The sequence below is a fragment of the Canis lupus genome, chromosome 24 (genome assembly GCF_011100685.1).
Source record: "Canis lupus familiaris isolate Mischka breed German Shepherd chromosome 24, alternate assembly UU_Cfam_GSD_1.0, whole genome shotgun sequence".
NCBI classification, from domain to species: domain Eukaryota; kingdom Metazoa; phylum Chordata; class Mammalia; order Carnivora; family Canidae; genus Canis; species Canis lupus.
Genome location: NC_049245.1, coordinates 17,826,504 through 17,970,682, shown reverse-complemented (window position 1 = coordinate 17,970,682; position 144,179 = coordinate 17,826,504). Strand labels below are relative to the sequence as shown.

At 41.5% G+C, this 144,179-nt stretch overlaps 4 protein-coding genes, 1 non-coding gene and 1 pseudogene across 10 annotated transcripts in view; 4 read left to right on the top strand and 2 right to left on the bottom strand.

Moving 5' to 3' along the window:
* The window catches only part of MAVS (mitochondrial antiviral signaling protein), an 11,051-nt gene extending 5,714 nt beyond the window's left edge, over positions 1–5,337 (top strand). The window contains 4 exon segments of the mRNA NM_001122609.1: positions 464–636; positions 1,299–1,452; positions 3,326–3,828; positions 4,712–5,337. Coding sequence (NP_001116081.1) covers positions 464–636; positions 1,299–1,452; positions 3,326–3,828; positions 4,712–5,152 — 1,271 coding nt within the window. The 3' untranslated portion in view covers positions 5,153–5,337.
* Positions 5,338–28,241: 22,904 nt separating this feature from the next.
* On the top strand, positions 28,242–58,061 carry PANK2 (pantothenate kinase 2). Of its 3 annotated transcripts, XR_005377650.1 has the most exons (7): positions 41,611–41,963; positions 45,814–46,067; positions 47,368–47,544; positions 49,174–49,297; positions 50,186–50,341; positions 50,902–51,027; positions 54,543–58,061. XR_005377650.1 is itself a non-coding variant. In XM_038571703.1 (6 exons), the coding sequence occupies exons 2-6, from the start codon at positions 41,851–41,853 to the stop codon at positions 54,591–54,593; spliced, it is 591 nt and encodes a 196-aa protein (XP_038427631.1). In that variant the 5' UTR covers positions 28,242–28,408; positions 41,611–41,850; the 3' UTR covers positions 54,594–58,061. The 3 variants fall into 3 exon arrangements, 2 of the variants coding, with proteins under 2 accessions (XP_038427631.1, XP_038427630.1); XM_038571703.1 differs by lacking the exons at positions 45,814–46,067; positions 50,186–50,341 and adding an exon at positions 28,242–28,408; XM_038571702.1 differs by lacking the exons at positions 41,611–41,963; positions 50,186–50,341 and adding an exon at positions 42,915–43,046.
* On the top strand, positions 49,746–49,822 carry MIR103-2 (microRNA mir-103-2). Its single transcript, NR_049450.1, has one exon. It is a non-coding gene; the product is annotated as a microRNA mir-103-2 (primary transcript).
* Positions 58,062–58,911: 850 nt separating the features above from the next.
* Positions 58,912–139,624, bottom strand: RNF24 (ring finger protein 24). Of its 4 annotated transcripts, none has more exons than XM_038571705.1 (7): positions 139,494–139,608; positions 113,174–113,309; positions 95,181–95,330; positions 79,585–79,627; positions 77,354–77,395; positions 64,785–64,864; positions 58,912–63,857 (listed from the first exon to the last, which is right to left on the bottom strand). In XM_038571705.1, exons 3-7 carry the CDS (start codon positions 95,321–95,323, stop codon positions 63,719–63,721), a joined length of 447 nt encoding a protein of 148 aa, XP_038427633.1. In that variant the 5' UTR covers positions 95,324–95,330; positions 113,174–113,309; positions 139,494–139,608; the 3' UTR covers positions 58,912–63,718. The 4 variants fall into 4 exon arrangements, 3 of the variants coding, with proteins under 3 accessions (XP_038427633.1, XP_038427632.1, XP_038427634.1); XM_038571706.1 differs by lacking the exon at positions 113,174–113,309 and adding an exon at positions 65,833–66,020 and having other exon boundaries at positions 63,723–63,857; positions 64,807–64,864; positions 139,494–139,624; XR_005377651.1 differs by lacking the exon at positions 113,174–113,309 and adding an exon at positions 65,833–66,020 and having other exon boundaries at positions 63,799–63,857; positions 139,494–139,624.
* Positions 68,813–70,870, bottom strand: LOC119865630 (annotated as a pseudogene).
* On the top strand, positions 108,915–109,338 carry LOC100855425 (ATP synthase subunit g, mitochondrial-like). The gene has a single exon (XM_038571707.1). The coding sequence runs from the start codon at positions 108,934–108,936 to the stop codon at positions 109,237–109,239; it is 306 nt and encodes a 101-aa protein (XP_038427635.1). The 5' UTR covers positions 108,915–108,933; the 3' UTR covers positions 109,240–109,338.
* Positions 139,625–144,179: the final 4,555 nt, after the last annotated feature.

Genomic DNA, 144,179 nt, shown 5'->3' with positions numbered 1-144,179 from the left:
CCTGCTCAGATTTATAGCCTTATAATAGTCTCCTGTTGGCTTTCTTTCTTTTTTCCTTCCTTCCCTTCCTTTCTTTTTTTCTGAGGGGTCAGTTAGTGGTGACAGCCATCCACAACGAGGAAGAGAGAGCCACTGGGTTCCAGAATGCCAGAGGACAGAGAAATGGCAACTGCTGACCCAGTCTAGGTGGTGAGAGGCTTGTGAGGTGCCCCATGTGCTCGCCCTATCCCTTCTACCTCCTTGTTATCCTCCCTCCCTCCCTCCTTCCCTTCTTTCTCCTTCCTGCTACTGTCTCCCACTCAGTGAATCTTGTCTCTTCTAAGTACATCCCACATCAGGACAGCTTTGGGAGCTTCAGGGGGCTGAGAGTTATCAATCCAGGGGGCCAGGAACACCTAGGCCTCTCCTGTCACTGGGAGCATTCCTAGTGTTCCCTTGACATCACTATATCTTTGTCCCCCAGGGGTCTCAAACCACCCCCCAGCCCCAGCGGAGCCACAGTTAGTTCCTGCTGAGGTTCCAGGGCCCCCTGCACCTGCTGTGGCCCCCAGTACACCCACCAACGGCTACAGAGAGGAGGAGCCAAGTTTCCCCTTGCCTGTCCAGGACACCCAGCTACCAGAGTCCCTGGAAGAGGTGCGTCCTCACAGTCTACTTTGGGCCCCCTGCTTTTGTGTCTCCATCACAAATCATGCCTAATCTCTGCTCAGAACCTCAGGGCTTCCTCAATGGAGATATGCTCCAAATTGGCTTTCAGACTGCTGACCAGGGCTTCACCCTGTGGCAGCCCCCAACCCTCTTATCAACCTGCTGTGAGGTCACAGTTTTGAGGTCTTTGCACTGGTTCATGTGATGAGATGTTGAACTAGATTGAGGGACCGGGGAACCATGAGTGGAGGGATACTGGGAAAGCTGGAAGTAAGGGGATGGATGGAGTTATCATTGCCAGCAAAGTCAAATTCAGGGGGAAAATGACTGATTCTATCTGGATGTGATAAGCGGACAATGGGGTGTGTCCAGGAAACACCAGACCATGGACTTGAAGTCCAAGAAAGGGGTCTGTGCAGCAGCCTCAGAGAGGGAGACCTTTTATGGGGCAGGCAGATGAATAGAGTCTCCCCATGGGATGGTTTGTGTTTTCTATGAGGTAGGTTTCTGTAGGCAGAGGGTCTGTCAAGGACCAAAGCCAGGGCCAGGGGCTTCCTTGGTTTCTGTGCTTTTTGGCACGGGCTGAGGCCTGTAGGAGATGCCCATTTCTGGGAGAAGCAACTGCCTCATTTCTATTTTCCCTCTTGCAGAGTTCAAAGAAAGTCCCCCAGATGCCCCATTCTGGGGCTGTGAGAAGGCCAGCTGGCCCCCGGGAGCCCTCCTCTGACATGGCAGCTGTCAACCCTCTGACTGCCAGTGGGCATCAGGAGCAGGATACAGGGCTGGGCGGTGCCCATATAGCAGGTATGTGTGGAATCTGGAGTTACAGGCCTCTCTGACCTCCCAGTGAGGGTGAAGACTAGAGTTGCCCCTCTGGCTTCCATGGACAGGAGGCAAGGGTGGGAATAAAGAGGATATACCTCAGGGAGCAACCCGAATCCTTAGAGGGCATATCAGTATTTTGCATGTCACAAACCATTCCAGCATCTAGTAGCTTAAGATAGGACTATTTCCCTCCTGATTCTGTGGGTCAGCAATTTGGGCTGGCTCAGAGTAGTTCTTCAGATCTTGGCTAAATTCCCTCTTGTGTACACACTGGCACACATGCACACTCTGCGTAAGCCTTTTGGCTGGGGCCCCTTGGTTTGCTTCAGTGAGTCCTCATCCTTCACCAGATAAGTCTCTTTCATTGCAGCTGAGCAGAATTCTGAGAGAGCAGGCTCCTGGGACAAAGGCTCAGAACTGACAGCTTTCCTCCTACCTTATTCTGTGGGCCAGAGCAAAGCACGAGGCTAGCAGAGTCAAGGAGTAGGGTGCCAGACCCCATCTCACATTGCAGAAGGTGTGGATATAGCTAGAGGAAAAGGATTAGGGACTCTTCCAAGGGGACTGACACTGCAGGGGTTCTCCAGGACCTGTAGGATGGTGCAGAAGGCCGGGGCCATCTCCTGGCAGGGGAACCCTTAGGCACTGCCCTGCCCCAAGAGGGGCTCTAGCTGCCAGTGAACCACTAAAGCCTCTCAGCCCCCAGAGGAAGTATTATTTTCATCAGGTGAGGGCCCGGACCCCCACACTAGATCTTTGCACCCCCACCTTGGGAATATAGAGCTGTCCACTCTGACCTCTCAGGCTGGCATGTCTCTGCATCGTTATTTCCTAAACTGTGTTCTGTGGAGCACTATGGTCTTCCCTGCCTTTGGTGTCCCTGGGATAGCCACAAGGCACGGGAACAGTTAAAGGCTCAGAGAAGCCATCTTAGCGCCCTATGCCCATGTCACTCCAAAAACCTTTCCCAAGCACCCATTTATGCTGTTCAGTGTCAGCTTGCAGTAGAACACCTTTCAGGAAATGGGAGCTTCAGGGGACTGAAGTGGACCAGGGAGGCAGAGGGCACTTAGATATCAGGACATGCATGGACATGGGTCCTGAAAGATTCTGTGGTGTTAGGTTTTGGGGGCAGTGAGGTGGTACATCCGAATTACTCCAGGCCTTTGTCAGCGTTAGAGCCTGACATGTGTGTTCTCAGAGGTTCCATGGGTAATCATCATCCTCTGCTCCCTCCTGTTTGCCCTAGTTCAGGCCCTCCTCTCAAGGTTGGCTTTGTTCCTGCCCCCCTTTCCCTCGAGTCCTTAGGCCTCCTGGGAGATTTGCACATACTTGGGGCTGGGGGGCCCTCTGGTGCCATATGACTACTGTGAACTCTTCTACTAGAGCCACCTCGCCCTGGTCCAGGATGGCTCCTGCTGGTCGGGGAGGGGAAGGTGGCAGAGGCGGGAGCATCCAAAATTGTACCAAGCTAGGGAGTAGACGCAGGAGGAAAGGGGGGGGGGGTGTTCCAGACAGGAGAAGAAAGAGCGGAGGATAATTAACGATCTGCAAACTCCTAGATGCTGTCAGGGGAAAGGATCATTTCACTCTCATGAGAGAATAGATGCAGTTTTAGGTCCCGAACTAAGGATAGAGAGGACCACAGGTGCACCTGCAGTAGTTGGACCGTTGGGCCTGGGGTACAATGACCAGAGGGACTCCACGGCTGGGAGGTTGGGAGGCCTGGATGCAGTAGGTACTTGAGCTAGGCTATAGAGATTTTTCTTCAGCCTTCTGATCCCAAGGCGACTGTGATTTTAGGGTAACGGTCCTGTGGTTTGTGTTTCCCCTTTTATTTTGCCACCTGTAGGCACTGCCTCCGGCCTCACGTCAGCCCGTGGGCCTGTGTCTCCAACTGTCTCCTTCAAACCCCTGAGCCGCTCCATCCCCAGGGCCAGCCGTTTGCCTGCACCCTCAGCATTAGCTCTGTCCACCGGCACTACCTCCTCTTCCCCTGGCTCGGCCTCTGCAGGGGTTGCTGGCGACCATGGTGAGGCCACCATCTGCTCCACCATGGCAGGGGTGTCCACTGGTGCACTGACCACCAGCACAGCACCCTCCAAGGTGCCTACCCACTCAACATTTGACAGGATGGCGCCTTCCAAGTTGCCTGCCAGCTCAAAACCCTCTGGTACAATGCCCACTACGAGTCTACCACCGTCCAAACTGCCCATCAACTCAACACGTGCGGGCACAGTGCCCCCCAGAGTGCCTGCTGGCCTGGTGCCTGACCACAAGATGTCCGCAAGCACAGTGCCCAGCAAGGGGCCTGCCAACACAGTGCCCAGCATCAGCAGCAACGTACCCTCAGGGGTGAGTCTCTCCCTTCTAGCAGTGATCCAGGCTTTCCCCCCAAGCCCTGTTCTTGGACCCTTTCTAGTCTCCATTCAGCCTCTAGCCTGGGCTGTTCCATGGCTTCTTCTTGAGGGTGTAGGGAGAGAGCTGAGATCTAGCCTTGTCCAGACACCACACCACCACCTTTAGAATACTAATAATCATTAGAGCTCTTAAGTGCTGCTGCCTCAGGAGGGCTGGGTGGCCTGTTTAGAGCTTGCAGCTCCTGGTTAAACTCAGCAGTGCTGTTTGGCAGACGGAACAGTGATGGGTAGAGCAGGGTGGCCTGTCTGCCTCAGTGCCTTGATTTTTGCCCCTAGGATATCCAGTCTGCCCTTCTGTGACCAGGGCTTTACAGACAGCAGTCTTAAGCTGGATTAAAGCAGCCTGAGGGAGCCACACTGACCCAGCCCCCCACAGCTGCCCCCTCTGGGCCTGCACCTGAGGCCTTGCTGCTGCGGTCTGACAGAGGAACCAAGTCCGTTGGACCCTTCAGGCACATGGCCAGGCCTCTGACCCTGTGGCTGCTCCATAGCCCTCAGCCTAGGCAAAATGTCACAGAAGGATGATGCCACAGCCACCCAGGGCCCAGGGAAGGGCATGAGGGTGAGCTCACAGGCAGGCCGGGGAGTAGGGAGAGGGGTGCCTTGAAGGAAGTCACTACTGATACCTTTGCAGAGCCTCAGGCCCCGCCCCCCCTTCCCCACTGCCCTCCTGCAGAATCAATGGGTTGAGTCTCCAAGAGGGTGTGGCTTCCTCACTGGACTATGGGCTGGAAATTAGAGGGTTGGGATTCTAGTTCACACTCTGGCCAGGAATGGAGTCATCTCCAGTCCCTTCTAGCCCCTCCTTTCTTTCCCAGGAGACTGCAACGGCTCCAGTACCCACAGACATTTCCACCAGAGACAGCTTGCCCGGCCTAGACCGTAGCTCTGCTGGCTGGGGCTCTGAGTTGGAGCTGAGCAAGCCAGGCAGGCTGGCCTCCCAGGTGGACAGTGAGCCATTCTCGGGCTGTTCTGCGGACCTGGCCCTCAGCTACAGCAGGTCCTTGGGCGCGGGGCCTGACAATGCCCCAGAGGAGAATGAGTACCAGTCGGTGGATTCCATCAGGATCCAAGTGGTCCAGGATCCCAGCGCTGACCTACTGGAGCATAATCCTGGGCCACGTGCCACTCCACAGCCCACAGTCGAGGAGGAGCCCGTCCAGGCCAGCTCCTGGGCTCCGTGGCTTGGGGTAGCCACCACGGGGGTGTTTCTGGCCATGCTCCTGGCTGTGCTATATAGGCGGCGCCTGCTCCAGTGAAGCCCCTGGGCCCTCCCTGCCATGGATCAGCTCCCTTCCCCCTGGGATGTTTAGCCACATCAAGGATTATGCTGTCTTCCTGCCTTGTCCCCTTTGTGGGGCTGGCAGAGCCAGGGGTCAGAGGGGAGCCTCAGGCCAGATTTCTGTCCCAGCTCATGCCCTCCCCCTGTGCTCCAGACCTTGCCTATCCTGCAATCTGGATTGTCACCTTTATTCTCTGGAGGAAGTGAGGTACCCCCATCTAGGCTGTATACCCACTTGCCCAAGTCCACAGATCAGGAGATGCTGCTGGATTGTGCAGCAACATCAGCAGTGTCCCCCATCCTGCCCTGGCATCCGGTGGCTAGCCAGATATGCAGGGTGAGGGACCCCATGGGACCTTCCTCCAGACCCCAAAAGCTCAGCCATTACTGTAGGATCATCAGGATGGTCTATCTCCAGGGACATGGCTGCTTGAGGTCCCCCAAGAAGTGGTGGAGGTCCAGAGGTTCTCCTGGACCCCTGGGGAACATAAGGCAGCTGCTAGACTAAGGCCTGCCTCTGAAGTCTTTCTCCACCCGCCTCATCCCCCTTCCTTTTCCCTCCCTTCTGGTCTCCATGTTCTTGAGCTTGGTGGGGTCAGGAGAGGAAGATTTGGGGAGGAGAAGCCTGTTGGGTGGTTTGGATTTCAGGCCCACCCTTTCCTGGGCTGTGTGGCCTTGGCAGATGATCAGACTTCTCTGGTCTTGCTTCCCCACATGGACAGTGAGTATCATGGCTCATCTCCACTTGGTTCTTCTGAGATTGAAGCATATGAGTGTTTGTCAAATGCCTGACTCAGAGTAGGTAAACACTGACAGCTGCCCCCTGTCCCCTGCCCTGCCTGGTAGACTTGAGGGTTATAAGAGGCAGAGTGCCTGGTGGGTAAGGGTGCTACTCTGCAGTGTCGGGTGGCCCAGGGCTGCACCCCACTCTGACTTTCACTCACTCTGTTTTGTCACTCTGTGCCTTTGATTAACCTCTCTGTGCCTCTGTTTCCTCAGCTGTAAAATGGAGATGAATAGTAAAATTTTATAGGTATATAAAGATAGATCTAGTGTATTAAATGAGTTTATCTACATCAATCTTAAAATGGTCCCTGGCACTTATTAAGGATTGGATACGTGTTGTTACAAATGTGGAGGGGCTGCAGCACTTGGTTACACCTTAGGAGGCAGCTCTGGGAGAGGGGAGTGAGGCATGTCTACTGGGGTAGGGGGAGGGTTGGCCCCGAGCAGCCAGATAGATTGGGGAATATCTTCATGGAGTTTTTGAGGCAGCCATCTCTGGACAAGAAGCAGGCACCAGAGCCCCAGGAGCTGCTTCCATTCCTGTGCTCTGCAAGAGGCAAAGACTAGCTCCCTGGAGAGATCCTGGGGATGGTAGCGGTGCACCCCCAAACTGTCAGCTGGTAGGCTCTATACCCTGCTTTGGCTACTACAGCCTTTCTTTGTACTGCCTTAGGGTGCTCAGTGACCTCTACTTTTAATGACCTCTCCCTGTAAACTTTTCAACCCTCACTCCGAACCCAACAGCCTACACCCTGAGAGTCCCTACCCAAGCTGTCTGCAACACTTGCCATCACCCTTGCTCTTAGACCTCTGTGATCTCCCTCACTCTCAGATACCCAGCTCAGTAAACAATTCATGCCAATTTAATGTGTTGCTCTCCCAGGATAGCTTTGGAAAAAGAGTATCTCAAGAAAGCAATGTGTAGTCCCAAAAGATGCTGCTATGATGGTGGAATTTCTTGTCTTTTTTAAAATTTTATTTATTCATGAGAGACAGAGAGAGAGGCAGAGACATAGGCAGAGGGAAAAGCAGGGTTCCCATAGGGAGCCTGATGCAGGACTTGATCTCAGGACTTTGGGATCATGACCTGAGCCAAAGGCAGATGCTCAACCACTGAGCCACCCAGGTAACCCTTGCTAGTGGAATTTGAAGCACAATTACCAGCCGTATGGGAGACCCCTTTAGGTAAGGTGTGTGGGAGTCATTCAGGGATCTACCAGGCACTATTCAAATGATACTTCCCAGAAGCCCTTATCTGGCTTACATGGAACAGCATTCCTATTTTGGCTGTGGACAACTGAAGGCCTCTAAAATGCCAATTTCAGGCAGAATTGGGAATTGGCCAGCGTAATGAGGCCTGTGGCCAGGAGAGGGCTTGGGGTAGTCCATAAGATGTGTCAGATCCCAGGAATCCCGGATTTGGAGTGTGGCTTTCAGCTGCAGGAGGGTGTGTGTAGGAGGGTGACACAGACAGGTTACCCTCATTACCATGGCCTGGACCATGTGGAGGCTAGGAAGGGAGAGAGAACCTCTACCCCCAGTGTCAGACCCAGCCCCCTATCCTTGGAGATTTGGGAGAACACACTTCACTTCAGTGTAAAGGCTGGGGTGGGGCCAGAGGCCTAGTGCTATCCCAATCGCTTGAAGCAGACTCACCAGCAGTCAAAGTATGCTTATCAATCCCTCTCTACCTTCTCTCTCCTGCTGAAATATTTCCCTCAAAACCCAAGAGCCACCATAGCTTCTCTCCCCTGGAAAACACAGACCTCGTTTACTGACTCTACTGAACCAGAACAATGCTATACCCTCACCTTATTTTCCTTGCTATATGTGCTCAGAGTAATTGGATTTAGGGGAAATTTCTGGTCAGAGATCAAGAAGACATTCCTCACCCTGCTGGGCTTTAGATTATTCACAGCTTTCTTAAAGAAAAAAAATTTTTTTTAAGATTTATCCATTTATTTATGATAGAGAGAGAGAGAGAGAGAGGCAGAGACACAGGTGGAGGGAGAAGCAGGCTCCATGCTGGGAGCCCCACGCGGGACTCGATCCCGGGTCCCCAGGATCAGGCCCTGGACCCAAGGCAGCACCAAACTGCTGAGCCACCAGGGCTGCCCTCAAGAAATGTTTATTTTGGAAAACTTTCAAATAGAAAAATAGAGGACACCTGGGTGACTCAGTGGTTGAGCCTTTGGCTCAGGTCACAATCCCGGAGTCCTGGGATCGAGTTCCACATTGGGCTTCCCACGGGGAGCCTGCGTCTCCCTCTGCCTTTGTCTCTGCCTCTCTCTCTGTCTCTCTCATAAATAAAATTTTAAAAATAAAAATAGAATATAAGGAAACGTATCTAAGAAATATCTATAAGAGGAAATAGGATGAAACCTCCCCATGTGCCCATCACCCAGCTTCAATAATGATGTCCTCATGGCCAGTCTTGTTCACCCCTGCCCAGTTCTTTTTTTTTTTTTTAAGATTCTATTCACTTATTCATGAGATACACATACACACACACAGAGAGAGAGAGAGAGAGAGAGAGAGAGAGAGAGGCGCAGAGACACAGGCAGAGGGAGAAGCAGGCTTCATGCAGGGAGCCCGATGTGGGACTTGATCCCGGGTCTCCAGGATCGGGCCCTGGGCTGAAGGCGGCGCTAAACCACTGAGCCACCTGGGCTGCCCCAGTTCCCTTTCTGTTCAGGTTCCTTTTGTAACTCAGAGACTGAGGGTTTCAGACAGCCAAGGGGCATGCTTGATCAGGAGAATTTTTTGATAAAGGCCTATTTCCTCCCAAGGCAGCATTAGGCATTCCCTTCTTAGTTTCTTGGCCTCTGTGACAAATGGGTGACATCCCATTTGAACCAGTTCAAAGAGTGAGAGCATTGAGTCCCTGTATTAGAGGAGACCGAAGGGGGTGCCTCCACTGACAAGCTCCTTAAGGGGTCTGGCTACTGCTCCTGTCCCACAGAGGTGACATGTGGGTGTGTCCAGTGGCAGCTTACCTGTTGCACCAGGGGCCTCCTCCAGTTCTGATGGGCAGAAATTACCCATCTGGGCCAGATTCAAATTCCATTGCACGTCTCTTGCTCTTACAGGAATCTCTTAGGATGGAGTCATTCAGGCCTTGAGGTCACTTGCTTTCCATGAATTGCTCCCACCTCCCCTCCCCCCCCCCCGCCCCCCGCCAGGGAAAGCAGTGTTCGGCATTCCCCGTCTAATCTGTGCTGAAGTGATTACTCTCCATGGATGAAAATCACATGTCCTCCCCTCCCCCCACCTTTCTGTGGGGTGTTATTATTTTTTGATGAGATGTGTAGCACCTCTCCACCTCTCAACATCACCTGGTGTTGGACATGGTCCCCCAGCATTCCACATGCCTGCAGCTGCGGGTGACAACAAAAGGGATACACAGGGCTGCTGCTGACCCCATACCTTGCTGGGCGCCAGGTGCTGGGCTAAGCGCCATACGCAGATTAACCTGCTCAGTCCTCAACCCTGTGTGAGGGGCACCATTATGACCCAATGTAGAGCTAGTCTGCAAGACCAGGAGGGAGCAAGGACCAGAGGAGACAATGCAAAGGAAAGTTCTGATTGCTGAGCCCCAGACCTAGATGTTTTCTATGCTTGCTCGTGACCTGCAGCTGATTGCATGTCTGGAGCTGGGAACCCCATTAACTTTTATTTTATTTTTTTTAGGATTTTATTTATTTATTTGACAGAGCACAAGCAGGCAGAATGGCAGGTAGAGGGAGAGGGAGAAGCAGGCTCTCCAATAAGCAGGAGCCTGACAAGGGTTTCGATCCCAGGACCCTGGGCTCACGACCTGAGCCGAAGTAGACGCTCAACTGATGAGCCACCCAGGTGCCCCCGGCGACCCCATTTAAAGTGAGATTTCACACCAACACTCTCCTGCACACTGTGCCAAGATCTGCCTGATGTTGGAGTAGTGTAATAATGTACAATATTATACCTAATAGTCTCACAATAGGACTATAATCATCATGTGTGGGCCTAGGCTTGATGGCCTGAGGGTGTGTGAGATCAAGCAGGGTGGCACAAGCCAAAATGCCAGGCCTCAGGAAGCCAGTTTGGTGTAGCAAATGTTTATTAAAGGGTTCTCCAGGGAATCCTTGGGTAGCTCAGCGGTTTGGCACCTGCCTTCGGCCCAGGGCCTGATCCTGGAGTCCCGGGATCGAGTCCCACGTCAGGCTCCCTGCATGGAGCCTGCTTCTCCCTCTGCCTGTGTCTCTGCCTCTCTCTCTCTCTGTGTCTCCCATGAATAAATAAAATCTTAAAAAAAAAAAAAAAAAGGTTCTCCAGGGGGTGCCTGGTTGGCTCAGTCAATGGAGAGTGCAGCTCTTGATCTCGGGGTTATGGTTTCGAGCCCCACGTTGGATGTAGAGATTACTTAAAAATAGAAAAAATAATAATTAAAAATGTAAAGGATTCTCCAGCACCAGGTCTAAGGCCTAAAATGAGGTAGACCCTTGCCTATCCTCCACTGGTTGGAAATGACTCACAAAGTGGGGTGTAGATAAATAGGCTTTCATATCATACCTTCACGTATTTATACAATATTTTGTACCTACTCTGTGCAGAGTATTGGGAAAGGCATTAGAGATACAATAACAAAGCAAAGACCTCACTCTAAGGGCCCCCTTCCATTACTTTGTTACCAACACAATAGTAGGTCGTCTAAAGGAGTGTTCCTAAAGCAAGGGTGGGGTGTTGTATTGATTGGTTCCTTAATATTAATAATTACTACAACTAAATCCAGGAAACAGTACCACTTGGAGCCTATAGGGAATAAGAAGACTACAAAGTATAAATTTACAAACATACCCAACCAGAAAGGCTACAGTGAAAGTTTCTGACAAGATCAAGTGTTGGAAACAGAACAGCTGAAACTTTTATAGACATTTAGGGGAAGAGAAGTTGGTAAAACTGTTGGCAAATTGGCAGTATCCTGCTGATATATTTTTTTTATCCTGCTGATATTGATCATATGCATAACTTAGGATGTAGCAATTCTGCTGTTGGGTATGAACACAATAGTGACAAGAGTTTATGTCTACCAAGATATGTGCAAGAATGTTTCTCTTAAAGGAGTGAAAATATCAGTGAGGGTGACAAAACATGAGAGACACCTAACTCTGGGAAACAAACAAGGGGGAGTGGAAAGGGAGGTTGGGCGGGGGGTTGGGTTGACTGGGTGATGGGCACTGAGGGGGGCACTTGGTGGGATGAGCACTGGGTGTTACTCTATATGTTGGCAAATTGAACCCCAATAAAAAAATATTTTTAAAAAAATGTTTCTCTTGTCTTTTTTTTTTTTTTTTTTTTTTTTTTTTTTTAGTGCAAGACTGTTTCTAATCGCACTGTTTATAATAGCCCCAAACTGGTATCAGCCCAAAGGGCTCTCCAAGGTAGAGTGGCTATATAAGCTGTGGTGAAGTCACAAAGTAGAATACCAGGATAGAGCAATGAGTACGAATGAACATATTGCTCTACACAACATGGATAAATATCACGGACCTGATGTTGAGCCAGAGAAGTCAGTACACACACAAAAAGCCCTCACTATAGGATTCTATTCCCATAAAAAATAAGAAATAAGCAAAAATGGTCCATGGCATTGAGAGACCAGTTGCCTTTGGGAGGGATAGAGCCAGGAAGAGACATTCTGGCAGGTGGCTCTGCCTCCTGATCTGGAGGTAGAATATGATTCCTGAGTATGTTCCATTTGTGTCCAGACTCCCTGTTGGAGATACAGAAATAAATCAAGATCCCCCAAATGAGAACAAACAGGCTGTTCATTCAGAGCTTGCAGAAGAGTCATCCACCATCACTTGCATTTGGCCAGAAGGGATTCAGAGGCAGGGAGGGGGTAAGTGTTAAACTGGGAAAGAAAGGGAGGCTCCAGATGTGTTATGATTGGAGGTTGTTTGCCCCGGACACTGGCGACTGGCTAATAGAAGGGGCACCTCTGGGATTGGTTGGGGAGCATATTTGGTTTCTCTGGTTGGTCCTGAGTTGGTAGAGACGGAGTGGTGGGGACTGGGAAGAAGCTGGCAAACACTGAGTCCTGGTTGTTCCGGGCCCACTTACTGCTACAGTGATTTGGCTTTCCAGGCTGGTTGCTGCAGAGGTTTGGGGTCCGAGTTCTAATGTCATATATGGTTTGACCACTGTCCTTTTGTATATTCAGTCTCTCAGAGAGAAGAGCATGGACACTGAGAGGGGGCTCCCCTGCTGGGATGGCAGCTAAGTGGGCACATACATATTTCCTCCAGCTCCCCATCCCTCCCCAGAACCTGGGGGCCTGTCTGTGAGGGTGAGTCCTGCAGTTAGAGTGCTCTGCCCAAAGTCACTGCTGAGCTGCTACACCCACCAAGGGTCTTTTTCTTTAAGGCCTGGCTTCAAGCCTAGCTGTTATTGGAAGCCTTCTTTAGTTAGATCCCTCTCATTTATATTAGGCTTCCTAAGTTCCCACAGCTTGCCTCAAACTCTGCAGGGTAAATTCCCATTTCCTTGCTTGTATTTTAAAAGCCTGTACTGAGGCAGCCCGGGTGGCTCAGCAGTTTAGCACTGCCTTCAGCCCAGGGGGACCCAGGATCAAGTCCCATGTCAGGCTAGCTGCATGGAGCCTGCTTGTCTCTCTGCCTCTGTGTCTCGAATAAATAAATAAATAAAATCTTAAAAAAATAAAAGTCTGTACTGAATGTCTTTCTTCTACGTACTCAATGTTTTATATATATATATATATATATATATATATATATATATATATATATATAAACAAAGACAGCACCCACAGTGCCCACCCCCACCATATACAACTTTTATTGAAGTTAAATGTCCATAATGGAAAGTGTACTCAGAAAGGAGGTAGGGATCGCGGCAAGAAGGGTGGAGGTGGGCAGAGAAAGCAGGGGGTGAGGGGAAGGTGAAGAAGGGGAGGAGGCCCTGGGTTCTAGTTCTGGGTCCACAGCCAACTCCTGGCATCCCTTATCCTTGTGGGCCCAGAAATAGTGAGGCTGGACCCAGTGATATCGAATCCTTCTTCCTCCAAGGCTTGGTCCCATCAGCCCTTGAGTGTCCTTGGCGTGGATGGCTGCATGGACTTCCTCCCCCTTCTGCTTTCTCTTTCTCACTCCCCGGGTTCCGTTCCATGCCATCTGAGTCACTGATTTCCTAGCAATCAGACACTGTCTTCTATTTAATCAATTCACTTGTATTTAACATAAGAAGAAAGCAAAACCCTTCCATTATCACATGCAGCTGGAAATTGGCTTCTTGTAGGAGGCCTGTCCAAAGGAATGGGGAGAGAGAAACTGGTAATTGTTGCAAGAATGACTTCTTTTCCTACTTTTATTTGCAGTCATTCTGCTGTTATGGCTTCTAGAACTTTAGATCCTTGGATATTTTCTTCATTCAACTTGCAATTATGAGGGTCTACTATGGCCAGATGTCTGCTTGTAGTGAGGCTACTGCAGTACAGAACTTTCAATCTAGGGGGCTCATCTAGGACCTCTCCTCCTTTTCTCTCCTGCCTTCATGTCAGGAGTTTTCTATTCAGAGACCTGTACCTCAGCTCTCAGGGTGTGTGGCACCCTGTTACTTGCTGGTCTGGCTCAGGGGACTCCTTCCCACCCAGTCCAGCAGTGGTCAATACTCCTTGAATTTTCACCTTCTTTATAATTTAGTCTGTTTATCTATCATCTATCTATCTATCTATCTATCTATCTATCTATCTATCTATCTATCTATCATCTATCGATTGGTCGATCGATTGTCTATCTTATTTTAAAGGTTTCTATTTATTTAAGTAATCTCTACACCCCATATAGGGTTCAAACTCATGGCCCTGAGATCAAGCATTGTATGCTCTTCTAACTGAGCCAGCCAGGCACCCCTAATCTAGTCTCTTTAAAACATCTTTTTTTTTTTTAATTTTATTTATTTATTCACGAGACAGAGAGAGAGAGAGGCAGAGACATAGGCAGAGGGAAAAGCAGGCGCCTTGTGGGGAGCCCAATGTGGGACTTGATCCCAGAACCTCGGAATCACACCCTGAGCCAAAGGTAGATGCTCAACCACAGAGCCACCCAGGCATCCCAAAACATCTTTCAATTTTACATACAGATAATACATGAAAATGTGCTTGCTGTAAAAAAAAGAGTAAAACTCCAAACCAAACAGAATTATTAGGCCAGAGTTTCTCAAACTTCTGTTTAGATACCACTCCTCTAAAGATCTTGTTAAAGGTGAGTGTTGACTCATTGAATCACTGCATTCCTGAGGAGACTTTTTTTTCTTTGAAGATTTTATTTAAATTCAGGCTAGTTAACAGATCGTGTAGTATTGGTTTCAGGAATAGAATTTAGTGATTTATCACTTACATACAACACCCAGTGCTCATCCCAAGTGCCCTCTGTCACCCATCTAGCCCATCCCCCACCCACCTCCCTCCAGCAACCCTCAGTTTATTCTCTGTAGTTAACAGTCTCTTATGATTTGTCTCCCTCTGTTTTTATTTTTCCTTCTCTTCTATGTTCACCTGTTTTGTTTCTACATGTGAGGTAAATCATATACTTTTCTTTCTCTGACTGACTTATTTCACTTAGCATAATAACCTCTAGTTCCATCCATGTTGTTGCAAATGGCAAAATTTCATTCTTTTTGATGGCTGAGTAATGTGCCTATATATATATATATATATATATATATATATATATATATATATATAGGCGATTTGACGATTGTTAATAGTGCTGCTATAGACATTGGGTTACATGTATCCCTTTGAATCAGTATTTTTGTATCCTTTGGATAAATACCTAGTAGTGCAATTGCTGGGTTGTAAGGTAATTCTATTTTTAAAAAGATTTTATTGATTGATTGATTGATTGCACGGGGCTGGGCGGGGGATGAAGGGGGAGGGAGAGAGAGCATCTCCAGCAGACTCTGAGCTGAGGGCAAAGCCTGACATGGGGCTTGATCCCACAACACTGTGATCATGACCTGAGCGGAAATCAAGAGTCAGATACTTAACTGACTGAGCCCCCTAGGTGCCCTGTGTAGTTCTTTTTTTTTTTTTTTTTAAGACTTTATTTATTTATTTATTTGAGATAGAGGGAGAGGGAGAGCACAACCTAGGGGGCGGGGGGTAAAGGGAGAGGGAGAATAAGCTCCCCACTGAGCAGGGAACCTATGGGGGCTAAATCCCAGGATCCCAGCATAATGACCTGAACTGGAAGCAGACACTTAACTGATTGAGCCACCCAGGTGCCCCATGTAACCTATGTAGTTCTATTTTTAACTTTTTGAGGACCCTCCATACTCTTCTCCACAGCAGCTGCACCAGTTTGCATTCCCACCAAAAGTGTAAGAGGGTTCTCCTTTCTGTTGTTTGCTGAGTCATTAACTTCAGCTATTCTAACAGGTGTGAGGTGGCATCTCATTGTGCTTTTGGTTTGTTGTTTCCTGATGATGAGTAATGTGGAGCATTTTTTATGTGTCTGTTAGCCATTTGTAGGTCTTCTTTGGAGAAATGTCTGTTCATGTCTCCTGTTCATTTTTATTTTTCTTTAAGATTTAATTTATTTATTCATGAGAGACACAGAGAGAGGCAGAGACACAAGCAGACGGAGAAGCAGGCTTCATGCAGGGAGCCCGATGCGGGACTTGATCCCGGGACTCCAGGATCACGCCCTGGGCCAAAGGCAGGTGCTAAACCACTGAGCCACTCAGGGATCCCCTCCTGTTCATTTTTAAATTGGATTATTTGTTTCTTGGGTGTTGAGTTTGTTAAGTTCTTTATATATTTTTGGATACTAGCCCTTTATCTGATATGTTGTTTGGAAATATCTTCTCCCATTTCACAGGTTGCCTTTTAGTTTTGTTGTTTCCTCCGGTGTGCAGAAGCTTCTTATCTTGATTAAGTCCCAGTAGGTCATGACCCCAGGATCTCAAACTCATGATCCCAAGATTAAGAGTCACATGCTCATCCAAATGAGCCAACCAGGTGCCCAAGATATAAAACATCATAAATTTAACTTTGTTATAGAGTTATATAAAATGGTAACATGGTTCCGAAGTCAAATCTACGAAAGAAGGTACATGAAGAAAAGTCTAGTTTCTATCCTTGAACCTTCCTTTCCATTTTTGCCCTTTCTTTATAGGTAACCAATTTTTCAATTAATTTTTGGTTTACTCTTTCATGAAAATAGAGATTCCAGTCCAAGTCTTTTCGTTTTAGTAATACTCGTGGCTAAGATTTATTACAAGGAAAGGATGCAAAACAAAATCAGCAGAGGGAAAGCTATGTGGGGCAAAGTCCAAAGGAGATCAGGCCCAAGCATTTCAAGTCCTCTCCCAGTAGTCATATGGGATACCAAGACCCAACTCAACTAAAAGCTTCGCTTTTTTCTTAAATAAAAGATTATACATTTTCCACTTTTTTTTAACTAAACATCATGTAGTTCAGTCCATAGCAGTATGATATTTCTCATTCTCACGTACAACTGTGAAGCACTGATACCATGGTTTATTCGGCCGATATCCTATTAATGGACACCTGGGTTATTTCCAGTCTTTGGTATTTTTTTAATAAAGATTTTATTTTTATTTTATTTGAGAGAGAGAGAGTACACATGCCTGTGAGAAAGCACAAGCTGGGGGAAGCAGTAGAGGGAGAGGGAGGAGCAGACTCCCTGCTGAGCAGGGAGATAGATGTTAGGCTCTATGCCAGGATCCTGGATCATGACCTGAGCTGAAGGCAGACGCTTAACCAACTGAGCCACCTTGATGCCCCCCAGTCTTTTGTTATTTACAAAGTGTGCCATAATGATTGGCCTTGTACATACATCTTTATTTTTGCCAATGTATCTTTGGCTTAGATTTCTAGAAATGGGATTGTTGAGACAAAGAATTAATACATATGCTCTGTTGCAGACCATAGCCAACTTCCCTTTCTATAGCAGAAAACTTCTACAATGATACTCCCAATGGTCCCTGTGTCCTGGTAAATTGTCCTTGAGTGTAATTTACAAAAGTTATGGGAAGTGATCACTTCCATGTTGGGTGGAGAGATGACTTAAATAAATATAACTTAAAAATATTTTTTATATCTCTAAAATTAAATCAAAATGGGGCAAAAAGAACTCAATTGTGTATTGAATTAATGCCTGAATCACACAGAGATAAATTATTTCAACTTTTTAATTTAATTTAAATTTTTTAAAGATTTTATTTATTTATTCATGAGAAACACAGAGAGAGACACACACAGAGGGAGAGAGAGAGGGAGAGAGAGAGAGAGACAGGCAGAGACACAGGCAGAGGGAGAAGCAGGCTCCATGCAGGGAGCTAGACACGGGACTCAATCCCAGCTCTCCAGGATCAGGCCCTGGGCTGAAGGCAGTGCTAAACCGCTGAGCCACCCAGGGTTCCCCTAATTTCAACTTTAAAGTACAACAATTTGATTTTTCATTCCTAGTGCAATATATCCTTAGGATAAAAAAAAAAAAACTGCAAAGAAATCTTCAATAGTATTTAGTAATCATCTTCTTGGTAATAATATTGATATTTTTATTCTGAAGCTATTATCTCTAATGATAAAGCAAATAAGTAGTGAATATCATTAAGAACTTAGATTTTCAGGGCAAGCTAAAAGAGAAATATAAAACCAAAGAAATTAAGTAAAAATTCTATAGCCTTAAAAATGAATGGAACAATTTCAGTATAAATGTGTGATACATTTTTCTCTTTAAAAATATACTTTCCTGGAGCACCTAGGTGGCTCAGCTGGTTAGACATCTGCCTTTGGCTTGGGTCATGGTCTCAGGGTCTTGGCATTGAGCTCTGCATCGGACACCCTGCTCGGCGGGGAGTCTGCTTCTCCCCCTCACTCTCCCTCTGTTCTCTCTCTCTCAAATAAATAAATAAAATCTTAAGAAAACATATACATATGTATGTGTGTGTGTGTGTATATATATATATATTTTTTTTTTTTTTTTTTTTCTGGGGCTCCTCAGTGGCTCAGTCAGTTAAGTGTCTGCCTTCAGCTCCGGTCATGATCCCAGGGTCTTGGGATCGAGCTCCACATTGGGCTCTTTCCTCAGTGGGGAGCCTGCTTCCCCCCTTCCTGCTCCTCCTGCTTGTGCTCTCTCTCTCCTTCTGTCAAATAAATAAAAATTAAAAAAAATACATTTTCCAGCTCTGTCAAAAGGGCCTAGAAACAGTGAATAAGCCAGTAGCAATGTGCATTCCTGCTGTTCAAATTGTGGCTTCTAAACATCATTTCTTACCGATAGGAACAATTACTCCTCGGAGAAATGTCTGATTCAAGACCTGGACAGGAAATTTATAGAGGTGAGGCTGGAACCTCTTGTCATACCAGAGAGCAAGAAAGCTATTTAAGACTACTAGTATTGGGGATCCCTGGGTGGCTAGTGGTTTAGTGCCTGCCTTCGGCCCAATGTGTGATCCTGGAGTCCTGGGATCAAGTTCCACCTCGGGGTCCTTGCATGGAGCCTGCTTCTCTGCCTGTGTCTCTGCCTCTCTCTCTCTCTGTCTCTCTCTCATGAATAAATAAATAAAATCTTAAAAAAGACTACTAGTATCATGTTTAAATGATAATGGAGTCAATCTGAAGGGCTTCCATTGGCCAAATGTGGGACAATTTGAACATCAAAAAATAAGAGTGATTCCAATGGATTGAAATTCATCAAATATGTTTTAAAATGCATGAGTTCATAATAACACTAAAGAGAAAATAATTCATTAGTCACCTCTAGAAGATGTTAGAAAACCAATTAATTCTGAAAACTGGGGGATCCCTGGGTGGCGCAGCGGTTTGGCGCCTGCCTTTGGCCCAGGGCGCGATCCTGGAGACCCGGGATCGAATCCCACATCGGGCTCTCGGTGCATGGAGCCTGCTTCTCCCTCTGCCTGTGTCTCTGCCTCTCTCTCTCTCTCTCTGTGTGACTATCATAAATAAATAAAAATTAAAAAAAAATTAAAAAAAAATTCTGAAAACTGGTAAATAAAGAATCAATCCTGCCTTGAAAACAAAAACAAAAACAAAACAGGATGCCCGGTTGGCTCAGTTGGTAGAGCATGCAATTCTTGATCTTTTTTTTTTTTTTTTAAAGATTTATTTATTTATTTATTTATTTATTTATTTAAGAGAGACAGAGACAGAGAAAGAAAGAGTGAGCTTGAATAGGGGCAGAGGGAGAGGGAGAGAGAGAATATCAAACAGGCTTTATGCCCAGCCTGGAGTCCTACAAGGAGCTTGATCTTACTACCCTGAGATCATGACCTGAGCCAAAACCAAGAGTCAGGCACTCATCAGACTGAGCCACCCAAGGTACCTCATGCAACTTTTTTTTTTTTTTTTAACTTTTTTTTTTTTTTAAGACCATGTTGAGTGAAGAGATTATTTAAGAATAAAATCTTTAAAAAAATTAAAAAAGAGTCAGGGGCCCCTGGGTGGCACAGTCAGTTGAGAGTCTGATTCTTGTTTTTGGCTCTATTATGGGATAATGGAGTTGAGGCCTGAATTGGGTTCTACACTCAGCATGGAGTCTGCTTGGGAGTCTATAGCTCTCCCCGTGCCCCTCCCCACAACTCTCTCCCTCTCTCTCAAGTGAATAAATAACTCTTAAAAAAGAAAAAGACAATTTTGTACAAGTTGTACTTCATGATACCAAAGAGCTAATGGGGAAACTTCTGCTTTATGAAAGAATTCTAGTTAACTAAGTGCAGAAGAGACAAAAGAATTAGAATATCACAATTTTGCAGTCCTTAATAAAATATTGGCTGTATCACCATTAAGCAGTATCAGTAATAGTTGCTGAATCCAGTAGGGCAAACAACCTGGTTTATTCAATAAATAAAGTACAAAGAAAGTAAATGGAGGGAAACAGGTTAAAAAAGATTTAAGAGACAAAGCAATGAAATGCAGTAAGTTGACCTTGTTTGGAAAATGAATTCAACACAGCAATTATAAAAGCAAAAATGACAATCAGGGAAAGTTAAATGATGTGAGGTTTCATAATACTTGAATTTTTAAAAAAATATTTTATTATTTTTTTTAGCGAGAGAGTGAGCACAGGGAGTGGGGAGTAGAGGGAAAGGGAGAGAGAGGATCTTAAGCAGGCTCTATGCTGATCATGGAGCATAGGGTTCAAACTCACGACCCTCAGAATAGGACCTGAGCTAAGACAGACACCTAAACTGACTGAGCCACCCAGGTGTCCTACCAGAAACAGTTCTAACTGCTCTACATATATTATCTTACTTAACTTTCCCCAAAGCTCATTACATTTATCTCTCTGTTAAAATAGACAATATACACTCACACTTTTTTCAGTTAGAATAGTGTGGGAAACCCTCCATAGTATCTAAAGATACTACAGATTCCTTTTGATGGCTGCATAGTATTCCATTGTGTGGACCTGTCATCCTTTATTAGCTGAGGTGTAGCTAGGTTAAGCAGCTTACCCCAAATCACTCAGCTGGTGCAGGTAGGATCAGGACCAAGGTCTGGCTGACTCCAAAGCCTGTGTTCTAAACTAGTGCTTCCCAGACTTGAATACATCTATGTATGTATGTATGTATGTATGTATGTATGTATGTATGTATGTGTGTATGTATGTATGTACCTGTGGCTTTTGCTACAATTGCAGATAAGGTGGGTCTGGGGTGGGGCTTGAGATTCTGCATTTCTTACAAACTACTAATTATGCCAAAGCAAAGCTAGCCTAGAGAACTCCATCTGAGCATTGACTGCACATTGGGATCACCTGGGAAGTATTAAAAACTTAGTGATAATATAGATGGGTGTTCTCTTTCAGTGAATTTGACCAGCGACAGGGATTCTTTAAGGACAGGACAATAAAGTTCTGCAGTAGCCTCCATCTGCCAAAATAAGGTAGATAATATTCCTCTTGTTGTATTTGTCTCTTCAGCTGCCTGAAATCTGAGGATCCTTGAGAAATAGGCTCTGAGCCCTTACGGTAGCAACGCTTTCACTCAGAATAGTGGATCATGGGAGAGGACAGGATAAGTAGCCTTCAAAATGAGGGCTTGGTTTCCATCATTATTGTTTTTAAGACTCTGGTTCCAAGTAAGAGAAAACAATGTTAAGCTAGACTTAGGAAAAAAAGAGTGAGGGAGACAAAAAATACTTTAAAATATTTTAATGTTATAGGAAGGGACCCAAAGATAGGAAAGTAATCAGCCCAGGAAAGGATGAAAATGGGCAGGACTGGGAGAACTGGGAAAGTACTCTTGTTTTTCTGTTTTGCTCTGTGCATCTGTTCATTCTTGGGTCTCTCCATAGATCAGCTTTCTCTGTTCCTTTGCCTGCATGGGGGATGTGGCATCACACTTTGAGAAGTGAGTCCCTGTTTCAAGGTGGTGTGTTTTTCCAATACAAACATGGCCCTTGGGGTCTAATTGACAGGTAGATAGAGGGATTTCTGGGAGAAGAGGGAATGATTGGGAGGCGTTAGGTATGAAACATTGTCTACTACAAAGATGTTAGTATTTTAAAGGATCCCAAAATTGTTATTGCTACTGTGATCATTTGTTAACACACTGTGTATTACTCTGTGAAAGGCACTGTGGGAAATATGAAGATGTCAGTTTTTATCCTAATAGTTCTCATAATCTGAGATTATAAAACATGTACACCAAGAATGTTAAAATAGGGAAGTATGTGATACATGTAATTGAGTGACACATTATAAAATATTGGAAGGTTCATAGCTAACTGTTGTAATCAGTGAAGACTTTAAGAAGGAGGTATCTTTTGGGCTAAGCCATGGAAGTTGGGTTGAATTTTGATTATGCAGAAGTGTGGTGGGAAGGAATTTCGTATAGATGAAGGATGAGTTTTACATCTGGGTAAGAATTGAGTCTGTCTGGAGAACTGGGAGATTCATTTTGCTAGAACACACTGTGCAAGCATATGGAAAGTAATGAGGAAAAATGGAAAGATGCTAAATGTGGGACTCCTTGGATGTTAAGTGTTTTGGACTTTGTTCTGTAGGCCAAGAAGCCACTGAAAGTTTTTTTTTTTTTCTTTTTTTTTTTTTTTAAGTAGGCCCCACACATAGCGTGGAGCCCAAGGTGGGGAATGAATTTGTGACCCTGAGATCAAGAGCTGAGCTGAGATCAAGAGTCAGAGGCTCAACGGACCTAGCTACCTAGGCACCCCTCATGAAGACCTTTAAAACAGGAGAGATTATATCAGAACATTGGTTTAATGAGATTAATCTGGGAGCAGTGGGCCTGGAAAGTAAACCAGAGGCAGAACAAACATTTAGGAGGCAACTGAAATAAGTTAATGAGCAGAGCTTTTTTTTTTTTTTTTTTTTTGGTCTAATTTTATCAAATTAGACACTTGTGGCTATTGACCACATTTTTTTTTTTTTTTTGGTAAAGATTTATTTATTCATGAGAGACACAGAGTGAGAGAGAGACACATAGGCATAGGGAGAAGCAGGCTCTTCCCAGGGAGCCCAATGCAGGACTTGATCTTGGATCGTGGGATCACTACCTGAACCAAAGACAGGTGCCCAACTGCTGAGCCACCCAGGTGTCCCTTGATCATATTTTTTGTTGTTGTTTATTTAGTTTTAGTAATCTCTATACCCAATATTGGGCTTGAACTTACAACTCAGAGATCAAGAGTTGTGTGCTTTTCATACTGACCCAGCTAGGTTCCCCTATTGATCACTTTAATTTTTTTTTATTTTTTATTTTTTTTTTATTGATCACTTTTAATGTGACTAGTGCCACATGTTGAAATACTAACGTTTTGGATATTTTGAGTTAAATAAAATATACTAATAAAATTAATTTTGACCATTTTTTATTAAATATTTATTTTTATTTATTTATGATAGACATAGAGAGAGAGAGAGAGGCAGAGACACAGGCAGAGGGAGAAGCAGGCTCCATGCAGGGAGCTCGACGCGGGACTCTATGGGAGACTCCAGGATCGCGCCCTGGGCCAAAAGCAGGCGCGAAACTGCTGAGCCACCCAGGGATCCCCTCGCCCATTTCTTTTTACTTTTAAATATGTGGCCACTAGGAAATTTAAATTACACATGTGGTTTTCATTATATTTCTATTGAACAGTGCTGGACTCAAGGGGGACATGAGAGGGAAGATTCACTTGCCTAGAGGAACAGAAATGGCAGCGCTATTAAGAGAACTGAGGAAAGGGGAGCTAAGTTGAAAGAGAACAAACTTGTTTTCAGAAAATAGATGCTTTTACAAAGATGGTTTCTCCTTGTCTGCAATGGATATGTTCCAAGACCCCTAGTGAATTCCTGAAACCAGAGATAGTACCAAACCCTATATATACAGGTTTTTCCTGTCAATACACACCTATGATAAAGCTTAATTTATAAATTAGGCACAGTAGGAGATTAATGCAATAATGACAAAATAGAACAATTATAAGAGCTTATCATAATAAGTTATATCAATGTGGCCTCTTATTAGACTGCACTCACCCTTTTCCTTGTGATGATGTGATAATAAAATACCAACGTGATGAGATGAAGTGAGAGGAATGGTGTAAGTGTTGTGATGTAGCCATTGGCTACTAGTGACCTTCTGACAGTATTTCAGAAGGAAGATCATCTACTCAAGGCCCTGGCTGACTACTTCAAGTCCCTAAAGCCTGGGAAAGTGAAGCTGCAGGTAACAGGGGTAGGGTGGGGGTGGGCTACTGAAGGTTTAATTGGGGATAAAGATAATAATAGTGGTCAACCTGGGGCACTTGGATGGCTCAGTCAGTTAAGCATCCATCTCTTTATTTGGGCTCAGGTCATGATCTCAGGGTCGTGAAATGGAGCCCCATGTTGGGCTCAGCGATGGGCATGAGCCACCTTAAGATTCTCTCTCTGGGCAGCCCGGGTGGCTCAGCCTTCAGCCCAGGGGGTGATTCTGGAGACCCGGGATTGAGTCCCACATCAGAATCGAGTCCCATATCAGGCTCCCTGCATGGAGCCTGCTTCTCCCTCTGCCTGTGTCTCTTCCTGTCTTTCTGTGTGTGTGTCTCTCATGAATAAATAAATAAAATCTTAAAAATTCTTTCTCTGCCCCTTTTCCTCTCTAAAAATAAGTAAGCCACTAGGCTTTCTTTTTTAAGATTTTATTTATTCATAAGACATACAGAGAGAGAGGCAGAGACACAGGCAGAGGGAGAAGTCGGCTCCCCATGGGGAACCCAATGCAGGACTTGATTCCATGACCCCGGGATCATGACCGAGCTGAAGGCAGATGGTCAACCACTGAGCCACCCACGCGTCCCACCACCAGGCTTTCAAAACGGAAAGAACTAGATCTTTCCTGTCTTTAATATAACAGAGATGCGAGTGATTTGTATATCCAGAGATGAATTTCCCAAAGTGTGTCTAAGGAAAAGATTCTGTGAAAAAAAGGATTCCACGGTCAATTACATTTGGAAGATAGCTACATACCTCAGCTTCCTCTTGGAGATACATCATGCCCTTCAGCGTATTAAAACCTTTAAGAGGGGGATCCCTGGGTGGCGCAGCGGTTTGGCGCCTGCCTTTGGCCCAGGGTGCGATCCTGGAGACCCGGGATCGAATCCCACGTCGGGCTCCCGGTGCATGGAGCCTGCTTCTCCCTCTGCCTGTGTCTCTGCCTCTCTCTCTCTCTCTCTGTGACTATCATAAAATAAATAAATAAAAATTAAAAAAAAAAAAAAACCTTTAAGAAGAAGCACTTAAGCTTACCTTATATTTCCCAGACTTATTTGAGCGTAGTGCTAAGTCATTAGTTGTTATCTGGTAATAGTATCCAAATCAGGGATATTTAAAGATAAGAAAGGGGCAGCCCTGGTGGCACAGCGGTTTGGCGTTGCCTGCAGCCTTGGGTGTGATCCTGGAGACTGGGGATCAAGTCCCACATCGGGCTCCCTGCATGGAGCCTGCTTCCCCCTCTCCCTGTGTCTCTGCCTCTCTCTCTATGAATAAATAAATAAAATCTTAAAAAAAAAAAAAGATAAGAAAGGTTGTGAGCTTGAAAAAAGAAAAGTTTTCAAGCCTTTTAATACTTGGGAAGGGATAGGATCTTCCATGTCTAGGAAACTCTGAGTTGCTCTAAACTCTATTTCATCTTGGATTTTTAAGATTTTATTTATTCACGAGAGACACACACACACAGAGGCAGAGACACAGGCAGAGGGAGAAGCGGGCTCCATGCAGGAAACCCGATGCAGGACTTGATCCCAGGACCCCAGGATCACGCCCTGAGCCAAAGGCAGATAGATGCTCAACCGCTGAGCCACCCAGCCGTCCCTCATCTTGGATATTTCTGTCTCTCTTCCCCTGAGACAAGTTAAGCCTTATGTCTGAAAGCAGACAACACTTTCACATTGCCTGTGAGCCCTGGTGAGACCACCAGAATGCCACATGCTAGCTATACTGTGTGTGTGTACATGCACATATAACATACATTCCTATCCCTCTTCAGTAGTGGATTCTGGGCCAGGGGTCAGGCCCTGGAATAATGTCTAGGGGCTTACTAACTTTATGTTTTTTTCATCTTTATGAATAGGGAGAGATAGTAAGTAAGGTTTTCCCAAATTCTCCACACCATTATACTCTGGAAAAAAGACCTTGTGTTTGAAAGGGGCCTGATTTTATGCTTTTCATCTTCCTGGCACTAATACAGACCAGTGAAAGGGGAAAGAAGTTGGTCTAGATCTCTGTGGCTTGGTACTCTTGTGATCATACTTTTAATTTTTTACTCCCCAGTGATGCTCTACTTTAGCTGCAAGAAAGCTCTACATTCAGAGATGGTCTGGCCCCTGGCTCTTAGAAAGTTCTAAGAGATGAGGATGTGAATCTTTTCACATCCTCTGGGGGCCAGAGGGCATGGCCTCCAATGACTCTCTCCCTCCTGGTATTCACATCTTTGTGTAGTATAAACTACTTTGAAGAGGGCTGATCTGTATAATAGCATATTGCAGTAATGATGGGAGTATGACTTCCTAGGCTAGATCTTAAAAGATACTGTGACTTCTCCATGTTTTTCCTTTGGGAGAAGCCAGCTGTCATGTTGTGAGGACACTCAAGCAACCCAATGAAGAGGCCTGCCCATGTTGTGGGAGCTGAGGCCTCCCGCCAAAAGCTAGTTACAGCTTGCCAGTCACGTGAATAAGCCATTTTGGAAGTGGATCCTCCAGCCCATATGCCCTCAAATGACTGCAACTTCATGAAACACCCCCAGCCAGAACCACCCAGCTAATTACTCCTAAATTCTTGACCCACAGAAACTGAGATAATATATATTTATTACTCAGCCACTAAGTTTTGGGCTTATTTCTGACCTAGCAAAAGGCACCTAATATGGTAGATGTGTATTCTGTGTGATGTTTTGTCACTGAAATGGCTCTAGATCTGCAGATTATTACTTTAGAATTTGATTAGTTCCTCCAAAACACTATGCTTACTATGACCTCAGTGCTTCTTATTCTGGTGTGATACCAGAAAGCTGGTTCTCCCCAAGGGTAAATAACTGAGAAAATGATACTTAATGATACTCTCCCTATAAACTGTTATAATAACCAGAGAGAAAGGAAACCTCTTAATCACTACTTTCGTATGAACTTTTGGAAAAACAAAACTCCCAAAAACCAACGATGCTCCAGGACAAATCTTCAAGTTATTTTTTTAAAATAAATGTTTTATTTAAGTAAAACATACAGAAAAGTGCACAAGTGAACGTCTTGATGACATATTACAGTGAACACACCTACGTAGCCACCACCGAGACTACAGAAAATGAACACTCCCAGTCTTAGAGAAGTCTCTCTGTTGTCCTGTCATCACTACTCTTCCCTTTCCCCCACAAAACACCATCATCCTGACTTCTAACATCTTTTATTAACGTTGAACTTTATAAAAATCATACGGTATGTATTCTTTCATGTCTGGTTACTTTTGCTCAATTTATTTGCAGTTTTCATTTAGGATTATAAACGTCTTGCCATTAGCGTATCCTTCATCTGTTATTTTGGATAAACTTCAATGACAGCCACAAACTGTAGGTTCACACCAGAGAGTAGAGAGACATATTTATTTGGGAGGACAAAACGCCTTCTAGTAACTTATTGGAATTTTACTGAATCTGTGTCTTTTGGTTACTGGAAGGCAGAGAGCAGGTGAACTTCTCAGGAATCCAGGCTCTGTCATTTTTTAAGCTGTGTGCCTCTGGTTAAGTTTTCTTCATCGTCCCAGTGATGCTGGGAGGATTAAATGACATGTAAAGGCACTTTGTACACTGTAAAAGCCAAAAACCAAACTACCATATTTCAGGTGTTGTTTTGCTCTTGGGGGTCATCTTGGCAGCCTTGGATGATGAGAGTGATTCCTGATTCTTCAGAACTCACCGCTTGGATGAAAGCTCCCTCAGGTTAAGGAGGACTATATTGGTGGTGGTGGGGGAGGGGTGGTAGACAGGCCACACTGGGCACCGAGATTTAGAAGACTAGCTACAGGTGTTCTTGGTTCTTGTAGTAACCATCTGGGGTGGCTTCTTGCAGGAGCTGGAATTTCCAGAGTTTGGATATAGGGTTTCCAGAGTTATCCCTACAGTGAGGGGGGCTAGTTTGGAGGGAACATGGTTAGTTTTGTTCAACAGGCAATAGAGAAGCTCATCTTTTTTTTTTTTTTTTTTTTTTTTTTTTTGTTCAGCCGGCTACTAGCAGTCACTACTGGAAAGGTGAAGAAAATGAGGGCTATCGTCCAAGGAACATTGCAGCGTCCCAAGGGAGGCACTTACCAATGATTAGCAAGCTAGAAAAGCCCACTGTCCCGCTCAACTTGATGGAGCGAGGGAGTGCCTTGAGGGTAAAGAACAAGGCGGGATCATTTCAGGCTAGGGTAGCCTTTGGAGAGGAATGGTTGAAAGGGCCTTCGGTAGATGAGTGGTCACTACCTCAGGGCTGGAGAGGACTATGGTCCCGCCGCCTCCCACCCCCCTGCAAAGGGAAGATAACGATTAACGCGCGCGCCCGCACTCCTAACGACCCAGGCTCCAAGGGAGCCACCAGATCTGCGTCCCCCCAGGGCGCCGCACCGAAAAGGAGAACAGACCGTCCTTCAAGGCCAACCCCACTCCCCGGCTCCCACACCCCCGCCTTCAGCACCGGAGAGTGGCGACGGATTTATAACCCACCTCTTTCTCCCAGTTGCCATGGAGACCAGCCCCAAGTCCTTTCATTCCTTCTGGTACCCGGAACATTTCTCCGACGCAGGCGGAACGGCGCGGGGCTCGGCGCTGACGCGCCCGTGGCCGCGCTGGGGGACAGAGCGGTGGTAAAAAAAAATGTAGCGCGGAGGGGCTGGCGGTCTCGACGGCAACGGCGGCACCGAGGCGACGGACAAAGGCTAAGGTCAGCCGCGGTTCAAGCCTCCCTCCCCGCCAACGGCCAGACGCCGGGGGGCACAGCGCTGGGCGGGAGGAGGGTGCGGGCCGCGAGAGCCCCGCCGCGGCGGGGGGGGGGGGGGCGGGGGCCGCGGAGGCCCGGGCGCGCACCTGTCCGTCCACCTGCGCGGGCGGGCGCGCCGGCCCCTCCACCCACCTTGGGCGGCGCCGCCATCACGCTCCCCTCGGCAACACCGCCTCTCAGCGGCCGAGCGCGGATCCCCTCCCCCGCCGCTCTCCGCCCCGCCCCGGCCCGGGAGCCTTTCATTGGACGGAGGCGCGGTCGATCCGCCTCGAGGGAGGGAGACGATTGGGCGCGAGGCCGTCGTGCCGCCCCCGGCCTATGCGGATTGGCTTGCTGCGCGTTGGCGCAACGGAAGAGGCGGCCGGCGGAGGGTGCGCTTCTGCTCGGGCTGGGCTGCCGCGGAGGAGGCGACGAGGGGCTCGGCGCTGGGGGCCTGGCTCGGGCGGCAGCGGTGGCTGCTGCGGATGGGAGCGGGCCGGCTCGGCATGGCCACGGAGCGCCACGGCAGAGCGGCCGACGCCTCCGCCTCGTCGGCTGGGGAGCCGGCGCCGGGAGGGCCTGGTGGGCGGCGGCGGGAGCTGCTGCGGCGCCGGGCGAGCAGCGCGTCGGAGCCCCCCGTCGGCGCCTCGGCCTCGGCCTCGGCCTCGGCGGAGGGCGTTCGGCGAAGCCGGCCTGGCTCCTACAGCGGCGCCCCCTCGGTCTCCCGCCAGCGCGTCGAAAGCCTTAGGAAGAAGCGGCAGCGTAAGTGCCCGGCGGGTCGTCCTCGCGACTCGCCCTGCCCCCTTCCGGCCCGGCCGCCGTTTTTCCCGCGCGCCGGTGCGGGGACAGTGCCCCCGCACGGTGGCCCCAGGTTGGTGCAGGGGCTGTCAGCCGACTGGAGGCCTTGGGTGCAAGCTCGGGGGATCGGGGATTCGGGCCCCGCCCGCCCCCAGCCCTCGCGCGCATTGGTCCGCGCTCCCGGGTTAGGGAAGTGGAGGGGCTTTACCCAGGACTCTCCCGCCCCTTCGCTCCTGGCTCCTTGGGTAGTCTTTGCCCGCGAGTCACGTGATTTTATCCCTGGGTAGGCTGCTTTTGACTCTTTCCACCGCCTCCCCTCCCCCTCAATCCTTTGAATCGCCAATGTCTGTCTTCCGTGGGTTTCCAATCCCTTTAATCTGAAGATTTCAGGCTTCCTGGAAAATGATTCACTGGCCCTTGAGTTGCTTGCAGGCCTAAAACTGGATTCCGTATTCTGTGCACTTAAGCTTTGGCTGCTTTTCCTCCCGTGAGAATTCGGGTCATTTCTCGCCAGATACGTCTGTTTTCTTTGCATTTATTTGCTGATACTCACGATTCAGGACTGTAGCATTCTGGGCATGAAGGCTTTATCTTTTGAGGGAATCTCGCCTTGGCAGTTGCACGTGCTCTTTCCGGAGAATCCGTTTCTTCATTTTATTATCAGGCTGCTTTTTCTGCATTGTGGTCTAGTCCAGATATTTCCTTTGCTTTTCAGGTCTTCGTTTCAGGTGCTCTTGTCTAGCAGCCCTTGCTACTGTTGAAAGTATCCACTGTCTTAATACTCTAGTATGAGCTTTATCACATAGTGTCATTTTACATAGGGTTAGATTTTTTTTTCTGTCGTTGCCAAATTTCTCTTTCAGGAAATCAGCTTGTTTTAAATGCAGATTATAAGAGTGAGGGAAAGTGGCAGGATGAGTGTGAGGTCTTTATCTTCTATCTTAGCCCAACCACCTGGTTGGTTTACTTTTATCTTCTGCGGTTGGATGATTAAATGTTAAATGTAGCCCTGTTTCGCTGTGAAAAATTTGGGAGTCTCGATTATTTTGTCCTTTTCTATTGGAAGAGGGATTAACTGCTTTCAACCTATATCATTTTTCGAGCCAGTTACCTGGTCTGTTTTTTTATTTGAGAAGCATCTGATTTTTAAGCAATGTACAATATTCCTTAATGGTTTTGTACTACATTGTTAGAAATGGATGTAAATTCCAGAGACTTAGCAAATAAGAATCCCAGCCGTGCAGCCAGCTCTTTTTGGCCATTGGCCATAAGGATTCCTTTTTTTTTTTTTTTTTAAGATTTTATTTATTTATTCATGAGATACACAGAGAGAGAGAGAGAGGGGCAGAGACACAGGCAGAGTGAGAAACAGGCTCCATGCTGGGAGCCTGATGTGGGACTCGATCCCGGGACTCCAGGATCACGCCCTGGACAGAAGGCAGGTGCTAAACCGCTGAGCCACCCAGGGATCCCCAGCCATAAGGATTCTAAGTGAGTATTGTATTTTGGGTGTTTGCAGTGTTCAGGTACTCTTAAAAATTTTTGCACTCCAGGATCGCGCCCCAGGCCAAAGGCAGGCGCCAAACCTCTGAACCACCCAGCGAGTCCCACTTCGGGCTCCTGACATGGGGCCTGCTTCTCCCCCCTCCTGTGTCTTTGCCTCTCTCTGTCTATAATAAATAAATCTTTAAAAAAAAAAAATTCAAGGGTAGCACTCCTCAAAAAAAAATTTTTTTTTTTTTTGAACTCTTCTGAGAGCTTTAATGACTCATTAGTACTCATAACTCTGAGGTAGGTGGTAGTATTTCATTTTACAGATGAAAAAACTCTGGCACATTTGCCTCTTGTAAAATGGCTTTTGAGAGGTGGAATAGAGATGTAAATTCAGGAAGTCCAGCTTCATACATCCTCTTTAACCACTGTGCTTTATTAAATTGTTCATATTCTGTTAGCTGTTTCTTCATTGCTCTAAATCCAAGCATAATCTTCATCTTTTGTATTCAAGGTTTACCTGGTGGTGAAAATTTCTAGCTACTGTGGAAGTGCTTCCAAATTTTGAACATAAAAATGACCTTGGAAGTTAAAAATGAAGATTCCGTGGGTCCAACTTTTTTTTAAAAATCAGAATCTGGAGAGAGTTCTAAGAAGCTGCATTTTAAAAGTCGTATTGTGTAGGTACAGGTGGCTTAGACAGCTCTGGAAAACTCTGGTTTAGACTATAATGGGGAATGGGGTAGCATATAAGGTGATTTTGAGATGTCTTTTAAGGAACGAAGACAAATACGTTGTAGGACTTATTTTTTGTTTTTATGTCTGATATTTGCCATGGTTCCCTTTACTGCTTTCTGTGATAAATCATGAAAGCTCTCTCTCAGGTAATGAGACCTGCCAAATAAATAAACAAAGTATTGTTCTTCCATTTGTTTTTTCTTTTACTACTCAGGGATGTACCTGTTAGATGGAGAGGCATCCTGTTGATTGCTGAACCCTCCAAGAATGGTTTTTAACTTTGAGAAAATTGAAAAAAGACTAAATCTCTGATTTTATCTTTGGGAAAGTTGGGTATAGGGTGGTGCCACCATTCTTTTGAGATTAACAAGCCCGGTTCTGATGTCCTTACAATACTTGTCTAAAGGAAGGAGACTAGTTGTCATTTGAAACTAGAAGGAGCTACTCATTTTATTTTAGGAATTCTTGTGGGCCCTGGTTGCAGTCCTGTTTGCTACACATGTTCCCTAGAGCAGTGTGATTCTCAAACCTGTTCTCATCCTGGACTTAACACAGGCATTAGGGAGGCTAGGCATGTCTCTGGCTAAGAAGTTCTTTGGAAGTTTTAGATTAGGTGGACTGTCTCCTAGGATTGAGGATTGAGAGATTGAGAGATTGAGAGAAATACCAAGTAAAGAATGATTTAACATGATGGAAACAAAGATGCTAATGATAGCTATATAGTGCTTACTTGTTTATGTTAGATACTGCTGTATATTTTATAGACATATCATTCAAGTCTTACAGCTATCCTGTGTGGTAGGTATTTTTTTATCCTGGATTTCCAGATGAAGAAACAATGTTAGTGAAATTTGTCCTTTGTCCAAGGGCATAATAGTGAGTTGATAATGGAGCTGTCTTTTTAGATGTCTGACTTCAGACCAGTGTTCTTGACTCTTCCCATTTTTGAGTGGGGGAAGGTACATGCAGTGTAATGCAGAGCAGTTCTCGCATGGAATCACTCAGAAGCTTAAAAAAAACCCTTCAGGTCTGCAAGAGTCTAAACATCTGTTTAACCTTTTAAATTTTATTGAGGCATAGTTACATACAGCAAAATGTGCAATTTTGACAAATGTGTACAGGCATGTAACAAGAGAACATGTATTTTAATTGAGGGTCCCACATGTGCAGCAGATGTGCAGGAGGTGTGGGAACCTGCGATGAGAGTGCCTTGTGGGTCGGGGCATGAGCTGGATCTTTGCAGGGGACTCTCAAGCATGTTGTAGCACGCCAGAGAGATCTTTGGGACATACTGCTTTTGGACTCATACCAGTCATGGAGTATCCTTAACCGCCATTGATCTAGAAAATAAAGCTTTTGTTTGTAACTTGACGATACTAGCCTGGCAAATGGATTGGTTATCCTTGGCTTTTGGGGAGCATCAGTATTGGCAGGATGGAATTGGTGGTGCTGGGGCCCTGGGAGACTGCCCCTTATTAGGTACAGTGTTTCATCTTCAGCTGGGGAATTAGGAAAGGCTGCCTGTTAGGAGCTCAGGAAAAAAGATTTCTGTTGCTTTATAGCCTGTTTTTGAGAGACAGAATGGGAAAGGATGCTTTTTAACCTCTTTATCAACTTTAAATCTAAATGAAATCAAAGTAACTTGGCCCTTCATTCTGGATGTACAACAAATGTGAAGCATTAAGCAGGGCCTAAAAATAGTCCAATTATGCAGCTGTGTAAAATGGTACGGTATGTTATTTTAGGGGCTATATGTATGAATCATGCGTTTAGGCAATATGTTTGTTCTGTGTTGGTATCCCTGCCCTCTTTTTATCTATGGGGTATCGTATGCAAGAAGTGATGTATACTATTAAAAATCTTTTGCTTAAACACATGTTAAAAGGAGAGAGAAGGAATACAATAGACTGTAGGCTGTTAGAAAAGAATAGTTATTTTGACTGGTCATTTAAAAGAACAGTGATGTTTATTGGGCTTAAATTTATAACCTAGTGAGCATTTTTCAGGTTCATATCATGGGGTATCTTTATTTTTAGGCACTGTTCTTTGTCATTGTATTATGTTCTTTATCAGTTTATGTCAGTAAGACTGACTACCATGTGAAGACCCCTTTTCTAAATAATGGCTTGAAGTTTTCTTTCTAAAAGTGGAAGCCATCTTTAGTTTCTAAGTAGTTTATTAGGTTTTGTGTGTTTATATTTCCTGAATGTAGAATTTATTATTGAGTCTGGTGGTTTGATAATATATAATATTTTATAAGGATCTAGTCACCAAGTTAAAACTATTTTGGGAATAAGAATAATTATTATTAAAGTATGTCTTTTAAGGTGGGGCCAAGGATTGCTGCATAGACCAGCCTTGAGGTTTGGGTTTGCAATATCTTAACCAGTTGTGGTCTGGTAAAGATGTAGTTGTAATGTTGGAAAATTGAACACTTTTATAAACCATTTATTTTCCATTGGAAGGCATTTCAATTGTTGAGAACCATTATGAGACAGACATGATGCTACAGATGGTTTTACGTAAAACCTGTGATGGAGAGTAAATTCTTTCTAGAAATGTGTCCTAAGTCAAGTATGGATTGTCTAGATTGAGTACCATGAGGCCTTACATCAGGAAATAGGCTAAGGGTTGCAAATGCACTAAAATTAATGGTATGACTCACTAATTAGAAGTGATAAATAGGTGTTCTGTTGGTGAGATAGGAAGAATGTGGTGATATAGCAAAAGTTCCTTTTTCCATGACTTTTCCCACCAGAAGCACAGTGTTTTGAACAAGTATTGGAAAGCTTATTACAGTGTTCATTATATTATAATATCTGGGGCACTCTTGCTGACAGTGATAGGAATCTAAACCCCTTTGGACAGGCTGAATGTTGAGAAATAAAATTTTGTGGTCCGACACAATTCTCACAGCCATTATCAGAGAACCTGTGTTTAATGGACCTCCCATGCTTCTCAGTGTTTCTCCATTCTTGGATATGTAAATGGTTTGATGAGTACACAGAAAAATCCTGAAGTGGTTAATGGCTATAATGAGCATATGAACTGAGTTTTGGTTAAGCCTTTTTTTTTTTTTTTTTTTTTTTTTTTTTTTAAGATTTTACTTATTCTTGAGAGACACAGAGAGAGAGTGAGGGAGAGAGAGAGAGAGGTGGGCAGAGACCTAGGCAGGGGGAGAAGCAGGATCCATGCAGGCAGCCTGATGTGGGACTTGATCCCGGGACTCGAGAGTCCTGCCCTGAGCCAAAGGCAAACGCTCAACTGCTGAGCCACCCAGGCATCCCTCCTTATTTTTCTTTATATATATTGTCGATCCTCCTAATTATTTAAGTAAGTGATTTTTACTCAACTGCTTTTTAATTTTATTTATATGTGTTCTGTGCTCTTAGGTTTGTATAGGTACTTGTGGAAAGAGGCTTTTTAGCAAGTCTAAGATTGAGTCCCACCTCTGCCTTTTCTTGACTGTGACGTTGGGCTCTTTTGCACTTCTGTCTTCTTATTTTGCTTTTTTTGGAGGGGGGTGAAGGGGGAGAGGGAGAGAGAGAATCTTAAGCAGGCTCCACACCCCATGTGGAGCTGGACGCAGTACTCAATCCCAGGACCCTGAGATCATGACCTGAGCCAAAATCAAGAGTTGGTTGCTTAACTGACTGAGCCACCCAGATGCCCCTACAGTTTCATTTTTTATTCTGTAAAGTGGGATGATTATAGTAATTGCCTTATATGGTTGTTGCAAACATTAAATAAGCTAATATAGTCAAATGTCTAATATAGTGCTTGGCTGTTAATAGATGATCATTTAAAATATAATAGCCATATATTAATGTTTCAGTTTCTTAAAGAAATGGGAGTAAAGCTTAATTTACAGTCTTCCATTGGTCTTAGATATGTCCAAACCTTCAGGTTTCAACCCTGTTGATGTGATATGTTTGTTGGTGGAGTGCTGTGTCTTTGGTAAACACAAGGTTGGCAGTTGATAGTTAAAGAATGGTGCTGCAGATAGAAAAACAGGAATCAAATTTCCTTGCTGCCATTATATTCAGTGCTCTTGTGTTCTTAAGTGAAGAAACTTTTCTTGTAAGTGCCAGGGACAGACTTTCATGACTTGTGCCAGGCTGGGTTAGGCCTGTCCGTAGAATTTTTGTAGGTGTGAAAAAAGATTGAGGACTATCCCTGGGACTGATGTGGAATGGCTGCTGGGGGCAGTCAATCACAGTGTTCTCTTTAGAATTGCATTGACATTGTTAGACTAACTTGACATTAGTCAAGAGAATTGACATTTTAGTAATACTCAATGCTTTTTCCTGGAACAATGTACATCTTTACACTGCTATGATTTTCAGTACACTATTTTAATAGTGATTGTACATAGTTTTAAGATTTATTTCTAGGTATTGTTATATGTGACATTTTCCATGTCATTTTCTTGTTGGGTTTTGCTTATTATATAGGAAAAGCTATTGGTATTTGTATATTTTTTTTATCCACATACTAAAAATTTTTTTATTGTTACTTTATTTTTTAAAGATTTTATTTATTCATGAGAGATAGAGAGTGAGAGAGAGGCAGAGACACAGGCAGAGGGAGAAGCAGGCTCCATGTAGGGAGCCGGATGTGGGACTCAATCCTGGGTCTCCAGGATCACACCCTGGGCCGAAGGTGGCACTAAACCGCTGAGCCACTGGGGCTGCCCTGTTCTGTTATTTTACAGGCTTTTTTTTTTTTTTTTTTTTCTGTTCTGTTATTTTAATTGATACTCTTAATTTTAATTTTTTGGACTCTGTTGAGGTAATTTCTAATGTGAAAACCATCTTTTGGGGATGCCTGGGTGGCTCAGTGGTTGAGCCTCTGCCTTTGGCTCAGGGCATGATCCAGGGATCTGGGATTAAGTACCGCATCAGGCTCCCTGCGAGGAGCCTGCTTCTCCCTCTGCCTGTATCTCTGCCTCTCTGTGTGTGTCTCTCATGAATGAATAAATAAATCTTAAAAAAAAAAAAAAAGAAAGAAAAAAACATCATTTGTGTACTGAGAAAAATCTCTATTGACCATGATGTATTACTCCTCCTGCATAACTGTATTCTGCTGTTTAATAATTTTTATTTATGTATTTTTTAAAAAAGATTTTATTTATTTATTGATGAGAGACACACACAGAGAGGCAGAGACACAGGCAGAGGGAGAAGCAGGCTCCATGCAGGGAGCCTGATGCGGGACTTAATCCTAGGTCTCTAGGATTACACCCTGGGCCGGAGGCAGGCGCCAAACTGCTGAGCCACCCAGGGGTCCCCCTGTTTAATAATTTAATACAATTTGTTGTGAGATATTTTTTTTTCTAGTTTTGATATGAGGTTAGAATGACTTAGGAATCTTTTTAGATTTTTCTGTGCTCTAGAAGCTCTTAAAAGTTTGCCTGGAAACCATTAGGACTTGGTGCTTTTTTTGTTCTTTAGGTGATGGATCTTTGACATCTTTTTAAAATTTCTCAGTGCTTTTGCTTTTTGATTAAAAAAACATTTATTTGAGAGTGAGGGATCAAGAGAGAGCACAAAAGCAGGGGAGAGGGAAAGGGAGAAGCAGACTCCCTGCTGAGCTGGGATTTGGGTCTCCATCCTAGGATGCTGGGATCATGACCTGAGCTGAAGGCAGATACTTAACCAACCGACTGAGCCACCCAGGTGCCCCATGGGTATATACTCTTTTAACTTTGAATTTATTTATTTTAATTTTTTATTATTTTTTTTTAAGGAAAAGCTGTATCTTCTTTCTTGGATACCAGAAATTTGTCTGTTTTAATGGCTTTTTAAAATCTTGATTTTATTGATCAGCTCTACTGTGGCTTTGTTCATGATGGTGATGGTGTTTTCTAATTTCATTTACATCTTGCTTTTATTTTTAATAATGCCCTTCTGCTTGGGGCACTTGGGTGGTGCAGTTGATTGCCCAACTCTTGGTTTCAGCTCCGGTTGTGATCTCAGGCTTATGAGATCGAGCCCTGCATCAGGCTCTGTGCTTAGCACAGAGTCTGCTTGAGATTCTCTCTCCCTTTTTTCTCTGCCCTTCCCACTTGTGTGCATGCTCACTACTCTCTCTCAAAGAAATCTTTTTTTTTTAATAAAGATTTTATTTATTTATTCATGAGAGACACAGAGAAAGAGAGAGGCAGAGACACAGGCAGAGGGAGAAGCAGGCTCCATGCAGGGAGCCCGATGTGGGACTTGATCCCGGGACTCCAGGATCATGCCCTGGGCCGTAGGCAGGCGCTAAACCGCTGAGCGCTGAGCCACTTGGGCTGCCCTGTTTTTGTTTTTGAACTGATTTTTTTTCCATAGTTGTTTGAAGGTCATATGTTCATTTTTTTTTTCTTCTGGAGTTACCTGTAAATTTTGATGCATTTAAACCATCACTTCTTTCTTTTTATTTAGAATTAATCAGAATGTGTGTCTTCTTTCCTCCATCAAGACAGAACCTGCAGTTTGCTTCACTTCCCTCTCCTTTCTCTTCCTTCTTCAACTTCCTGTGTTGAAATCATGTATTTTAGTCCAGATTGCTGACTTTTTTGAAAGTCACATGTATTGCTGCTTCCTTTGCTTATCATTGTTTCTTAAAGCGCTCATACCTTTTGGGTTCTTTGTAATATTGGAATGCATTTACTAATTAGAGAAGGTTTTTGACTAGTAAACATTGAGCTCTTTCATGTGTGAAAATTTCTTTTGAGGACGCCTGGGTGGCTCAGCAGTTGAGCACCTGCCTTCTGCCCAGGGCTGGATCTTGGAGTTGGAGTTCTGGGATCAGATTGAGTCCCACATCAGGCTCCCAGCATGGAGCCTGCTTCTCCCTCTGCCTCTGCCTCTCTCTCTCGAATAAATAAATAAAATCAATCAATAAATAAATAATCCTTTTTTTAAGATTTATTTTTATTTTTTTAAAATTTTTATTTATTTATGATAGTTACAGAGAGAGAGAGAGAGGCAGAGACACAGGCAGAGGGAGAAGCAGGCTCCATGCAGGGAGCCCGATGTGGGATTCGATCCCGGGTCTTCAGGATCGCGCCATGGGCCAAAGGCAGGCGCCAAACCGCTGCGCCACCCAGGGATCCCAAGATTTATTTATGATAGAGAGAGAGAGAGAGAGAGAGAGGCAGAGACTGGCAGAGGGAGAAGCAGGCTCCATGCTGGGAGCCCGATGTGGGACTTGATCCCAGGACTCCAGGATCGTGCCCTGGGCCAAAGGTAGGCGCTAAATCGCTGAGCCACCCAGGGATCCCCTAAATAAATAAATCTTAAAAATAAATTTCTTTTGCATTCCTCCGTGAAAGCTGATTTTGCTGGATATGTTTCAAAATCTTTTTCCTTTTAACCTTGAAGCCAGTGCTCCAGTGTCTTCTAGCATCTGTGTTGGTGATGAAAAATCTAATTCCACTTTTATGTGATTTGTGTATCTTTGAAGGAATTCAGTTCTTTTTTTTGGAAGTTTTTAGGATTTCTTTATTTCTTTAAAAATTTTTTAAAAAAATATTTTATTCAATTTTTTGAGAGAGAGCAAGAGAATGAGCAGAGGAGGGTCAGACGGAGAGGGACAAGCCGACTCCCCTGGGGAGCCTGACAAGGGGCCCGACCTGGAGATCATGACCTGACCTGAGCTGGAAGGCAGCTGGCAGCCAGCAGCTGCTTAACCGCTTAACTAGCTCAGCTACACAGGCGTCCTGATTTCATGACTTTTTCAATAGCATGTGTCTTAAGTCTGTCCTTTCTCCATTAATTCCTCTTAACACTTAGTGAACTTGAAGATTTATGTCTTTACTCCCTGTCTCCCCCAGGAAATTTCTGGGACTCAGAGAAGGTATATACCGGACTTCCTGGTTCTGTATTTCTTTTTTCTTTTTTCTTTCTTTCTTTCTTTTTTTTTGTATTTCTGTATATATTTACCTTTCCTTTATATTTGAGAGGCATTTTGGGAGAATTTCTTGCTTTTGTTTTCCATTTATTTTTTCTGTGCCCATTTTGCTGTTAAATATATCTGTGAGTTTTATTTTGGAAATAGATTTGTTCCTTTTTTTCTCTTTTATAAAACTCTTTATTGAGGTATAATTTACACACAAGCAGCTGTACCCATTTCAAGTGTACAGTTCCATACATTTTGACAGATTGTATACACCCGTGAAGCTTTCCCCTCAAATCTTTCCAACAGTCAAGATTTGGGCACTGCAGTGTTTTCTTCTGTACCTGTACAGTCCCTCCCTCCCTTCCTCCCCTAGCCAAGATCTACTTCCTATCAAATGCAGAAATGATTGCTTTGTGTTTCCTAGAGTTTCATGTAAATTCAGTCATATGGTGTGTAGCCTTTTGTGCAAGGCTTCTTTTACTTAGCTTGTTTTTTATGATTCATCTGTTAAGTATATAGTAGTTTGTCCTTTTTTTTTTTTTTCTTTGGAAAGCTTCACTCCCCTCCCCCCAACTGAAAAGTTAACATTGATACAGTTCACAGATTTTACTTAGATTTCATCAATTTTATATAAACTCTTTTGTGTATGCATATTTAGTTCTGTATAATTTTATCACATGTAGATTCTTGCAGTCACAGCCACAGGTGACCAACATTTCTTAATTTCTGATTTTTCCTTGTGGTAGCTTATTCATTTTTCATGGATCAGATCTCATTTTATCTCTGAAGATAATCATGATTATTTTTAAGTCTACTGTTTGTTCCTGCAATTCTTTCTTCAGATGTTTAGTTTCTCATTTTTGTGTTCTAGATTTCCCTTTTGGTGATCCTAATTTGTAAAGTGATCATCTCTATTTTGAGGATTGCTGTTCTGTCAGTAGATGCAATGTCTCTTTACCTGTGTCTCAGGATGGATTGTATGGATATATGGCTAGATATAGGGGCTCCTCATTTCTTCTGAGTGATAGTAGCTACTTGGGAGCCATTCTGAGTTTTTGGCTTAAGTGCCTGTGTTTATTGAAGACTTTGCCTGGCGGGGTGGAGGTGGGGTGCAAAGAGCAGGGACGGTGGAGATGGGGAAGTAGTTGGTCTGTCTAGTTGTGCCAGATGCATTCCCCACCAGATCATCCATGACCACAGAGCCTGCCCCTGTTTCCCTATGGCAGCCACCCCTATGTACATGTTGGTGGAGCACCCCTATGCGTTCTGAATGTTCATAGCTGCTCCCAATTTTTATAGCATTCCTCTTTTGATGGTTCTGGACAGTTAATGCCTCTATCAACTTAGTTCTGCTGATTGTATCATTTCTTGTTTCCCAGAACTATTTTGGAAAATAATATATCAGTAAAGCTCTATCTTTAGAATTTCTATGGTCTAAGCTGGGAGCCAAGGCATGCATGTCTGTGCAGTCCACCTTGATCTGATCTCCCGAAGCCATTTTTTGGGAAGGATTTTTTGGGAACACCTGTAACTCTGAAATGCCTATCCCATTGAAACCTTTTATTTTGGGGACATCAAGTTTCAAGAGACAAATTGACCATTGGAGCTTACGTGTTACGTGGGAATTTCCTCTACCCCAGGTTGCTTATTACACTGGAGCTCTGGGACACCTGGGTGGCTCAGTGGTTGGGTGCCTGCCTTTGGCTCAGGTTGTGATCCTGGGATCCAGGATCGAATCCCACGTTGGGCTCCCTGCGAGGAGCCTGCTTCTCCCTCTGCCTGTGTCTCTGCCTCTCTCTTTCAGTCTGTGTCTCATGAGTAAATAAATAAATCTTAAAAAAAATTAAAAAATAAACTGGAGCTCTGAAAAGTTTTAACATTTCTTCTTTAAGCCAAGGGAAAGGATGTAGATTTTCTTTTTTTTTTTTTTTTTAGGATGTAGATTTTCATTCTCAATCCCCCTCCCCCAGAGTTGAGGTAGTCATTTTGTTATTTTTAAATATTTCATAGTTCAGTTTAGGCTTATTTGTACAAGAGGGTTGATTGGCGCAATAATCTGATTTTTTTTTTCCTGATCGTTGTGGTTTTTTTTTTTTTTAAAGCTGTGTTTCCAAATCAGAATCCTATTTCTTTTCCCAAATCCCTTTTTATATTTATAGTCCTTGGAAACCTCAAGGTATGAATAGCTTGCTAATCTAGTACATTTATGTTTAGTTTTCATTAAAAAAGTTCTTTTTTTTATTTTCTCCATTTAGTTTTTCCATGGTTTGGCTTGGATATTGGTGGAACCCTGGTCAAGCTGGTTTATTTTGAGCCCAAAGACATCACTGCTGAAGAAGAGGAGGAAGAGGTGGAAAGTCTTAAAAGCATTCGGAAGTACCTGACCTCCAATGTGGCTTATGGGTCCACAGGTATTCGGGATGTGCACCTGGAACTGAAGGACCTGACTCTGTGTGGACGCAAGGGCAATCTGCACTTTATACGCTTTCCCACTCATGACATGCCTGCTTTTATTCAGATGGGCAGAGATAAAAACTTCTCAAGTCTCCACACTGTCTTTTGTGCCACTGGAGGTGGAGCGTACAAATTTGAGCAGGATTTTCTCACAGTATGTATTTTGCAGCTTATATACAGTTTATGGTAATCTGATTTTTTTAAAAAAAGATTTACCTATTTATTTGAAAGAGCAAGTGTGTGTATGAGCATGTGCAGGGGAGGGGCAGAGGGAGAAAGGAGAAGAGAATCTTTAAGCAGACTCCCTGCTGAGCATGGAGCCTGAGATGGGGCTTGATCCCACGACCTGTGACCCATGAGATCACGACCCAAGTGAAAACCAAGAGCCGGGTGCTCAACCAACTGAGCCACCCAGGCATAATCTGATTGTTAAAAATAATACCAATAGCAAGTGGTGGAATCATTTCTGTTTTTAATGGAACTTGAATTTTCTTAAGTCAGATTAAGATTAGCTAGAGGAGTGGTAGCCAGGGGTTAGCCATCTAGAGCTTGTTGTGGAGTTTATTTTTTGCCTGATTCAGCTAAGTTGAGAATCAGCAGCAATGAAAGCATAGCATTTTGTTCTTCCAGTGTGGAAAAGTAGCAAAGCTTTGATAAGCAGACCAAAGAACTACTTAATGAGGAACATGTCATTCAGTCTTGAATGATGAGGGCACCTGGCTGGTCAGTTGGGAGAACATGAGACTCTTGATCCTGGGGTTGTGAGTTTGAGCCCCATCCCATGTTGGGTGTAGAGATCACTATTAAAAAAAAAAAGTCTTCAACAATGACATTGAAAGATAATTTGGGGACAGTTGGTTTGCTCAGTCGGTGGAACATGTGACTCTTGATCTCAGGGTCATGAATTCAAGCTCCCCTTTAGGTGTGTAGCCTACTTAAAAAGATAATAAAAAAATTTAAAAAATAATTTTTAAAATGTCATTTCATGTCATAAAATTGTTTCCAGTCTTGTCTATTATATAATTTCTCCTGTCCCCCTCCATTGTTTCTTGGCAGGTTTACTATTAAAAAAAAAAAAAAAAAAACAAAGAACTCTGGTCCACAGCAGTGGCATTTTGGTCTTAGGGCTTGTTGGAAATAGTTAACAGAGGAGCCTCCTCTCTCCAGATGCCTTCTGATGCGTTTTGTGCTCTTGTCATAGGAGTCTCTGAATCATGTGTGGACCCTGGGGATGCCAGTGGGTATCTGATTTTTTCATTTAGTGAACACTGTGCAAGGTCTTGAGGCTATGTCCTTTGAGGTGGATGTGGGGGTAGGGTCGGTGGGAGAGTAGACCAGTGGGTTGGCCAAGACCTGGACCTTCAGGGTTCATTATAGATTGAAAATATCTTCAGTGACCATGTTTTTAATGCCATTAATGAGAATGTGATTCCAGAGGTTCTGCCTTTGCCTCTGTCATTCTTTCCTTTTTTTTTTTCTGTGTGTCATCGTATGGTTTGTGACTTTGTCCTCTTTCTTGGTCTTCTGTCTCCTGTCTTTCTCTTATCAGTGACCATAATACAGAATTGACATGAATTTCTTTTTAACAAGTTTCTATATTCTCTGCTTGAATTTCTTTTGGTGGTTGGTTTTCAGTGGTTTCTCTTCCACCTCTGAGTAAAAGGGAAGTGTAGCTGGAGGAGAGATGGTTCCCTCCTTTGTGGAAGCCTCATAGTGGGCCCTGGATCCTTTTTTTTTTTTTAATTTTATTTTTTTAGATTTATTTATTTATTTATTTATTTATTTATTTACTTACTTACTTATGAATGATAGACACAGAGAGAGAGAGAGAGAGAGAGAGAGACAAAGACAGGAGGAGGGAGAAGCAGGCTCCATGCAGGGAGCCTGATGTGGGACTCCAGGATCATGCCCTGGGCTGAAGGCAGGCACTAAATCGCTGAGCCACCCAGGCTGCCGTGGGCCCTGGATCCTAATGGAGATGCCCTTTATGCCCTTTGGAACATATTTGCAAACCATTCAGCTGTTCCCAGAGGTTCAGCATTGTGTGGTAATTCAAGGGGAGGGTGCAAAGTGGATTTTAGACCTGGGGAATTTGTTCTTAGGCTGGGGGAGTTTCCTTTTATATGCACCATTTTTGTCCTTGAAAAATCGTAGGAAAGTGAAATGCCCATAGAATGCTATTTGTGTATTAGGAGTGACTAGTGTTTAGTAAACCACAGTGAAATATTTTTTAAAATATTGAGTTTACCCTGTTGCTTTTTTAATGTGAATTAGATTTCCTAGCATACTTGGGTGTGCTTGTTGGTGTAGCTCATACATTATCAGTACCTTGTGTTAGTGAAATCAGCTGTTCATTCAGTCACCTGTTTCATTTAGAGATGGGGATTCATTAGGAATTAGAGGACATTTCAGGATGACAGGGATTATAGGAAGGAAAAGGAGGAAATTATAGGAAGACAAAGGAGACCAACTACTTGGGCTCCAGTAGACTACCAGTGAAAAGTGATGAAATGAAAAGCTAGAAATGGAAATGCTGGCACTTGAGATTCATGTGTCAGGAGGCTGGTTTTGAATTCATGACGGCAGGGAGGGCATGAGCAGGTATAGTAGGAATGGTGATGAACACTCCAGGAGCTTGGGTTTGGTCAGAGGAGTAATTTAATATTCTCACTTAGGGATTAATTAAGGATTAAGATGAAGGTATTTGTTAACTTCCCTCTCTGCTGTGGAACTGAAGAAATTGACAAGTGAGTAGAATTAAAGGGGGGAAATTTGCGGGGCTAGACCTGATTGTAAACAGAAATAGGTGCCTTAAGTGGGTTGAAGCAGTTTTACCTTTGTCATGTGTATGGAGCATTTGTGCTCGTAATCTGTCACGTGGGTTGGAAGTCCAGGGAGTGACCTGGGGGTGTTCTTTATGCTGTGTCTCCAGAGTCACCATTGTTAGAACTTTATATGTCTCTAGTTTTCTTTGCATGACTGTGTATGACACATACACTTGTGTATAAACTTGGCTTTAAAAACAGGCAGGTGGGGATCCCTGGGTGGCTCACTGGTTTAGCGCCTGCCTTTGGCCCAGGGCACGATCCTGGAGTCCCGGGATCGAGTCCCATGTCGGGCTCCCGGCATGGAGCTTGCTTCTCCCTCCTCCTGTGTCTCTGCATCTCTCTCTCTCTCTATGTCTATCATAAATAAATAAATCTTTAAAAAAAAAAAAAAACAGGCAGGTATCATCCTTATGAAATGTTTCTCAACTTGTTTTTTTGATAACATGTCTTGGGATCTTTCCACTTCATTCTTTTTTTTTTTTTTTTTTTTTTCCACTTCATTCTTAATTGATTGAAGGTCCTCTTCACTCTAATTGCTTTCCAGTGCTCCCTAATATGAAGAATAATCATTCTTTTATTTAAATGGGATTAAATTGATAACAGTTTAAAATTTTTATACTGCTAAAATCTTTTCATCCTTCAGGGGCTGTAATTGGTTTAGATAGTAAAAAAATCTTGTCTTCCATTTGGACACTTTTCAGCCCTTTGATGTCTGTTTGATAATAATAAAGTGGGGCCTACTTTGGTACTGCTCCATAACCTTGAAGATGATGGTCTTTCGGAAGGCAGATATCAGAGTCCTTGTAGTTCCTGCTGTGTGTCACCAGGTGTTTGAGTCACTTGAATTTCTTGGAGTCGGCTTTCTTACAGGGCTGTGATCTCCCCTGTGCTCCTGACTCAACATTCCTTGTGAGACCTCTCTTTCTCTGCTTGGGTTTGGGCATGCGTCTCCGCTGTTGTGGTGGTTTCCGGGGGTGGGGGGGGGAGGTGGATTTGGGTCTGTCTCGTCAGTCCATCCTGATGTTTGTTGTCTTCAGGTCTGTTCTGTGAATTGTGTTATAAATCCACATCTGTGAGCACTTCTATGGTTTATTTAATGTGGAGGGATGTCTTATTAAGCAGTTTCTATTTGTTTGGCTTGTTAAAAAGTCTGAATACATTTTTATTTCATTACAGATAGGTGACCTTCAGCTTTGCAAACTTGATGAACTAGATTGTTTAGTAAAAGGAATTTTATACATTGACTCTGTTGGATTCAATGGACGGTCACAGTGCTATTACTTTGAAAACCCTGCTGATGCTGAAAAATGTCAGAAGTTACCATTTGATTTGAAAAATCCATACCCTCTGCTTCTGGTGAACATTGGCTCTGGGGTTAGCATTTTAGCAGTATATTCCAAAGATAATTACAAGCGGGTCACGGGTACCAGGTAGGTCTTTTATGTAAAGGTTATTGTTTATTCTTGATATCATAATGGGTTACAAGTGAATTTTCAGGTATTGTGTATCCATATGCTTTTAAGAATCTGTTAAAATTAAGTCAAAATTTTTTCTCTGGGATTATGCAAGCAAATGCAGTTTCTCTTTGAAAATTCTCACATCATGACCTACTTTTAAAAAATCTGTATTGCTTAGGATTTCATTATTATAGTTCCATAAAATATCTCATTGACAGACTCCTTGAGCCCAAAGTCCCTGTCCTCAGTCAGTGTATTGTGTGCACATATTGTAAAGTTGCCAAAGCTACTAGGTAGCATTTATAAGAAGTCGAGGGGGATCCCTGGGTGGCGCAGCGGTTTGGCGCCTGCCTTTGGCCCAGGGCGCGATCCTGGAGACCCAAGATCGAATCCCACGTCGGGCTCCAGGTGAATGGAGCCTGCTTCTCCCTCTGCCTGTGTCTCTGCTTCTCTCTCTCTCTCTCTCTCTCTGTGTGACTATCACAAATAAATAAATTAAAAAAAAAAAAAAAAGAAGTCTTGGCAAGACCCAGCTTTGAAACTGGCCTATATTTTATACATACAGGTACACATGTGCACACATAACCCGCCCATCCACCGGATGGTTTGAGATCTAGAAGGTGAGGTGTACTCAGCAACAGATAAATAATTGGGCAGACTGAAAGGGGAAGAGAAGTGGCAGAAAAGTGGCAGGCAAAAAAGAATATGTTGCAGTTTAAGGATTAGGAATCACTTGAAGCAAAACAAGGAGCTGGGGATTGGGATAGACCAGTTTTTTTTTTTTTTTTTTTTTTTTTTAACAGGTGTGAATTAAAAAATGAGATGAGTAATTTTGGGGGAGAAAACGCATTAAGGGAGGAATTCTTTGTGAAGTGGGGGGCTGATAAGCCAGGGTGACCAGGGCTTTGGAGAGACAAAGGAAGGGAGGTGCTAGCATGGCCTGGGTATGGTGGGTGGACCTGGTCCCGAAGCTGCTCACACTCAGCAGATGCTCAAACTGCACTGGGGACGTGGGTGGGGACGTGGGCAGAGATGTGGGCCCTGTGTTTTGCTATTTCGTTTGTTGGCTCACGTGAATATGTAACCTCAAGGTATATGACAGGCAACTTGTTTTTTATCTTTCCACAGACTTGCCTGCCAGTGGCATCTGCGCAATTAATTAGGTTGGGACAAGAGTGGGTTGATGTATGAACGTGGTTTTGGGCTCATAAATACTACCTTCCTGTTCTTATTTTTAAAATTTTAAAATACTGTGTTGTTTGTTTTTAATCAGTCTTGGAGGAGGAACTTTTTTTGGTCTCTGCTGTCTTCTTACTGGCTGTACCACTTTTGAAGAAGCTCTTGAAATGGCATCTCGTGGAGATAGCACCAAAGTGGATAAACTAGTTCGAGACATTTATGGAGGGGACTATGAGAGGTTTGGACTGCCGGGCTGGGCTGTGGCATCAAGGTAAGGGGGTGTGTGTGTTCTAAGAAAGACAGGAATAAGATACTAAATATTGGGTGTATCTTTTTTCTTTTAAACAGTGTTTATTGAGCTATAGTTTACATACTCTACAGTCACCTGTGTAAAGTGTAAAATTTAGTGGTTTCTAGTATATTTACCAAATTGTGCGGTCATCACCATAATCTAATTTCAGAACATTTTCATCATCCCAGAAAGAAACCTTCTGTCCATTACCTGTCACTCCACATTTCCCCACCTCAGTCCTTGGTAAACAATATATTTTCTGCCTTTATAGATTTGCCTATTCTGGACACTTCATATAAATTTTGTCCTATAATATGCGTTTTTTGTGACTGGCTTCTTTCCATTTAGCATGTTTTCAGGGTTTACCTATATGGTGGCATGAATCAATACTTTGAATCTCTGGGTGAATTTTAGGATCACCTTGTCAGTGGTTGCAAAAATGGCAGCTGGGATTTTGATAGGGTTGTACTGAATTTGTAGCTTACATTGGGGAGTTATTGCCATCTTAACCTTATCAAGTCTTCTGATCTAAGATAAAGTGTTTTTCCATTTATTTAGAATTTTGCTTTTTTTTCACTGATGTTTTATAGCTGTGATTTTCAGTGCAGTTGTTATACTACTTTTGTTAAATATATTTCTAAGTATTCTCTTTGATGCCATTGTAAATAAAATGGTTTTTAATTTTTAAATTACTTTTTAAGATTTAAAAAAATTCATTTGAGAGAGAGAAGCAAGGGGTGGGCAGAGGGAGAAGCAGACTCTCTGCTGAGGAGGGAGCCTGACCAGAGGCTTGATGGATCCCAGCACCCTGAGATCATGACCTGAGCCAAAGGCATCAGATGTTCAACTGACTGAGCCACCCAGATGCCCCAGGAACTGTTTTTTAAATTTCATTTCTAGATTGTTTAGAAAAAGAGTTGTTTTCTTTGTATTGAAATGTGATTTTTAATTATAGAAAAGGAGCATACATAGCATGCTTGTGGACTAATTCCAAGGACTTTGTAAATGCTATCTATGTTATGTTCTGATTTTTGGCATTTGCATATTGTTCACTTTGGTTTCTGATTGGGTTTGTGTTCTGCTCACAGTTATTAATGTAGCAATTCTGCTGGTAAAGTACTTTGAAGTACTTTATCTTCCAGGGAAATCTGAAATTCTTAAGGAGTTTACTCTGGTACTTTACTGTCTGCTTTTGTATTGCTCTGATGAAGCAGTTTTCCAGAGCAAATGTGACCATTCAGCTAAGCAAGATGGCTGTGCATTTGGGAATGAATTGCTAATTCCTGGAACTGTCCCTGACTGCAGAAGGAGCCGTGGTGCCTTAGTGTGGATCTGATCAGATCTAACTAGATGTGCAAAGATCTGTTAACAAAGCTAGATTTTATTGGAATCTGTGAGGGAAAGGCATTTGCTTATTCACAACACTGGAGGGCTTTTGCATTACTCTTTGAGCAGATGCTCTGTTATTTTGTAATAAAAAGTTTGAAGATTTGAACAATGTAGCCCTAGAAGTCACATTTATCTTAGTAGAGTTAACATTCAAGTTCTGTTGGGCTGTGTAGCCTTTGGTTCAGCAGGTGGATATATATATATTTTTTCCCTTCACAGCTTTGGAAACATGATGAGCAAGGAGAAGCGAGAGGCAGTCAGTAAAGAGGACCTCGCCAGAGCAATGTTGATCACCATCACCAACAACATTGGCTCAATAGCAAGAATGTGTGCCCTTAATGAAGTAAGGGGACGTGGATTTCTTTAGATGCTCTGAGGAAAATGCAGAACTTACTAAGCGGGCCTCACCTTGTGTACAACGTCTGTCTTATCCGGACAGTGCCTAAGTGTAGTTGTATGGGGTGGAGTTGTTTCATTGGCGAAGTTAAAGCTCTTCAAATGTAGACTAAACTTCACTGATTTTTTTTTTTTTTTCTCAGTGAAGATAAATAATATTGCCACTGTCTAGAAGTAAAAGTACATCTTTTGAGGAGAAAGTAGGAAGGTAGGAAGGCAGTCAGAACTTCGGGTGAAGGGGACTGTGGGTAGCGGTGATGGCTAGCCATGTCAGATTGAGGTCCCATGCTCCACATAGAGCCCTGGAGTCCCTGGGAAGGCACCTGGAGGAAGTCGCTGAAGCTGGAGAAGACTGGGCAGCCGAGGAGTGCCCATCCACCGCCGCAGAGCTGTCTTTGTGCTTTCAGCTTCTTTACAGTGCTGCCTTGTAGCATTCAGGTCAAGCAGCATTGTACAGGGCTATGAAAGAACCGAGAATGGCCTTCCCTGGGGGGTCCAGAGGTGCAGCTTTACAGCTTGTCCTTATTTACACAATTTTGTTCAAAATACTCTGTTTGATTATGTAGGCATGCGGTTTAAGGAGGCTTTGAAAGGTACAAAAGGATTGTCTCATTTTTTAATTAAAAAGATAACTGTATCAGCATTAAGTAATTAAAAGCATTCTTCATTTGAATATGTTAAAGTTACTGTTTCCTTTATTGCATGTTCCTTTTCCTGTACTTATATATTCTAAGATCTGTTAGTTGTGTGGGTGTACATACCATTTTATATTTTTTACTTACTTAAAATTTCACTGCTGTATATTTGATTTGTTTTTGTATCATCATTCACATAGAGCTGGGCATTTGGTTGCTTGCCAGTGATCGCTCTGCAGGAAGGCATTTTTAAGTGTGAAGCTTTTCTTTGGTTGAATTTTATTCCTGATAAGGAACTTATAACTCTGGAGTGAGATGAGATTCTCTAAAGAATATGACCATACTTAAGAGTTTTGGTAGGTATTGCCAAGGCACTTTGCACAAGGGCTGTACTAATTCAGATCTCTTCAGCACTGAATGAGTGGATCAGTTACCACAACTGGGCTCATTGTTGGGGTGAAATTTCAGTTAGTTGTTCTGCTAACTTTTAATAGGTTTAAGATGCTCCTTTTTTGGATTACTGGTGAGATTGAATTTTTTCCCATTGTATTTCTTGTACAATTTGCATATTTTTGTCAATTTCCTTCTTTGAATTGGGGTCTTTTTTTTTTTTTTTTTTTTTTTACTTTTCTGTATAAAACATTAATAGCAGTTATTTGTCATATTTAATACAAATGGTTTTCCTAATTTGTTTTCTCTTGTGACATTTTCTGGCATGGTTTGAAGTGGGTCCAGAGTTGTCTGGGTTCAAATTTAAGTAGCCTTGGACTAAATGGATTAAAAGTAAATACTTTTTTATTTTTTGCTCAGCAAATTGCTGCTGAAGACCATGCACATAGTGCTCTGTTTTGGGGTAGCTTTTACAAGAGAACAGAAGTTAAGATGAAAACTAATTGCCTTTTTTTGATGTGCTCAGAACATTAACCAGGTGGTATTTGTTGGAAATTTCTTGAGAATTAATACGATCGCCATGCGACTTTTGGCATATGCTTTGGATTATTGGTCCAAGGGGCAGTTGAAAGCACTTTTTTCGGAACACGAGGTAAGCAGACTTACTTCTTGGGATATGTTACTAACATGCAGGGCATGCAGTTCCCACTGTTTTGGAACTTGAAGTAAACGTGAAATAGACTTCAGTTTTTTTTGTTTTTGTTTTTTTTTTTGTAAAAGTATGATATAGGGTTTAACCTTGATTGTAATATTCAAAAGCCATTTTTTACCTGATTTAATGCAAGGGAAATTTTTGGTTAATTTAATTGTGAGCTTCAGCAGTTTCAAAGGAAGCTTGAGGAACACCTATATCTTAAATGTTATGTTCTTTTCTGAACTCTCTTTATATTTTTTCCTATTATGCTTATTTTGTAAATGCATTTACTCTGGGTTCTGCTTTTTTCATTTTGATGTCAGTTTTTGTGTATTGGTAGAGTTCCTGGGCCACTTATTTAAAACGCATGTTCTAAAAACAAACAAAAATATATTCCAAGGTTAGAACCACACTTAACACCTAGACCAGCTAGAAATGACAAAATGGAAGAGAATCATTGAATCACTGAACCTGGTATCATCTGTGGGAAGGTGCCCTTCTGTTTTTCCAGCTCGGGTGAAAAAAGAACCCTAGCTGGGGCGCGGGACCTTTCTTCTGTCCCCTTGGTGGTGGGGCTGTGGAATGGTTTCTTTCCAGTGTTGTTGGATTTTAAATAGTGTTCTCATGAAGGCTTCAGAATTGTTCATGCACGTTCACTTTACCAGTAGTTACGTGAACTGACAATAAGATCTGAAGTGCCATGGGCAGCCCCGGTGGCGCAGCGGTTTGGCGCCGCCTGCAGTCTGGGGTGTGATCCTGGGGACCTGCATGGAGCCTGCTTCTCCCTCTGCCTCTCTCTCTGTCTCTATGAATAAGTAAATAAAATCTTAAAAAAAAAAAAAAAAAAAAAAGATCTGAACTGCCACCAAGGTTGCTTTTCCCTATAAAATTGCTCTTTTTCCTTTTTAAGTGGTTTCAGTTCAGAGTTAAAATTCAAAGTGCACAAATACCCCTTTTCAAAAGCTTCATGTTGAGTCATCTAATTTTTAACTGTGTTTTATTAAAAACTAATTGAATGAATCTGCCACGTAGCATTGTGTAAGTTGAAGGAGTATGTGTTACTGTGACGCATTACGTGCCGCCACACGTGCAGCTCAGCCTGAGATCAGTGCGCTGCTGCTGTGGGGGTGCTGGGCATCAGGTCTCTTCCAGCTTCTTTACCACTTGTGAGTTTGTACCCTTAAACATTTTCTTACTTTTAATGTTATTAATAAATTGGTACCAAATTATCATTAAGTTGCGTATACCTTTTATATGTATCTTTTTGTGATCTTTGATCCTTTATTTTGCTTTACATTAGAATAAAAAGAAACTCTTTAATCTCACATCATAGTAGAACTTTCCTCCTCCATTTCTACCTCTTGAAAACCGTTTGGTAGGTGGAACGTGAATTCATTTCTTAGGTTAACTTGTCTTTTTTTAAATCTTCACACCATAAGTTTGAACACCTTCTGGAACCTCGGTTTGACGTGTTTTCTTCCTTCCTGCCTGCTGACTTCATTTTCCTCCCTGGCTCTGACACAGCCCTGCCGCCTCTCCTCCCGTGGTGTCCAGGCCTTGGACTCTGGTGTCGACTACTGTGCTAAGGGAAAACGTTGATATTTTAGGCTCTCTGCATCTTGAGGTCTTGAGAACTGTTCGCACACTGAAGTCAGTTTAACTACTGTGAGAGCTTTGTCTGGGTTCCTGTCAGCCTTCTGTACTGTTCTCAGCATTTGGCAGCTTGTAACAGCTGACTAGCTTCTGCTTCATGCTGGGTCCTGGTCTTCAGGGGAGCTCATTATAATGGTTAACTTCTCATCTTTTGTTGTTGTAAAATAGAAGCTACAGAAAGCCACTGAAAGGGATGCCTGGGTGGCTCAGTGGTTGAGCATCTGCCTTCGGCTCAGGGCGTGATGGAGTCCCCGCATTGGGCTCCCTGCAGGGAGCCTGCTTCTCCCTCTGTCTCTGCCTCTCTCTCTCTCTCTCTCTCTCTCTCTCTCTCTGTGTCTCTTGTGAATAAATAAAATCTTTATATGTATATTAAAAAAGCCACTGAAAACAAAGCCGTGAGTCTGTCCTCTGGTGGTGGTGGGGTCCCTCATCATCCCTTCCTCCTGCTCGGCCGGGTGGCCAGTGGGGTTGTGGGCCGACTCTCATTACACATGGTTTATGGCTGCCTGTTTTTAAGCCAGGAAACAGGGAGAGGAGAGGCTTCAGCTTCAGCTGTTCTTATGTTTGGCCACAAGTTTCTTGGAGTAGCTTTCTTTGGGAAACTGGACTGGTTTCTTTGTTGCTTCTGATATTTAGCCTCTTAGCTCATCCTTCTCAGTCTGCGAGCAGGCCTTTCAGGATCTTCCTTCCCACTTTCCTTTTTCAGTCCTTTCTCTCTTCCTGAAAGTGCTTGGCTGTCTGATCATCCATTGGAGACCTTGATGGATTCTGGACCATCGGAGGATTACTCTGCTCTGATTCCTGCCGTCCTGCCCTTTCTGCCAGCGTGGGTTTTATCTCATATTTTGTTACATTCAGTTCTTTTTCTTTCTATTTCTGGGTTTTAATGTCTTGGTTCTTGATTGTATTTGACTTTGAGTCTTTCTGGCGATGGTCCAGCCTTGTCCTCCTCCAGCCATGCCTCCACCCTCCCTGCTGGCTCCTCTGTTGTTCTGCAGATGGTGCTTTCCCATCTGTGCCCCCCACCAAGTGTCGCATCAGGGCACTCTTGTCCATGCCTCCACTGCCTGTTCCTGCCAGTGCTGCCCTGCCCACGGTCTTGTTCCAGATCCAGACATCCAGTTACTTCCTGGGTGTGGCTGTTAGGCCACCTGGGGCCCTTCGGCCTTGCCCAGGCCAGATGGAACCCCTCCTTATTCACTGCATCTCTTGCTCCTGTGTCCTTGTTTGTTCTCAGGGGCACTGTCACTGGATGCATGGGAGAGACCTGAACCTCCCTGCTGCCTTCTTCCCCGTCTTTAGGCAGGTCTTGAATCCACCTCCCCCTCTTCGCGGTCTCCCTTCCATCCCCAGCCCTGTCAGCTCCCCCTCCCCCACGTTACCAGCATACCCCGACCACCCCAGCTCTTCTGCTCTGCTGCACTTCATGTCCCATCCTCCCTTCAGTCCTTAGTTGTCTGGAAATGCACCAGGCCTCTGCAGCTTCTCCCATCCTATTCCTGCAGGAGACCGCTCAGTTGGCGCTCACAGAGGTAACTGGGCCAGTGTGGGCCCCAGAGCTCCTGCAGCCCCCACCATGGGCCTTGGTCTCACAGGCTGGCATGCCAGGGTGTCCTGTACATCCAGTCTTCCTCCCCAGCCTGGGAGCTCCTCAGAGCTGCTCTGCTCCCAGGCTGGCCTTGGGCTCAGCAAAATGGGTGCTCAAGGAACCGGTGTCAGGAATTAGGGCACTGTTGGCTTTAATACTAGTAATCATATTTATGGTAATATAAGTAAGTCAAAGGAAAATTGCTCTCATTTTTGGTGTACTTTTTTTCCAGGGTTATTTTGGAGCCGTTGGAGCACTCCTTGAGCTGTTGAAGATCCCCTGATCGTTACCCAGGGAGGGGTTCCTGGAACATTCCACAATGGGATCTGTGAACTTTTGTTTTTTAAGAGACTTATTCAATTTTGTGATTGTGTACTACCTGAATCAAAGCAAGAAAGGACAAGTGTATTTTTCTAAGTCATGAAGATAAATCCTTAAAAATTCAGCCTAAACTAGTAACCAGTAAGGAAAGATACAAAAAAAGTGGACCATGTCTGTGGCAGTGAGGATCTGCTGTGTTGAAGTTGCTCTTCAGTATAGCTTTGTTACACCTGCCACGTATTTGTGAAATTCAGTGTCCTTACTGGAGCCACTTCAGGGGTGGGCTGCTCTGTGTTCAGCTGACTGCGGTTTTGTGTCCTGTCGAACTTGCTAGATGTAAGGCAGGCACTACATGTTGTAATCTAATCACAATGTTAATATGGCCTTGGAGATCATCATCTGTGCATTAACTCTGGTGTGCTATTTAGCCTTTGTGTGAACATACTGAAAAACATGTTTTATTTCAAGGTTCTATGAACTTGATTGGGCAGAGTAATTCTGTATTTGAAACTTTGGCAATTAAGCAACTTTTGGAAAGGCAGTTCCAGGTTCCTCTCCACACTGCACATCCTGGGGAGGTTTGTTTGGAAAGATGGGGCTTCGTCTACCCTAGGCAGAATTTCCTGGGGGACGGCAGGGGGTGGGGTGGAGGTCATTTTGTCAGAAGTGAGTGTAAGCTAGTAGAAAAAGCACACCTGGAGACTAAACCAGACAAAAGGGGCCACTTGAAATGCCGTCTTTTCAGGGAACCAGGGAGAATTTGGTTGTTTCAGGCTGGTAGAAAGTGAGGAATTGAAGTCCATTGATTCACTTGTGGGGGGTAGGGCGAAGACTTGCCCCTTCCCCTCCCACTTGGGGTCTTTACTTGCCAGAAATTGCCAGGCAGGCTGACTCGGTAGGGCTGCACGAGGGCTGCACATGCAGGCTCGAAAGGCCGCTTGAGCAGAGTCAGGTTTTAAGATGGAGTCTTGGTAGAGATTGACTTGGAATGTTTTCTTTCTGCTGTGCAGAATAATTTAAAAAACCCTTCCCCTTGGAGATAGAGCAACGTTTGAGTCTTCTGTGTATTTTTGTGCCTGCATCGCTGTTGAAGGTAACAAAGGGTCTGTATAAAGCACCCTTTGAACTAGAAAGAAGCCTCAAGGCTCTACAGCCTCTTTGTGCCTGGGGGAGGGAGATCTGGAGGGAAGGTTCCAAGGGTCAGAAGGGAAGGGTCCAGGGCCTAGGGCCACCCAAGGGCCAGGCCTGGTCGCTAAGGGAGGAGGGCTGGATCCCTTGGCACCTCCTGTGTTGGCCACGTGGGGGCAGCAGAGGCATGTGCCACCTGTGGGCAGCAGCTTCCCACGGGCGCCCCTTCACGCACTTGGGCATAAGTGGGTTGTTGGTGCTGCCAGCCTGGCACAGGCAGCAGAACTGGGGGGACCCTGCGGGGATGGGACTTGTGGCCTCCGGGTGGTGATTGGCTTCTCTGCTGCTGCCACCCCTGTGGGGCTTGGGGTCCTCAGCCGGAGGCCCCTCTAATCCTGTCCCTCAGCCCTCAGACGCTTGCTTGGAGGCCCCACATTCTGCGCAACCTCCAAAGAGAGTGTCACTGCCTACTCGCTGATGCACAGAGAAGGTAGTGGAGGGAGGGAGGGAGCCCGCTTCCTAGGAGCCCTGGCCCCCGCACCGCGGGCTGTGCTCACGAGGCTGTGAGCAGCCAGAGCTTCCCGCGGCTGGCCTCCCTGTAGCGTGTGTTAACCCCGAGGTCACACAGCTCGGGCAGGCGGAGCCCGTCTCCTGCACAGCGCGGACCTTCCTTCCACTTCCGCGCACCCGCCCTTCCTGCCCCTGAGAAGCTGCCTCCCTGACTTCGCCGCATTCTGTGCTCAGCCGCCTCCTGTGCGCCCAGTGAGTGGCCTCTAAGCCTTCGTGCCCTCAGTTCTCACACAGCGGCCCGCTCCCGCTCGCGGTTCCCTCTGCCTCCTGGGCCGCTGCTGCCTGCGCTGTGCCGGCGGCTGCTCCTCAGAGGACACAGGCGCGGTGGCGGACCTCCCCAAGCAGTCGTCAAGGTGGTGGCCCCTCCCAGCCTTTGCCTCTGAGCTGTGGCCCCAGGCAGGGACTGCCTTCCCCTCCACCACTGAGTGTTCCCAAGGCCATCTCTGTACATTCTCTTCCCTGAGCCTGATCCCAGTTTACTGTCGCTTCACTACGTCAGGCTTGTGAGATGCTCGTAAACAAACTCCTCTCTCCAGGCACCACTGCCCCTTCCAGCAGCGCTCCTCCCAGTCTGCCCTTGAGGTAGTCCGAGGGTCCCCTTCCATGTGTGAGGGGCGGCCTGAACCAAGACTGGGGCAAGAGACGGCGCAGAGGGCTGAGTGCTGGGACGTGGGGATTGGCTAGGATGAGGGAGTCTGGGAGGGCACCCAGGCTTGGTTGGGGAGGCTTGGCTTTGGACCATGATTCTGATACAGAAAGGCGGCTGGATATTTGGAATTCGAGATTTCAGACCTGAGAATGATGTGTATCTAGATGGGACTCTAGTGAGCGTGAAGGTAGAGTGAGAGTAACCGTTACAAGATGGGCAGAGAAGGAAAAGGCTGCAGAGAAAGTGGTCCGAGAAGGGGCTGGCAGGGTCTGCAGCCCCGGCTGCTGGAGAAGAGTTGTTCTCCAGGCACCTGCATCCAGAGGGGGTTTAAGAAGTGGCCCAGATTTGTGGCAGGGCCAGGGATGGCCTTGAGGGGAGCGCTTTCCCCCAGGCTACTAGGTCAAAGCTGACCTGCAGGGACCCTAGTGAGGGGTGGTGAGGGGCAATGGCAGTTGCCACAGGATGGCTTTGGTCCAAGAGGTGTTTTCTTCTAACAGAATACGAATATTTGTGAGCCTGAGCTGTAGCTAGAGGGGGAACATGTGGGCTAGTCCACCACCTCAACCCCCTTGAGCACTGTGGTCCATATTGGTTAGAGCACTAGTGTGTCCAGCCATATCTGCAGTGCTGAAGTCAGGGTGGCAGGTAGGCCCTTGACCTCTTTCTCCCTGTGACCTGGTGCTCTCCTCACCCTTGACCCCGCAACCCCACCCCATGGGAGGTGCAGGCCACAAACTCTTTCATCACAATCCTGTGTTGTTGGTGACCAGCTCACTTTGATCAGAGCCCTTCACCTGGACTTTCCAACTCTTGCTAAACAGGCTTAAGTGGGGTGTAGATGACCTCAGGCCCCTTGGAGTTGAAGGGTACATACTCAAAGTATTTTCAAAACCTGCTTTTTATTTACATTTAAGTCCATTACATGCATGTTTTGTTTTTAAAACAAGAGTAATTAGCAAAAAATGCATTAAAATTTTAAAATAGCAATTAAATATACAAAAATATAGCTTACAAAAAACTGCGAATGTTTAAAAATATTCTGCTGCAGAATTCTTAGTGTACAAACACGTCTATGAAACCTGAGGCTCAGCATTTCATAAACCTTTTTTTTTGAGGGAATTATACAATAATATCTAGTGAATAAAACCCAGTAGGCTAAACTAGAGGACTTAAACTACCCCCCTTGCTGGCAATGATGTCATAGAAACGCAGAGAGGACAGTTATCAGGAACACTTTGGAAGACCAGGCCCTCACCAGGAGGGACTTCCTAACACTGGCCCCACCTGCTCTAGCAGGGTCTGGGAGGGGAGGGGCACATGGAAGGCCCAGGTGCAGCTGGCCCTAGACACAGGTCCACCAGGCTTGTCCTGGCACAGCGAGCAGAGGGGAGCTTCAGCAGACTACAGACAGGTCCCTTGACACTGGTGGGGACCACATGCTAGGTCCATGTCCCTGGAGCAGGATGGGTGTTCTCCCTGACCCAAGAGCTGCAAAGTGAGTGCTGGATTAGTTAGCCAAGGGTGCAATGCTTGGTTTAAAAGTGGAACTGTTTGCATCTTGCAACAAGTTGGGCTATAAAGGTGAACACTGAACAAGCCCCTCTATTTCTATTTTTCTCCTAATACTCCCACTCAAATGGAAGCACATTCCATGGCTTGTGGGATCTTTCATTCATTTTATCTACTAAAAACCACTTCCAGTTTTCAACTGCAGATTTCACCAGAATTTAGACCTGTTCATCTCTTAAGTTCGTAACAGCTAATGTGGAAGACCGTTGAACCTAGGACGAGATACTCAAGTAACAGAAGGGTGGCATTTCACATAAGCTTCAAGTTTCAGATTAGGGCCCACGTTGCACTTTTAATTCTAGGGAAGGCAGGATGCCAGGGACGTAGGCGAGGACCAAAAGGCAGGAGTCCTGCCCCTTCTCACAGGAATACTTGGAGGAAGCAGCTTTATCTCCTGCAGGGGCAAAAACGGACTTTTTTTTTTTTTTTCCTTGAAAGAAGATATGACTGGTGGAGTCATTTCTATTGTCAAATGGAGAAAATTCTATGGGAAGCATTTTCTTTTGTGCATATAGAGTGGGGAGGGAAAGGTAGCAAAACCATGACCTCAAATATGGACACTGTGTTGATCTATGGTTAATTTTGAGGAGACCATCCACCTACCTGCTTAGCATCATCTGAGACATCTTTCCCCCCTACCCCCAAACAGAAGGTTGCGTCAGGCTTCAGTTGCTGCTGTTTCTCAAACTGCTGCCTCAAAAACACAGGAGCTCGCCTAAGAAATGGCAATTGGAGCTGGACATCACCTCCTCAGGGTTTGGCAGGGGTGGCAGGGAGCAGCTTGTTCAGGCTCCTGCAAAGGCTGCTGGACCTGAACCAGAGGCCTGCACTGCTGCTCTCAGCAATGGGGCAGAGCCTACTCTTGAGTGTCCTGTCACAAACCAGAAAGCCAGTCTGGAAACTGGTTGTGCTCACATATTATCCGAGCATGTGTGTGGTAAGGGCCGGGGAGGGATTGATGTTTCTGCTTTGTATGGAAACTAGAATTCCAGTATCTGCTGCAATCAATAAAAAGTAATGCCTTATTCAAAAAGGAATGTGATTGCAAAAACATCCCCCAGTTATGGGCTCACTTTTTATAGATACTCTGCCTTCTGGGATGGCTCTTTGCCCATTAACAGGAATGGTCCTTGGATATACTGGTCTGGTACCACATGAGTTAAAAAAAAAATTATGTACACACAAGCACATGTGTGTATTCACTGGTATATGCACAAGTGGTCACTGGAAGGATCTACATGGAACAAACTAAAAGCATTCGAAGGGTGATAAAGTTGGGCTTGCCAGATCAGGGATGCAAGGAAGACTATGATTTGTGAACTATTCAAAAACTTAAGGAATGGCATTCAGGGAGCACTATGGGCAACGGTTCACGGAGGTGACTAGGGAAGATCTCAAGAGGAAAAGGAAGGGAGTCAGGCAAACCCAGACCCCAGGGGGAGCACGTGTCCATCAGGAGGCTCCTGCTGAGGTTCTGTTGCCACCCGAACTAATGAGGAGCCCCAGGTGACCTGCTTGATGTTGCCTATAGTAAGGAGCTTTCACAACCCCAGGCCTACTGCCCACCAGACTTGGGACACGGCTGGTCCTCACAAGAACCTGCGAAGATGCTATTAAAATTCTTAGGTGTGGATAAGGAAACCAGCTTTGAGAGGCTAACTTACATAAAGACAAATAGCTGCTGGATGGCATGGGGTGATTCAAATCACTGAGCACTTTTTCTGTCTGGAGCTCTGGGGATACCTCCCTGTGTTCATTTTGTAATTCTCAGACTTCCAGAAAATTACTACAGTTCTTCAGAATAGCTTAGAGCAGGACCAGGCCATGGAGGTGACAGGCTTTGAAGTAGGGCTGTGGAAAGGGACAAACCCTTCCTCTAATGGGCCCAAGGGACTTGGCACTGGGGAAAAGGATCTTCATTTGTTAAGACATATCATGAACAGGCTATCTGGCAAAGATAGGATGTACCCTGTATTCCTCACCCCAGACTTCCCCATGGGCCATCTGCTCCCATCTGGCCATTTCTGTCTTGTCCTGTTCCCTACCTTGGTGGGCACAAGCTACAAGGACCTTACTTGCTGGCTAAGGACAGGCCCAGCCAAATCACACTGTGGCAAAGAGAAGTGGCAGAGGACAGTATCTTAGGCCTACTCATTCAGGAATCAAGTCAGGCTGGTTTTGTTCCCTGTTTCTGAAGCCAGCTGAGTTCATCTGTACCCCTAGCAATAACTAGGTAATGATGCAGCCTCCCATGGAGTTCAGTTGGGGCTGAGTTAGGTTCTTTTAACCCACAGCACACAAGTAACATCCAATCTTTGACCTGCTTAAGACACATTAAGAGAAAGTAGAAAAACTGCCATGTCACCAGCCAGTGGCCCAAGAGCACAGCAGAATCCCCATGTGTCTACAGTTAATAAAAGGTCACCAACAAAAGACCGATGCGGCTAGGGTGCCTCACTGTGTTAGCCTGTGTCAAGAATACGAAGGGGTCCTTAATTCATTCTTTAAAAAAAATGTCCAGATGGAGATTTAAATTTGGCCATAGAAAGCTGTGTTTTAATCAGAATAAAAGGAAGATGTAAATTAAGTACTGGCCATTGGCAGTTTTGGCAGTGCAGAGTCCTGGAGGAGGACCCAATGTGGGGCGTGAGTGCTTCAGGTTGTGTTACTAAGAGTCGCATGAACTACTGTGAGTGGCACTAGCCATGCTGCAGTGAGACACAGAGCCCAGAAAGGACAGTGAGTAGGAGCAGAGGAACACTGACCGCTCCACACCCAGCCCCACTCTGACGGAAGAGCTGCATTTAAAAAGCACTCTACCTCACAGGTGTCGAGGTCATGTTAATGGAACCTCAGGGGGGTTGGTGCCCAGTGGAGAGTGCACAGCATTCTTGGCTTTTCTCAAACGGCCAGCCGGAACTATGCACTATGTCGACTTTGGCTTCCTGGGATACAGGGAAACAAACTCCTCATACCTCCCTACACATTCAGAGACTTGTGGGGCGGTCTCCTCATACTGATGCACAGGAATAGGAAAAGGCTGCAACCAATCGGTAATAATCCTGCTGAAACTGTGAGCTGAAATCATTTGCAGATTAAAGCACGAGAATTCCTCCTTTGAGGGGAGAAATTCTCTTTACTGTTTGAACCCCATAACGACAAGGTGAGATTTGTCCCAGGGCCATTCCATGGGAAATGGTGTTGGCCACTAATGAGGCTACTCCAGAAGCAGGCTTATTTCTCACATTGGTCACTGGAAACCTTTCACTGTAAACTGGGTGCTTTGCAGAATTCAACTCCATCGTGCTACCAACACAGAACCCAGAAATGGTGAAGGTAGCGCACGAAAGGTTCTCTTCAAGGATGCCCAACAGGCTAAGGCTTTCATATAAAGATACCCACACTTCCTTTGCCCTGTTTAAGCAGCAGCCAGTTGGCGTGCCATGAATAGGTCACATGGAGGAAACCGCCAATGCTGACCAACTGGATTTGTAATTTTCCAAGCTGGATTCTGCCCAGCACTTTCCTAGGCTCGTGGGGGATTTTCCTCCTCTGACCCCAGGCACCTGAGCCAAGGACAGGTTTCCTCTCCCATTCTAAGACGGATTCCAGGAAAAATCCCTGGAGACATGCCGTGAATAGAATAGCAAAGCTTCTTCCATCCTCTCTCCATACCATGCAGACCACATTTCCAATGAGACATTCCCACTCACCCCTGGGGCATGGAGCAGAGGCAAAGCTGTTGACTAGGAGTCCACCCTTGACAGGTGGAGGTAGAAAGCAGGGCTGTGGAAAAGAACGTTCTAGCTGACCTAAAGCCACTTCCGATAGCTAATTTGTACAGTATTCATGAATCCAAACAGATGGAGTCATTTCTAGAAACATTGGACAGAAAGCCAAAGAGCAGCATGTGTTTGCTTCTCTCCTATAAAGACACTTTCAATTACTCCTCTCCAAGTCTGAATAGTGAGGCACACACCAGCGGGTGAACCCTGCAGGAGCTTCCTGACACTATTTACAATTTCAAGGGGATCCCTGGTTTCAGAATTACATAAGGATCTTATTTCAGATGCTTTAAATTGTTAGAAAGTCACGACAGGCATTTTCTCTAAAGTAGAAACAGGGTAAGAGGGAAGAAAACAGGGAAGGAGGGGGCGAGGCAAGGGGGTCAGCATCCTCCCATCTCAGCAGGGCTGGGAAGACTAGTCGTTCTCAGGAAGGAGCTCCCTTTGGGAGCCCTATGAGGGGCTCACAGCAGCTCCTTACCAAGGCAGTGGGCTGAGACTAGCAGCTGCTCTGGAACCACGCTGTGTACATGGGGGCATGGGTGGCACTCTGAGGTCCCCTGGGTCACAGGGACAGCATGGGCTCAGAGGCCCAACCCTGCCTGGCTGGGGCTCCTCATGGGCAGCTTGGCTGGGGCTCATTGGGGAGTCACGGGGGTAAATAAGAGGAAATGGCTTCTGACCAGGCCTTTCTGAGCACATCTAATGTTCTTAGATGATTTGATAAGCAAGTGTTGTGAACTTGAGGGAAAAGGGGTGGCGAGGGGCACTGCTGCTCTGGTAACCAAAGCCCTTGGGTTCCAAGATGACCTTATCAAAGGAACATAATGTGAAAAGCCTTGTTGGCACTGCCTCACCAATTACTGGCAACCAGTCGTGCTTCAGCTGAGGTAACTGCTGGTTTTACTTGGCTCAGGGCCTGCCAGGAGGGTCTGCTGCTGCAAAGGCATGCATGGTCTGCATAGAAGCTCATCTGTCCACAAGGTGGGGGGTGGGGGTGGCTTTAAAGACCTGCTCTCAGTTCCCTTCTCTAACAGTTCTGTTTATCTTCCCTTCTGCTTGATAAAGATTCACCTTGATACGGAGATAAGTATCTGGGAGACAGAGTAATGGCGTCAGCAAGAGACCCTCGTGAAATTTCTTGAACATAACCTGAAGGCTCATTCATCATCTGCTCCTCTTCTCTTGGCATGGGGTAGTGTCAGCGTGCTTTGGTTGTCACAAGACCCAGAAGTCTGGGTTCCCAGCTTAGCTGGCCCGAGTTCTTCATGAGGCAAGGAAGTGGCAGCTGGTGCCCCAGGTAGAGCAGCCAACACAGAGACCGCTTGTGTTCCTCCTGACTCCACATGGACATCGGATCCCGCAGCAGTTTGATCCTTGGGGGAGCTATACAATGTTCTCTGCCCCAGGCAGGGGCCCCTGTGGTGGTCCACGGTCCTGCTTACTGTGCAGCTGGGCCAGCTGCAGAACTGGCATGTTGCACAGTGGACACACCTTCCGAACCTCCAGCCACTTAATAAGGCACCTGCAGGGCAAGACAACACAGGAGGAAGATGTGAGGCCCATACTTATGGTGCCCCCTGCCCACATGCCTCATGGGTTGAACACCTCTGTCCCTTATTGCTGGGGGCCATGTGAACACCCAGGTCCCAAGCAGCTCCACCAACAGGCAGACCAGAGCCCCTAGTCTTCTAAAAGGTGATACTAAGAAACCGCAGTCAGTGTGCAATATCCTCAAATTATTCACAACTTTTTAAAGAATGAAATATACTGAGGAGGGTGGTGGGAAGTAGAAAAAATAACTTTTTAATAGAAATAAAAAGAAAATTGTGAAAGAAGAGGGAATATTAATATGTCTGCATGGGAGATGGTCTTACGCTATTTGTATTCATAACTTTATCTTGATTTAAAATAATGATGGTTTTGATTAAAATAAGTTTTTAGTAATAGAAACTTTTGTTGGAAAGTTCCAGTTAAGTAGCTCTTTCTAGCCTGGGCTCTAAGGAGGTGTGGGCTTATCTGGCCCTGTGCCCAAAGTCCTGCCTCGTGGTCATGTTCCACCACCCGGATCCCTTATGTCACATGTACAATTGCACACCCCTCACCCTATAGAGTAGTTCAGCTTTCTGCATTATAGATCAATCATGAAGCTGTCAAGCTTGCCTGGCACTGCCCCAAGCCCACATGTTGCTTGATGTGCCTCAAACTGAGGTCCCTTTATTTTATTTTTATTTTTTAAAAAAGATTTTATTTATTTATGAGAGACACAGAGAGAGGGAGAGTGGCAGAGACAGAGGCAGAGGGAGAAGCAGGCTCCATGCAGGGAGACCGATGTAGGACCTGATCCTGGGACCCCAGGATCATGCCCCGGGCTGAAGGCATGCGCCAAACCGCTGAGCCACCCAGGCGTCCCAACTGAGGTCCCTTTAAAAAATTCCACACCAATACTCACTTTCTGTGGAAGGCATGCTTACATGGACAAATGCCCAACTCATCTCGAGGCTTGAAGTCTTCTAGACACACTGCACAGAGCTGAAAGACATATTCACAGATAAGATAAAGTGTCTGTTAGGTACTTTTGCAGGCCCCAAAGTAAAGTGCAGATCCCTGAGGCCAGCCATTTGAAGGGACTTACAAGGTTCCATAACTCCTTAAGTGAAAGAAACAGGCTCGAATGGGCCAGGTCTTTTGAAGAAGAGTCTCCTGCTCTTCCTGTCATAGATCTTCAAGATGATGGACAGAAGAAGATAGCAAAAGGCAGCTTCCTCTACTTCGGTGTGTCAGAAGACTCTGACTTAGGTTTATACTCAGTAGATAGGCTGAACATAATGCAATTTTCCTGTGGTGGGTGAGGGGCTGACTTTCCCAAGGAGTGCTTTACCTGTTTAGCAGCACAGCCCCTGAGGGGGACAGCTAATGCCCTGGGGCTCTCCTTTGGTTTTTCACCAAAGGTAGAAAATATAAACCATGACACAGCCTGTAGAAACATGCTTTTTATAGTTCCTGGGGCCCCTTGCATGGCCCTGTCCTGTCAGTGGCGTCGTCATATATAAAGTTATTCAATTGGGGCGCCTGGGTGGCTCAGTCAGTTAAGCTGGCTGTCTTGGCTCAGATCATGATTCCAGGGTCCTGGGATGGAGCCCCATATCTGGCTCCCTGCTCAGCAAGGAGTCTCCTCCCTCTCTCTCTGCTACCCCCTGGCTCATGCTCTCTCTCTTTCTCAAATAAATCTTAAAGAACAAAACAAAAAAAGTAGCAGAGTCCTTTGCAATTAAAAAAAAAGTTATTCAAGAAGTTAAACTTTTGAAAATGTAAGATGGGGCCAGGATCACATTCTGACAGGTGGTCAGGCTCCACTGCCTGGAAAGAGGCCTCCTTCACAATCAGGTGCTGGGTTTCAACCACTATTTCTTGGGCATATAACAGCGCCCAGGGACATTAAACATCATTGCATATACCTACTTTACAGATGAGAAACAGAGGCTCAGAGCCATAACCACCTTGACGAGTAGCCGGGCCTGGCTGAGGACTCAGGTCTGTTGCACTTATGTGCTGCTGTATCACTTGTCTCCTGCCCAAAGGTTGAACTCCTCCCTGCTTCTCTGTCCATCTCCAGGGATCCTGGTTCAACTATCATCATTTCTTGTCCATCCTGCTGACATGGCCTCCCTGTTGCTCGTTTTTTAACCTGTAACATGTAACCCAGTCTTCTTAGGTTATGTCACAAGATACATGGCTTTTGGTGCCCCACGGCCAGTGCTGTGAATGTTGGCTTTCCAGCACCCTTTTCTGGGGAGCTCACAGGGCCTTGTGTATACAGCAGCTAGGATCTTCACAGGAAGAGGAAAATAGGTAACTGTCTTATCAGGTTCAGCATTACAATGGAGATAGCAGGGGAGAAGGCAAGACAGTTGGCTTTGGCTCAGATACCCACTAGCTGTGGGACCTCTGCCATCATGATGCCTCTCAAGTTCTGTTCCTTCATCTGTAAGGTGGGGACACTACCTGCCCTACTGTCATCAGTTCAGACTGAGGGAAAGGCTGAGAAGGCAGTAAGGCAGTCTACCATTACCAGTTGTTTTTATTTAAATTTTGTGATGGGAGCACTTTTTTTTTTTTTTAATTGGAGTTCAATTTGCCGACATATAGCATAACACCTATTGCTCATCCCATCAAGTGCCCCCCTCAGTGCCCGTCACCCAGTCACCCCCACCCTGGGAGCACTTTTTTAAAGGCAACTTTTGACCTTTGGAGGAAGGCTGAGAACAAGCTGTGGGTAAAGATAGGACAGTAGCAGTAGCCTTGGGGATGGTCTTTTTGGCCTTTAGCTTCCCATCTATAAAAGGGGATGATGTTCCCACTTTTTAGACTATATGAACAGACCCTTCGGCTTTAAACACCAAGCTTTCTTCCTAGCACAGGGAGGGAAAGTGGGTCAGGATTGCTGGCTCTGCTTCTGGAGATTCAGCACTGATCCTACCAAAGGGCAAGAAGTTGGTCAAGCCACTCATTTTAATTTGCTTATTTTTCAAGGATCCAAAATTAGATTTGTAGCCTTTTCAAAATGGATGATTAATGGTTATAATATACTATTATGTACTTAAATTCCAAAACCATAGACACCTGAAAAAATAAAAAAAGATAAATTCTGACATGTTAAGTGCTAAAGGTGTCCAGAAGCGAAAGGCAGTCACAAAGAGAAAAGACTCAGATCTGACTTCTCTCACAAGTTATGTGAAGGGCTGAACTAATTTTATAACTTAAAAAAAAAATTTATTTATTTGACAGAGAGCATGTGCATAAGCAGGGAGAGTGGCAGAGGGTGAAGGAGAAGCAGGCTCTCCGCTGAGTAGGGAGCCTGATGAGGGGCTCAATCCCAGGACCCTGAAATCATGACCTGAGCCAAAGGCGGATGCTTAGCTGACTGAGCCACTCAGGCACCCTCTAATTTTACAAATTTATTATTATTATTTTTAAAGATTTTATTTATTTATTCATGAGAGACACAGAGAGAGAGAGAGAGAGGCAGAGACACAGGCAGAGGGAGAAGCAGGCTCCATGCAGAGAGCCTGATGTGGGACTCGATCCCGGGACTCCAGGATCACGCCCTGGGCTGAAGGCAAGTGCTAAACTGCTGAGCCACCCAGGAATCCCCTAATTTTACAACTTTATAGATCATATTTTGCAAATCGGCTTTATCTTTCAGTATTTCACTAAGATTGTTTCTCCAGTGTAATTTCCCATACCTTTTTAAAATGGAGATGTAGGTCACATAATATTCATCCCTTTAAAGTATACAATTCAGCAGTTTTTAGTATATTCACAGAATTGTGCAACTATCACCACTATGTCTAATTCCAGAACATTTCATTCCCTGCCCCCAAAGCTGACACCTATACATAGTCACTCCCCATTCCCCCTTCTCCTCAGTTCCTGGCAACCACTAATCAACTTTCTATTTTGATGGATTTTTCTATTCTGGTCATTTCCAGAATGGAATGAAATCATGAAATGCTATCATACAATATGTGGTCTTTTTTGTCTGCCTTCTTTCACTTAGCACAATTCCTTCAACATTCATTCATGGTGTATCATGAGTCAATACTTTATTCATTTTTAAAGCTAAATAGTATTGCGGATATACCATATTTTCTTATCCATTCATTTGTTGATGGCTACTTGGATTGTTTCTACCTTTTGGCTACTGTGAATAATGTTGCTTTAAACAAGTAACTTGAGTTTTTAATTTTCTGGATATGTAGCTAGGAGTAATTGCTAGATCATATGGTAACTATATTTAACTTAAAAAAATTTATAAAATTTATTTATTTGAGAGAGTGAGATAGTGAGAGAGAGCATGAGCAGGGAGGAGAGGGAGAAGTAGGCTCCCCACAGAGCAGGGAGCCCGACATGGGGCTTGATCCCAGGACTCTGGGATCATGACCTGAACCGAAGGCAGACGCTTAACCGACTGAGCCACCCAGGTGCCCCTATATTTATAATTTTGAGGAATTACTAAACAGTTTTCTAAAGTGGTTACATAATTTCATATTCCCACCAGCAGTGTAGGAAGGGTCCAATTCCTCCATATCATCAGATTATTATTTTTTATTATAACTATCCTAGATGGTATGAAGTGGTATTTCATTGAGGTTCTGATCTGCATTTTTCTTTCTTTTTTTTTTTTAAAACCTTTATTTATTCATTCATGAGAGACACAGAGAGAGAGAGAGAGAGAGGCAGAGACACAGGCAGAGGGAGAAGCAGGCTCCATGCAGGGAGCCCGACGTGGGACTCGATCCCGGGTCTCCAGGATCAGGCCCTGGGCCAAAGGCGGCGCTAAACCGCTGAGCCACCCGGGCTGCCCATGATCTGCATTTTTCTAATGACTAATGATGATGTGCTTATTGGTCTGTTGTATACCTTCTTTGGAGAAATGTTCAAAATTCTTTGCCCGTTTCTTTGGTTGGGTTATTTTTCTTTTTATTATTGAGTTGTAAGAGTTCTTTATAAATATTCTAGACACAAATCCCTTATCAGATAGCCAACTGATTTTGACAAAGGTGCAAAAGCATTTCAATGGCAGAAGGATAACTTTCTCAACAGAGAGTGTTGGAGCAACTGGACATCCATAGACATCAAAAGCATGATATCACCCCTAAGCATAAACAACCAAAGGAAAAAATATTGATAAACTGGAATTCATCAAACTAAAACTTTTGTTCTGCAAAAGACCTTGTTAGGATGAAAGGACTGATCCAAAATATTTACAGATCTTTTTATTTTGTAGGTTTTTTATTATTGAGTACTAACAGTTTTTTTTATATTGTGGGTACTAGATTCTTATCAGATACAAGGTCTGCAAATGTTTTCTCCCTGTGGATTGTTTTTGCTTTCTTGATAATGTCCTTTGAAGTACAAGGGTTTTTAAATTTTGATGAAGTTCAATTGATCTATTTTTTTCCTTTGTCTTGTATTCTAGACATTTGAATTCCTTTGCTCTCATAATCTTTGGTGGATTTTATAGAGTTTTCGTTTTTATAAATTTATATCATCTGCAAATATAGTTTTTTCTTCCTTTTTAGTCTGTATGCCTTTTATTACTTTTTCTTGCCTAACTGCTTAGGCAGTACAATGTTGAATAAAAGTGGTAAGAGCAGGGACATCCTCATCTTATTCTGATCTTAGGGGAGAAAGCTTTCAGTCTTTCATCATTAGCTCTGTGTTTTTCATAGATGTCCTTTATTAAGTTGAGGAAATTCCCTTCTATTCCTAGTTTGTTGAATGGTTTTATCATGAAAGAATGTTGACTATTGTCCAGTGCTTTTTCCGCATCTATTGAAGTGGTTTTTTTCTCCCTTTATCTGTTAATAGGGTGTATTATATTGGCTGATTTTCCTTTGTTGACCAACTTTGTATTCCTGGGATAAATTCCATTTGGTTACAGTATATAATTCTTTGTATATGCTTGTGGATTTGGTTTGCTAGTATTCTTGAAGATTTTTTTCACCTATATTCATAAGGGATATTGGTTTTGAGTTCTCTTTTTTTGTGATGTCTTTGTTTTTGACACTAAGGACCTGATAGAATGAGATAGGAAGACTTCCTCATCACTCTTCATTTTTTTTTTTTTTTAAGTCAAAGAATATATCCTAAGATAATATCAGCTCTGCCAGAAGCTGGGATAGGGATATATATTTACTGACTGGTCAGTCTATAGGTGCTTGAGTTTGCCCGTTTTACATGTTAAAAGTCAGAAAAGTTCTTAACTGATGGGTACCTGCAGAAAGCAGAAGGAAGGTGGTGGGTCAAGTACCTCTAAAGTAATTTTTTGCAGCTTGGGGAACAGCAGAAATTTCAAGTCTATGGGGGCAGTAAGCATCATAATGTAATGGCTCCAGACTCAAACAGATAGGGTCACACTCTTTTGGTTTTGTTTTGTGTCCAAAATGTGTTTATTGGGATGGTTTCCCACTCATCTTGATTCAGGGTGCTTTTAGGGATGCTTTTGTCTGAAGGAGCACCCTTTTGTATGCCTTGCTTTTCCTCTTGTAGGTTGGCAGAACACAGTGGAGCAGCCAACACACAAAACTACCATTTGTGCATGGTTAAATCTGGTGGTGATTTTATAGCAACCTGGGCATATCACATCTGTGAATTAGGAAGTGGGGCTCTGCACTAGGTGCATCTTATGTTTCCTCTTTTCTTCTGGACAGGGATGGAGAAGATTCTTTGTGAGGGGCATGTTCTTGTGCGGAGATTGTCACCATGGAAAAAGCTAGAGTCACATTCTTTCTCCATGCTCAGAAGCTGGATAACACGTCCATGCCCATTCTACTTGACTTTTAAATTAAATTAATTTGTGAGAGAGCTCAGCAGGGAGCCCAATGAGGAGCTCAATCCCAGGACCCCAGGATCATGAACTGAGCTGAAGGTAGATACTTAACAGACTGAGCCACCCAGGTGCCCCTCTACTCAACTTCCTTAAATCTCAGTTTCTACAAATGCAAAATAAGGAATAATACTCTCTTATCTAAATTTTTTTTATTTTTTTTTTTAATTTTTTTTTTTATTTATTTATGATAGTCACAGAGAGAGAAAGAGAGAGAGGCAGAGACATAGGCAGAGGGAGAAGCAGGCTCCATGCACCGGGAGCCTGATGTGGGATTCGATCCCGGGTCTCCAGGATCGCGCCCTGGGCCAAAGGCAGGCGCCAAACCGCTGCGCCACCCAGGGATCCCTCTAAATTTTTTTTAAATGTGAGTTCCCTTGCTCTTAAAAGATAATTATATGAAGTAATGGACATCTTGATAATCTTGCCACCTTGTATGCTGATTCCATTCCATGACACAGAGATTATATCCGTAAATAAGACATGTTTGAGGAAACAATGGCTTTATGGGGACTATAGAATGTATATTGGACTAGTATCCAACTAGTGCACGATCTCTAAAATGCCTAAGAAGGCAGGCTTTGATAATTTCCAGGTGGCTGATAACAGTCTATAAATTTACCTCAAATGCAAACTGGGGAATGGAGAGTTATGTGGGGAAGACAATGTCACACAATGAAAATGACCCATAGCTCAGGTGATTCAGCCAAAATAGTTTTCTTTTATTTTTATTTTTTAAAAAGATTTTATTTATTTATTCATAAGACACACACACACACACACACACACACACACACACACACGTAGGCAGAGATACAGGCAGAGGGAGAAGCAGGCTCCATGCAGGGAGCCTAACATGGGACTCGATCCCGGGTCTCCAGGATCACGCCCTGGGCTGAAGGCAGTGCTAAACCACTGAGCCACCCGGGATGCCCAATGGTTTTCTTTAAACAGATCCTATGGTGGGCACTCAATATCATTATACCTTTCCTTGAATGGTTATGAGGGTATCACATCTTCTGCAGAGGCAACATTTCTAGTTCAGAGGAGTCATTTAAAGTTGGAATCTTTGAGAGTTATGAAAGCAACCTAAATATGGCTGTGCTATTCAGGAAAGATCCAACTTTCCTGTTCCAAACTGAAGTATAGTGGGTAGTCCTTTCAATGGTCCTTAAGTGTTTGTGTCCTTGATCCATACTCTATATACCTCATTAACTTGTAACCTTCTTTCCCATGGGATCAATGTTCCTTGATAGAAGGGAGGGACTACTATATCCTACCCACTCAATCTCTAGGGTCCTATATACTGTCAGTACCTTCTATAGGCTTTGACAGTTATAAATAAAAAAAAATATAACATCCTGATGGGATTTTCAATGTACACAGACATAATACGACAGATATTGCATAAAGGGAAAAAGGTGAAGGTATCTGTATATGGAAGGTTTCTACATTTCAATTGAAGTGCTAAAAACCGGATTCTGAGTATTTTCTTTGTAATCCACTAAAATATTACATAGAAAAGATAAAGTCAAAATGACAATAGATTCTAAAAATTGATTACTAAAATGGATTACTAAAAATGTTCAAATAACCCAAAGAAAGCAGGAATAGGGAAAAAGAATGACAGAGGGAAAAGCAGAAGACAATACAGCCGCAGACCTAATTCCAAACATCAAAAATTGTCTAAACACACCAATTAAAACAAAGACTGGCAGAATGGGTTAAAGAAAAAAACCCCCACCATAACCCAACTTTATGCAATCTATAAGAAAACTCACTTCAAATATAATTACATAGGGTAGATTGAAAATAAAAAGATGGAAGAAGACATACCATGCAAACATTAATCAAAAGAAAGCTAGTGGTGCTATGTATTTTTTTTAAAGGAATTCATTCTTGGGATCCCTGGGTGGCGCAGCGGTTTAGCACCTGCCTTTGGCCCAGGGCGCGATCCTGGGGATCCAGGATCGAATCCCACGTTGGGCTTCCGGTGCATGGAGCCTGCTTCTCCCTCTGCCTGTGTCTCTGCCTCTCTCTCTCTCTGTGTGACTATCATAAATAAATAAAAATTAAAAAAAAAAGGAGTTCATTCTTTTTATTTTTTTTTGAGAGAGCGAGAGGGAGAAAGAAAGCGAAAGCGGGGAGAAGCAGAGGGAGAGAATCTTCAAGCAGACTCCCCACTGAGCGGGGAGCCCAACACAGGGCTTGATCTCACAACCCATGAGATAATGACCTGAGCTAAAATCAAGAGTCAGATGCTTAACTGACTGAACCACCCAGGCGCCCCAGCTGGGGGTGCTATATTAATATCAGGCAAATATTTCAAAGCAGAGAAAACCGCCAGAGATGAAGAGGGATATTACAATTTCAATAAAGGGTCAATTCATCAAGAAGACACAATCCTAAGAATCCTAAATCTGTATGCAGCTAACAGAGCCTTATACAAATAAGTAAATAAACAGAAAGACATGATGTGTTTATAGATTAGAAGATGCAACATGGTAAAGATGTCAAATTCCCCCTGATTTATACAGATTTAATGCAATACAAATCAAAATCCCAGAAGGATTTATTCTTTTTTGGAAATATAGACTAGCTGATGCGACAATTTATGTGGAAGAGCAAGGGACTAGACAAGCTATAACAGTTTTAGTAAAGAAGAATAAAGTTAGAGGAATCACACTGCCTCATTTTAAGACTTCTAATAAAACTATAGTAAGCTTTATTAGTAAATCTACATTAAGATGTGATATTGAAAAAGGAATGAGTGTATAAATCAATGGAACAGAATAGAGAATCCGGAAATAGAGTCATTAAATATGGCCATTTGATTTCTGACAAAGGAAATTTAATGGAGAAAGCAACTACTCACCAAAACTAAAGTTGGGTGACTGTGGAGAACAAATCAAAGACTAAATGCAAATAGAGAGCAGATCATAAACTAATGTCAAGACTCCCAGGCTTTTCTTGAAGAAACCGATTTGGCAACAACTGGCTTGTATTCTCCCATGGCAACAATCAGCTAGATCTGAATGCTGGCAATTTCTTTAACAGGACTTGCATGCCCCAGTGTGTCTCAGCTTCCACAGCACCCTTCTCCTTTTCTTGACACCAAGACTTCATTAGATGCCATTTATTAACCCACCTGCATGATTGTTCTATTGTTTCTCTTAGAGATCTCCTTTAGATTTATGTCTCTATGAAAAGATGGAGAAGGGACGCCTGGGTGGCTCAGCAGTTAAGCATCTGCCCAGGGTGTGATCCTGGAGTCCCAGGATGGAGTCCCACATCGGGCTCCCTGCATGGAGCCTGCTTTTCTCTCTGCCTATGTCTCTGCCTCTCTCTCTCTGTGTCTCTCATGAATAAATAATTAAAATCTCTCTAAAAAAAAAAAAAACTTGAAGAAAGGGCCTTCAATTATATATATATAAAAGATGGAGAAATAAAAACAGGGAAGACTATGGGTACTGAGAGAATTATTTTTCCTTATAGAAGGACAATATATTCTTATGTTTTGATTATGTATATAGTATTTCCTTGGCTTCACTTAGTATAAGTGTTATTTGACTCCTATACTGGTAGAAAAAGTTAAACAAAAATGATATAGTCACAGCTACAGAGCCAACTGTCTAAGAAGCTGGGGTGGGGGGTGGTGGTGTCTGGGCATCTGAGTCTGCAAGGTCCCAGGAAAGCTCCCTTAGGGGAGCAATAGCCAAGAAGTAGCTGTATGACTGCAATATCAGACCCTTTTCAAGAACTTCTCAGCATATATCCCACATAACACACAGCACCCTTCTGCACCCTCCAGTGTGACTTTCTCATTTAGAGTCTCCTCTACCAGACTATTAACTGGTTAAGAGCAGAAATTAGTATTTTATGCTTCTTTGTGTGTCTGTAGTTTAGTACAGTGTCTGACATGTTTTATGTATTCAATAACTCTAAAATTATTATTATTTTTTTTGAAGAGGGGAGTGGGTAGAGACAGAGGAAGAAGGAAAGAGAAAATCCCAAGGATGCTCCACACCCAGTGTGGAGCCTGACAGTGTGGGCTCAATCTCACAACGCTAGTATCATGACCTGAGCCAAAATCAAGAGTTGGATGCCTAACCAACTGAGCCACCCAGGTACCCCAACTCTAAAATTATTTTAAAAGTAATATATTAGCGGGATCCCTGGGTGGTGCAGCGGTTTGGCGCCTGCCTTTGGCCCAGGGCGCGATCCTGGAGACCCGGGATCGAATACCACGTCGGGCTCTTGGTGCATGGAGCCTGCTTCTCCCTCTGCCTATGTCTCTGCCTCTCTCTCTCTCTGTGTGACTATCATAAATAAAAATTTTAAAAAAAGTAATATATTAGCTTATTTTCCTTCTTTAAGAATCCATTACATACAAAACTAACATCTCTTTCGATCAACTTCCCCTAATCTTTTTTCTTCTCTCCCTCCAGATAACTGTATGTCCTTTTCAAACCCAGTAAAAAATACTTTGTAGTATGCATATAAATCCTTGAACAATATAGTGTTTATTTTAGTTTACATATGTGATATAAGCATTTATATCACTTTGTGACTTGCTTTTTTGCATCCCACTAAAGATCTATCCCAATTGACACATTTACAGACAGAGCTCAATACTTAATTTTACCTATTTTATAGTACCTCATTGTATGAATCAATCACTGTATCAGGTTTCCTTCCTTCCCTCCCTCTCTTGGTGAATAATATTCCAGTATATGGTGTTTTATGTATTCACCCACCACTGACGGACACTTAACTTGTCTTTGATTTTTCACTATTGTAATTATTCACTAATAACAGTATCCATGTTGAAATTCCACATGCTTACACAGGACCAAGCTATATTATTAGGCTACAGTAATGTACACACACACACACAAGTCTGACAAAATAGTTTCATCACCAAGAAATGTAATTGGAAAGGACCAGATGAATTGCAAAAAATACAGGATTGCCCCTAGAAACAAGCTGTCGAGCAAAGTTAGGTTTTCCCAGTTACCAGTTTCAAATAATGGGGAGAGGGGATCAGTAGCTGGTCAGACTCAGCAAAATTGGAATGGGTGGGTACAAATGGGATGCTAACTTTGATACAGAATGATGCAACACAATGTACTCATTCAGATAAAGACCCATTCTAAACTAGTGGATCAAACCAATAAGGAAGACTTCTGCTCATGAGGAACGTGGTTCTTTAATATTGATAACATTTGTCAGAATGTCATCTTTGTATTTATGGTCCTCAATGAGACCCCAAGCAGAAAAGAGATCATCCTCTATTACTTTATGTTAATTTGGGAAAATTTAAAAATCAAACAGTAAATGATGCTTGGGTTTAATCCAAGGTTAGGTCTAAAACACTGTAACCAACTCTTTGATAAAAAAAAAAAATATGCAAAAAGAACAAAGGAGTAGTAGACATTTTCAAAATATTTTACAATAATATAAACCATTATTTTATTATTATTCAAATAATTTCACAAATTAACTCTCTTTGAGGAGACTGCAGTGTAGCTGCCCCACAGTTATATAAAATAGATAATGTAATGTGCAGCTTTCCAAGTCCTTGTTTTACAAACCAATTCAAAAACTCAGAGGAAGGAAGAGAAAAGGACCCTAAAATTAAAAATTCTCAACAATTATAGTCAGAAATACAAGGAGTAAAATGGAAATTCTTCCAGGCATGTGTCTGAAAGCACACAGCAGGATAGACACACACTTTTGTATTTATGTTACAAAGCATCATAACATAATGAACACCTGGAAACCAACCATGCAACTACATTAGTAGGCAATCCCAAGGAATCATATCTCCTCTTAGGTTCTTCTCTATTCTATCCTCTTGCCTTATCTCCCCGAAACCCCACCCCCATGAAGCAATCACTACCTCTTTTGTACCATTTATACAAAAGATTACTAGGAACATTTTCAAGAGTGAAATTAGTGCAAATTCGTCTTGAGTCAATGGAATATTACTCAGCTATTAGAAATGACAAATACCCACCATTTGCTTCAACGTGGATGGAACTGGAGGGTATTATGCTGAGTGAAGTAAGTCAGTCGGAGAAGGATAAACATTATATGTTCTCATTCATTTGGGGAATATAAATAATAGTGAAAGGGAATATAGGGGAAGGGAGAAGAAATGTGTGGGAAATATCAGAAAGGGAGACAGAACGTAAAGACTGCTAACTCTGGGAAACGAACTAGGGGTGGTAGAAGGGGAGGAGGGCGGGGGGTGGGAGTGAATGGGTGACGGGCACTGGGGGTTATTCTGTATGTTAGTAAATTGAACACCAATAAAAAATTTAAAAAAAATTCGTCTTGAGTAGAAAACCTAATTTATATCTATTTCCTACTCATATCAGGGATAGCACATAGCATCCCTACTGTGATGAAATCTTATATTAGCACCATCTCTATTAGAAATCTTCTCATGATTGAGATTCATCTCACAATTGATTTTTATGGACCTCACTCTCAAATGTTCTAGCAAGTTGATCAAAATAAGCCTAACATTTTTTAACTTCTGAAAATAAAGATGGTTAAGCATACCACAGCATACTACTTCATTAGATAACAGTTCAAGATTAAAATACTTATAGGCAACTTACCTCATGTAAATTCAGCTCTTTTACTTTCTCTTTTAATATAACCTGTTAGACAAAAAAGTATGTTATGCCCATTTAAATCTATAGTTTAAAACTTTCTCTTTATACTCATATACATTTTCCTTTTGTGTATATGTAGCTCATTTCTCCTCCCAGTCAAATTTCTCTTATATTGAGATAGAACATTGTAGCCATATATTTTTTAAGCAACATTTTTAAAAAATTTTGAGCAGTGAGCAATGTTCTCCTGAAAAGCAATTTTAAAATACTTTTGAGTATAGATTAAAATTCAGGAAAAGACATAAATAAATGCTTATTTGGACTAAGTGCTAATTTAGGAGGAAAATAAATGAGATTGATCCTCATGATTCACTAAGACATAGTACTGGTGGATGGGAACTGATTATTAATTTATAAAATATTAAAAAAACAAGGTCAAGCTTAATCTTGGAAGTTTTGCTTATTTTTATACATCATTATCCTTAGAAAATTTTAGCTCTACCCAGAGTTATGTAAATTAAGTTAAAATTCGCCCAGGTGTCTCTAACCTGATTTTGTGGTGCCTAGATACCAATTTAAAAAAATGACAAGTGATAAGAGGGCAGTAGATTATTTTTTAGAAGGAAAATTTCCAGGGGTGCCTGGCTAGCTCAGTTTGTAGAGCATGTGACTCTTGATCTCGGGGTTGTGAGTGTGAGCCTCATGTTGGGTATACCAATTACTTAAAAAAATAAAATCCTTAAAAAAATAAAAGGAAAAGAAAAAATTTGAGCTTATTAGAACTATATGCCATTCTTAAAGTGAAAAAGTAGGCAAGTGAAATTTGGGGAAAATCTCCCAGTTTTGAATATCTTATATTCCTGAATCAAAAATGGTTTTCAAGGAAAATCACATTTTCAGAAATCACAAACAAAAGCTATATCCAGCTATCCAAGGATTTACTAAATTTCCAATTCAGTATGTTTTAAAGACCACTTTTACTGTCTTGTTACTCTATTAATTCTATCAGTCAATTTCACTTGTTAAATGACCACCAATGCCAATTTTATTTTCTAGTTAGCTTACATACAAATATCTTATAGGTTGTCAAGTTTATGATAATATTGAAACAAAAGGATTCATTCATTTAGAAAACCAAGACATTCAACTTTGTATGAATCCCACATGAGACCTATGGGGAAGAGCATGGGGTTATCTATGAACATCAGTGTGGACATCTAAGAGACTTGATAATGAGCTCAGATTTCAAAGAGGCACAAACAAGAGATAGACAGAGATACATAATCCTAAAATGGTGACGTGGTCCTATAGCATCAGTGTCAGCAAGGTTAAAAACTCAAATAAACTAAAGCTTGCTCCACGACCCCACAAGAACAAAACAAAACAAAAACAAAACCCCAAAAACCAGAAAGCAAAAAAACCAAAAAACCAAACAAAAACAAAAACAAAAACAAAAACAAAAAAAACAACTAAGGACAATAAAAATAATTTCATACTTTAGGCCAAAAGAAGATTAAGGAACACCTAGGCCCACTGTTTGGTGTCAGTGGTAAAATGTTCATGGATGATGACACATGGAAGAAAAAACAAATTTTACTTGGCCATCAGGAAAAGCTAAGTTTATTCCCTTAAAGAACAAATCAACAAAGGAATGATAGTACAAAGAGTAGTGGTTAACAGCAATGACACAGTAGTTTGACTTCTGGTGGTATGATGTAAGGTAACATTAGTAGAAAGGAGGAGATGAGATCACTATAATGCAACTGGTCACCTCTGTGGAACTGACATGTCTTCTAATGGAAGAGGTAAAAAATTCATTTAGTGAAATCTCTGAACTCCATTAGATTAAAAGTAACTTTAAGGACTATAAGCCATAACATTTCCTTTTCGCAATGTTGTCTAAAGTTCTCTGTTATATTATTATATCATCTGAACTATATATATATCAGTTATACAGTTATAACTATATACAACTATATATAACTATATCTATCTATCTATCTATCTATCTATCTATCTATCTATCTATATATATATAACTTCAAATACTCAAGATAGAAAATACTTAAAGTGAAGTTGATCTATTTTGTTTTGCAAACTGGAAGTGAAATGCTAAAATGAACACAAGTAAATCCAGTTCCAGTTTAAAATATGAGTGGAAATCTAAGTTCTCATTTTTTGATTAAAAAAACAACAAAAAAACTATCAAAGCCAATCTGAAATAAATTTCTTACCTGTTTGTAGGCATAAAATTCTTTATGAGCTTGATGTCTTAGCCTAAAAGACAGAAATGAGCAATGCAATATTGAGGTTTCCAATGTAACAATTTGATAAAATTCTTAAACAGATTTTTGAAATTTATATCATTTAGTTTAAAATCCAAAATATTTATCCTGAAAAACACCCAAATGACATATCTGTTACCATGTTATGAGAAAGTAGCCAATGAACCATAAAATGTTATGTTATCCAAATGTTAAGTGAAATCTCATTAAAACCAAATCTTAACACAACAAATATATTTTTAAAAATCTTTTTAAAGATTCATCTATTTATGATAGACATAGAGAGAGAGAGAGGCAGAGACACAGGAGGAGGGAGAAGCAGGCTCCATGCCGGGAGCCCAATGCGGGACTCGATCCCAGGACTCCAGGATCACGCCCTGGGCCAAAGGCAGGCGCCAAACCGCAGAGCCACCCAGGGATCCCCAACACAACAAATATTTTAATGAAGAAGCCTCAATTCTATTTATATTGGTGATAGTCTATTTATTTCAATAATATTTAATATATCACTTTTTAAAAAAAGATTTTTTTAAAAATTTATTTACCCATGAGAGAGACACACACACACACAGAGACAGAGATACAGACAGAGGGAGAAGAAGCAGGCTCCATGCAGGGAGCCCAACGCAGGACTCGATCCCAGGTCTCCAGGATCATGACCCAGACTGAAGGCGGCGCTAAACCGCTGAGCCAACTGGGCTGCCCAATATATCAATTTTTTAATGAAAAAATTAAGTATAACATCCATCTAATAATGTATGAAAATCTTAAGAATACAGATAAATATAGGGTGCCTGGGTGGCTCAGTCTGTTAAGCCTACCTTCAGCTCAGGTCATGATCCCAGGGTCTTAGGATGGAGCCCCATGTCAGCCTCCCTGCTCAGTGGGGAGTATACTTCTCCCTTTCCCTCTGCCCTCCCGTCTGTGTTCTCTCTCTCCCAAAGAAATCTGGACTTTCGAAGTCTAAAAAAAAAAAAAAAAAATACAGCTAAATGTTTAAACACACACACACACACACACACACACACGTAACTATCACTCAGCTCAAGATATAGAACATTTCCAGGACCCCTAAAGTGACTCCTCCCAATCAATATCTATCCCTAAGAGGTACCTGCTATCCTAATTCCTATCATTACAGATTAACTGTGCTTGTTTTGAACTTCACATAAATGTATCATTTGATATATACTTTTTTTTTTTTAGATTTTATTTATTTATTCATAGACACAGAGAGAGAGAGAGGCAGAGACACAGGCAGAGGGAGAAGCAGGCTCCATGCAGGGAACCCGATGCGGGACTCGATCCCGGTCTCCAGGATCACACCCCAGGCTGCAGGCGGCACCAAATCGCTGCGCCACTGGGGCTGCCCCTTGATATATACTTTTTGTGTTGACTTCTTTTAGCTAACAATTACTTGTGAAATCCATACACATGGTTGCAGTAGTTTCTTTGACATATAGTATTCCAATATATGAATATAAGACTATCCATTCCACTGTTGATGAATATTTAGGTTACTTCCAGTTTGGGGCTATTATAAAGCTGCTACATAAATTCTACATATCTTTTAGTGGACATATAGACTCAATTCAGTCGAGTACATACCTAGGAGTAGAACTGCTAGTTAAAATGCTTGTACTGATTCCTACCTACTCTTACATGTAATGCACAAGAGCTCTAGCTGTTTCACATCTTTGCCAATATTTGGTAGGATCAGTTAAAAAACTTTAGCCAATCTGGTAAGTTATTCAGTGGTATCTCATTTGTTTTAATTTGAATTTCCCAAATGATGTTTAGAACCCTTTTATATACTTATTGTCCATTTGGATAACTTCCTTTATAAAATGCCTGTCTTTAAAAAATGAGTTACCTTTTTCTTAATGATTTGTAGGAGTTCTTTATATATTTTAGATATAAGTCTTCTGTTAGGTCTATGTACTGCAATTATCTCCGACTCCTGCTTGCATTTTCATTCTCTTGGTGGTATCTTTTTCTTTCTTTTTTTTTTTTTTTTTAGATTTTATTTATTTCTTCATGAGAAACACAGAGAGACGAGAGAGAGAGAGAGAGAGAGAGAGAGAGAGAGAGGGGCAGAGACACAGGCAGAGGGAGGAGTAGGCTCCATGCAGGGAGCCCGACGTGGGACTCGATCCCAGGTCTCCAGGATCACACCCTGGGCAGAAGGCAGCGCCAAACCGCTGAGCCACCCGGGCTGCCTCTTGATGGTATCTTTTGATGAACAGAAGCTTTTAATTTAAAATTTAAGTTCACACTAATTTATAAACTCTTCCCAATAATGTCAGTTCTTTTTGTGTCCAGTTGAAGAAATCTTTGCCTACCCCTTGGTTAGGAAGATATTCTCTCATGTATATTATGAAAACAATTTGTTATTTTACTTCTCCCATTTAGGTATCCAACTAAAATTACTTATGATCCATCTGAAATTAGTCTTTATATATGATGCGAGGAAGGCGTCAAGATTCTTTTTATCCACATGCAGATTTTCACTTGATTCATTTATTGAAGACCTTATTTTCCCTATTGCATAGCAGTGGTACATCTGTTGTAAATCAGATCCAATATGTGGGCCTGTTTCTAAAGTTTCTATTCTGTTCCATCGGTCTATTTGCCTATTCTTGTATACTGAGTTGAATAGTGTCAAAAATTCATGTCTGCTAGAGCCTCAGTGGTTGAGCATCTGCCTTTGGCTCAGGTCATGATCCCAGGGTTCTGGAATCGAGTCCTGCATCGGGCTCCCCATGGGGAGCCTGCTTCTCCTGCCTATGTCTCTGCCTCTCTCTGTGTCTCTCATGAATAAATAATTTTTTTTTTCAAAGGAAATAGAGTCTTTGTAGAGTAGTTAAAATGAGGTCTTACTGGGGTTAGGGGAGATCCTAAATCAAATACAACTGGTGCCTTTAGAAGAAGAGGAGAAAACACACAGAGACACAGAGAAGAAGGCCAGGTAAAGACAGAGACAAACTGAAATCATAAAGGTACCAGTCAAAGAACATCAAAGATTTCTGGTAACTACTAAAAACTAGGAAGAGGTGAGGAGGTGGGGAGCAAGGCCTGTTGACACCTTGATTTCAAATTTCTAGACTCCAGAACTGTGACATGAAAGTTGTTATTTTTAAGCCACTTGGTTTTGTGGTACTTAGTTACAGCAGCCCTGGGAAATGAATGCACCTGGTATCATTGCCACATTAATTTTTCTCTTAACTTTTATTCTGAAATAATTTTGAACTTAAAGAAAAGCTGCAAAAAAATAAAATTCATCTATATTTTCCTCCCAGCTTTACCAATGTTCACATCTTACACAACCATTGTACAATGATCAAAACCAGGAAATTAATACGGATATATCATTAATACTGTCATAATATTAAATAGGAGACTTCATTTGAATTTCACTAGTTTGTTTTCCCATTAATGTCCTTTTCCTATTTTATTATCCAATCCAAGATCCTACCTTTCATGTATTTATGTATCTTTAGCTTCCTCCAATCTCTGACAATTCTTTAGTTTTCCCTTGACTTTCAAGATTTTGACACACTAACCATGATCATTTGGTTATGCTGGTGTCTATTGGGTCTCTCCACTGTAAAAAGTTACTATTTTTCTCTTTGTGACAGATAAGTATCTTGCGGGGAGATGCTGAAACTATGCAAATATCCTTTTTTTTTTTTTTGCTCAATCTTTTGCCCACTGATTTTAGCACCCATCTTACTTGTAACAAGAACTGTAGTGTTTGCATGGTGGTGGTTTTACAGTTTCCTAATTCCTTGTGCATTCATTGGAATTCTTCTGTGTAGAAGAGATATCCTTTCTTCCTCATTTATTTTTATCAGTATTAATCCCTGTATTTGTTTTAGTCTATGGGTTATAATTCAATATGGTCACATTTGTTTTATTGCTCAAACTGATCTAGGTTTGGCCTTTAGAAGCTCCATCAGGTTGACTCCTGTGTCCTTTCAACATGCCCTCATCTGTTTCCATGCATGTCTTTGGTTACTGGTACCAAAAGGTGTTCCAGGCTCATTTTGTATTTTCCGTGCCCCAGTTGTGGAAAACTACTTCTTCGAAGGAATCTTGGCTCCTTTTATTGGAGAATAGTATTTAGAAACCAAGTCCTGGGTCCTAGGTGAATAGTATTCTGTTTTAAGTAGTAGGGCTTTGAAACAAGTCTCGGGTCTGGTAGTGTAAGTCACGCTCTGCTCTTAACTACTGTATTGGCTATTCTTGATCCTCTGCACTTCCATATAAATTTCATGAGGTAGTCAGTCTCCACAAAAAAATCTGTTGGATTATTAACTGAGGTTGTATATAGAATTTATAGATCAGCTATGGAAGAACTGACATCTTTGGAAGACAGTTTCCAACCTATGAACATAATATATTCCTCTATTTATAAGATCTTCTTTAATTTCTCTCTACACAATTTCTATGAAGAACACTTATAATTTTCCATATTTCTGATTACAACATCCTGGAAGTTGTGAAGTGGTTATCTCGTAATGGTTTTAATTTGCATTTCCTTAATGACCAAGGATGTTGATCTTTCTATGTACTTGTTGGCTATTCGTATATCTTCTTTGGGGGAAATAGTTATTTATTTAAGTCCTTTGTCTTTTTAAAAATTCAGTTGTCTTTTTGTCGACGAATTGTAAAAATTTTCAAAAAATATATTGCTTATTAAAGTCTTATCAGATATATGAATTGGAGGGGCGCCTGGGTGGCTCAGTCAATTAAGTATCTGCCTTCCATTCATGATTCCAGGACCCTGGGATCAAGCCCCACACTGGGCTTCCTGCTTAGTGGGGTACCTGCTTCTCCCTCTTTTGCTCCCCTGTTTGTGCTCACTCTCTGTCAAATAAATAAATACATAAATAAATAAAATATTTTAAAAAGACATATGAATTGGAAATATTTTTCTCTTCTGTCGGTTATCTTTTTACTTTTCTTTTTTTTTTTAATTAAAGATTTGAGAGAGAGAATGTGCTAGAATTGGGGCAGAGGAAGAGAATCTCAAGTAGACTCCATGCTGAGCAGAATCGATATGGGGCTCATGACCCTGAATTCATGACCTGAGCTGAAATCAAGAGTCAGACACGACTGAACCACCCAGGTGCTCCCTTCATTTTTACTTTCTTGATAACATTATTTGATGCATGAATGTTTTTAATATTTGTAAATCTTATCTATTTTTCTTTTGTTGCTTGTGCTTTTGATGTCAAATCTAAGTCATTGCCAATCTGAGGTCATTAGGACTTACCTGTTTTCTTTTTTTAAAGATTTAATTTATTTATTCATGAGAGACACACAAAGAGAGGCAGAGACATAGGCAGAGGGAGAAGTAGGCTTCCTGCAAGGAGCGTGATGAAGGACTCCATCCCAGGACCCTGGGATCACGACCTGAGCCAAAGGCAGATGCTCAACCACTGAGCCACCCAGGTGCTCCAGGACTTACCTATTTTCTTCCAAGAGTTTTATAGTTTTAGCTCTAATATTTAGGTCGTTGATCTATTTTTGAGTTGATTTATTTTAAAAGATTTTATTTATTTATTCATGAGAGAGAGAGAGGCAGAGACACAGGCAGAGGGAGAAGCAGGCTCCCTGCAGGGAGACTGATGTGGGACTCGATCCCGGGCCTCCAGGATCACATCCTGAGCTGAAGGCAGACGCTCAACGGCTGAGCCACCCAGGCGTCCCTGAGTTGATTTTTATATAGGATGTGAGGTAGGAGTTCAGCTTCATTCTTTTGCATGTATTACTCAGTTGTCCCATCATTTGTTAAAGAGACTATTCTTTCCCCATGACAAAAGTTAATTTGCCATAGCTGTTGGGTTTATTTCTGGACTCTCAAATCCATTTCATTTTTTTAAATGTCTATTCTTATGCCAGTACCATAATGTTTTGATCACTATAGCTTTGTAGTAAGTTTTGAAATTGAAAAGCGTGAGTCTTCCTCTTTTCTCTTTTTCAATACTGTTTTGGCTATTCAGGGGCCACTGCAGTTCCTAACCAATTGAGGGTCAGTTCTATTTCCATATAAAAGGCTACTGGAATTTTGAGAGGAAGTATACTGGATCTGTAGGTTGCCTAGAGAAGTACTGCCATCTTAATAATATTAAGTTTTCTAATCCATGAACATATAGAACACTTTCCATTTATTTAAGTCTTTAATTTTTTTCAGCAGTGTTTTGTAGTTTTCAATGTACAAGTCTCGTTCTTCCTTGGTTAATTTTATTCCTAGGAATTTTATTCTTTTGGATGCTATTGTAAATGGGATTGTTTCTTTTATTTTCTTTTCAGATCATTCCTTGGTGTATAGAAACACAACTGATTTTTGTGTGTTGATTTTGTACTGTGAAAGTTTGCTTAATATGTTAGGTCTAGTTTTTTTGGTGTGTGGGTTCTATGGGATTTGGAATACTAAATAGAATCATGTTATCTACAAAAAGAGATAGTTCCTTTTTCCTTCTTTCCTAGGCCTTCTATTTCTTTTTCTTGCCTAACTACTCTAGCCAGAACTCCTAGTACAATGCTGAATAGCAGTGGTGAAAACAGGCATCTTTGTCTTATTACTGCTCTTACGGGGAAAGCTTTCAGTCTTTCACCATTGAGTAAGATGTTAGTTGTTGGTTTTCGTAAATGCTATTTCTTGTGTCAGTTTGATGTATTATATTCTTTCTAGGAAAAAGTCCAATTCAACTAAAAATTCAAAATTATTGGCATAAAGTTGTTCATAATATCCATTTTGATAATATCTGTAGGATTTGTATACAGTCCTCTTTTTCATTTACTTTTTTAAAGATTTTATTTTATTATTTTATTTTTTTAAAGGTTTTATTTATTTATTCATGAGAGAGAGAGAGAGAGAGAGGCAGAGACATAGGCAGAGGGAGAAGCAGGGTCCATGCAGGAAGCCTGACCGCTGAGTCACCCAGGGATCCCCTAAAGATTTTATTTTTAAGTAATCTCTATTTTCTATGATGGGACTGAACTCACAACTCTGAGATCAAGAGTCACACACTTTACTGACTGAGCCAGCCAGGGGCCCCTTATTTCTGATACTAGTAATTTAGGTTTTTTCTCCTCTTTTTCCTGAACAATCTTTCTGGAGATTCATTAATTTTGTTAATCTTTCCAAAGAATCAGCTTTTGGCTTCAATGATTTTATTATACATTTGTTTTCTAGTCCACTGATTTCTGTACTTTTTAAATTTTCTTCCTCTACTTTCCTTTGGATTTAATTGTTTTTTTACAGCTCTATTAAAGGAAAACATGTAATTGGTTTTCAGTCTTTGTGTAATATATAATTTTTAAAAAGATTTTATTCATTTATTCATGAGAGACACACAGAGAGAGGCAGAGATACAGGCAGATACTCCCACTGGGAGCCTGATGTGGAACTCTATCCCAGGACCCTGGGATCACAATCTAAGCCAAAGGCAGACACTCAACTACTGAGCCACCCAGGTGCCCCTGTGTAATATATAATTTTAAAACTAAAATTTCTCTTAATTAGGTCAAATTTATTAATCATGTAGTTCAAATCATCTATAATCCTTACTGCTTTTTTTTTTTTTTTGGTCTGCTTATTTTCCAAGAAAAGCATGCAGTACATTTTTATGTAAAGGAATAAAATGAATCCCATCAGAGTTCATTAAAATGAGGCTTGATCTGTATTTATTTTGCTTATTTGACTCTTTTAATTGGATCTACATATTTTTCCAAAGCATCATTACTTCTAGTCACAGCATGGGCCAATTTGTGCTCACCTTTTTCTTTAATCCATAGTTTATCATTTATCCCTTCTAGGAAATCCTACTTAAATTAACTTCACCGTTCTGATCATTCCTTTACTCCAAGTCCCATTAATTACCTAATATTTATGTTGTATTTGCTATGCATCTAACACCTATCTTTTTGCTATTCCTTCCAGGGAACATACTAATAATAGAGGTTGTGACTTATTTGGTGAAGGAGGCGAGAATGGGGAATAATATTTTTTTCTTATGTAGTTTGTTATCCAGTATTTAAAAGAAAAGCAAAATAGGTGCTGTCTTCACTAAAAAATTCCAGGTTCAAAATTAAAACAAAGAAACCAGTTTTAGAATATCCCCAAAATGCAAATCTGTCTTGTAAGAGTGATTATGAAATTCTGAAATGGTTATTTTGAAATGAAGCCTGATAAAAATAATTTTTTAAGGTTAAGAGCACATGCTCTGGGGTCAGACCCAAATTGGTCTGAGTTTCAGCTTTAACCAACTTTTATGTGTGTGATTGTAAGATAATTATTTAACTTCTGTAAAATAAAGATAATAAAATTACCTGGTTCAACTGCAATGCAGAGCACAGGGTCTAAAGCACAGTAAGTGCTGAATAAATATCGATTTCTAAAGAAGTATCTAAGAGGGTGTGATTAACAATGCTGAATGCTGGTGAAAATGATAAAACCATGTAGGTTATGGCCACAATAAATCTGTGGTCATCACTCTCAGCTTAGACTCTCCACATTGTCCTCTGATTCCACCTATTCACACTCAGTATCTCAGGCTTCCATGTAGTAGTCATTCAAACACTTGCCACTGTCTTCAAGCTTTATCCTACCACCTCCTTCCATGACATTTTCAACTACTTTAGAGTGAAGGGAAGAGTCTATCAGATACGCAAGCTCTGGCTCCCAGCCCCACATACTTCCAAGTCCTTGACTTAATATGGTTTGACTTAGCATTTTTCGACTTTTTTTTTTTTAATTTTATTTTATTTATGATAGGCACACAGTGAGAGAGAGAGAGAGAGAGAGGCAGAGACACAGGCAGAGGGAGAAGCAGGCTCCATGCACCAGGAACCCGATGTGGGATTCGATCCCGGGTCTCCAGGATCGCGCCCTGGGCCAAAGGCAGGCGCCAAACCGCTGCGCCACCCAGGGATCCCGCATTTTTCGACTTTTAGATGGTACAAAAGTCCTACGTATTCCGTAAAAACCTTACTTAGAATTTTGATCTTTTTCCAGGTTAGCAATATGCTGTCTGATGCTCTCTTGGGATGCTGGGCAGTGGTAGCAGTCGCAGTTCCCAGTCAGCCACACAATCATGAGGGTAAACAAGCCATTTGTTTACAACCATTCTGTGCATATACAACCTTTTTCAGTTTTCCCTTTCAGTACAGTATTCAATAAATTACATGAGATATTCAATACTTTATTATAAAATAGGCTTTGTGTTAGATGATTTTGCCTAATTGTAAGCTACCTTAAGTGTTCTGAGCATGTTTAAGGTAGGCTAGGCTAAGTTATAGTATTCAGTAGGTTAGATATACTAAATGCATTTTTGACTTATGATATTCTCAATTTATCACGAGTTTATTGGGATGTAATCCCATCATAAGCTGAGGAAGACCTGTACACATATATCGTCTACTACAATTATTTTCATCTCTGTCTTAAGAAGGTACTCTCCTGCTCAGACCTAATACCACTATAACTTTTATGTGGGTCTCTTCTCACCTCCATGGTTCATTCCTTCTCACAAATCCTCCACAACTAGCTCATTCTCCTTAATATTATATCTATTTACAAATATGCCCAAATCTCTTAAAACAAAGACCAAAATACTCCCTTGATTCTACAGCATACCACACCCCTACACTACCCAACCTCATCTTTTCTCAGCCAAGATTCCTCAGAGAGGAGGTCATATTTCTTGTATTCATTTTCACCTGCTGGTCAGGCTTTGCCCCATTACAGCCCACCTTTCATCACCCCTATATCCATGCTACTGAAACTTTTCAAACTAAAATTATAGATGCAAACCTAATTATCAAATGTAATGGGAACTTTTCAATTCTTCTTACTGGACATCCCTGGGAGCAGTTGACATAACTGATTCAATCCACTGAAACCCTAATTGTGGGGTACCTGTTTCATAATTTTCTTCCTATCTTCTGCTGTCCCCTCTGAGTCTCTTCTTTGGGCTCCTCTTAAATATCAACGTTTCCCTAGGATTCTGTCCTGGAGCCATTTTATTTCACTATACACATTCTCTCTAGGACTCTCCTGACCTCAACCTCAACCTCATTACATGACCCCCTATTTCCAGACCAGACTTCTTATAAGCTAGAGACCTATTTATCCAACTGTATACTAAATATTTTGACTGTTACACAGAAAACTCAGTCCTCTCATATCTAAAATGGAATTTATCATCTTTCCACCCCAAACTTTCCTATCCATTTTTTATCTCTAGACTGCTACCCAGCTCCCTAAACCAGAAGTCCAGGAAAAATTCTAAGCACATCTTTTCCTGTCCATCATTAAAATCTGGTCACCAGGGCAGCCCTGGTGGTGCAGCGGTTTGGCGCCGCCTGCAGCCTGGGGTTTGTTCCTGGAGACCCGGGATGGAGTCCCACACATCGGGCTTCCTGTATGGAGCCTGCTTCTCCCTCTGCCTGTGTCTCTGCCTCTCTCTCGCTCTCTCTGAATGAATAAATAAATAAATCTTTAAAAAAAAAATCTGGTCACCAAATTCTGTTCATTTTCACCTCCCAAATATTACAACCATCCATAACACTCTCTCTAGCTCTATTGTCATTATCTTGATTCAAGACCTTATAATTTCTATTAGGTAACTCATAGCCTTCCCCCTAATTTTAGTTTATATTTTTATCAAAATTACATATGCACAAATTTTTTTCATATGCACAAATTTCAAAGTCATATATAGTTCTACAAAATTAGTAACAAAAAAATCAGCCCTCTACCCTTTCTTTTATTTATTTATTTTTTAATATTTTATTTATTTATTTGAGAGAGAGAGAGAACACAAGCAAGTACGAGGGGCAGAGGGAGAGGGAGAAGCAGACTCCTTGCTGAGCAGGGAGCCCGATGCAGGGCTCAATCCCAGGACCCTGGAATCATGACCCCAGTGAAAGGCAGATGCTTAACCAACTGAGCCACCCAGGTGTCCCTGCCCTATCTCTTTATTATTTATTTATTTATTTATTTATTTATTTATTTATTTATTTATTTATTTATTTTTAAAGATTTTATTTATTTATTCATAGACACAGAGAGAGAGAGGCAGAGAGGCAGAGACACAGGCAGAGGGAGAAGCGGGCTCCACGCAGGGAGCCCGATGTGGGACTCGATCCTGGGTCTCCAGGATCACCTCCAACAGCATCTCGCAGCACCAAACCGCTGCGCCACCTGGGCTGCCCTGCCCTATCTCTGTTAGCTCACTATTTTGATGTTTATTTCTGTTTCTAAATACCTTTCTTGTGTTGTTTCCTGATTTTTTTACTTTTATGCATATCTAATAACTTCCTACTAGGGACACCATTCTTTGATTTACCCAACAGACATTTATTAAGTACCAAAGGCACTGCACTGTTTGGGATACAGTAAACAGAATAGACAAATATTTACTGGGGCAGAGAAATAGATAACAGACTATTACATGATTCATTATAAAATAGTATCATTGCTAGGAAGTTAAGATGCCCTCCTTTTGTGTTTTCGTAATGATCTATTCATAACCCTATCATAGGCAGCAGATTCTATTATACAGTATTGTGTAAGATTGTGGTTGGTGGTGGGTGTCTTGTTCAGACCTAATTCCTGTGTTCCTCCTAAGGTTCTGATGAATCTGGTGTGTCTAGAGGGATCTCTGCCTAAGAACAGAAGAGCCCCCCTTGGAAAGGTGCTAGAGAGCTTAAGTTATGTTAAAAAATGGGCTAGGATCATTTTAAAGGAGCTGAATTTATGAATTTCCAAATTAATTGCAAATGACTTGTTAAATCCAAATTTAACATAGGAAAGGTTAAAAGTTAACAAACTGGGATCATCAGAAAGGAAAAGTTCCTTACATCATGATTTAATTTTCAAAATGGTACCACTGACTTGTAAATGAAGTTTAGAAATGTTTGAACATGACTTGTTCCTCTGATAAGGCAAGACAATTTTAATTTGGTGTTGCAGATCCCTATTTACTTGCTCTGTTAGCTAAATAATAAAGCATACAGAAAGGATGAAAAGAAGTATACTGATAATGTATGAAAACAAATGTTATCAATTTTTCCTTTCTCTTTACCTATTTGCCTGATTATTAAAAGGAATACAATGAAGTAAAATGGTGTTTCACAACTGATTTCTTAAAAAATTTACTCAGAATCACAATAGGTATATTAGTGTTTTTCTTAAAACAAGAAGATTAAAGGCTTAATTAAATCTTTGACATAGTAATAAAAACTATATTATGAGCTAGTTTAGAATATTTTATATATATAAAACCCTTTTTTTGGGGATCCCTGGATGGTTCAGCGGTTTAGCACCTGCCTTTGGCCCAGTAGTAATCTTGGGGTCCTGGGATCGGGTCCCTCGTCGGGCTCCTGAGATGGAGCCTACTTCTCCTTCTGCCTGTGTCTCTGCTCCACCCCATGTCTATCATGAATAAATAAATTAATTAAAAAAAATAAAACCCTTTCTTTAATGAATCTTTAAAAATATTTTGTTACATTTTTGTGATTTTTATCTTCTTTTAAAATATAATTTGGTTTCAAATATTAAATTCACAGATTTCTTAGTTAAAAACCACTATTTGTAGGGCAATTACCAAAAAATTTAATAGGTCTGAGAAAAGGAACAAAAAGAATCAGCAGTCCTGTGCTTTCTTCCTCACAGAAAATATTTTAAGACTGTGAGGTCCTATTTTTGCTATGGCTAATTCCCTAATTTTAAAAAAATGCTGAATATTTACATAGCATTTATCAAACTTTTTTTTTGTTTTGTTGTTTTTTTAATAAATTTATTTTTTATTGGTGTTCAATTTACCAACATACAGAATAACACCCAGTGCTCATCCCATCAAGTGCCCCCCTCAGTGCTCGTCACCCATTCACCCCCACCCCCCGCCCTCCTCCCCTTCCACCACCCCTAGTTCGTTTTCTAGAGTTAGGAGTCTTTTTGTTCTGTCTCCCTTTCTGATATTTCCCATACATTTCTTCTCCCTTCCCTTATATTCCCTTTCACTATTATTTATATTCCCCAAATGAATGAGAACATATAATGTTTGTCCTTCTCCGATTGACTTACTTCACTCAGCATAATACCCTCCAGTTCCATCCACGTTGAAGCAAATGGTGGGTATTTGTCATTTCTAATGGCTGAGTAATATTCCATTGTATACATAAAACACATCTTCTTTATCCATTCATCTTTCGATGGACACCAAGGCTCCTTCCATAGCTTGGCTATTGTGGACATTGCTGCTATAAACATTGGGGTGTAGGTGTCCTGGCGTTTCATTGCATCTGTATCTTTGGGGTAAATCCCCAACAGTGCAATTGCAGGGTCGTAGGGCAGGTCTATTTTTAACACTTTGAGGAACCTCCACACAGTTTTCCAGAGTGGCTGCACCAGTTCACATTCCCACCAACAGTGTAAGAGGGTTCTCTTTTCTCCGCATCCTCTTTGTTTTATTTTTTAAAGATTTTATGTATTTATTTGAGAGAGAGAGTGGACAAGCAGGGGGAGCAGCAGAGGGAGAGAGAGAAGCAAGTTCTCCTGCTGAGTAGGTAGCCTGGTGCAGGGCTTGATCCCAGGACCCTGGGATCATGACCTGAGCCAAAGGCAGATGCTTAACTGACTGAGCTACCCAGGCACCCCTATCAAACGTTTTTTTTTACAAGATTTTATTTATTTAGTTGAGAGAGTAAGCGAGAGATAGAGAGCGCGTGCACCTGCACAAGCCAGGGGAGAATCAGAGAGAGAGAGAAGCAGACTTCCCACTGAGCAGGGAGCCAGATGTGGGGCTTGATTCCAGGACCTTAGGATCATGATCTGAGTTGAAGGCAGACGTTTAACAGACTGAGCTACCCAGGTCCCTATCAACTACTATTAAAGAAATGTTAGAAAAAAGAAATTTCTAGAAATAGATTTTTAAAAAAGCTTTTCCTTATTAAAATCCTATAATTATATTAAAGTGTTTATTACTCTGAGACCTAAAAATCATAACCATCCAGCATACCTGTGAAAAAGAAGTGATTACAGTTTGTGAGAGCTTCAGAAAAGATTCACTTTCTATGAAGAACATACATTCACTTGTCAGAATATCAGAAATACACACTAAATTCATTTGAATTTGTCCATCAGTGAGTGGTCACTGGTGGCAACAATTAATTATTGCTAAAAGATATGTGATGATAGTATTTACCTTAACCATAATCACATACCGTGTGAACACTAAAAATTGTTAGAGGTATAGTTGTTTAATAAAACCCAGCTTTCTAGTTTTTACTCATAAAACTTTCAACAATACAGTACAATCAAAACAATATGAATTTTTATAGTCTGAGTTTTTGCTTTGAAAATCAGACCCAATTTAAAACTCAAAAAGAGGAAGATGTTTGCTTAAACAATTATGAGTAAGTCAACTGTGAATCTTTACTGGCCAAATCTATTACTCCTTCAAGTGAGGTTCTATCCTTTATCAATTTTCTGTACATGTGTCATGTAGAATGTTTAATGTTTTATATAGAAAATCAATCACCTGAACACCTGACCAAAAGAGCTTAAAATTTTAAGAGACCACGAGAACCTGTTCAAAGGCTTAGATCATGTCTTGGACATTGTTTTCTGATCCCTAATGATTTTACCTAACAATGATGCAACACCTTCCTTGAAAAGACATCATGAAGGGACACCTGGGTGGCTCAGCAGTTGAGCATCTGCCTTTGGCTCAGGGAGTGATCCTGGAGTTCCAGGATCAAGTCCTGAATCAGGCTCCCTGCATGGAGCCTGCTTCTCCCTCTGCCTGTGTCTCTGCCTCTCTCTCTGTGTCTCTAATGAATAAATAAATAAAATCTTAAAAAAAAAAAAAGAAAGAAAGAAAAGATACTAAATCTCTGTGAATGTAGATTAAATCTTGGGAACAGACAATCTCATAAGTGTACCTGGACCAGGTGTTAATATGTTAGAAAAATAAATGAGGACAATTTTCTTCTATAGAGTAAAACATTTAATCAGCAAATAGGATTGAAGACTTCATAAAGGTGTTTTAACTGATCAGTAAGTAACTCACAGAGGTTAAAATGTTAAGCAGCCTTAATTTTAGAAAATTTGCTAATTATTGGGGTACCTGGCTGGCTTACCCAGAGGAGCGTGTGGCTCTTGATCCTGCGGTCATGAGTTTGAGCCTCACACTGGGTGTAGAGATTGCTTAAATAAATAAACGAATTGGGGATCCCTGGGTGGCACAGCGGTTTGGCGCCTGCCTTTGGCCCAGGGCGCGATCCTGGAGACCCCGGATCGAATCCCACATCGGGCTCCCGGTGCATGGAGCCTGCTTCTCCCTCTGCCTATGTCTCTGCCTCTCTCTCTCTCTCTGTGACTATCATAAATAAATAAAATTAAAAAAAAATAAATAAACGAATTAAAAAAGAATTTGCACTTATATAATTTTTTAACATAAGGGCAGATAGCTGATTTATAATTGGTTGTTTAACATATATTGAAGTAACATAGAATGAAAATTGATTACCTAATCAAGTAGCAACAGAAGAGTAAACTAAGGATGAAGACAAATATTGCAGTGCCAAAGACCACAATATATATGTTGAGAGGCAGATTCTGGAATCCAATATTAGGCATCCTGAAGTTGTAATGTGGGAAATCCGAGCTCATGGATGAACTGTGGGGGAAGAAAAGAATGGAAAAAAATTAGGTTGTTAAGACTAAGAACCAAGATAGCATTATCTTTGTAGACAAAGGCAACAATTTCATTAAGACTTGACCCCCCCCCAAAAAAAGACTTGACCCCATCTGAAACAAATATTATAAAGAGGTAATATTCTTTCCATTCATCCATTTATCATGCCACAAATATTTACTGAATACTTACTATGTATCTGGCACTATTCTAGAAGCTTGAGAGCCTACCTAAAAAACCTTTACAAGTTATATTCATTCATAAAAAGATATTTCACTGAAACAATGCCAGGCATCATCAAACATATGAAAAAGTTCAACCTGAAAGTACCCTACACCCCCCAAAACAGAACAAGTCTTAAGATTTTATTTTATTTATTTATTTAAAGATTATTTATTTATTTCTTCATGATAGACAGGGGGTGGGGGGCAGAGACACAGGCAGAGAGAGAAGCAGGCTCCACGCAGGAAGCCCCATGCGGGACTCTATCCTGGGACTCCAAGAACACACCCTGGGCCAAAGACAGGCGCTCAATTGCTGAGCTACCCAGGGATCCCAAGTCTGAAGATTTTAAAAGCTCTGTAACCTTTAAAACAGTAATTTTAGGGGTGCCTGAGTGGCTCAGTTGGGTCAGTTGGCATCTAACTTCAGCTTAGGTCATGATCTCGGGGTCCTGGGATCGAGTACCATGTTGGACTTCGTGCTTAGCAGCTTAGCAGGGAATCTGCTTGTCCCTCTCCCTCTGCCCCTACTTCCTGCTTGTGGACTCTCTCTCTCATATAAATAAATAAAATATTTTTTAAAAAGTAACAATATTAATAATGGTAAAATATTAGAAACAACGGATATCTCACAAGGAGGTAAAGATTAATTATGTTGAATCAATGTTATAGTACCATGAGGTCATGAACATGTTTCTGTAAATTTTACTGTCAAGGGAAATATAAAGATATGTGGGTGGGTTGCCTGAGTGTATGAAAAAGGAAATTTTATGTATCTGAGTAAAAAAGCACTTGCAGGGCAGTCCGGGTGGCTCAGCAGTTTAGCGCCGCCTTCAGCTCAGGGTGTAATCCTGGAGACCCGGGATCAAGTCCCACATCAGGCTTCCTGCATGGAGCCTGCTTCTCCCTCTGCCTGTGTCTCTGTCTCTCTCTCTCTGTGTCTGTCTCTCATGAATAAATAAATACAATCTTTAAAAAAAAAAAAAAACACTTGCAGAAAATGGCTAAAGGTTCTAAACTAAATATTACCCATTACTTATGTTTGGAAGTTCTCAGAGAAGAGTTTCCATGGGATGCAGTTGTCCTTTGCAGCTGCTGACTTCTTAGTATAAGTTATTAGAAGCTGGAAATTAATAAGTAAAAGTAGTAAGGTGCGGGGCACCTGTGTGGCTTGGTTAAGTATTTGGCTCTTGATTTTGACTCAAGTCATAATCTTGGGGCCATGGGATTGAGCTCTGAGTCAGGTTCTGCACTCAGTGGGTAGTCTGCTAGAGATTCTCTCCCTCTCCCTACTCAAGTGCTCTTTCTCTCTCTCTCAAATAAATAAATAAATCTTAAAAAAAAAGATATGTGGGAAAAATTGAGCAGGCTATATAGATTGTATATAAAATATGATCCCAATTTTGGAAAAGGCTGAACATACTGGTTGGTATGTGTGTGTATGGCAGAAAAAAGCCAACGTGTCAAAATGTTAACAGTGGCTTGTGGTTTAGTCATTTTGATTTTTTTTTTCCTTTTTTTTTTTAAGCTCCCTTTATTAAGTTAGGCCCTGTTCTAAACATTTTATTACTGGCTTTATTTTATCTTCACAAAATACCTCTATAAATAGGTACCATATCTCCCATTTTGTAGATAAGGCCACCAAAGCTTAGAGAGTTTTGGTCACATACTCATGACTGACCAAGTATGTACAGGAGCCATGCCTTCTCCAACTCCAAAGCCAGTGCACCCACAGCCTATATATATACTCTATGGTCTTTCTCATGTGCTGTTTTTATAATCAGAAAATAGTAAATATTGTTTAAATGTTAAAAACGGGGCTATTTCTATTAATTTGTTTGGTGATATTTACAGATCACCACACAGTTCAAATTCCATGAATGGAAAGGACAATTGCCTCCCATGGAAACTCTTCTCTGAGAACTTTCAAACAGAAGTTGTGGGTAATATTTAGTTTAGAGCCTTTAGCCATTTTCTGCAAGTGTTTTTTCACTCAGATAAAACTCTAAGAGTTAGGACAAAATACAAAGGTTTTAGTCTGTTTGTGTGTGTTTATGCACATTTTGGCAGGGACAAGAGGAGGGGTGACATTGAGTAAAAGAACATAAAAGAAGCCCTAACAAAGATCAAGTCTCTGGTGAGGATTTCACCAAATCCTCCTTTCTCAGGGAGCTCCTCTGCACACACTGCCAACCTTTGTGTCAAGTGGCCTGCCAACCTGATCCCCAGAGGCAGGAACTGGCAACTTATTCTGGCTAAAGGCAGCCATCAACATAGGCCAGTAAGGAGTGTGTCAGTGGTGTGAGAATGTTGCCCTTCAGGAGTCCTTACACTGGGTGGCACCACCAACAAACTTGAGGAATTCTGAACAGGTACACAGACAAGCAGAGTATTATTATAGGTAGGGGTGTCATTAGAGGGAAGAGACATCTACCTCCGTACTCCTGAGACCTGGATGTTGAGACTTTCTTTTGAGTTCTCTCTTCTTGGCAGGGCCTTACAACCTATTAGGGGTAGGGCTGGCAGAGGATATGCTGATGCAAAATACATTTTAGGAATTTTCTCCATTTCTTTTGATAAATGAAATTGCTTAGATACAACCGAAATGTTGGTCCAAAAGTCTAAATAGTTGGTATATTATTCTAAGATGTTAATCCTAGTCTAGTGACATTTTAGTTTTATAATATTTTCATCATAATATCTTTTCAGCAATGAGTATTAATAATCTTTTAAAATAAGGTCATCTTTAAAAAGAGAGCCACTATTGGAATGCCTGGGTGACTCAGTTGTTTAAGCAGCTGACTCTTCATTTCAGCTCAGGTCATGATCTTAGGGTCAGGAGATTGAGCCCCATGTTGGGCTCCATGCTTAGCAAGATTCTCTCACTGTCCCTTTGCTACTCCCCCCCCACTTAGTCACTTTCTAAAATAAATGAATAAACCTTTAAAAATATAAAATAAAGAGAGCCACCATTAACATCCTAGTAATAAGCATACTTTGTTATATAAGTATTACAAATGTAAAAATTATTTAGGAACTGCTCCTGTGGAAGTAAAGAAGAAAAACAGAACATACAGTGTACTGCTGGATCTTACTTGGCATTTCTGACTTCATTCACATAAAAACCTTTTACTTCCTTATGAAATCTCTAGTCTTAGCCTAAATTTTAAATCATCTAATCAGGTTATTTAAAAAAAGTAAAGAAAGAGATGGGAAGATCTGAATATTTTATGGGCAATGGGATTTCACATCGATATACAAAAGGGACAGAGTACAAGATTTGGCTGCATAGAAGACCTGAGTTAAACATAACGCACCACAGCCAGAAAGGCTACAGCAGTGTTTCTTTTCTTTTTTTTTTTAAATATTTATTTATTTATTATTTATGATAGAGAGAGAGAGAGAGAGAGAGGCAGAGACACAAGAGGAAGGAGAAGCAGGCTCCATGCCAGGAGCCTGACACGGGACTCGATCCCGGGACTCGATCCCTGGACTCCAGGATCGTGCCCTGGGCCAAAGGCAGGCGCTAAACCACTGAGCCACCCAGGGACCCCCTATAGCAGTGTTTCTTGAAGTGTGTTTAGAAGCCACATTCTTCCTAGGTAGGCCAGTTACTATTCCCTGGACAATACCACATCATCATCTTCCCAGTAGTTAGCATTCTACTTTTGCTTTAAAAATGCTCAGAAAGGGATCCCTGGGTGGCGCAGCGGTTTGGCGCCTGCCTTTGGCCCAGGGCGCGATCCTGGAGACCCGGGATCGAATCCCACGTCCGGCTCCCGGTGCATGGAGCCTGCTTCTCCCTCTGCCTGTGTCTCTGCCTCTCTCTCTCTGTGTGACTATCATAAAAAAAAAAAAGCTCAGAAAAAGAGACACCAATAATTAGATCACTGTATTTTACAATTTTTTAAAAAATTTTTATTTATTTATGATAGTCACAGAGAGAGAGAGAGGTAGAGACACAGGCAGAGGGAGAAGCAGGCTCCATGCACCGGGAGCCCGATGTGGGATTCGATCCCGGGTCTCCAGGATCGCGCCCTGGGCCAAAGGCAGGCACCAAACTGCTGCGCCACCCAGGGATCCCTGTATTTTACAATTTATGGTTCACAAACTATTAAACAAAAAACCCACATACTTGTGTCTTATAACACAAAAGTCCTCAGGAAAAATTATTTTAGGCTTTCAAAACCTTTTTTTTTTTTTTTTTTTAAAAAAAAGGAGACATAATTTACATTTAAAAAAGCACCCATATTGTGTGTACAGGTCAGAGTTTGGACAAATGAACACACCACACCCATGTTAATCACAACCCTAATCAAGGCATAAAACATTTCCATTTACCTGGAAAGCTCCCTTGTAGCCTTTTGCAGTTAATCACCACTTCCAATCACTGATCTGATTTTTATCGTTACAGATTAATTTTCCTTATTCTAGAATTTCAGAGCTAAATGGAATCACAGAGTATGTACTCTTTAACATTCAGTATCTGGTTACTCAGTAGGTCCTTGAAAGACCCTTTAAAAAATAAAATATTTACTTTTTTTTAAAGAGAGCAAGTGATGGGGATCCCTGGGTGGTGCAGTGGTTTGGCGCCTGCCTTTGGCCCAGCACGCGATCCTGGAGACCCGGGATCGAGTCCCACATCGGGCTCCCGGTACATGGAGCCTGCTTCTCCCTCTGCCTGTGTCTCTGCCTCTCTCTCTCTCTCTCTGTGACTATCATAAATAAAAAAAAAAAAAAAGAAATTAAAAAAAAAAGAGAGCAAGTGATATAGTGAGTTGGGGGAAGGGGAGGGAGAGAGGGAGAGAGAAAGAAGCTGGAGCAGACTCCATACTGAGTGTGGAACCTGACATGGGGCCTGATCTCATTACCCTGTGATCACGACTTGAGCTGAAACCAAGAGTCAGACACTCAACCAACTGAGCCACCTGGGCACCCCTGAAAGACTCTTAACAAATAGTTATAGAAAATACTTCACATTATATTCCCAGTTTGCTCTAATTATCATATTATCTATAGTTATGGTCTCTTAAAGGTCATTAACTTCATCTTTGAATATATCAATGTTATGGTTTAATCCCTTGATATTTCTTTTTATACAAAATTCCTGTTATCCATTTTTTTGTTATTGATTTCGTGGAAGAAATTTTTACTGTGACCTTCTGAGGTCAGCATTACCTTGATTCCAAAACCAGACAAAGACCTCACTAAAAAGGAGAATTACATAGCAGTATCCCTGATGAACATGGATGTAAAAATTCTCAGGATACTAGCAAATTGAATCCAACAATACATTAAAAGAATTATTCACCACGATCCAGTGGGATTTATTCCTGGGCTGCAAGGGTGGTTCAATATTCACAAATCAACCAATGTGACACACCACATTAATAAAAGAAAGGATAAGAACCATATGATTGTTTTAATAGATACAGAAAAAGCATTGGAAAAAGTACAGCATCCATTCTTGATAAAAACCCTCAAGAAAGTAGGGATAGATGGAACATACCTTAACATCATAAAGACCATATATGAAAGACCTACAGCTAATATCATTCTCAATCGGAAAAACAGAGCCTTTCCTCTATGGTCAGGAACAAGATGATAATGTCCACTCTCACCATTAGTATTTAACATAGTACTGAAAGTCTTAGCCTCAGCAATCAGACAACAAAAAGAAAGAAAAAGCAAGGAAGAAGTCAAACTTTCACTATTTGCAGACAACATGATACTTTATATAAAAAACCTGAAACACTCTACCAAAAATTTGCTAGAACTGATACCAGTTCTAGAATTCAGCAAAGTCACAGTATATAAAATCAACATACAGACATCTGTTGCATTTCTGTACACCAATCATGAAAAGACAGAAAAAGATATCAAGGAATCAATCTCATTTACAACTGCACCAAAAACCACAAGATACCTAGGAATAAACCTAACCAAAGAGGTAAAAGATCTATACTCTGAAAACTATAGAACATTTATAAAAGAAATAAAAGAGGACACAAAGAAATGGAAAAACATGCCATGCTCATGGATTGGAAGAACAATTTTGAAATGTCTATACTACCCAAAGCACTCTACACTTTTAGTGCAATTCCTATCAAACTATCACCAGCATTTTTCACAGAGCTAGAACAAACAATCCTAAAATTTGTATGGAACCACAAAAGACCCTGAACACTTGAAGCAATCCTGAAAAAGAAAATCAAGGAGGCATTACGATTCCTTTTTTTTTTTTTTTTTTTAAAGATCTTTTTATTTGTTTATTCATGAGAGACAGAGAGACAGAGAGGGGTGGGGTGCAGAGACACAGGCAGAGGGAGAAGCAGGTTCCATGCAGGGAGCTTGACGTGGACTCCATCTCCGGTCTCCAGGATCACGCTCTGGGCTGAAGGTGGCGCTAAACCGCTGAGCCACCCAGGCTGTCCGGCATTACAATTCCTGATTTCAAACTGTATTACAGGGATCCCTGGGTGGCGCAGCGGTTTGGCGCCTGCCTTTGGCTCAGGGAGCGATCCTGGAGACCTGGGATCGAATCCCACGTCGGGCTCCCGGTGCATGGAGCCTGCTTCTCCCTCTGCCTGTGTCTCTGCCTCTCTCTCTCTCTCTCACTGTGTGCCTATCATAAATAAAATAAAATTTAAAAAAAAACTGTATTACAAAGCTGCTTAGTCATACAAGATGGTTTGGTACTGGTACAAAAACAGACACATAGATCAATGGAAAATAGAGAACCCAGGAATGGATCCACAACTATATAGTCAACTAATCTTTGACACAGCAGGAAAGAATAGCTAAAGGAAAAAGGACAATCTCTTCAACAAATGGTGTTGGGAAAACTGGACAGCAACATGCAGAAGAATGAAACTAGACCACTTTCTTACACCATACACAAAAACAAATTCAAAATGGATGAAAGGGGCAGCCCGGGTGGCTCAGTGGTTTAGCTCTGCCTTCAGCCCAGTGCGTGATCCTGGAGACCCGGGATGGAGTCCCACATCGAGCTCCCTGCATGGAGCCTGCTTCTCCCTCTGCCTGTGTCTCTGCCTCTCTCTCTCTCTGTGTGTTTCTCATGAATAAATAAATAAAATCTTTAAAAAAATGGATGAAAGACCTAAATGAGAGACAGGAACCCATCAAAATACTAGAAGAGAAAACAGGTAGTAACCTCTTTGACCTCAGCAGCAGTAGCAGCAACTTCTTACTAGACACGTCTCCTGAGGCAAGGGAAACAAAAGCAAAAAGGAACTACTGGGATTTCATCAAGATAAAAGCTTCTGCACAAGGAAGGAAACCATCAACAAAACTAAACGGCAGCCTACGAATGGGAGAAGATATTTGCAAATGACATATCTGATAAATAGTATCTAAAATCTATAAAGAACTCATCAAACTGAACACCCCTAAAACAAATAATCCAGTTAACAGATGGGCAGAAGACATATAGATGTCTAACAGACACATGAAACAACAGATGTTGGTAAGGATGTGGAGAAAGGGGAACCCTCTTGCACTATTTGTGGGAAAATCAAACGGGGGCAGCCACTCTTGAAAACTGTACAAAGCTTCCTCAAAAAGTTAAAAATAGAACTACCCTATGACACAGCAATTGCACTACTAGGTATTTACCCAAAGGATACAAAAATACAGATCGAAGGGGTACATGCACCCTGATGCTTATACCAGCATTATCAACAACAGTCAAATTATGGAGAGTCCAAATGTCCATCAACTGATGAAAGGGTAAAGAAGAGTGGTATATGTACACAGTGGAATATTACTTGGGAATCAGAATGAAATCTGTGGTTGACTTCAAGTTTCATACCATTGTGGTCTGAAAATATGCTTGGTATGATCTTGATCTTTCTGATCTTGTTGAGGGCTGATTTGCAACCCAGTATGTGATCTATTCTGGAGAATGCTCCATGTGTATGCATAAAGAATGTACATTCTGCTGCTTTAGGATGAAATGTTCTGAATATATCTGTTAAGTCCATCTGGTCCAGTATGTTATTCAAAGCCATTGTTTTCCTTGTTCATTTTCTGCTTAGATTATCTGTCCATTGCTGTAAGTGAGGTGTTAAAATCCTCTACTATTATTGTATTATTATCAATGAGTTGTTTGTTATTAATTGATATATATATATAATTGATATCTATCTATCTATCTATCTATCTATCTATCTATCTACCTACCTACCTACCTATCTATCTATTTGGGTGTTCCCACACTAGGGGCATAAATATTTACAATTTGTTAGATTTTCTTGTTGGATAGATCCCTTGATTATAATATAGTGCCCTTTTTCATCTCTTGTTACAGAATTGTTTTAAAATCTAGTTTGTCTGATATAAGTATGGTGTTCTAACTTTCTTTTGTTGTCCACTAGCATGATGTAGATGGTTCTGCACCACCTCACTTTCAATCTGCAGATGTCTTGGGTGTAAAATGAGTTTCTTGTAAGCAGCATATCAATGGGTCTTTTTTTTATTCATTCTGATATGCTGTGTCTTTTGATTGAAGCATTGAATCCATTTACATTCAGAGTGATTATTGAAAGATATTTTAGTGCCATTGTGTTACCTGTAAAGTTGGTGTTTCTGGTGATGTTCTTTGTTCCTTTCTAGTCTGTTGCTTTTGGTCTTTTTTTCCCCCAGAGTCCCCCTAAATATTTCTTGCAGGGCTGGTTTAGTGATCACGAACTCCTTTAGTTTTGCTTGTCTTGGAAATTATCACTCCTTTTATTCTAAATGACAGCCTTGCTGGATAAAGTATTCTTGGCTGCGTATTTTTCCCATTCAGCCCAGTGAATATATTTTGCCAATCCCCTCTGGCCTGCCAAATTCTGTAGACAGGGCTGTTGCGACTATGTGTCTATCCTTGTAGGTTAAGAACTTTTTTTCCCTTGCTGCCTTCAGGATTCTTTCCTTGTGTGTGTATTTTGTGAATTTTGACTATGAAATGCCTTGGCAATGTCTGGCTTTTGTTTAATTTAATGGGAGTTCTCTGTGCTTTTTGGATTTTGCTATCTGTGTCCTTTCCCAGATTAGGGAAGTTTTCAGCTGTAATTTGCTCAAATAAACATGCCCCTTTTTCTCTCTTTGCATCTTCTGGGACTCCCATGAAATGAATGTTATTACATTTTAATACGTCACTGAGTTCCCTAAGTCCAACTTCGTGATCCATTATCTTTCTTTCCCTCTTCTTTTCAGCTTCATTATTTTCCATAATTTTATCTGCTCCTATGCCTGGTAACAGTGCAGCATGTTGGGACCACTCCTTCTTGTGACCCATGGGATCCTCAGTCCGTGCTGTCTGCTCCCACATCTCTACCCTCCTTCCCCACTGAAGCACCTTTAAGCCAGGCATGACCTTGGTGGTGGACTTCTAAAACTGCTTATGATACCTGTGGTAGTTTCCATAAGCAGAGCTCCATCCCCTCCACAGCACCTGCAGTTCTTATCTCCCCCAAATTAATTCTCCACAGCTCCAACCTTCCACAATTTTACTTGTAGACTTGCAGATTTGTCCTCTCACTCTCTTTTTTGAATAAAACAATTTTCCCTGATATTTTATTGACATAATTGTAGATTCATAGGTAGTTGTAAAAAATAACAGATCTTCCTTTTTTTTTTTTTTTTTTTAAAGATTTTATTTATTTATTCATGAGAGACACAGGGAGAGAGGCAGAGACACAGGCAGAGGTAGAAGCAGGCTCCATGTAGGGAGCTCGACATGGGACTCGATCCCAGGTCTCCAGGATCACGCCCTGGGCTGAAGGCAGTGCTAAACCGCTGAGCCCCCCCAGGCTGCCCCTGCTGAGCCACCTGGGCTGCCCAGATCTTTCTTATATTTTGCCAAGTTTCCCACAGTGCTAACATTTAATTGTTTAAATTCACAACTAGGGATGCCTAGGTGGCTCAGTGGCTGAGCGTCTGCCTTCTGTCAGGGCATGATCCTGGGGTCCAGGATAGAGTCCTGCATCGGGCTCCTTGCAGGGAGCCTGCTTCTCCCTCTGCCTATGTCTCTGCCTCTCTCTCTCTATCTCTCTGTGTCTCATGAATAAATAAATAAATCTTTAAAAGAAAAATAAAAAATAAAATCACAACTATATTGGGGCAGCTGGGTGGCTCAGTTGGTTAAGCATGTGCTTTTAGCCCAGGTCATGATCTCAGGATCCTAGGATTGAGTCCCTCATTGGGCTCCCTGCTCAGCAGGGGATCTACTTCTTCCTCTCCCTCTGCCCCTTCCCCCTGATCATGCTCTTTTTCTCTCAAATAAATAAAATCTTATAAATACAATAAATAGGTGTGATTTTTTTTTAAAAAAGATTTTATTTATTCATGAGAGACACAGAGAGAGAGGAATTGGTATTTTTTAAGACCAAAGCAGATGCCAAAGCAGATAAGGATAGTGTCTCACGAATATAAACACAAAAATTCTCAACAAAATTTAGCAAGTAGAATTCATCAACATAAAAAGAATTTTACACTAGGACTAAGTGGAGCTTATTTCATGGATGTAAAGCTGGCTTAATATTTTTTAAAAGTCAATTTAATCACCATATTAATAGCTTAAGAATTTAAAAATCACATGACCATGATAATTGATGCAAAAAAACGCATCTGACAAAATTCAACATCCACCCAATATAAAAACTCCTAGAAATATAGGAATAGAAGGGAACTTCATCAACTTGATAAAAAGCATCTACACAAAAAAACAAAAAAACAAAAAAAAACTAAACAAAAAAAATCAAACAACACAGTATGTTTGTTAAAATGTAGCGAACCACAAATTGGATGTATAATTTGCATGACTAGGAGAGAAGAAAATGAAGCAAAGAAAACTGGATCATTTTAGTAAAATCTAAAATGGATAAAAAGGGAAGGGAGTAGGCATAAGAAAGCAAATTAAAGAAATATAAAATAAAATGGTAGGCAGTTAATTATGAGGGTATTAAATGGTTTAAATCTCCTTATTAAAAGACTAAGACTACATAAAAACAATAATCAGCTATATGCTACTTATAAGAAAACACTGAAAACAATTCTAAGAATCTTCTAAATGAGGGTGGCAATAAGAAAATGAGTAAAAATACTGCAGGTAAATATTGTAGGAGTACCAATTTCAGACAAGTAGAAATGAAGGCAGAAAAAGGTTACAAGGAACAATGATGTCTTATAGTGATTTAAAAAATTAGAGCTGTATATGTAACCAAATAAGATATAACAGAAACGGGGCACCTGGGTGGCTCAGCTGGTTGAGCATCCGACACTCGATTTTAGCTCAGGCTCATGGGTGGGTGGTGAGATCTCATGGGTGGTGAGATCAAGCCCCATATTGAGCCCTGTGTTCAGTAGGGAGTCTGCTTGAAGATTCTCTCCCTCTGTCCTTGCACTTGTGCACTCTTTCTCTTTTTCAAATAAATAAATAAATAAATAAATAAATAAATAAATAAATCTTAAATAAAAAAGATAACAAACACAAACCTTTACACAGCATCAAAATACAGAAGCAAACATTATTAGAAACACACTAAGAATTTGGTAAAAACACGGGAGCCTAAAAAGAGAGAGAGAATATAAAAATATCATTAACAAATAATATACATTTAGAACTTTGTGTCTTACAGGAAAACACATTCTTTTCAAATGACTCCGGAATATCTATGTTTAGATAAATTGATTGTTTATGTTATAAGGAACATTTAAAAGGGTAGAAACAGATCACATTCTGTGCTCATAATGAAAAATTAACTCAACAAAAGGTAAACAAAAGAAAACTAACTACTTGGAAATTCAAAAAATAATCTTTGAAATGATGTGGGTTCAAGAGGTAATCAAAACAAATTACAGACCATTTAGAAATTAATCACATTGGAGGAAAAAGCCTTGTACTAAGAGAAAAATTCGTATTTTCAATCTTATATTATCAATCTAAAAAGAATTATCAAAATAAATGAACAAAAGAATTCACTTTGGAAGCTAGAGAAAGAACAAATCAAACAAAATAAAACAGAAGATATTAATATAGGTCAAACAAAAATAGGTGAATTAAAACAAACAAAATATCTACAGGGGAACTGAAATCAACCAACTAACCAATACAATATTAAAGTGTGGAAGAAATAAAAGCTACTGATAAGCTGATATTAAAAAAAAACTATAAGAGAATTTACTTAAACCTAGATTAAATGTACCATTTTACAGGAATATGAACAACCAAAACTGGCTCAAGAAGAAATCCTGAAAATATAGAACTCTGTCTTCACAATAAAAGCTCAGACCTGATGGCAATGGAGGTGGAACTCCATCTAAACTTGTACAGATAATTCCTCTGCCAGATAAACTGATACAGAGAGAGACAGTCAGACAGACAGAGAGGTTGAGAGAAAGAACACATCCCAACTCATTTAAAGAGGTAAGCATAATCATGAAGCCAAAACCAAAGCTATACAGTGGAGTTCACAAACTCGAGGCTTATATGCTGAATCTGGCCTTGTGAATATATTTTGTTTGGCCTATACAAAGTTATAAAAATTGAGATAACAGTTTAAATTTGGGAGATTTTATATATAATTTGCAATGTCTACTAGCTTTACACGGAAAAAGATCAGAAGATCTGATGATTCTGGGCTTCATTCTTGCATGGCAGCAATTGCTCAGTGGCCTTGGGGCCTCCAAGCTGCCATGTTGTTGGACAAATGGGAGGGAGGAGAGGAGGAGATATTCTTACATACTAGGGTGAGTGCATCCTTGGGCCTTGGTCAGTATGCTCTCCTTTGTCACAATTTCCACCACCCCCTAACACTCCCTAACTCCGAACCAAATGTCAGTGGTCACTTATTGTTGTACTTATCCTGTTACTTTTCTCAAAGAAGATAAATATTTCTACTTCTATCAAAAAATAAAAGAAATCAAGGATTACATGATTTTGTTTTCTACCAAAGTGCACTTGAATAATTCAATTTTCTACCTGGCCCTGTTGCGCAAAGTTTGTGACCCTCGCTTATGGTTTTTGTCTTTGATTTGAGATTATAGAAATTCTCATCTATATTCTTTATACCAACATGGTTTTGCATCATAAATTTATTTTATTATTTTTTTAAGACTTCATTTATTTATTCATAGAGACACACACACAGAGAGAGAGAGAGAGAGAGGCAGAGACACAGGCAGAGGGAGAAACAGGCACCATGCAGAGAGCCCGACGTGGGACTCGATCCAGGGTCTCCAGGATCACGCCCTGGGCTGCAGGCGGCGCTAAACCGCTGCGCTACCGGGGCTGCCCTGGATCATAAATTTAAATATGTATTCAGCGGCCGTGCGGGGGACGGGACGTCCCTCTGGGAGCCATGGCCCAGTTCGTCCGTAACCTCGCCGCTCTGGCGCTGCTGAACGCTGCTGTGACTTACTCGAAGCCTCGATTGGCCACATTTTGGCACTATGCCAGGGTTGAGCTGGTTCCTCCAACCCCTGCTGAGATCCCAACAGCTATTCAGAGCTTGAAAAAAATAGTCAAGAGTGCTCAAACTGGTAGCTTCAAACAGCTCACAGTTAAGGAAGCTCTGCTGAATGGTTTGGTGGCCAACGAGGTGTGGATGTGGTTTTATGTTGGCGAGATCATAGGCAAGCGTGGCATCATTGGCTATAATGTTTGAAGACCAATCTTTAACATCTCTTTCTATGTGGCTTATTATTTGAGTGTTCTTGGACCATATGTGATCAGACTGGTATTTGAATAAAATAAGATAATGTATCTAAATAAACAAACAAACAAACAAACAAACAAATTTATTTAAATATGTAATCCGGGCAGCCCGGGTGGCTCAGCGGTTTAGCGCTGCCTTCAGCCCAGGGCCTGATCCTGGTAGACCCAGGATCGAGTCCCACGTCAGGCTTCCTGCATGGAGCCTGCTTCTCCCTCTGCCTGTGTCTCTGCCTCTCTCTCTTTCTCTCTGTGTCTCCCATGAATAAATAAATAAAATCTTTAAAAATAAATAAATTTGTAATCCATCTTGAAACTACTGCATGGAAAAAAGACCTAAAATTGGTTTTCCAAATGGTTAGTCATTTGTTCCAATAGCATTTATAAAATTCTTTCTCTTCTGTCTTAAAATTCTACCTTTTTGGGCAGCCCGGATAGCTCAGAGGTTTAGTGCCGCCTTCAGCCTGGGGCGTGATCCTGGAGACCCGGGATCGAGTCCCATGTCGGGTTCCCTGCATGGGGCCTGCTTCTCCCTCTGCCTGTATCTCTGCCTGTGTCTCTCCTGAATAAATAAATAAAATCTTTAAAAAAAAATTCTACCTTTTTCAGAGTCACTTTTTTAAACAATATTTTATTTATTTATTCATGAGAGACAGAGAGAGAGAGAGACAGAGACAGAGAGACAGAGACATAGGCAGAGTGAGAAGCAGGCTCCATGCAGAGCGCTGGATGTGGGACTCGATCCCGGGACTCCAGGATCACACACTGGGCCAAAGGCAGGCGTTAAACCACTGAGCCACCCAGGGATCCCCCAGAGTCACTTTTATATATGCCTGAGTCTGTTCCTGGATCTTGTAGTCCCTTCCCCTTTTTCTATGATAATGGCCTGCTTCAGCTCCCAATGTTTTGTTTTAATACAGTTCTAGCATACCAACAATTCATACACAATAGAACATTATTTCCATTAATAGTCTTAAAAAATATTTTCAAGGCTATTTTTTTATACCATCTTTTTTCACATAAGCAATTTATAAAGCAGCCTGTTGGGAAACAAACCATAAGAGACTGTTAACTATAGGAAACAAACCGAATGTTACTGGAGGGGAGGTGGGTGGGGGATGGGGTAACTGGGTAATGGGCATTAAGGAGGGCACTTGATGTAATCAGCACTGGGTATTATGTGCAACTGATGAATCACTAAATTCTATCTCTGAAACTAATAATATACTATATGTTAATTAAATTAAATTTAGATAAATTAAAAAATATATACTGTTGGGAAGTTGACTAAAATTATATTAAATTTATAGCTTATTTTAGGGACCTTATTTTTCATTTATTCTAGTTTTACTTTACGCTTCTCAATAGATTTGTATAGCTTTATTCATATAGGAGTTATACTTTCCTTTAGTTTATTTCCAGTTATTATACATATTTTTGTTGTTATTATAAATGGGATCTTTTCTTCTATTTTATTTTCTTTCTTTTTTCTTCCATTATATTTTCTAAGCTGGTCATTCCTGGCATAGTAAAAAGCTACTGCTTTTTGCATATTTATTTTGGAGCCTAAGATGGAAAATTTTTTAGGGTAGGTGCAACTAACTGCTTGCATAAAAATAAATCTTTTTTTAAAGATTTATTTATTTATTCGTGATTGACAGAGAGAGAGAGAGAGAATGAGAGAGAGGCAGAGACACAGGCAGAGGGAGAAGCAGGCTCCATTCAGGGAGCCCGATGTGGGACTCCATCCTAGGTCTCCAGGATCATGCCCTGGGCTGAAGGCGGCGCTAAACCACTGAGTTACCCAGGCTGCATAAGTATACTGGCTTTAAGTGTCAAGTCTGGAAAATAAGTACATGCCAAACTCTCAATCTGTAGGCAAAAGTCTGGTTTTCTCTACAATAACTTCAAATTTTCTTTTACTGGAGTTTTCTTCCTATTTGCAACACCCCCCTTCCCCTGCCATTATTTAAAGCAGAGTTGCAGAAACAAAAAACTAGTTATATAGGATTTATTATAACCTATTTGTCCATTCCATCTGTATTTCATTTTATTTTTTAAAAGATTTTATTTATTTATTAATGAGAGATACAGAGAAAGAGGCAGAGACACAGGCAGAGAGAGAGAAGCAGGCTCCATGCAGGGAGCCTGACGTGGGACTGGATCCCAGATCTCCAGGATCACACCCTGGGCCGAAGGCAGGCACCAAACCGCTGAGCCACCCAGGCATCCCTCCATCTGTACTTTAATCTTGATCTTTTCCAGTTAGCCTCAATTTTATTGACCACTCCACTATTCCTATGACATTTTTTCTCTTAAGGGATATAAATTTTTGGGATCCCTGGGTGGCGCAGCGGTTTGGTGCCTGCCTTTGGCCCAGGGTGCGATCCTGGAGACCCGGGATCGAATCCCACGTCGGGCTCCTGGTGCATGGAGCCTGCTTCTCCCTCTGCCTGTGTCTCTGCCCCTCTCTCTCTCTCTGTGACTATCATAAATAAATAAAAAATTAAGGGATATAAATTTTTAAATACTTTTATCACCATGCTTCCAGGTTTTTTTTTTTTTTAATTCTAACCAGGATTTTTTTTTAATGCTATTAATGCTAGGTTTTTTGTTTTTTGTTTTTTTGTTTTTAATTTATTCATGACAGACAGAGAGAGAGGGGGGGTGGGGGCAGAGACACAGGCAGGGGGAGAAGCAGGCTCCATCCAGGGAGCCCGACATGGGACTCTATCCCAGGTCTCCAGGATCATGCCCTGGGCCGAAGGCGGCGCTAAACCGCTGGGCCACCTGGGCTACCCCTAGCCAGTTTTTAATAGTCACTGTGTCATTTATCCTTTTCAGCCTTTTATTGATAATCCCATTCCTTCTGCATTTTAGTTTTTTTTTTCTTATTTTTCATTATTCATTGTTTTCTCTGGGTTTACATAAAGCTTTTCTCTTTGTTGGTGTTGCCCAGGTTCTAAATTCAAGCTGTGGTGCTATCTTTGCTGACCACAACTGAAGTCTGTCTCCTTAAACATTTTATATTTCAGATGTTTGTTATTTTAGTGGGTCTCTTTTTACTCTGTCATATTCCCACTACTTATTTTGTGTTGGCTCTATAAAGACTTTTTCTCCATTTTTGTGTAATGATAAAGTCTCCATATTCAGTTTAAATCATTCTATCAGATATTTATTTATTTATTTATTTATAAAGATTTTATTTATTTATTTGAGACAGTGATAGTGAGAGATAGTGAGAGAAAGCATGAGCAGGGGGTGGGGAGAGGGAGAAGCAGGTTCCCCCTAAGCAGGAAAGCCTGATGTGGGCTCCATCCCAGGACCCCAGGACCATGACCTGAGCCGAAGGCAAGATGCTTAACCAAGTGAGCCACCCAGGTGCCCCATTCCATCAAATTTTTATGAGATTTACTTTGATAACAGTGAGGTATTCAAATTTGATGTCTTCTATTCCTCTCTGACCTTTATCCCAAGCACAACCATAAATGCCTTATAATTTCACAAATAATCTCTTAGCGGCACTTAATGACCAACTTCTATTTAATTCACAGTCTTGTGGTTAACTAAGGATGGAACTCTTAAAGAGTATGGATTGTAGGAAAAGAGGAGAGTAATGCTGAGATAAAAGGAGTATGAAATGAGAAACAAGTTGTAAGGAAGGAAAATACTTCACATCAGAATTACAAAGGCAGTGAAAAGAAATAAGATGCAATGAGAAGTTCTCATTCTCAACATGAAACAAACCTTAGGTGTAATACAATACCTGCTTACTTTTAGAAATAATCGGATTTTTCCCCCAAGAAAACAACATGTTTTTTCTCACAACAAAAGAATTCAAAATGCAATAGGAGAACAATGCCTATGTCACTCAAAACTCTAATTACCTGGGGATGTTTAATTTTCAACATCTCTTAAGTTTGATGAATGGGCCAGTGAGCCTCTTTCTTTAGAGATAGATCATATTCTACATTAATGGCTCATCATCTCCTGAGTTCCTGTGCATGTGGGCATAATAGACACCTGCAGAGCATAAAACAAATATAATTCTTAAAAATTTGGTAAAAGCTTCCAGTTGCCAGAGGAAATAGATTATTGTTGGGGTAATGGTAATCTACTTATTTACTAGAATACAAAGATGGATTATGAAAAGAAAAATCTTCAGTATTAACTTTTTTGAAAAAATTTTCGATTTTGTAATGGATATGTTATTTGAGAAATTATTTCAAGGAATTATATCTTTTCTACTTCTTCAAGAAAACCAACCTAATTATCAAGAAGGTATTAAAATAACCATTTGCAGATGATAGTAAAATAAAAAAGAATACTTATTAATAAATATAAACAATATATTAATATGAAAGACACAAAAGATGTAAATAATTGAAAACATGTATCTACTTCTTGGCAGTGGAAACTCAATACTATAAAGATGTCAATTTTCTTTAAATCTAATGCAAACAAAATAAAAAATATTGACAGAATTTGGCTTTTTTGGAGGGCAGAAGGTGGTTAGAGAAGCTAATTCTAGTTCAATAGGAAATATGAAAATGAGAGAACAGCCAGACACATTCCAAAAAAGAAAAACTTGTGTTTCTACCATATGAACCGACAGATTAACAGGACAGAATAGAGATATGGTAGTTAATCATAGCTGCTGTTTGCCAAATACCTTCATCTTTCCATCTTCCACCTTCATTTTTTCATGTACATTGACTGTACATTGTATGTACAGTCAATACATGCATGACTGTATTGATGGTGTGAGACTCTCCAGAGCCCTCTTTCCTTTAGCCGGGACAACCAGCAATGTTCAAGATGACAGCAACTCTGTTAGCCAAAGTTTTTGAGTGAAAGTCATGGCACAGAACTTCCAAGTGACCTTTAATGGCCTTGTACCAAAAGGAAAGATATTTCTTATTATAAGCCACTAAGATTTTTTTAAGCCACTAAGATTTTTTTAAGCCACTAAGATTCTGAGGTTGTTTGTTACTATGGTATAACCTAGCCTACCCTGGTAGATACAAAAAAGCTGAAGAGCAGTCCAAATTCATATAGGAATCTAATATACCATAAAGTTGATATTACCCAATAGTTGATATTACTTATTAGCAAGCACTCTCATACATTATTGCCAATTAGTAAAACTATCAGCCTCCACGAGAACTTAGCAAAATTATACATGGATTTACATTGATTCAGCAACTCTACATTTAGTATTTTAACTTCCTTTAAAAAAAAAAAAGGATTTTATTTACTTGAGAGTGTGCATGTACCTATACTTGTGAGCTGGGGGGAGGGCCAGAGAGGGAGGGAGGGACAAGCAGATTCCCTGCTGAGTGGGGAGTCAGACATGGGGCTAATCCTAGGGCCTCAAGATCATGACCTGAGCCAAAGTCAGATGCTTACTGACTGAGCCATGCAGGTGCCCCAATAATTTAACAGTCAAATATGCTTACATGTGTACTCAAAACCACATATGTACCAGGGTCTTTGCAGCCCTGCTTATAATAGCCAAAAGGCTAGAAGCAACCTAAATATGTAACTGGTTAGTTTATCACCACAGCCTAAATTTACAATTGTTAAAAAAAAATGCTATGAATAAGATATTTAGGAATAAACCTAACTGAAGAGGTGAGAGACCTATACTCTGAAAACTATAAAATACTGATGAAAGCAACTGAAAATGACAAAGAAGTGTAAAGACATTCCATGCTCATGGATTGGGAGAAAAAATATTGTTAGAATGTCTATACTACCCGAAGCAATCTACATTTAATGAAATCCCTATCAAAATACCAACAACATTTTTCATAGAGCCAGAACAAGCAATCCTAAAATTTGTATGGAACCTGAAAAAGAAAAACAATGCTGGAGGCACAATTCCAGACTTCAAGTTATACTACAAAGCTGTAGCAATCAAAACAGTATGGTACTGGCACAAAAATACACACAAAGATAATGAAACAGAATGAAAAACCCAGAAATAAAGCCACAATTACATGACCAATTAATCTTTGGCAAAGCAGGAGGAATATCCAATGGGAAACAGTCTCTTCAAAAAATGGTGTTGCAAGGGACACCTGGATGGCTCAGTGGTTAAGTGCCTGCCTTTAGCCCAGGGCGTGATCTTGGAGTCCTGGGATCGAGTCCCACATCAGGCTCCCTGCATGGAGCCTGCTTCTCCCTCTCCTTCTCTGTGTCTCATGAATAAATAAATAAAATCTTTAAAAAACAAAACAGAACAAAAAACATGGTGTTGGGCAGCCCCGGTGGCGCAGCGGTTTAGCGCCGCCTGCAGCCCCAGGCGTGATCCTAGAGACCCTGGATGGAGTCCCACGTCAGGCTCTCTGCGTGGTGCCTGCTTCTCCCTCTGCCTGTATCTCTGCCTCTCTCTCTCTCTGTCTCTCTCTCTGTCTCTATGAATAAATAAATAAAAAATCTTTAAAAAATGGTGTTGGGAAAACTGGACAGCAACATATAAAAAAATAAATTTGAAATGGATTAAATACCAAAATGTGAGACCTGAAGCTATTAAAATCCTAGAAATGAACATGGGCAGTAACTTCTTTGACATCAGTTGTAGCAATTTTTTTCTAGATATGTCTCCTGAGGCAAGGGAAACAAAAGCAAAAATAACTATTGGGACTATACCAAAATTTTGAAAAGCTTCTGCACAGAGAAGGAAACAATCAACAAAACTAAAAGGCAACCTATGGAATGGAAGAAGGTATTTACAAATAATATATCCAATAAAGGGTTAGTATCCAAAATATATAAAGAACTTCTAAAACTCAATACCCAAAAAATAATCCAATTAAAAATGACCAGAAGACATGAACAGATATTTCTCCAAAGACATACAGATGGCCAATAGACACATGAAAAGATGCTCACTATTACTTATCACTAGGGAAATGCAAATCAAAACTACAATGAGCTCTCATCACCTTACACCTGTCAGAACAGCTAAAATCAACAACACAGGAAACAACAGGTGTTGGGGAGAATGTGGAGAAAAAGGAACCCTACTGCTCTGTTGGTGGGAATGCAAACTGGAGCAGCCACTCTAGAAAGCCTCTGGAGGTTCCTCAAAAAGTTAAAAATAGAACTACCCTACAATCCAGCAATCACACCACTGGGTACTTACCCAAAGAATACAAAGACACCAATTCAAAGGGAGACATGCACCCCTATGTTTATTGCAGCATTATTTACAATAGTCAAAATTTGGAAGCAGCCCAAGTGTCCATTGATTGATGAATAAAGATGATGTATAAATATACAATGGAATATTAGTCATAAAAAATGAAATCTTGCCATTTACAACATGGATGGAGCTAAAGAATATAACACTAAGCAAAATAAGCCAGTTAGAGAAAGACAAATACCATATGATTTCACTCATGTGGAATTTAAAAAACTTTTAATTTAAATTCAGTTAATTAACATATAACATATTATTGTTTCGGAGGTGAAGGTCAGTGATTCATATGTAGAATTGAAGAAACAAATGAACAAAGGGGAAAAAAAGAGGCAAACCAAGAAACAGACTCTTAACTATAGAGAACAAACTGACCACTATGAGAAGAGAGGTGTGTGGGGGCATGGATGCAATAAGTGATGGGGATTAAAGAGTGCACTTGTCATGATGAGCACCAGATGATTTTTTAAAAAGCTTTAAAAAAAGATTTATTAAGATTTTATTTATTAAAAAAAAGATTTTATTTATTTACTCATGAGAGACACATAGAGAGAAGCAGAGACACAAGCAAAGGGAGAAGCGAGTTCCCTGCGGGGAGCCTGATGCGGAACTTGATCCCAGGACTCTGGGATCATGACCTGAGCCAAAGGAAGATCCTCAACCACTGAGCCACTCAGGTGCCCCTAAAAGATTTTAAAAATGTAGATTGTGCTGATCTGTCATCATTTCATGATAATATCACTAAGTAAACAAAATAAAAACAAGGTATAAAAATGTTTATGTGGTACATTACCATAAATGTAAAAAGATTGAGAAGCTAGCTTTGTATATGTCAAACATGTCTCTTAGAAGGATATTCATAAAAAACTGGTATCAGTGACTATTTCTGACAGGGCTGGAAGACTGATTTTTCACTGAATAGCTATTTAAAATACCTTTTGTATTTTATAATATGTGAACATATTACTTATTATAAGAGAATAAAAAAGAAATTTAATTGTAAATGGAGATAGAAAAAGGTTCCCTGTGTTTATTTGTAACGATTTGTAAGGATTTTTCAAATTTGATTATTATTTCAAGGACCTGTTTAAAATCTTGGCCTTATCTGGATAGACATGGTGAGGAAAATTTTCCACAAGATTTATTAGATAAATATCCTATAGCTACCCATCTTAAATCGACATTTGCTTAATTTTTTAATGATGATCTTAATTCTTCCTTTACAAGTAAATATATTTCTTCTCTGAGTTGTCTAATATTTCTAGAACAATGTTAAAAATACAATGGATATTGTTGTCTTATTTGTAATCTTAGGAGATTGCTGTTTATCAATAAATAGAATGTTCATAGCATGAGACACAGAGACAGACACATTGACACCATATATTAAGGAAGTCTCCATTTGTTCCTAATAAACTACTTTTTACTGAATTGGAAAATGCATTCCTTGAGGATTTTACTTTATTTTACCAATTCAGTAACAATTCATCGTTTTCATTTTTCTCTTATTCAAAGGTAAGCACTTGGGGACTACTGATGAGCAGCTTTGACTTCACTAGAAGATCTTCTATTGCTTTGATCTTTTGGTCTTGGCTTTAGATTGGGATTTTTTTTTAAAAAGAACCTGGTTGATCTATGTGAGGCTGCTTTAGTGAAGCAACTAAATCAGGAGACAGACACAGCAAGAAGAATTAACATATGATTGAAGTGACACAGCAGCCTTCCACCAGACACTGAATCAGAGCATTTAACCATCTAAAATATGGACTAGAACCAACTTTACACCCCTCAGATATAAAATTAAAAAATAAAATTTTACCACAGACAGTTGGCAGCACTACTTAAATATTCTGACTGAGCTCCTTTTTTCCAATTTATTATAGAATAACTTTTGGAAACAAACTACAGGATTACAAGTCTCATATAATTAGTAGACTGAACATTTTAACTTTCTAGGGTCTTTCTTGAAAATAGCTACATAGATTCCATTGATGGCTTTTACTTTAAATTTCAGGAAAAATCAACAAATTTGGAGCTTTCATATTTGAAATTCTTTTCTTAGTGTTATGACTTCTAAAGCAAAAGGGCTAGACATTGGCTTAAATAAGAAAAAATAATGTGCATGTAAATCTCTATGTTAAATAGACTATATATAATATTCAGTTTACTGCTTCATGTTTCTTAATCATATTGGTTCAAGCTCAAATTATTGTTTTTTTAATGTTTCATATATATATATTTAAGATTTTATTTATTTATTTATTTATTTATTTATTTATTTATTTATTGAGACAGAGAGAGAGGCAGAGACACAGGCAGAGGGAGAAGCACGCTCCATGCAGGGACCCTGATGTGACTCAGGGGTCTCCAGGATCACTCCTCTGGCTGCAGGTGGCGCTAAACTGCTGCACCACCGGGGCTGCCCTCAAAATGATTGTTAATGAAAAAGATTCAAAATATTATTAGCACAATTATAAATGTTAACTCCTATGGATTTTGATTGCACTCAGTGCTGCAATACAATTAATCTAGGAAAAAAATCACCTCAAAAATTACTGAAACTGGAGAATCCTTTTTCTTCAAACAATTCTTTAGGATATGAACCAAAATAAGCATTTTGCATAGTGTTTTAGAGTTTATGGGTAGCATTTACATAAATTTTATTTAATCCTTAAAATCACTGTGGGGTGGGTATTATACTCTGTATTCAGATGATGGAATTAAGACTTAAAAAGTCCAGTTAACTCCCAACTGAAACCACTGAGTGGTGGAAGAGGGACTGAAACTCCTATCTGAATCCCATGAGATTTTGCTGCCTTCCACAGACCTTACTAAGCTTGTATCTGACTATTAGTGTTTGAATGCATGCACAAATAAAATGATTTCTATGACAAGCTCATTTGGGCAGTCAGTATGCTGATACATCCTGGGTCACTGTCAGTGCCTTTGAGAGAAACTCAAGAAAGGCGAACACCAGAATTGCCAATTTGGAACTGTGGAAAAAAAAAAAAAATATATATATATATATTTAAACTTTTGATTTTGAAATAACTTTAGATTTACAGAAAAGTTGCACAAGTTACCATAAACTCTTCATCTAGCTTCCTCTATAGTTAAATTCTTACACAACCATGGTATAAGGACAGGAAATCAACACTGGTACAATACTATTAACTAAACTGCAGATTCAAATGTCACTAGTTTTTCTATTGATGTTCTTTTTCTTTTCTTGGATCCAATCCAAGATCTTATGTCACATTTAGTTATGTCTCTTTAGTCTTCTCCAATCTGTGACAAAGAACTGTTTTTTTTTTAAATTAAAATTAATCAAAGCTTATTTTATTCTGAAAATGTCATGGCATTTCTGGAAACAGCACTGAATATTGAAAACTTGCCTTGGGAATTGCTGAGTGTATGCAATAACCAAGAAAATATCCTGAAATAAGGAGCAAGAGTGGCCCTAAAGACAGAAAAAGAGTCAGTCTTTAAATAAAGGGGAATGTTGGGTAAACATCTTCTGGAGAAGCCAGTTGTATTTAAAGCATTTGCCCACAGAAAATTTATCAACAATTATAATACCCTGGAAAAACACAGAGTACCAGACAGAAATCAATACAACTCTGTTTAACGGAGCAGTCATGAAAGATAAATTTGTTTTTAAATTAAAGGATGTGATTTTGTTCAGTCTATAGGTAAGTTAACTTAATAATTACATTCAAGTATACAAAAGGTTATTAGAAGGCACTAATTTCCTTTATATATATATATATATAATTTCCTTTATATATGGGACCCCTTTTGTAAATTGTAGCATAAAAGTGGCTGAGTGGTGGGTGATCTAATTCAAACCCTGAACCACTGAGAAAGTGCAGTCTCTAGACCCTATCCAAGTTACTTTGGGATACATGGCAAGAAGGTTCTCTATAAACCTTTACAGGTTACCTCCTATTCTTGAGAGTTCTTTGAGCACATTAATTCCAGAAATTTAATGGGGAATTCTCAATTACCCAGTAAAGGTAATGGTTTTTCAGAATTTTTACATGAACTATGAATCTCTGAAGAAGAAAAGTTACAAGGCATAAATTATATGTACTAAAACCTAAAAAAGTTAAATAAACCACAAGCACTTCTAGAGTGATAAAACAGGAACAAGCTAACAAATGAAAAAGATTCTGTTTGAAGAGTCTGTTATTGTACAACCTTAAAAATAAGAGAAAGCAATATATATGTGGTTTAGAAATTCACCAGCCAGGAAATGATGGTAAATCAGAGGGCTCCATCACAATAAGTAAGCTCTATGGATGATGCCATAAGAAGAGGCATTAAGTGTAGAGTCAACTTTAGCTACTCCCCTCGCTAGGACTGCAGGCAAGTCTCAATTTCCTCATGTGGTAAGTTAACAACATCTGTCTCTGGAAAGTGTACCTGGTACAGAGTGTTCATCAGCATTATCAAGATCTTCTCTAGTTCTGTGGTGTGAGGTTAGCATTGAGTTGGTGTCTGAGGTTTCTTGCATCAAGGACAATTTGAGCCTAGGCTACAATTTCCTGCGCCACTTTGTTTCAACCCAAATCTTTGAGCCTGAGCCATGAGTGGACTGCTTTCTAAAGTGATTTGGAGTAGGGAATTCTGAATTTGTTTAGCTACATATCTTCAACAACTGCTTCTAGATGTCTAATCTGTGTAAATGAAAAGCCTATCAGTTTTTAGATCTTAATTTTGTAGAATTCTACAGTCATAAAATAGCATCTAAGATGCTCACAACTAACTCAGCAAATCCCAAATAGTTATGAAACCAGCAAAGTATTCAGGCTGCCTGGTTCTTTGACACTGGTGATAATTACCTTAAGTTTCTAGATATTATGGTCCTTTTTTTAATTTTTATTTATTAATGATAGTCACAGAGAGAGAAAGAGAGGCAGAGACATAGGCAGAGGGAGAAGCAGGCCCCATGCACCGGGAGCCCGATGTGGGACTCGATCCCGGGTCTCCAGGATCGCGCCCTGGGCCAAAGGCAGGCGCCAAACCGCTGCGCCACCCAGGGATCCCAGATATTATGGTCCTATGCATGGCCTCAAAGTCTCTCCTTTGTTTACTGGGATCACTTTGTTCTTTTAGGACAGATATGAGAAGACTTCATCGTTAGGTTGATTTCAGGCAGACTATGGAACAGCTGAGATAATGGCACAAATGAAACATGTTAGTTCAATATTCTGGGGGTGAGTCTGGTTCTGCTGATTTTGGATTTTTAAAAATTCTGAAAAGGTCACAACCATTCCAGAACAGTGAATAATTCTCTCAAAATGAGTTTTTAAGAGTCAAGACTTGCAATATCATTAGCCCTGGAAGTTCTTTCCTATATAAAAACATTTTATAAGACCACTACTAATCTTCATCATGCAAAATACTATTATTTTGACTTTGTATATGGATATAGTAAAGACATTTACAAGTTTGTAATTTTTTCCCCCTTCAAGATCAAGGATAAGAGATGGGTGGCTCAGGTCAGATGAAGTCTTACAGGGCATATGTTCCTGCCCTGTAAAAGTAAGTAAAGTCACTGTATATTTAGGGTTAGGTCTACTTTCTGTTTGATCAGTTTTCTTAGGGGCTACTGGGCTCAGTGGGAAAAATCCATACTAACCAAACTCACAAGAGGCTAGCTCATAAATCATAATATCAGTTCATGAATTCAAACTATGAAATATATCTAGCAGTCCTCTCTTGAAAGATTCTGTACATTAACTCAATTACAGAAAAGAGAATCATATATTCTTGAGATGTTCCCATTACATTGTCAGCTCTTCACCTGTAAAATGACATTTTCATTTTAAGAACCAGGATCATGTACAGAAATATAAAACACTTCTTTGGTGGAAAGATACAATGGCAAATGCCCCTTAGTTTTCCCTTTGTTAATCATTAACCAGACTAGCAGACTCCCCACCTCCCAATATCTTTTCTCCCTTTCTTCCATGGTAGGTAGAATTTGGAATAAAATAGACACATGGCCATACTTCCTAGCTTTCCTAGAAGCTACTCATGGCCACCTGTCTCATGGATTTACATGGAAATATATGGAAATCATGCTTACAGGGCACTGAAGGTACCTTCTATTTTCTGCTTCATCCCTTTCTCCATCCTGCTTCCTGTAATGCAGATGCCACCACCTTGCTCAGTAAGAATATGGTTTACACCCAAGAGAGAGGGTAGAGTGCCAAAAAGGAAAAAGGGACAATTGGTAAGAGGTCCCTGATGCCATGAAGCTCCATACCAGACTTATGCTAACTTTTACATGAGTGAGAAATATAATTTAATGTTTTAAGCCACTTTGTTGTTTTGGGTTTTTTGCCACTCATAGCTGAACCAATTTATCTAATATACAGATGTTCTAGGTAAGTGTTATTTTAAATTATTTTGTATTAACAGACCATTTGGAATAATAGACCATGGCTTCTAATTCTAGTACAGAAAAATATGATTTTTGCTAAGACAAATCATTAGCCTTCTGTCATGACACCACATTAGACAACTAATTAGAGCACAGGAAATCTGCATTACAATGCTAACATCTTGATGCAATGTAGGAAGTATTCTAGGACCATCAGTAATACTTTTGCCAATTACCTTCAGAGAGCCACAGAGTTAAAGATCATCAGTACTAATTATCATAGTCCAACTGCTCTACTTTACAGAGGAAGAACCTGAGGCACAGAGAGGCTGGGTTTTTCAAAGTCAAAAGGCTATTTCCCCCACCACCACCCTGCTTTTTAAACTACATCCACAAAATTGGAGGGAATATGCTCTGAAGATTATATTTCTGTGCATCCTGCTTCCAACATTTATACAAATAATCATTGGTTATCCCCAAATAAAACACCTAAGCTTTAGCTCATCAAGCTCACATAAAAATAAACATTAGGGGCAGCCTGGGTGGCTCAGCGGTTTAGCGTCGCCTTCCGCCCAGGGTGTGATCCTGAAGACCTGGGATGGAGTCCCCCATCAGCTCCCTGCATGGTGCCTGCTCCTCCCTCTGCCTGTGCCTCTCTCTCTGTCTCTCATGAATAAATAAACTCTTAAAAAAAAACACATTAGCATGTACCCACAGACATTTTATAATAATGTCTGAATTATGCAGAATATTTAGCAGGAAAATTAGTTACAAGAGGAAAATAGCCAATAAAAACAACAGTGGTGCAACCGTTTTAGTTACATTAGTCCCACAGAGTTATTATTATCTTATTATCCATACTGAATGATGTACCAATAATTATGACATTATTCACATACACAAATGCAGCTAAAAAGAATGCTGAGACATGAATCTTTTCCACATTCAGTGTTAGAACACCATTCTTTGGTTTGCAGCTACAGTAACTATTTACAGTGCTTTTTTCATCATTTGTGACTGACAACCAGTCCTGGAATATGAATCAACTTTATTAAAAAAAAAATCATTTAATCTCTTCTTCCCACAGGATAGGTCAGTATGCTGCTAGGAACTTTAATATCTCTTCATTATAAAAGAGAAACATAGATAGACCTTGAAAATATCATGGTAGGTAGAACAAAGCCAATCACAAAGGACTACATATTGTCTGATTCTTTTTTTTTTTTTTTAAGATTTTTATTTATTTATTCATGAGAGACGGAGAGAGAGAGGTGCAGTGACACAGGCAGAGGAAGAAGCAGGCTCCCTGCAAGAAGCCTGATGCAGGAATTGATCCTGGAATTCCAGGATCACACTGAAGGCAGAGGCTTAGCCACTGAGCCACCCAGGAGTCCCTTGCTGGATTCTTTTCATATGAAAGCCCAGAATAGGCAAGTCTATAGAGACTGAAAGAGTAGATTAGTGACTGCTTAGGGTGGAGAATGGGGGGGGGGGGGGGGGGGTGATGGTGGCAGGATTGAGGAGTGATGGCTTAAGGTGAAGGGTTTCTTTTTGGGTAATAATGAAAATATTCTAAAAAAAGTGATTGTGGTAATGAATGCCTAACTCTGAATATACCAAAAGCCACTGCATTATACACTTTAAATATATGGGCTATAAATGTCTTGTAAAAGCTGTTTTAAAAGGGGGGTGGGGCAGAGACAGCCGACTTAACCATCAGAAAAGATGTATCCAGAGTCTCCTAAAAAGTTAAGAAAGTATGTAGAGCAGTTAAGTAGTAACAACTTTTTTTTTTTTTTTTTTTTTAATATCATCTGACCACCACTGGAATGGAACCTCTAACCAGCCACAGTTCAGTAGCCAGGCTAAAATGCAGCATAACTGGTTCCATCCTTATGTAAAGGAGGGAATTGAGATGTAGCAAAGATTGTTTGGTCTTGTGTTCACTCTTTCCATGTCCCATCCCTTGTCTAATAACAAAAATCATTGGGAGAGCACTTTATTAAAGGAGATAGACTATACTCACAATATCTCTGAATTCAGCTATAAATTTAATAATTCTGAAGCATTCCATCATAATTACCTCCATCTGAGGCTAAGAGAGGTAGTGATTCACCAAAGCCACACAGTTAACAAATAGTAGGGCCAAAACTTAAATATCACATGCCTTTTTTGACTTTATGAAAATAAACTTGGAACTAACTATGCAAAAAATACATGCTTGGGTTTTTGAGAGTTGGAAAGTTAGTCTGAATAAAATCTAAATGCAGGTCCACTGATTTCACTGCATTTGTGGTTAGTTATCTTAGCCTGCAGAAAGTACTGAAATTCCTTATAAGGAGCCAGTTTTCATTTGCTTTATAGGAACTTCTAAGTTAGATCATATTTAAAATGTCAGAAAAAAACATTAGAGTTACAACCTCAAATCTAATAAATTCAGAACTGAACTTTACCTTAACTTCATTAAATGTACTGAAGTTATTCAATAAGAGTTTCTTACCATAAGATATGAAACTTCTATAAATTCAGAATGAACAATACCTGGTACTTAAAAGATACTCAATAGGCATTTATTGACCTGAATAAAGGTAAGATGGTAAATCCAAGCAGCATACTGGGTGAAATAATTGAAATTCCTTAAAAGACAAAAATCATTCTGTGTCCGGCAGAGGGAGGAAGGAGAATATACTAGCTTTGTGGCCTTCAAAGAGCAGAGTTTCAACCCCACTAATTCAGTGCTCCACGACTTTCTAGCACACACAGCATTTAACAAGCAAGGGAACAGGACAAAGGGTGCATGGTGGGGTCCAAGCCCAGGGTCTTCTGGCTGCATTAAATGAAGGTGAGGAGGCAACAGCTGAAACACAATTGCCTAGAGAGCTCTTTAAAAAAAAATTAAATAAAAAATAGCACTATCTTCATCCAAATAGTGAAATAGTAACCCTATTACTCAGCAAATACAACTTAAAGAGAGTAGGAAGAACCTTTCTTTGGAACAGGTGTTCCAAAAGCATCTGTTCTACAGGTAGGAAAATGCAATGGATTTTTCTTGTTTTTGTTTCTTGGTTTGTTTTGATGCTAAAACCTGGGGAAAATGTAATTTTCAATACTAAAATCATTTTAGAGACCTGATGAGTAATTAGCTTTGAATCTTAGCTCAACTGACTAAAAATAAGCATACTGATTTTATCTATGGTCTTTTGAGGTATCCTTTTATTTATTTATTTATTTATTTTAAATTTTTTAAAATTTATTTATGATAGAGAGAGAGAGAGAGAGAGAGAGAGAGGCAGAGACACAGGCAGAGGGAGAAGCAGGCTCCATGCACCGGGAGCCCGACGTGGGATTTGATCCCTGGTCTCCAGGATCACGCCCTAGGCCAAAGGCAGGCGCCAAACCACTGCGCCACCTAGGGATCCCCTGAGGTATCCTTTTATAACAGCATTCTCTGTCTTTCAGAAAAGACCCACAGTATTATTATTTAAAAATACACAGTATAACCATAGCAAGGGTTTGCCTATGAGAAATCATACTAGCATAAACTTTTAAACGTCTTAAATAACATTAGAGGCTCTCTAGAGATGGTCACTAAACTAAGAACATTGGCTTATTTTCATTTTTTAAAATATTTTATTTATTTATTTGAGACAGAGTGAGAGTGCATGGGTTGGGGGAAGGGGCAGAGATCAAGGGAAAAGCAGACTCCCTGCTGACCCTGGAGCCCAAGGCTGGGCTCCGCATGGGGCTCTACGCAGGGCTGGATCCCAGGACCCTGAGATTATGACCTGAGCCGAAGTCAGACACTTAACCAACTGAGCCACTCAGGCATCCCTTTAATTTTTATTTGATATCAAGGTTACTTTCCCCACAACAAACAAATTCAGAAGATGAATGAAAACGATCTGGCTTAAGGTAAAATGGAACAGGACAAATAAATATGCCATTTTTCAGTACTATTTGATTCAGTAGTTCTACTCTATGAGAACATGAAGACATGAAATTTAAACGAGGTATTATGAGACTTGCTGATCAACAGACTCCCATAAAGTACAATTTAAATAAAAAGAATGATATTCAATAAAGAATTCTGTCTTTAAAGATATTTAAGCATTAAGTTGTACTATAACATACAACTTTGATTTCTTTAGTCTACATCCAATTTCATGAAAACACTGACAATATTTTAGGGAAATTTACACAAAATACTCAGCCTATAAAGGATGGATGGATTTAGACATTCAGGAGCTGGGCCAAATTGACTCTAGAAATCCCCTGATTTTTAAATCCTAATCTAATACTCTTTCCTCTCCACTACTTGATTCTAGTCTGTAACAGGCTTTCACATATACAACCTTTAACTTTCAGAGAACTGGGGTCCATATTCTTAATTGTAAAAGAAAAGCACTCATTCACATTTTGCTATAGAACTCAGAATTTCATTGTAAAATTCATTAAAACGAAAGATTCTCAATTCTTTTTATTCTGATTCCAACTCACTATCTTTTACCAAGAACATGATATTATGAAAGTACTTGACAGTCTCTCACACAAAGCATATTTCAGAGTAACCTCAAACGGCCGTACTTGATGAGGTAGTCTTCCTTACAGAATTCCTGTTAATAAATGTGGAAGAGATAACAATTTCACCATTCTGCCACAATGGATGGAATATTTGATACTGACATGACCATCAGTGGGGTCTTGTAGCATTACAAGTGGCATAGCCAGATACAGCAGGCCTCTGGATATGATATAATATTAGCCACCTCCTAAACATTCTTGCCAAAACACTGAGGTCTGATTTTAGTCAGGCCCCTAGAGCTAACTTCCATTTGTAAGAAATACAGGGAATAGATCATCAACACACTGACACCAAGACAAAACAGACAAATCTCAAATGTGAGAAATTCATAGGGCAAATGACCCAGTTCCTATAACTAGTCCATGACACATCTAAAAAGGTGGGGAGAGAGGATGAGAAGAGGAACTGCCCTAGATCATATTAGACATGAGAGACAAAATGATCAAATATGGTTCAGAAACTTTGAATCCTGGTGTGCATAAGACATCCCTAAAACAAGATATTCTTGAGACAATGAAGCAAACCTGAATTCGGTCTAATAGATGACACCAGGGAATAAATGTTAATTTTAGGTGTGAGAATGGCATTTTGGTTCTATAATATCTTTATTTTCTTTTTAGAGATGCATTTAGAAATATATCAGGATACCTATACTGAAATGCTAGAGATTTGCTTTAAAATACCTTAGCAAATGAAGGTGAAAGAAAATAGGATAAATGAAACCAATGTGGCAAAACCATGATAACAGTTGAACACCTAAGTGATGGGCATATGGAAGTGTGTTGTACTATCTATTTTTCAGTGTATTTATAACTTTTTATAATAAATAAATGAAAAAGAAGAATCTCACTAGCAGAGAAGCCTGAATAACAACAGTACAGGTAAACCTATCAAGTAATACTAATCTAAAGGAGAAAATAAATGGATCAATAAAAAAAAAATCAATGGTAGTTGATAATTTAGAAATTGAGTTATATAGAAAAACACTGATTTTCTCCCTGTATCATATGGTCAGTGCTATAGATTGAATGCTTGTATCTCCCAACCCTCAATTCATATATTGAAACCTAATCCCCAATGTGATGGTATCTGAGGATGAAGCTCTCATGATTCGGATTAGTGCCCTTATAAAAGAGGCCCAGATAGCTCCCTTACCCTTATCTACTACACGATGACAAAGCAAAAAGATAGTGAAAAGTACAATTTATGCAGTAGGAAGTGGGTTCTCACTACACACTGAATCTGCTGGTGCCTTGATCTTGAACTTTTCAGTATTCAGGGCTGTGAGAAATTTCTGTTGTTTATAAGACACCAAGGCTAGGGTATTTTGTTATAGCAAACTAAATGGACAAAGACATTCAAACAGCTATGTAATATATTGTTTTATTCCTGAAGTAGATTATTCCACTGAAAACCCACAGCAGAGAACAAGCAGTTTTATAGAATACATTAAAAAAATAAAAACTTTTAAGAACGCAGCTGTTGGTTTCCTCTCCTCAGAATTGTGTCATGCTTTTATGTAATTCTGGAGTTCTAAATGGTAGTGAATTGAAATAGAGAAAATTGAGACACAAAACAGAAGTCGCAGCTGCATTTTGAACTGAATGTTGTGAATTTTTCCTTTTGTGTAATCATTTGATCACTTTCCTAAGAACCCTGGACCTACTTCACATCTCTCCTGAAATAGTATTTTAACTTTTAGTATGCAACATTCATCACATATTCCACTGCAGTGCTGACTAAGGCTCTTTGGAGTTCTATTTTATTATCTTCCAAGTAGTTCAAGGCAAACCAAACAGAAAATCAATAATGTCCCAGAAACACCTTCAAAGCATAAAACGCTTCATTTCTAATACAACAATGGTTCTCAACCTATATTTAGCGTTATGAATCCCTCTGAAAATCTTTTTATAGAAAGAAAAATGTAATTTTTTTCCCAAAAGTTTTATCATAGCTCAGAAGGCCCCTATTAGAAACCTTTGTAATATAGGGATGCCTGGGTGGCTCTGTGGTTGAGGGTCTGCTTTCTGCTCAGGTTGTGATCCCTAAGTTCTGGGATCGAGTCCCGCATCAGGCTTCCCACAGGGACCCCGCTTCTCCCTCTGCCTATGTCTCTGCCTCTCTGTGTCTCTCATGAATAAATAAATAAAATCTTAAAAACAGAAAAGAAACCATTGTAATACAGTGTTCTGGACAAGCAACTCTAAACAAAGTACAAATTCCTCAACTCAACACTAAAGGCCTCCTGTGAATTAGCTCAGACTTTTCAACCTCATTCGTTACTATTTCTCTAAGCACCACACTTTAGTCAAATGCATTAGTTACGGTTCCCTGAATATGCCTCACTATCTTTGTTCTGGGTATTTCCACTATCTGCACATTCCAGGCTATCACAATTCTATTCTTCATGATCTGTCATTAGCAATACAACTTTCATGAAATCTTCCTTGATTCCCTAAACCTTCCTCTAAACTTGTCTTCTAACCTATACTTCCAATATCTTTCCCCATTTTGTATCATGGTCTATACCAAAAGCTTGTCTAATCTGGGATTCTGTGTGATACAGCAGTGGAAATGAAAATTATTACCAAAGAAGTTCTTACTCCTGGTAGTGGGCTTAATGGTGGCCCTCCAAAAGGTATGTCCACATCTTTACCTGAAGAACCTGTGAATATGACCATATCTGGAAAAAGGGTCTTTGCAGATATAATTAAGTTACGAGTCTGGAGATGAGATCATTTTGGATTATCTCGGTGGACCCAAACTCCAATGACAGTGTCTTTACAGGAGAAAGAAGAAAAGGCTATTTGAAGAGAGAAGCAGAGATTAGAATTATGTAACCACAAACCAAAGAATGTGTTCCACCAAAAGCTGGAAGAAGGAAGGATTCTATCCTGCAGTCTTTGGAGGTAATGCAGCAGCCTTGCTGACACTTTGATTTCAGACTTCTGGCCGCCAGAACTGTGAAAGAATAAATTTCTGTTGTCACAGGCCACCAATTTTGCTGTAATATGTTGTGACAACACTAGGATACTATATAGGAAATTATTTTTATTTACTTCATTTTTTGTTTATTGCAGTTGTTCTGCAATGGCTAATTATTTTAAGAGCATCAGAGAAGATTTAAAAATATGTAGAGCCTCCCCAAATCTCTATTGATTCTATTTTCTGCAACAGTCTCTGAATTTCCTTTATCAATAGTCTTCTGAAAGTGCCAGTGCAGGATAGATAGCATCTGATTAAGAAAGAGCTATATTCCTGTGAAGCTTACATCACCAACTGCGACATGTGGTGGATTGGAGGATGAAAGCCCAGGTTCTAAATCCAGCTCCTGACTTTGTGAACCTGAACAGGATATACTTCTTTGACCTTTTATCATCTATAAACAATTCATTGAGGGCTGCTGTAAGAAGTAAATAAACAATGCATGTGAAGCTAATGTGAAGGATGATTTTCCGGGTATAATATTGTCCCTGGCTTTTGATATACTGTTATTTGATTTTTAAAAAATCATTCTCAGTCCCACAAAAATTCATTCTGGCCTCTTTTTAGGGACAAGAAGTTTAAGTAAAAACTTTAATTATAGCCAAGCAGGAGATTTCTAGCATATTTCTGAAGAAGTCTGCAATTTCTTTTGCGCTAAAGGAAAAGAATGAAAGCCTACAACTTCGATTTCCCTTCCCACCCATTTCCTATAAACTATATTAGCTCATACTTTGGTGTTTCATTATCTGCCAAGCTTTTTCAGTTCACGATGAAGAGCCTATTTGGATAGGACACCTAGATTCTATTTGAAGTTTATACCACTGAGAATTTCTCATGCTCAGAGTTGGGAGAGAACCAAAAAGAAGTTCATAATTTTTTGGTTTGCCTATAGGAACTTAATGAACATAGATATTCAATCTCCAAATTTGAAAAAAGAATTGAAAGTAACATAAAGCATACTGACTGCGGCAAAATTATTACTTTTTAGAATTCAATAAGCATTATCATCAAATGAACTGAATGCTTATATAATGCCATATTTGCACTTCTTTTGTTCTCAGTTAAATTATTCCGACATTAAGTTTACTAATGGAAGAACTGTAATGATCCAAACACCTACCTAGTTGGAAAAACCTAAATAACAGACAAAATGAGACACAGATTTTAAGGCAACATACATAATTAACCTTCCACAGGAGCCTATAGTTTATATAGAAGCAAGCTTTATGACAGGATGAAAATTTACTAACCTGAATGACCAAAACTTTTGAAGATGACAATGAAAAGAAAAGGCAAACTTCCCTTTAAGCAAAGTCAACAAAAAAAGGAACTTGGAAAGCGGGTAAAATGGAGGTTATTTACAATATAAAAACATTCACTATAATTACTTTAGTAGTAAGCAACCCTAATATACCAAACACACTAAATGCATAAAAATTCAAGTTGCATTTCACTTTTTCAGAGAAAATTTACAACTTAAGGTGAGGTTCACTTGTAATGGTATCTAAAAAGTGGCTTTCTTTCCTTGCCACTCAGGCTTGCTCCAACTGTCTGGAGTACCATGGAGGCACAGAGCAACTCTCTGGCATTACACTGTTCTCAGGGCAGATGGAGGGCCCAGGCTGGTTTTCCCAGGAATGGCTAACCAAAAGTAAGGCCACTGGCCAGCTACTCCTGGGCCAGCTGGCATGGAACAAAGTGTCTGGTTCCTACCTCCAGAGCAGAGGAAACTCAGCCAGCTGGCTTTCGATGGACCGCACTAGTTGGAGTGCTCACAATTCCTTTCAAACCATCTGGCATTCTTTTCGAACCCTCAATTTACCCAGCACTATACTCTGATGTCTGAAATGCTCAGATAATTGGAGGAATCCCCACTGCCTACCTAGATAAGAAAAGAAAGAGGAAGAATAACTAAGTCAATTACTTCACGAAATAATTACTAAAGTTAAAAGTTGCTCTCAATTTTAGATTGTGTATTATCTACCTTAAAATCTAAACTATTCCCATGATTATTAAGCAAACTTTCAAAACAAAGATCAAGCCAAATAATAAGGAAATAGGCTTAAACAGAAATGTTTAGCATGTCTAACACGTAGCAAAGTTGTTAAGAACTCTTTGAGGCTTATAGGACATGATTCTCACTACTCTGAACTTCTACAGAGCCTGTCTGTATCCTTCAAGTGGCCCTAAAAGTGAACTTTGTATTGCTACATATACTCATCTTACCAGCCAATTACCAAGTGAAGACAACAGTATCTTCCAGATGCTTTTTTTTTCTTATAGCTAATTAAAAACCTGTTAATGATATATTGGGTGCTTTAAAAGTTCCATTTCCAGAAATAAGAAAACTTAATCTGGAATAACATGAAGAAAGGATCTTTCCTCCATGCAAGCCAAATAAAGAACAAGACTTGGCTTGACATTAACAATATTTTATCAAGTGATGAAAATGATTTATCAAGTGACCAAACTGTTGGGAAGTGCTACAGGGTGCTCATCTGTCATGATTCCTGAGTCACTCAGTCAGGTAAGCGTCAGACTCTTGATTTGGGTTCAGGTCATGATCTCAGGATTGGACTCCACATTGGGCTCTATGCCAAGTATGGAGTCTGTGTAGGATTCTCCCTCTCCCTCTGCCCCTCCTCACTTCCCTCTCTTAAAAAAAAAGGGGGGGGGAGTTCATTTGTCAATTGCTGATCGTTTTACTAATCTAACACATGGGATTAGAAAAAAAAACAAAACAGGTGAGTTGCATTTATAGCCAATAGACTTTATAAGATAGAAGTACTCTGAGCAAAAATATTAAATTGAATATTAGTAACTGGAGAAGGCTAATATAAATAATAACTATACTTTTAATTTTCACTGCCCCCATTGCAAGTACTGACTTTAGCATTTTACATATTATTTCATTTCATCTACACAACAAATATAGGATGTGGGTACTATTATTTCTATCTTGCAGATGAAAAAACAGAGTCTTCAGGAAATCCCTCCAAAGTCACATGGTTAAATTACAACAGCTGGAATTCAGTTCCAAGCAGTCTTGCTCCAAGAATCCAGTGCAAAACTGCCTGTGTTGTTATACTTATGAAAGAATGAAATGTAATATAGGGAAAAATTCTATCATTAATATAGTCTTTGTAATTTTTTCAACTCTTAGTGAAAAGTATAATTACAGGCCCCTGGGTGGCTCAGTCGGTTAAGTGCCTGACTCTTGATTTTGGCTCAAGACACGAACTCAGGGTTCTGGGATAGAGCACCTCCATGCGGGTGGCAGGGGGTGCACACTCAGCAAGAGTCTGCTTGAGATTCTTGCCCTCTGCCGCTCTCTCCATTCATGCTTGCTCATGTTTTTTCTCTCTATATCTCAAATAAAGAAATCTTTTTAAGTGGTAATTAAAAAAATTAAACACTGATTTTGTCAGACATTTTTAAAAAGAGCTATTCTGCCAGATTAAAAATGTCCATTTTGCCCCTTTTTGCCCATATATTGAATAGATATGGTGCTTGTTTGCTATTCTAAGGGACACAGGTAAACAGGACAGATGGAAGTCCTTGCTGTCTTGGAGCTGATGTTCTAGTGGGGGTAAGACGCACAAAAAAAATCAGTTAACAACAGAATTTCAGAGAGTGATACATTTTGCAGAGGAAACAGGAAGGAAATGTGTATTTCTCTTTTAAGACATTTAACCATAAAGGTAAATAAAGGGGATGGATGGGAGGTCAGGGGGAAGTTGTTTTTAATTTTGTTGTAATTTTAAAAATGATTTGTTTTAAAACGTATTTATTTATTTATTTATTTATTTATTTATTTATTTGAGAGAGAGTGCACACAAGCAGGGGGAGTGGCAGGAAGAAGGAGAGGGAGAAGCAGGCTCCCACTAAGCAGGGAGCCTGATTTGGGGCTCCATTCCAGGATCCTGGGACCATGACCCGAACCAAAGGCAACCTGCTGAGCCATTCAGGTGCTCCTTAAAATTATTTTTAAAGATGGGCAACATCAGAACATGTGTGTATGCTGACATGGATGGTGCCCTGGAGAGCTGCTGATGATGCAAAAGAGAGCCAAATTCAGGAGTCAAGTCCTTGACTAGGTATGAGGAGGAATACAGAATGGAGGGAAGCTGCCTCTGATAGGAAGAAAACATAAAACATGGGCAGTAAGGAAGGTGGATTCCTAGATTTGATGAGAAGTTGACTGGTACCTTGTCCAATCACTTCTAAACCTCAATGAAATATGAAGCTTGCTTATCTGCATGGGAAAGTGTGGGCTGCTCATGAGTTTAAGGAGTGGAAAGAAATTACTAAATAGTTACAGACAAAAAATATTAGGAATCTGATAGCTTTCCCGGATAGTGCTGTGAGTCCACTTCAGATTTCTGGTCATGACTCTGAAGTTTCTCTAATATCCAACCACTTATGTGCATTCATGGAAAAACCAGATGAGAGACAAAACAGCTGTAAATAGAAAAAAAAAATCATGGCTTAAAAAAAAAAATGTATCCATGTCATAGTCACTAACAATGTTCAATCAAGAAGTGGCCCACGTAGCCCCATTTGTCTCCACCATCTCACAAAAAATTCTTATAAATCATATATTTGTCATACTTAGTCATGACATATTTAGTCATGAAGCTTAAATATTATTTCTCCCCCCCCAAAAAATTATTTCTTTTTGTTCATGAATGCTTCTGCCACTATTATAAGGTAGATTTTTAAAAATGCATCTGATAGTCTTCTTATACATTCCAGAGGTGACTGCATTTCATTGCTTGAAGAAACTTTCTCTGTGTTAACTGAGATCCTAAAACAGAAAGATCCTAAAAATCTTCCAGGGTAGGAGAAAAATAGGAATGGGGATTAGACTTGGATTGGAGCAGCGCCTTCAAAAGAGGGACACTTCTTTTCAATCTAGAATTCAATATTTAGCTTAACCACTATTCAAGTGTGAGGGTTAAATGAAGACATTTCCAGATATGCAACTTCTGAATTCAGGAAGAATTTCAGTTTATATGTGCCCTGTAAAACAGAATAAGGAAGACATAGGATTCAGGAAATAAAGGATCCAACATAGGAGAAAGGCAAAAAGAATTCCCAAGATGACGACAAAGGAAGTCCTAGATAATAGGCAGAAAAAAAATGAAAACAGATTACCTGAAAATACTGAAAGATTATCAGTTCTGTCAGAATTTGAGGATGAATCAGTGATTGGTGCAAAGAAAACTAAGCAAATGAAAAACAAAAGAGGTAATTAATTTAGAGAAACAAAAGTTGTACAAGACAGAAAATGCGGGATGCCGGGGTGGCTCAGCGGTTGAGCGTCTACTTTCAGCTCAGGGCATGATCCCGGAGTCCGGGATCGATTCCTAAATCAGGCTCCTTGCATGGAGCCTGCTTCTCCTTCTGCCTGTGTCTCTGCCTTTCTCTCTCTGTGTCTCTCATAAATAAATAAATAAAATCTTAAAAAAAAAAAGACAGAAAATGTAATACTAGTACTCTATATGGGTCATCTGCGAGTACCAGGTACATTGTCACAGTCATATAAATACTGAATACTGATTTGACTCGGAACTGCAGTTATGAGTGGGGAATGGAAGGATGGTTATGTAGGACAACCAAGTCCTCAACTTCCAAAATAGAAGTCCATAGGTGATGTTCAAAGATGGAAAATCAAGAAATAAGCTTATACATTAAGAACAAAGTAAATATAAAGGTATATACTCTCTGCAGAGTTGAAAGTAGCTCAGCATTCTGAAGTTGCTTTTTTTTTTTACTACTCCCCAGTTTAGGGCAGCCCCGGTGGCGCAGCGGTTTAGTGCCGCCTGCAGCCCGATGTGTGATCCTGGAGACCGACGATCGATGTGTGATCCTGGAGACCGGGGATCGAGTCCCACATGGGGCTCCCTGCATGGAGCCTGCTTCTCCCTCTGCCTGTGTCTCTGCCCCGCCCCCCCGAATAAATAAATAAATAAACTACTCCCCAATTTAAAATATGGCAATTTCATATAGCTTAATACATTATAACATTATTATTGATTTTAGAATAAGCTGCCATTTGACACAAAAAACAGTTGAAAATGCTCAACAGAAAAAAACCCTCTACTTTTTGTTATCAGACATTGTTGGGGGAATAATATTTTGCAGTTTGAAGTAACAAAGTGTTACCACGCATTCTATCACCATCACTGGCATAACAATATTAGTATTGCTAATATAAAGGATATACTTACTACTAAGACAGCAGTTAATTTAATCTATCTTCATGATACAGAAATTACTTTAGAATTTTTCTTCAAACATGATACTACAGAAATGCTAAACTATGGGTTGGTAAAGATTTTGATTAACAGAATGCTGACTAAAAAGGCCAAGATGTTTTTAAGTTCCTTTCTTGATACTAGCTAAGTCACTCTTGCAAAATAAAGTTCCACAATACTGCAGTACTATGCAAGCCTGTTTCAGTGATTATTCCGGTTATACTACTGTTTATCTAAGACTTCCCCTTATGGTTTGTTTTAAGGGAATTCGTAAAAAAAAAAAAAGTCTCATGCAAGCAGTTATAAGGTATTGGGGTTGCTTCGATATTAGTGACACTAGTTAATGAAGCCCTTGTTTTTAAGTTAACTTATTTTGAGTTCATTGATATTAAAATTTTATTTAAATTCTACATCATAAAACCAAAAGTTATCCAAATTGAAAAACCCACCTTTACTAATTTTGACTTTTACAAAAAAAGAATTTGACTATGCTAACATAAAACTTGTACCAAGAATAATATATTCCTATCCAGCCAATGGAAAATTTCCCCTTCAAATTAAAAGCAAATGTTTTTAATAGAGGAACATTCATAAACAGATGCTGTGGAAGACCGCTTAGTTTGGATTTCATTTTGCACTAAAAATTACCAGGAATTAAAATACATGTGATTAAAAAATAATCTTAAAGAGAATCTTAAAACTGGATCAATTATTCCTATCACCCAATAAGATCCTCTTAATTTTACCATCACTATTTTCAATAAAAGATCAGAATAAAAATCTACTTTGGAAATGGGTTCCTTTTTTTTTTTTTTTTTTTAAGATTTTATTTATTTATTCATGAGAGACACAGAGAGGGAGAGAGAGAGGCAGAGACACAGGCAGAGGGAGAAGCAGGCTCCATGCAGGGAGCCCGATGTGGGACTTCCCGGATCTTCAGGATCATGCCCTGGGCCAAAGGTAGGTGCTAAACCGCTGAGCCATCCAGGCGTCCCTGGAAATGGGTTTCTTATAAACAAGTTTAGCTAATTTCCTATCACTGCAAAATTAAAAGGGTAAAAAAAAAAAAAAAAAAAAAAAAAAAAACTGAAAATGCAACCAACAATATTTTAAAACTTATAAAATCTGGTCTAGGGCAGCCCCAGTAGTAGCTCAGCGGTTTAGTGCCGCCTTTGGCCCGGGGCCTGATCCTGGAGACCCGGGATCGAGTCCCACATCGGGGTCCCTGCATGGAGCCTGCTTCTCCCTCTGCCTGTGTCTCTGCTTCTCTTCTGTCTCTCATGAATAAATAAAATCTTTAAAAAAAATTAAAAAAAAATTAAATCTGGTCTAAAAAGAGAAAAAGGTCCAAATGAAATACCACAGAATAACTGGTACTATTACAAATGCCTCCTTTTAATTGGTCTGCATCAACTGTAACTCTTCATAACTTTATCAAGCCAACAAACTCAGGCAGTCCAACCCCTGGAACCAAAGTCTGTGGGAACCTGCAGAGCTTCCTTCTCTCTCGGGGATGAGGACAAGGATAAAAGGTGTTCTGTTTTCCAGTAGTCCTGTAAGAGGAGCCATTGAGCTGGGCCACACAACCAGACAACAGAGCACAGGAAAATTTAGATCAAAGCAAGGACGCATGCCAGGGTAATATGCAATAAAACCCTTTGCCAAAGCACTCAGAAGAAAAAAGCAAGGAGGTGGAGAGAACCTGCTGGACCACCTTCTTAACACAGGGAGACGGAGAAACAAAATCTGCTTCTACTGAGGAGCTGAGAAGACAGCGTCCTAGATACATCGGAGTATTTCAGTAGACGTGTATATGGGCAAATGGACATATTACCAATGAACTAAACCCAGAAAGCAGTGTCCTGTATGTTCTGGAGTATTCCCCCCACACACACACATATATTACCTAAACCCCAAAAAGTAAAGTGTTCTAGGTATACAGATATATTGAGAATACGAATTTCCAACGAACACATAAAAACAGTCATTTTCAATCAACAAGACGCACTGGTTTTACAGTAAGAAACAAAATATTGTTTGAAAGAATATCAGGGACAGAATTGGGTGAAGGTCTGATAAAGTAATATCTCTTTTTCTTCATATCCTTTTTAATGATCTCGGATTCTGTCATATCATAGGGGAGGACGGACGGACACACACACACAATTAGGTCTCCGGAAACAAAGGAGGGTCCTTAATTCCCCGGTGTGGGGACGCACACACGCCCCCCGCCCACTGATAGGGGCCCCCACCTGACTTTAACGAGCAAGCTGAGGCGGTAGGTCTCACCCCAGCCCACAGCCCTCCTCAGTGACAAACGGGCACGAGACAAACGCCACAAAGAAAGGGGAGGGGCAGGTGGGGACCAGGAAAACACTGCCACGCCGCGCCCCCCAAGGCGCGTTCTCCACCGCAGCGCGGAGGCAGCCGGCCTCGCCATCCTCGTCCTCGCCTCCCCAGCCCGGGGGCCGACGCCGGGCACGGGCGCGCGGGGCGCCGCGAGCCTTCCCTCTGTGACCTCCCGGTGACAGCCGCGCGCCGCCCTTTGTGAGGGACCGAGCCTCCGGTCCGGGTGGACTCCCCCTTCCGCGTCCCTCCCGGCCTGGGCCGCGGCCCCACCCCTCCTCGTCCCCGCCGAAACGCCCGGAGTGTGAATGGGGGAGGCCGGCGCGGGCCCACGGTCTCCTCAGCATCCCAAGCCCGGAGCCGCCGGGTCCCCTAAGCCTCAGGCGGGGGGGTGGGGGGGCAAGTGCCCCCGGCGCCCCGCCCTCGCACCCTCACTTACTCGGGCGCGCCGGCTGTGGCGGCGGGCGTGCGGGACCGTCAGCGCCGGGCGGCAGAAGGAAGGCGGCGGAGGGCGAGCGTCGCTCGGGACCGAGCGCGGCTGAGGTGGCGGCGGCGGACTGCGCTCGGCGGCCCCCGACGAGGGGCGGGCCCGGCGGGGGAGGGGCGGGCGCCGCGCCTCTCATTCATGCAGCGGGGGCGGGGTGAGGGACCCGGATGCCCGGGCAGCTCCCGCCCACCCAGCTGAGGGTGCCGTGCCTTCAGAGTCTGCAGTGCGCAGGCGCGGCGCTCGGTGGCCGGCCTGGTTCCGCCCCGCCCCCTGGGGGTGGGGGAACGATTCCACCCGCTGAGCTGCCGCGGTGAGAGGACTCCCTCGTCTGCTTAGTACTTTGACATGTATATGAACATTTTTTTTTTTTTAAGTGAGAGTCTGGGACGCTACCTCCGTCCTAGAACCCAGCCTCCCAATCTCCGAGGGTACAGGGATGCCCATTATATTAGTTTGACGGAAAGACCGTACGTGCCGCCCCCATCCTCCATCTGTCTCTCCAGCAGCAGGTCCTCTCCGCTGAACGCTGGCACCACAGCGGTAGATGAGACCCGGAATCCACCCAGAAGGTGGAGAGAAGCGTGTGCAAGAAACAGCGCATTACATTGTTTATTTGCATTCACCTGGCAGCCTCCAGCTCTCATTCCACAGGGCAGGCAAGAAATTGACCTTGATTTCTCTAAAATCAAGGCCTAGGGTTTTGCAGCTCCAAGGACCTGTAGAGGCCTCTCATCCTTGGTAGGCAGTGTGTTCTGTGGAGACACCCTCCTGGTCTTAGCCCTTCAGCTCTGCCACTCGTAGGCCATGGAAATCTTTGGTGATGCTGGGAGCCTGCAGGAGGCCTTACAGCCTTCCCTTCTGAAGTTCCTCAGTTGAGTGTGAGGGACAGCTTAGTCTCCATGTCCCCCTCTGAGGTTTTCCTTCTTTTCCTACCTTCCAGGCTTCCCTCACGTTAACCATAAGCAACTCAATGGCTTAAATTTGGGACACAGAGTTATCACGGAAAGTGCCTGTAGACAAATTACTTCTGCTTTAGCAAACTGTAAGTCTCCAAGGCAAACCATGAGCTTTGGTAAACCATAAGCCTCCAAGGCAAAAGGGAAATAAAGACAGAAACATCAGTGAACACCTTAACAAGTTATCCAGTTGTTACAGTTGCCCAAAGTTGGAGAGATGTTTGGAGGCACATGCTCTGTAGAGTGTGGCAAAAGGAAGGATGTGGGAGACCCACTCTTCCTCTAAAGCTGGGCTGTCAACACCTACCCCCAGCCTTTCAAGCCAAGAACCTCAGGGGCCCTTTCTTTCTCTCCTTTCCCTTCTAGGTCTCAATGGGAGCTGTTGTCAGAAGGGCCTTCCCAGCTCTGATTTGCTGATACCTGTCACTCTGTCTAAACCAGGCCTCCTGGTCTCTCTCCTGGCCCATTGATACTCATGCAAATCAATTCTCAGGATGTGCAGATCTGCCCATGTTACCGTCTTTTTCTAAAGTGCCCCACTTAGTACTTTGACCCTTATTTTCCAGGCACTTCCAGAACAGTACCATAGTGTTTCACCCTTGGTGCCTGTGTTCATGATGTTCTCTTTGCTAGGGAAGCAAAACTTCTCGAGGAACACTCAAGAGTCATTTTTTAAAATGAAGTCTTCCTTCCTTTCCCCACCTTGTTGACAGACTTTCTTTTGGAATCCTCCTGAGTCCTGTACCCAAGTCCCTCTCAGACCTATGCACACTTAGGATTCATAGTCATTTGCTAGTATTTTCCTCCCTCAGCAAAATGTGAGCCTTCCAACAGTGGGAACAATGTCTCCTCGAGATCTAGCAGGTGATTGGCAAACAATTAGGGAGCAATGGTTGCTGGGGGAGGTGATGTTCCCTGGTGGGCCAGGGAGATTCCACAGGGGTAAGAAAAGCTGAACTCTCTTTTCTTTCTCCCTCCCTTCTTGTGGCTTCCTTAACTGCCTTGTGTTAGGAAACCTGTTTTGTTTGTTTAAAAAGCTTAGCTAGAAATTCTCTAGTCCAAGCCGGCTGTAGGCTGGAGGGTGGAGTGGTTTTTAGCTTCAGGTCCTTTGTCCTTATGAAACTCAGGAGAGAAAGAGAGAGCGAGTAGTGGATTGTTCTTTGTTCCTCTTGGGAGAGAAGTCAGACTTTTTGGTGGTCTGGTCTCCAGCTGGAGATTCACAAGATGATCCATGATCCTATCTGCCTACTAATACAGAAGACTCTACATCCCTATCACTATACCCACCTAGGCAAAACACATGTGGGGGTGGAGTGTGGGCACATTAAGAAAGATCTGGGCAATCAGGGGGTACCCTCAAACAGCAGACATCCAGAACTTGAAGTAGTAGTGGCTTTCTCAGCTGACATGGGCCCTTGTTCCTTGTGGTAGAGGAATGGGAAAGGCTTCACTGTTTAGAACTTCGGAGGATAGCTCTCTCTTTCCTCTTCCCTCAGCCCTCTCGTCCTTTTCCTACATTATACTTCATTTAAAGCATTTCCTCACTTCAACCCCATGACTCAGAAAACTGCCCTTACCTACATGGTCAAAAGTGTTTCAAGACTCCTCTACCTTCTGGAAAATAAATAACATTGAATTTTAAATCCAGTGTTAGTGACCAATTTTGGAACAGTAATTTTCTGGATGGTAACTGTTATGGGAGCAAGGGCTGCTTCTAGTCATCTTGGATCAACACAAGTTTGCCAAATGACTATATGATGAATAAAAGCAAAAGTCTGGGATCCCTGGGTGGCTCAGCGGTTTGGTGCCTGCCTTCAGCCCAGGGCATGATCCTGGGGTCCCGGGATCGAGTCCTACGTCGGGCTTCTGGCATGGAGCCCGCTTCTCCCTCTGCCTGTGTCTCTGCCTCTCTCTCTCTCTCTCTCTCTCTCTCTCTCTATGTCTATCATGAATAAATAAATAAATCTTAAAAAAAAAAAGCAAAAGTCAGTCAAAGAGAAGCTAGAAATCAAAGGTTGTCTGTCCTCAGCCCAACCCCTCTGCCCATCATCTCCTCTTGGTGAGGACTATTCATCTGTTGAGTGATGGGCACTATTCCAGAAAAACATTCCTCATATTGGCCAATGATTTGGCTGCTTAGCTATCTAGACCTCTGAATGACCCTTTCAAGGGCTGGACCAATCAATGCTTTGACCCTTTGCACTGGGTCAGCAGAGGAGTCTCACCCTTTCTGTGAGAGCCTGAGGCATGCTCCTGTGTTCCCTGAACCTCTTCATTTGAGAATTCCAGTCTCCTACTGGGCCTCCTCCTCCAAGAACCCTCCCAGTAGCACATGTGGATGTGACCCTGCCCATAGAGCCCTGAATTGCTTCTTGATGCAGGATGTGTGTACACAACTGTGAAACAGTGCAAGTGTGGGAGGAAGTGGAGACTTTTATGGGCAAGGTAGTTTTGGGTAAGACTGCATCCACCCTCAGAAACAGAAGTCATAGATTCTGTCCTCAGCCACCAGCAATCCATGCTGCCTTTCTGGCCCCCACAGGCCCAATCACTCAAACAGAACTCAGAGCCCTGAAAATATAAATGTGTTCAGGATCCCAGCCAAGAGTTACCTGAGACTAGCTTCAGATGGAGGAAGTGAAGGTGCAATTTTCCAGGGGGTGGTGCAGCCTGCTCAGACTAACTCTTGGATTAGAGTACACCTGTCTTAGTGTGGATTCTCCCCAAAAGAGGTCCAAGACAAGGGCTGGGATGCAGGTAATTCACTTAGAAAGTAACCACAGGAAACAAGACTGAAGAAATGGGAAAGCAGGATATGGAAAGGAGAAAAGCCAATACCAACGTGGGCTGATGAGCCTGTTATTGGCATGGGCAACAGTGTTTCCATCCTGCTGGCAACTCAGAGAAACCTTGTGGCACAGTCCTCTCAAATGATGAGGAGAGTGGAATATTTATCTACTGACTTTCATCTTCCTGTTGCTTCTAGATGACCATGATGGAACTTTCTGATTATGGCTGTGCAGCAAGGCAAGCTACCTAGCTCAGCTTTTCCTGCCTCTGCCACTACCACCACCGTCAGAATCCCACCATCACCATATTCCTGCCCTTCTTGAGTTCTCTTACCCAATTGTATCACTACTTTTTCTCTTTGTTCTGAGGTCTGAGCTTGTAAGAGGAAGTGAAGTAGGGTGATCACTTTGCCCACAAAGTGTTCTAGGAAAAAGGAACTATAGTTGTTCTTCCCCCATCTGAACCTATCCAGTCTACCCATACAGCTCTCTACCATCATCACCTCATCCCAAATCAAGGGACAGGAAAGAAAGAGAGGGAGCAAGAAAGCAGGCAGGTTTTTTGGAATGACTTCTGGCATCACAGAGTCATAGAAGAAGAGCTAGAAGGAATGAACTATCTCCTTAGAAAGATGAGACTCAGTATCTTTTGCTTCTCCTGCTGCTGTAGCACCTCCTATAAGCAGGCTTCCCTGGTTTATCTTGTCTTGCCACCCTTCTAACCCATATGATCATAATTGGGACTCAGTCCCTCATGCCCACTGAAGGCTTGGAGACAGGCAAAGACCATGACTGGGGCAAGAACCTTGAACTCTGTGGTGGAGTTTGTCCTCCACCATGGGGCACAACTTCCATCACCGGCCTGTGGCTCCCTTACAGAGAGTTCTCACCTG

Coding starts and splice junctions, on each gene's coding strand:
- PANK2 (XM_038571702.1), top strand. Junction 47,545..49,173: donor GGCTGGGCTGTGGCATCAAG/GTAAGGGGGTGT, acceptor TTCCCTTCACAG/CTTTGGAAACATGATGAGCA. Junction 51,028..54,542: donor CACTTTTTTCGGAACACGAG/GTAAGCAGACTT, acceptor CTTTTTTTCCAG/GGTTATTTTGGAGCCGTTGG.
- LOC100855425 (XM_038571707.1), top strand. CDS start 108,934: ATGGCCCAGTTCGTCCGTAACCTCGCCGCTCTGGCGCTGCTGAACGCT.
- RNF24 (XM_038571704.1), bottom strand. CDS start 95,323: ATGAGCTCGGATTTCCCACATTACAACTTCAGGATGCCTAATATTGGA. Junction 79,628..95,180: donor TTCTGTTGCTACTTGATTAG/GTAATCAATTTT, acceptor TCTGTCTTTTAG/GCTAAGACATCAAGCTCATA. Junction 63,858..64,784: donor AAGCATGCCTTCCACAGAAA/GTGAGTATTGGT, acceptor CTTGCCCTGCAG/GTGCCTTATTAAGTGGCTGG.